Here is a 144,179-nt window from a genome sequence, read left to right on the forward strand (position 1 = left end):
GTTTATAGGGTGTGGCTAAGTAGTTTCCAGGGTGATACTTAAAGGCTGCTTGCTAGTCTGAGTAAAAAGAGCCAAAGTTGAAGTGTCTATGATTGTCATGTGTATTTTGTTGATTCATGTCTTTTATTTTGAAATGTTTAGTTCCTGTTTCCCTTGTCATGTGATTCCTGTTTTCCCTCCATGTTCATGTGTCATGTTTTCATTGGTTTATTGTTTAATTAGCTTGTTATGAGTTCTGTTTGTTCATTGGTTTATGTTCCCCCATGTCCATGTATTTAAGCCTCATGTTTTCCATTGTGTCTTTGTCAAGTATTGAATGTGTGTGTTTTGTGCTAAATAGTCAAGTCAAGTTTAGTCAAGTCAAGCCAAGCCATGAGTGGTGGTGGCATAGTGGGCTAAAGCACATAACTGGTAGGTTGCTGGTTCAATCCCCACAGCCACCACCACTGTGTCCTTGAGCAAGGCACTTAACTCCAGGTTGCTCCAGGGGGATTGTCCCTGTAATAAATGCACTGTAAGTCGCTTTGGATAAAAGCATCTGCCAAATGCATAAATGTAAATGTCAAGTCATTTATGTTTGTTTTGTTTAGTCATCACGTTTGGTTTCACTTTTGTAAATAAACTGCACTTGGGTTCTTCTCATCATCGTCGTCATCGTCATTGCCAGCAGCCAGCACATGTTACAACGATGTTCTGGTGCAGAGATATGGGCTTTGCAACACGGTTGCTAGGGTAAGCAAGGCAGTTGCCAGGGTGATACTAAAAAGGCTGCTTGCTGGCCTGAGTGTAATGAGCCAAACCTGAAGCCTCTACGACATTCTGATCCAGAGACATCCATCTAAGCCATTTTGAATGGAAGTCAATGGGGTTGGTTGCTAGGGTGCTCTAAATGGTTACTAGGGTGTGGCTAAGTAGTTTCCAAGCGGATACTCGAAGACTGCTTGGTAACCTGAGTAAAACGAGCAAACCCTTATGTCTCTATGACTTTCTGATCCTGAGAAATGATCTGAAAAATTTCTTGTCAATGTTAAGTCAATGGGACTTTTTGGGGCAGTTTTTGGCCCCCACATCATACCCCTGATCCCTTAGAAAAGTCATAGCACACTTCTCAATAAGCCAGTCGATTTGACACCTCATTTAAGGGTGTACAATAAACATGTGGGATGAGTTAGGTGCTCAAATTTTGTTGGGAAGAAGAATTATAATAATAGTGATGCTTTGCTAAAACAAGCACCACTAATAATAATAATAATTCCTTACATTTTATTCACCTTATGTGCCAAAGTAACTAGCGCACAGCAATCTTGAAAATTTTGTCTAGGAAGTTCCGTTTTAGCGGTTCTAAATAGAAATCTATGGTGTTGATGTCAAAGTGGATTTACAGGTTATAGAGTTGTCATAAGCAATCATGAGTATTTTAAAGTGTTCATGGGATGTCATAACAACTGGAAGCAGAGGGGGAAGATTTTAAAACAAGAGTACTTCATTCATAAATACACAAGATCCTGCCTTCACGCTGTGGAATTACTGATTTGCCTTTGTGCTCATGAAACTCCAGACACAAAGTCATTAAAAATATCTGTATGTTATTTCTAGCCATTTCTACATGCACGTTACCATGCATGATCATATGACCACCTTCTCACGTCATTTACCCATCGTGTTATAGTTAAGGTAAGCAGATTTTTTGAGCATTAAACTGGGACTTGGGAAGGGGTGCCACTATATTCACACACACATACACACACTTACACATATGAAAGTGTTTAATTTTATATTCCATTTACAACTATTTTAATCACATTTAAGCCTCTAAAAAATGCAGGGTGACAAATTTATTTGAAACGACAAATAAATTTAAATTTACAATTGTAATTTTTTTTAATGTTGAACTTGCATGTATAACAATTAAACACTTGTATTATGAAAAAGTGCAGTGTGTCATTGCTGTCCAAATGTGATCAGCCAGGTCCAATTTACCTCCGTGGGTGTCGGTAAAAAATTTAGAGTGACAGAAAAAACGCCTCACTAGCATTTTCACGTAGTAAAGGGGTGCTGTAGACTCACACCATCAACTCTTGGTTAAAAATACTTTCTGTGCTCCCACACGTAATCCATTTTGATAGACTCTTCTTAGTAGCTTCAATACAAACAGGAAGTTAGATGACAAAATTTGGGAGAGCGAAAAAGGTGTGGGGCGAATAAGGTGAATATAGCACTTTTTCTAGGTACTCAAAGCCCTTTACATACTATTGGGGGAATCTCCTCAAGCACCACCAGTGTGCAGCATCCACCTAGATGGTGCGACAACAGCCATAGTGCGACAGATCGGCCACCACACACTGTAGCCAATTCATATACTGTATGCAGTATAGGGGATTGCTGGGAAGCCATGATAGAAATAAATGTGCAAATTTTGTCCAGGACACCGTGGTTACACCCCTACTCTTTACGAAAAGAGCCCTGGGATTTTTAATGACCACAGTCAGTACCTCCGTTTAACGTTTCATCTGAAAAATGGTGCCTTTTTACAGTATAGTATCCCCGTCTAACTGTCCCCTTAAACTTAAGAGCTGGTTGTGCCACCTTTAGCAGCAACAACTGCAACCAAACACTTCTGATTACTGGAGATCCATCTTTCACAACACTGTGGTGGAATTCTGGCTCACTCTTCTATGCAGAACTGCTTTATTTCAGCCACATTGGAGGGTTTTCAAGCATGAACTGCCCGCTTTAGGTCCTGCCACAGCATCTCAATCGGGTTCAAGTCAGGACTTTGATTTGGCCACTCCAAAACTTTAATTTTGCTTCTTTTGAGCCATTCAGATGTGGCCTAACTCCTATGCTTTGGATAATTGTCTCGCTGCATAATCCAGTTGCACTTCAAGGTGCAATATGTAACAATTTACAAGTAATATTCATCTTTTTTTTGCCAATGTGTGAATGACTTGAAACACAACTTAAAAAATTAGCCCTTCCCGGACTTCCTAGGTTGCCTATTAAAGCCTGTAGACTGATTTTTATGTGAAGGGAGTGGGTTGCTTTTGCTGGGAAAATCTAAAGGATGTGACGTTTATGTGCTCTCCCGAGAGCCTTGCCTCAGACAGTAATAGATTCTCTTCCACTATTCAACAGCAACAACAAACTGCAACACTGGGTAACGTTATCTTAGAGATGGAATCTAGCAAACGTCCGGCTCCCAGCACAACACCGACTCCTATACAAACTCTGAGTAAGCCAAAAAAAAAAAAAAAAAACATTTATCTACTGAATCCCATCTGGCTAAGCGGGAATGTGATTGTGGTCGAGCGAAAACAAGAGTGAACATCAGCAGGGCATTTGATTCCTGGAGGACCTTCGTTCGGTTTTGGGTATTTATATGATAGCCTATGTATCATGCAAAGAAAAGTGATTACTTCAATCTACAGTCTCACATAGTCAGACCTATATCCACACTTTGTTTCAGCTCTGTTCCAGCACTGGAGAGTCAAATATAATATACAGTCTCAAAGTTTGTAGTAAAACAATCATAACTGTGTAATTTTAATTATACAACCTCATCTGTCAGCATGATGCCAGTGAATCACATTCAGCCTCTTTGTATGTTATGTCATTGTTTTGGTCGATGCTCGCTCGTTCGCGTCCCTATGGAGTGTGTGCACGAGCACGAGCAACAGGTAGCTGGCTGCAGTTCACTTAATGGCCACAAGTGTCATTAATAACAAGGGTTTCTGAATCTTACATATTGCACCTTTAAGCTTCAACTCATGGACTGATAACTGGACATTGTCCTTTAGGATTTTCTAGTAGAGAGCAGAATTCATGTTTCCCTCAATTATTGCAAGTCGCCCTAGCCCTTAACTGTTTGGTTGTCTTCCAAACAGTTCCACTTTTGACTCATCAGTCCACAGAACATTCTCCCAAAAGCTTTGAGGATCAACAAGGTGTGTTATGGCAAAATTCAAACAAGCCTTAATGTTCTTCTGGGTTAACAGTGGTTTTCGCCTCGCCACACTTCCATGGATGGCATTTTAGGCCAATGTGTCTTTCTGATAGTGGAGTCATGAACAGTGACCTTTATTGACACGAGAGAGGCCTGCAGTTCCTTAGATGTTGTCCTTTGCTTTTTTGTGACTTCCTGGATGAGTCGTCGCTGTGCTCTTGGAGGAATTTTGGAAGATCAGCCACTTCTGGGAAGGTTGACTACTGTGTCAAGTGTTCTTCATTTGGAGATAATGGCTCTCACTGTGGTTCTTTGGAGTCCCAGAGCCTTTGAAATAGCTTTGTAACCCTTCCAAGACTGATGTATTTCAATCACCTTTTTCCTCATTTCTTTTGACCTTGTCACAGTGCTTCTGGGTGAGACCTTTTAGCCAAATTCATGCTGCTGAAAAAGTTATATTTAGGTGTTGATTTGATTGAACAGGGCTGGCAGTAATCATACCTGGGTGTGTCCAGCTGAAACCCATAATGAATGCAGTTTCATAGATTTGGGGATTTAGTAACTAAGGGGGCAAAGACTTATTAACACAGGCCCAGTTGGTATTGGATACATTTTTTTGTTTCAATAAATAACATTATCATTATAAACTGTATTTTGTGTTTACTCAGATTGTCATTGTTTTATGTTAGATTTTGTTTGAATTTTTGAAACAATTTAGCATGAGATACAAAAACAGAAGAAATCAGCACTGTAAACTCTTTTGACTGCATCGACAACCAACGATGGCGAGGATACGCAAAAATGCGGACAGTCCGTGTCTTTGCACAGTTGTCGTTGTTCATTTTGAATCTCATTATAAATCTCTTTTAAAGAGAAAATAAGGCTTTGACATCATAAATTTACACTTGTGCTTGATAAATATGCATTTGTAATAACAGATCCTTAAACTTTCATCTTTGGTGTCCTCTAATATTTAATATTTGGTTACATCCTTGGGCCTATGTGATTGTTATACAGGGTTCCCGTGGATCCTTAAAAAGTCTTAAAATGTCTTAAATTCAGTTTTCCAAAATTTAAGGTCATAAAAAGTCTTAAATATCTTAAACGATACAATAAAAGTCTTAATTATCATTAAACGAGGTCTTAAATTTAGGGGCGGAAAGAGGAATCGTGATATGACCTAATGTGATTATCAAACTTCAAAAGAATACGATTTAATTAAATAAGTGCATGCGCTGCGTCCTTTTCTCCCAATCATTAGGCCATATTGGAAATTTATGACAAGCGATCACTAATGATCAACTTTTGATGATGATGAGACAGTATGGTGTTGATGAAATATGACAGTTTACTTTTAATTGTTTATATTGTAATACATTGTAGATTATTGAAGGAATGCACATTTTATTTCTCTTATCTGTTTGAATGAGCAGCTGGAAGTAGTGCATCACAAACATTTCAAAATAAGAGTCTCCGTTGTATTTAAAATTTAAAATGACTTTAAAGTTAAAAGTTCTGCGCTATGAATCAAATCACCGTGGCAGGATTGTTGGTGCCAGACGGGCTGGTTTGAGTATTTCTGTAACTGCTGATCTCCTGGGATTTTCACACACAACCGTCTCTAGAATTTACTCTGAATGGTGCCAAAAACAAAAAACATCTAGTGAGCGGCAGTTCTGTGGACGGAAATGCCTTGTTGATGAGAGAGGTAAACAGAGAATGACCAGACTGGTTCGAACTGACAAAGTCTACGGTAACTCAGATAACCACTCTGTACAATTGTGGTGAGAAGAATAGTTTGGCGCTGTTTTGGTGGCACGAGGGGGACCTACACAATATTATGCAGGTGGTTTTAATTTTGTGGCTGATCAGTGTGTACTGAGAACTTTCCTGGCCCATGACTTATAAAAAAAATATAATTATTTTTATTTCTTTGATTATTTATCATCTTTATCTTTATGTTTACATCTGTGTTAGTTTACATGTATTTTTATGTTGTTGATTTTTTTTTTTTTAATTATTAATTTTTTCCTTCATCTGTACTTCTTGTCTTTATGACTCAGTGATTGTATTCATACATTGTTGGATCTGTGTAATTTTGTACATCTTATTGAAAATGTACATTGAACATTCTGTTTTGCACAATGTGTGGACTTTTCAGACGGTCCCTTACCACACCCTCCACAGTATTAGCACATTTCAGCACAATGTGCAGAATTTTCAGATGACCCCTTACCCACTGTATGAAAAATTTTCAACTTGTATCAATGTTAAATAAACGATCTGGAAAGTGACGCCATCTGACCAGCTTATGGGACAAATCACATCCCGTATTGAAAATCCTACAAAAAGTCGAAAACAAACTTGAACTGTATGTAAGAGAAGGTTTATTGACACTTTTGAAAAATATATTATAGATCTGCACAGTCATAAGGACGGATGAACGCACATACTGTATATAGGGCTCCCAGAAGTGTGTGACTCGCTGCACTCCCAAACATGAGACAGGTTCTTTCTACACACTCTCACGGTGAAATCATAAGAATTCATATGACTTTTCTAAATTTGGCTAATTCATGCATATGACTGCACTCATATGAATTCGTATGACTTTCACTACAGCCAATGATGTCGCTGGACATCGTTTCCATCTAATACGCAACATTTACTTGCTTCTGTCACACACAACAGCTTCCTATCATGTTTACACACTCTACCGATTGGTTAGGTTTAGACAAGGAATTTAGGTAAGGGCATAATATTAATAAGCATGTCCTTAACGCCTCATGCGCGAAACTCGCGCTTACTTCCGCATTAGACATTCGGGCATTTGCACGTGATGAAATCGTACAAATTCATACGAACGAACTCGTATGAAATCATCCGAAATAGCCAACTCGTAAAATATGTACGAATTTTCATGAGACTGGGTTGAGTTCTTTACGGTGTTTTGTCTGCGTGCTCTAAACCGCCAGTATTTTATTAATAAAACACTTGCAGTGGCTACAATTTCTCCGGAAGTGCCGATTTCATTCTTTTGAACAACCTTGGATGGAAATGTGGCTTTAGTCGCACATTGTTTTTGCGATAATATGGTTTTCCGCATAAATTAAATTCGCAACTTGGATGGAAACATAGCTTGTGTTACTGGTCTCAAACGTGAGTGGATGAGATTGTAAATGCAGAAAATGACAAGAAACAACACAGATTAGGATCTGCAGCATTCTGGTGCTTTCTTTAATTGCTTTGACCTTTTTTTCTCTTTTTCTTCTCTTTTTCCCAGGTAACAGGTAAGTATAACACATTTTAAATCATAACCTTAACAGTATATTCCTTTACAGGTTACATTTTCCTAACGACATATTTTTTCCTGTGCGGCTCGTTTAAAGCATTCTCGATTCAAAATACTTGTTATTCAAAATAGAGTATGCAGCAAATAAAACAAATAAACATTTCAATGTAATATATGCAAAATAATGTATTACACACATTGGATAAGTCTTTCAGAGTGCCAGTAAAGGTGTTACCATCAGACAGAAATTGGGGTAATGGGTAAAAATCTACCTGTGCCGATTGTTTTTTGCTTAAACCGTTTATGACCCTACCACAATTAAGGAAAACGGTTTAAGGCTTTTACATGACCATACACGTAGTTTTCTGAGGATTAGATTTAGGTGCATGTAAACACACTTATTGTCTATAGTGGTTATGGTCTTGCGTCGGCCTACACAATGCAAAGCAACAAAACTATATCGATTGCATTGCATCTGTAGATAGTTGTTGAATGCAGACTGTTGAAGGTGACAAACTATTACCCATAGCAAAAAATAATAAAAAATACCAGCTCTATGGAATTTAAGATAATAATATAATGAAACTAAGCTACTTACTCTGAGTTAAAGCAATGCATTAGTTCCTCAATAATAGCTCTTATACCTTTTGTACCAGAATTAAAACAGCCTGTAAAACTCAAATAATACAAAAATAGGACACATAAACATTTAATCTATACATTTAAAGGGTTAGTTCACCCAAAAATGAAAATTCTCTAATCATTTTCTTATTCTCATGCCATCCCAGATGTGTATGACTTTCTTTATTCAGCAGAACACATTTGAAGAAAAATATAAAAATATCTTAGCTCAGTAGGTCCTTAAAATGTAAGTGGATGGTGATCAGACCTTTTAAGCTCCAAAAATCACAGACAGTCAGCATAAACATCATCCATACGACTCCAGTGGTTAAGTGAATGTCTTCTAAAGCGATGAAATCACTTTTGGTGCAAAAAAGATAAATATTTAAGTACTTTTTAACTATAAATCATTGATCTATCTCTTTCACATCAGAACCTGACAATGTTTTCCCACAGATAACAGAACACAAGGACATTACAATTAACCTAGGGTGACCGTACGTCCTCTTTTTCCCGGACATTTCCTCTTTTTCTGACCTTAAAAAAGCGTCCGGCCGGGATTTCAAAATTTACGAAAAATGTCTGGGATTTGGCTTTAGTTGCATTATGATGTGCATCTGGTCTAATACTGCATTGTGTGTGCACGAATATTTGCATTGCTTTAACCCCTCTTTGAAAGTCCCGCCTTCTCGCACACCAATTGGTCGATTATAAGAGGCTTGCAGCAACTATTGGCCAAATTCCTGCCTGTCAATCTCTCCGTGAAAGCACGAAGTGCTGTTGTGTTCGGCATCAAACAGTTGCTTGACAGTAGCAGCAAAAACATGTAAAGTGCCCAAATGAAAGTGCAAATTTACAGAAGATTTGCACAAAATATTCCCATGCTTTCGTCCAGGTCGAGATCCATGGGAAGCAGAATGTATGACATGTAAATCTGGTACTTATGTGTCAGTTGCTAATAAAGGTGCAAGTGATTTTGAAGCACACATTAGCTCTGCGAAGCATAAAGTGTCAGCAAAAGGTGAAAATTCATCAGGTAAATTCACCAGGAGTGGTGGTGGCGTAGTGGGCTAAAGCACTTAACTTGTAATCAGAAGGTTGCTGGTTCAACCCCCACAGCCATCACCATTGTGTCCTTGAGCAAGGCACTTAACTCCAGGTTGCTCCAGGGGGATTGTCCCTGTAATAAGTGCACTGTAAGTCGCTTTGGATAAAAGTGTCTGCCAAATGCATAAATGTAAAATGTAAATTAATGGACTACTTTTTGCAACCAGGTAAAATTATCACATTGCTTCATTTTCCATGGCCATTCAAAATAATAGTAATAGTAAATGGAGGTACACTCATGGCGTCAAATATTTAATTTTAGTACATGGACATTCAAAAGAATGTTGGAAATTTGTATTTATATATATTTATGTTATGCTAATAGAGTGACTTTTTCACTGTATTAAAGTTTGCATTCATAGTAACATGGTTTTGAACCCTATTATTCCCCCCTGCCCCCGGGTGGAAAAAAAAGAGGTGTCCTCTTTTTGGAAAACCAGAATATGGTCACCCTAATCAACCTGACATATTTCACACACCACATGAACACTGGCTTTCAAGATGCCACTGGGCAAAGTCGTGAAGCCTACAGATGATTAAGCATATACACCCTTTTAGTAGAACATAACCGTTATAAAGCATGTGTGATTTTGTTGTATCCACAAATTTCTTGACCCCACAAAAGTTGTTTCCCACCAGATTGTGCCATATATTCTTTGCCAGGTCGTATACAAAACATTTTGAGTGTACACGGAAAGAAAGCTTCAGGACACCAGCTGCGTTGTGCATTCTCAAATCCACAAACACATATGTCAACACACACTCACACAATATTGTCTTTGGTGGCCTTATATGTGTGTTTGTATATGCAGCTACATGTTCATGTAGATGTGGGGCATATTTATTTGGTCAAATCTGTGTGTGTAGCTATCTTCAGAATGGAATACTTGCACACTACCTACTGAATACTGCCTATTATTCTTTAAAATAGCACATGAGATAGTATACTATGGCGCCTTTTCACAGACTGTGATGGTGTTTCTGCCTTATTTAGCAGCATAAATCCAGCAAACTTTTTTATATTTGCAATTTTAAAAGCATTTAGTGTCAATTTCTAACATTATACTTTGTATTATATTACCCTGGAATTAGTTTTAAAAATTAGTTACCACAGATGCAATGAGGTTTCTAAAACAACTGTTGAGAGAGTGACAGTAAATTCTTTCTACTGAATGTCATAATCCTTCGCGCTCCAATTTTTGTTCTTCATTTGGCAAGTTGTGGAAACGTAAGTGGCGTTTCTCTTTAAGCAAATAAATATATATATATATATGGCATAGTCTCCCAGACTTGACTAAAAGACCAAGAAACAATGGACAAAACCCAAGAGCAACATTATATGACCATACAAGCAAAATACTCAAAAGGACTAGTTCCCCCCCTCTTTAGTGGAGACTCCAACACCTGAACTGGGTGTGTCAGAAAAGGGAGATATACAAAATGTGCAGTGTTGGTGGGCCTCCAAGAACAGGGTAGGGAACCACTGGACTAGAAAACATGAGGGCTATAAATACAACCCAAAAAAGGTAACAAGACATACAATAACAAGGCAGAACTAATAACAAGGTGACCAATGACAGAACTTAACTAATAACAAGACTAATAAACCAAAGGCCAATAAGAACAAGACACACGAACCATGAGGGAAACAGGAAACCATATGACTAAGACACATGCTAAGGAACAGGAACAGGAAGTAAACTAATTTCAAAATAAAAGACATGAAAACAAAACATAAACAAAAACACACTTAGACGTGACAGAATGCCTATTTATTTTCAGTGTACCCTGTGTCCGCTCGTATGATCATGAAGCCTGTTGTCGAATCAGTCGGCCTACCAGCTCACAAGAATTCAAAATGAGGATACAGAGAGCCATGAGTGCTATGCGTTTATGATATGGAAATACAGAGACCATTGAACTTCCAAACTTGGCAAGGGCGCAACATAACAGTGCAATGCAAGCTGTTTTTGTCAGCAACTGCTATCCGCTTTAAAAGATTCAACTTCTAATCTGAAGATGCATCCTGAAGTAAGTCTTTCTCAATTTGGAATAGTTCGCCCATTTACTCACCCTTCATGTTGTGTCAAACCATATGATGTTCTTTCTTCCGTGAAAACAGAGAAACTTTGTACTGTTTGTTTATTTCCTCGAATTTTGCAAATAAAGGAGATTGGAGCTTTCATCATTAAAGGGATAGTTCACCCAGAAATTAAAAGTCTATCATCATTTACTCACCCTCAGGCCATCCCAGATGTGTCTGACTTTTTTTTTTTCTTCTGCAGAACACAAAGATTTTTAAAAGAATATCTCAGTTCTGCAGGTCCATAAAATGCAAGTGAATGGTGGCCAGAACTTTGAAGCACCATAAATCATATTAAGGCAGCATAAAAGTAATCCATATGACTCCAGTGGTTAAATTCATGTCTTCAAAAGTGATATAATAGGTGTGGGTGAGAAACAGATAAATATTTAAGTACTTTTATCTCCATTTTAATTTTCACTTCAATATTCTTCTTTTGTTTTTCGGCAATTTGCATTCTTTGTGCATATTGCCGCCTATGCATCGGGCTGGTCAAAGGTGGAGATTTATAGTAAAAACAGACTTATATATTTAACTGTTTCTCACCCACACCTATCATATATCTTCTGAAGACAGATTTAACCACTGGATCTTATGGATTACTTTTATGCTGCCTAAATGTGCTTTTGGAGCTTCAAAGTTCTGGCCACCATTCCATTGCATTATATGGACCTACAGAGCTGAAATATTCTTCTAAAAATCTTCATTTGTGTTCAGCAGAAGAAAGAAAGTCATACACATTTGGGATGGCATGAGGGTGAGTAAATGATGAGAGAATTTTCATTTTGGGTTAATTATTGCTTTAATGTGGGCTAGTCCATACCACTCGTGTGTTACACATACAGTATATAAATATTCTGAAGCCATACAATGGCTTTGTGTAAGGAACTAGCTCTCCTCGACGCATTCATGAAAGAAGTAATGTCTAAGGCTGGGAGTCGATTCCAAAACAATTTATTCTTTGATTTTTGGCGTTGGGAATCGAAAGTCAACACTGCTCAGAGAAATCTCACTGATAACTCACTGATTCAATGATCCTGTAATCTGTAGTGGCATTGGCATACATTTTAAAAGTACCCTCCCAACCCTAAGTATACATACAGTACAGTACTACAGTATTCAGTGCAGTAATAGTAAAAAGCCACTTCTTGAGTTTAACTCACTGATTCAAATATCCTGTGATCTGTAGTGGAATGCATTTAAAACTTAACCTCCCAACTCTGAGTATGCATACTACACTACTGAAACAGTCCGTGAATTGTTGTATGCTATTTCAAACATAGTGCACGTGTGTGTGTGTTTGTTTGTGCATGCCTGCACGTGTTCATGTGTGTGGCTGAAGTGTTTACTGCGCGTTAAAAGCAGCGGCGAACGCAGGCAGATTAATAAACAGAAGGTAATGGCAGAAGGAGTCTATATTTATTTTTTATCTTAAATGGTGCTTGTTTGTCAGGCTGGATGAATATTGAGTGTGAAATTGGGATCACGGGCATCACATGCCAGTGCTCAGCCTTATCTCTGCGCTGCAGGCAGACGCAGCTGCCTTATCGCCCCTCCACAGGAGCGCCACCTCTCTCCTACGCTCTCCAAACCATCGCATTACCTTTGTATGGGCCCGGAGAAGCCTGTTTACCTTACAGTGGCTTGATATTCCTATTAAAGCTGCTCCTATTTACTCGTTTCCTTTATGCTGTGTGCAGTCTCTCATCTCTCTTTCTCCTTCTGCTCTCTTTCTTTCACTTCTTGTTCTCTCTCGTCGACCTCCTAACACACCACTGGGTGGCTTGTTTGGTTTGGTTTCTCCAAAGAGAGAGTTCAGCCATTCATATTCCTTATTATCTGTCTGTCTCTCTCTCTCTCTCTCTCTCTCTCTCTCTCTCTCTCTCTCTCTGTCTCTGTCTGTCTGTCTGTCTGTCTGTCTGTCTTTTGCTCAGCTTGACAGCTGAATACATGGCAGTATGACTTTGGGAACATTGTTTCATATCAGCTTTTAATAATATACAAGGAAATCAGTGCTACAGTGACACATTTTGTCGCTCCTATGTTACTGTTGCGGGCACAGTATTGTTCCTTGTCAAACTGTCAAGGTTAGGGAATCCCTGGCCATGTAAACACCCCAGAGTCTTAGGAGTGACAGCCACATTTAAATGCGGGAGTGAATCCCCTAAATGATCGTTTTGAGTGTGTGTACGCAATACAGGAGTCACTCTCAAACATGCATTGGTTGACATACAAATGAACAGCAGCGTTACTATGTCTTTGTGGTCTCATAGTGGCTTCATATTAGCACTTTTAGAGCAGTTCAAATGCATTTTGAAAGGAAAGTATTGCAAGTTCAAACATACATGCAATTCCAAACATTAGTAATGCTACAAGTTTTTACAATAAAAATTTAGACAGGCGGCACAGTATAACAGAAAAGGAGGTGACGGCGTTTCACCAGAATGCAGAACAATGTAAACTGTCAAATGCACGCTGCACTTTCAGTGTCAAAATAAAAGCTCCAGGTAAAGGTGAAATAAATAGGACACAAATATATAACTTTTATGTCAAACAAATCTAATCATCACGTTTTTGCTATTGCAAAGCAAATGCATAATTATTAAGATATATGTTCAATATCATCAATAGGCTGAAAAATATCAAGATATAATTTTTGTAGCCATATCGCCCAGCCCTAGTTGGCGATCATATGACTTCAATTTATTTGCACTCCAAAATCAAAAGAAGGGAAATAATACAAATCCAAAAACAAATCATAATCCATTTTTATATGTTAAGACTTTTTTGTGACATTTTCATGACAGTTAAGCACTTTTGCCAAATTCTCACTGTCCGAATGCATCTGGATGTTTAGTTTTTGAGATTTTTTTTTTTTTTTTCTCATTAAACTCTGATTACTGTCAAAGTTTTTTAAATACAATAATAATAAAAATAAAAAAAATAACACAATATTTTTTTTAAATTAATATCTGCTTAAAGGCAGTACAAAATACTACAATGATATATAAAAACCTTACAGTTTAAATTATATATTTTTATTTATTTTAAACTGGGTTTCATTTTCTGTAAGCAAAATAAATATTCCTATTCCTTACTATTGATTTTTGGGGAAATATGACTTGGAATGTCACAGGTTTTGTGATATTCACCCGGCTGTGTAATAAGGCAGAGCTATGAGAGACAATAGAATATCTAAAGGCAGGTGTGTGTGTGTGTGTGTGTGTGTGTGTGTGTGTGTGTGTGTGTGTGTGTGTGTGTGTGTGTGTGTGTGTGTGTGTTTTTTTTTTTTTTTTTCTGGAACAGTGGCTCTCCTTGTCTGAGGTGCTTGGGAGGGCATGCTCTTTTCATGTGTGGATCTGAGCTCTCAGGAGACTGAATAGGACATATACCGCCCCAGGACCAGCAACACAAACTTCGCTTGTACAGTCTCTCTGTGGCCCAGGATCACAGTACTTTGCAGGCCTTAGTACACACAAACAAAGAGACAGTACAGAACCAAGGGTGGTCACTGGGTGAAGACTCGTGTAGCAATGAAATGAGTCCTCTGCATAAATTCTATATGGAGACTGTGTTTGTGTCACTCTTTGTGAAATTGATTGGTGAAGCCATGTTTGAAACTGTTGTAATATAGCCAATATACACACACCTGTGACTGCACATCAATTAAACCATTAATTAAATGAATATTCTCGGTTTAATACAACATAAGCTTTTTTGATAGAATTCGTGGCATGTTCAGTTTCAAACTCAGTTTGCACCACAATTAAAATATACAACTGCTACACTAATTTGATAATGAAATACATGTTATATGCAATCTTTCACATGATACCCATGCAAGGTTACTAGAAAGGGACATGACGTAACTGTCTGTAAAGTATTGTTGACAAACTCTACGCACAAGAGTGTGAAACGCATAACCAGAATTTCATCCACCAAAAAAGTAGTCCCACCTCAAAAGGAACTTTACAGCTCAAATAATCCAAATTTTTACTGAAGTAGCGGCATTGCTCAGCTGTTGTTGGGTGCAAGTATGGTGTAAACAAAAATTTATTCTGAGCATACCCACTGTTGCTAAGCAATATTCCATTAAGATCTCCTCTTTCAAACTGAGTATACAGAGATGAGTTAAGGAAAATTCAGGAATCATGAGTTGCACCTTTCCAATGTGCAACAAAGTTTGAAAACTGTAACTTGGGAATGCATACACCTTGGACATTTATGGAAAACCTATGGAATATTGGTTCTGTCTATGCAGCCTATGACTCCTGGGAAGTTCCGATATTCATGGAATTGTACCTTGTAGTTAGCCTGGGTTGTAGCATCAGGGAAGTTTATATAATGTCCTCTTAATTCACAAATGGCCCTGCATACTCTGTGAATGACTTTACATACTGTTGGTTCACTGATACCACATAAATCCCCAGTTCTCGGTGAAAGGTGCCACATGCCAAAAACCTTAAAGTTATGAGCACCTGGAGACAAACTGGTACAGGCCATCCTCTTTGGGTCACAGATGAAAGTCTGGGTTCTGAAAGTTAAAAACATTCCACGGCGTTTACTATATGCATTCATAAAAGATCTCGAAAACTAATTTCATCAAAATGTTGCAATGGGTCACTTCTGTCAGCAAGAACTTGTCTCGCTGGTGGTACTCGTTGATCTTCACTGACATAGTCCAAGTAATCCATGTGTCTTCTTTGACAAACAACATTAATCTGAAGTTAAACCTGCCTCCTGGGAGGTTTCATTTAAGCCTCAATTTAGTCCTGGAGTAGCTCTAATCTTCCTTCAGGAAATCAGTTTAGTAAATTCAGGACTAGGCTAAGTCTAGGACAATTTCAGACCATGACTGAGAAAGCAGATTTCTGTTAATCTGGTTTAAAATGCAGTTTTAGTCTAGGACTAGGCTTAATCTCTGTCCGGGAAACCGCCCGTATATGTTTGAATTAAAAACAAATGTAGAATTTACTTAATATTTTTAAATTCACGCTTAAGCAAGTGTATTGTGGTCCAGGAGATGGCTTGCTGTTGTAGATAACGTGACATTTAGAAAAACCCCTGCAGACTTTTCCCACCCCAGCCTTCAGCATGACAAAAATCAGTCATTAATTCAGTCATAATTTAATGGCTGTAATAATAGAAAAAGGCAAATACTGCTCCTATACTCTTTCCTCTGAGGGATGACCTTAAAGCCATGTTGATAGTCTGTGTGGAACTTACTTATCTATATACTGAGTTTAGGGAGATTCATTATGCAAATACCTACTCCTCTTCATACAATGCAATATTGAGGGCCCACTCACAAATCAATTACATAAATGACTTTTGGCTTCATTTCCCATTTCACTATTGATTGTTGTTATGAGAGTGTATGAAAGTCAAGCTAATTAAGGAAATATCATTGACTATATTTCACCCACGAGCTGGAGGGAGACAGTTAAGTCAAACTAGATCGAAACAGAAGAGACACCCTGATCTGAAAACCTTTTAATGAGGCAACAATAATGCAAAGAGTTGTCTATTACACATTATGCTGCTTGACTATTAATTAATCATAAGAACAAAGGATTGCATTTGTGCATATGAGAATATTTAAACATCTAGCAGTTACTACAATGTCATTTTTCTATATATTAAATATAAATTATTGTTTTTAATTATGACAAAATCACTACAAAGACTGCCAAAATATGATGTATTACAGTGAGTATTAGCCCTAACCATAACCCTTTCCCCTTCCCTAAAATCCTATTGGTTAATATGAATGTTGATCCAGGGACATGTCCAGCTGGGCAAAACAGTCCCTTTTTTTTTGTTTTTGTTTTTTGGTAAACTTTTTATGTATGGGTTTTTCTTCAGCTTTGGGCAGTTTCATGTCCTGGGGTTGCTTTTATTAAAACTAACCTATTTCAGCTGTTTTCATTTTGTTATACTGTATGAAGGTATAAGCATTACAGCTGACTTATTACCAGGTCTTTATCATTAATGTTTGGTACTTTTATGTATAGAGTTTTTGCTTTTAGCCTTGTCCCAGACCTTTGAGATGCCGTGGGAATAACGCTATGGTGGGATCTTTCACAAAAAAAAAATACAACATAAATCTGTGATACATGTACATACACTTTTGAAATTAAATAAACTAGTGAGAGTGTGAAAACTGTTTATTTGATTTGATTTATTATTTCGAAATCCACAGTGCTAAAAGTGCCCGAACTTGAAGAAACACAGGTACTTATGACATTATAAGGGTTAATCCGTCTAAAACTGACACCTACATAGGCGTCTCTCTCTCTTTCTCTCGGTGGGCTGTCATCATTCCCTAGCACTATGGATGGCACACAGCTGCGAGGAACCTCTCAGCGGGGAGACATCGCTGCCATCTGTCCTCTACCCAGGGTGGCGTCTATCTAGAGCAGCACAACGGCTGTGCCTGCCCTGAGAAAGCAGGGGGAGTTCAGTGTACAGAAGAACGTAAAGGGAACTCTCACCATTTGTCATGGTTATTTTATGCCACTAAAGGAGTTTAACTCACCTGCACCTGGATGAAATGGGATAGCTCTTAGGAGGGAACACCAGCGGCATTTGTAGCAAAATTCTCCCAGTACTACATGGAAATCTAAAAGCATTTTGTCTGGCAGCATCTAGTGCACCTTGTAAGGGAATGCACACATCTCGACATCTGCTTGACTACAGACAGATGAGATGATAGATGTTTTGCCATCTGCACATGCAGAATTGTGTATGGACACCGTCCAAGAGTATTTTCAACATAGTGAAAGTATGTTATGTGATTTGCTTTTTGAAGTTTGTGTATGTTAGACGACGCACTCAATTTAGCAGGTGTGCTTCGACAGACTTGAATTTGCGCCAAGCCTGTGGTGAAAAAGGGAGAGAGAGACAGAGATAGAGAGGCTATGCATCTATGTGTGGTGCCAACAGATGGGGGACGGTTTAACTTCTAGAGTTCGGTTAAGATCTTGAGCTTCTCTGGGCTTGTCTCTGCCAAGCAGGTGTGCTTAAAAATACTGGAGAGAAAGAGAAACCTCAGCTGTCTTTTTTCGGGGGCCTGTTAGGAGTCATTCATAAAAGCTACTTTCCAGTTGACAGCTTGCCAAAGCCAGAGCTGTTGGTATTCTGTAATGGACACTCCATATCGTAGACTACAAGAATGCCCTGTGTGGTGAGATTTACAGCCAACGTGGCCATTACCTGCGACCCAACAAAACTACCCATCAACCCTCTAAATGTTAGGGTATACTTTGTTTTTTTCGTGTGCTGTTATGGCTAGCACACTTAAGTGCTCTATCCTTTCAAAGTATACTCTTTTGACCAGGAGCCCATACGTGTTCAAGGTGTGAAACTGCTTTGTGAGACTCTTTTAGTACAGTCAACACCAGGCGCATGCACCGATGACGCACAAAGATGCAGGCTGCAAGCGGACATCAGATCAGTTTCTGACCATTTCACTCCCCTAGATAAGATCCCTACTCACAACAGCCACCTCACTGGTCTATTGGCGGCCACATCGACAGGGTGGATGAAGGGGGTTTGGGTGTTGCCCCATTCACTGCATTCATGACAAACTTTGCATTGTACATTTTACTAGTGCAAAGTATATTTTGGCCTTAAAGGAATAGTTCACCCAAAAATTATAATTCTCTCGTCATTTACTCAGCCTTATGCCGTCTCAAACTCATCTTACTTTTTTTCTTCCATGGAACACTAACAAAGATATTTTAATGGAGATAAAAATATTCAAGCTCCAAAAAGGCCAAAATATTACTCCTTTTTGACAGTAAATCTGACATCTGCAGTCTCCTTGGCGATCAGGATTTTAAGCTTGATAACACTTCCTAGTGCTTGACACATGCACAGAGCGCATCAAGCATGAAATCATGACAGAGTAAATGAAAAGAGAACTATTTTTTTTGGGTGAACTATTCCTTTAACAGAATTATCACCCTGTTGGAAATTTGGAAAAAACCTAAATCCTTAGTCAGGCTGGTTTTTGAAACATGGTAGTGGGTTTCTTGATCATCCAAGGTGATCTTCCAGCTCTAACCACACTTAAAAAAGGTTTTAACCGGGGGCCTGGGTAGCTCAGTGAGTATTGACGCTGACTACCACCCCTGGAGTCACGAGTTCAAATCCAGGGTGTGCTGAGTGACTCCAGCCAGGTCTCCTAAGCAACCAAATTGGCACAGTTGCTAGGGAGGGTAGAGTCACATGGGGTAACCTCCTCATGGTCATGATTAGTGGTTCTCACTCTCAATGGGGCACGTGGTAAGTTGTGCATAGATCGAGGAGAGTAGCATGAGCCCCCACATGCTGGGAGTCTCCGCTGTGTCATGCACAACGAGCCATGTGATAAGATGCAGGGATTGACTGTCTCAGAAGTGGAGGCAACTGAGACTTGTCCTCCGCCACCCAGATTGAGGTGAGTAACCGCACCACCATGAAGACCTACTAAGTAGTGGGAATTGGGCATTCCAAATTGGGGAGAAAAGGGGATAAAAAAAAAAATGGTAACCTGCAGTTGTTTCCTTATGGATCTGTTTCTACTTTATTTACAGTAAAACTTTAACATTTCTCTCTTTTGGTGTAAATTAATGCTTTACGGTTGATTTAGTCATATTTGTCTTGAATTAAACCGGTTAATTGTGATGTTACAACATGGAGCACATTTTTAGATAAACTGACAAAACATTTTCAACGTGCAGCTTGACAGGATGGTCTTCCAGGGTGATCTTGGCCCCACCAACTTTGTAGTCTTGCCAATCAACCATCTAGACCAGCTTGGACCTTCTAAAACCATGTCAAACCATCTTCCATCTGGTTTTTTGCTGAATTTTTCAAACTGCTTGGGGCACAGAGCTTTCTTTTATACATATATATATACATATATATATATGCTCACTTCTCGCTAGCTCAGCATGTGTGCTAATGAAAAACTGTGTTATTTTGTCATTGAGCTCAGCTGCTTGGTTAAAATCCTAATTAAGCTCTCCCCTGTGCTCCTGCAGTATCTATTTGCCAAGGAGTGCCTGTATGCAGCCGATAGGCAGATCTCTCTGACACGGCTAGTCTGGTCTGGTGCTGCCGAGGGCTGGTAGCAGCAGCCGCTGGAGGAGATAAGACCACGCTAGCCGCTTGCATAATGCTCCCCTCTATCCTGACCTTATCACCGGGAGCAAAGCAGGTCTGGGTCACACCACAGCCACAATCACACCAGCTTGTGGACGACATGGCTATGGAGATTATCGAGAAATAATTATCTCTTTTTCTCAAAAAAAGACATTTAATACCTGACAACATATGAGGACAAAGAGATACATTCGCATTCATACACAGGCATACAAACACATACTGTATGCGTATATACTGTACATACAAACGTTAATGCACTTATGCTGCATTCCATTCCAAGTTGGATGTGGGATATTCCTACATGGAAGACTTCTGCGCTTTGTTGTCTAATGCTTGTAAGATGACATATAAAGAAACACAATGGCTTCTATTTTGCAGATGTACCTGTAGGAAAGAAAAATCACTAATGAAATCTCTTTAGTATCTCAATATTGATTCAAGATTCACAAGCTTTTGATTTGATTAAATTCTGATTAATTTGGGTATATTTCAGTTATAATGTTCATTTTTTTTTTTTCTCCCAATTTGGAATGTCCAATTCCCAATGTACACACTAAGTCCTTGTGATGGTGTAGTGACTCAGCTCAGTCTGGGTGGCAGAGGATGGATCCCAGCTGCCTCCATATCTGAGACCGTCTACTCACACATCTTATCACATGGCTTGCTGGGTACACCACTGCAGAGGCACAGTGCATGTGGAGGCTTCATGCTACCCACCACAGCAACCATGCCCAACTCACCACGCGCCCCACTGAGAGCAATCCACATAACCCCGTTACCCCGTGTGACTTTACCCTCCCTAGCAACCTGGACAATTTGGTTACTTAGGAGACCCAGCTGGAGTCACTCAGCACACCCTGGGATTTGAACCAACGAACTCCAGGGGTGGTAGCCAGCGTCTTTACCACTGCGCTACCCGGGTCCCCCATAATGTCCATTTTGTTCACCTATGAAAGAAATTCTCTCTTAGCTAATACTGTAAATTATACAGGGAAACATCTAACTTGGCACATTACAAAAATATCTATTTAAAAAATGAACATCAGGGCACAAACTATGTAGTTAAATCTAAAAGATATAATCAACACAACCAAAAATGAAGTAAACTTGAAAGGAAAAGATTGATATTGTGATTTTGAGAATCTAGATTGATCAAATTTGAAAATCTGTATTTTTACCCAGCCCTAATTCATTCTCATAGAAAGTGAGATTAAATGGAAGGCATATGGTTCTGCTTCAGTGTCTATTGCTTTTCAAATTTCTCTCCTGAGAAGAAGACCCCAGTAATCTCACAAAGTTTCAAAAGAAATATATCAACAGTGTCTCAAACTGTGCTCAGATTTGCCAAGATATCAAAGTCTGCAATCAAAAGTCAGAGGTTTCAAAATAATCACAAGACCAAATTATCTCCGTCAACGATTGTTTTGTTTGTTTTTGTTTTTATTCCTGCTACTGTTTTCAAACAGGTTTCCCGAACACTCCACCGCCTTTCATTGGCAGGCAAAACAAATAGTCCCTCCCAAAACTTAAGCCGTTAGTGGAGTCCATGTTGCTGTTTCAGCCTGGTAATTATTTGAGCAAAGTTTTGATAGCACTTTAAAGGGAAATCATCATACGATTGTCTTTCTAAAGGCGCGGCCACATTTACCTTTGCATGGCGAAATTTTGCGTGCAAAGAAGGCGTGGGCGGATGTTGTGTAAAACCAGTAAAAAACAAACTACCAAGCAGCCTCTTTTTAATGCTGCACTTTATACTCTGGGAGAGTGAAGTTAAAAAGAAACTTGTCGCTAAAATTAAACCCTTGTCCATTGTGAATATTCAGTGAAGCTTTGTACATAGCACCGCCCACACAAAGGTCACTGCCAAACCAAACAACTTCCTATTGGTCAACACAGCGAATTCGCCTGTCAAAGTTCACCAAACTTTAAGTCCACGCGAAATCCACATAGGGAAACTCTTGGCCTGCAGAAGTCCATCACGCGAAATTCATGATTCCCAGTGAGAAGACTTTTCATTGTTCGCAGGTCAAGTCAAGTCAAATGTGACCACGCCTTTTTAGTTGTCTCTGCATATTAAGCTGCTATTGCCAAAAGTATTTTTACCTCCTGAGCAATAAAAGAGCAACATGTGAGCAAAATTTTTTCCTCTGCATACAGTTTGAGGAAAGTCCCTAAAATATTTTGTGGTTATAAGGACAAAAAAAGATGATGCAGTCAGGCCTCTGTTACAAAACTTCCACCTGTAACACATGGCCAAACTCCCACACACACTCTCTCATATCCACTCTGCTGGCCACCATCTGCGCGAGTTTGGCAGTGACAGCCGGTGCATCTGTGTGCACATCCCCTTTCACTTCTGTTCACAAGCTAATTTCTCAGCACCAGCATTATGCGGCAGGCCAGAGGGCTGATACACTTTGGCTTTTAGAAAAAAATATGTTGATTTTTCAACTCTCTCACTTTCTCTGTTTGTTCATTATCTCTTTATAATGATAATGTATTTTTTCTAAATAAAACTGTGATTGCCAACTGCAACTTTTTTTTTTTTTACAATATTTTACTGTAAAAATATATGTATTGTCTTGTTAAATATATTATAATTAATTTATAATGTAATTAAATTTAATTATTGTATATTGTAAGGTAAATGGTAAATGTATTTACCTTAACAACCATCATTAGTGTATGGTAATAATGGTTACTGTAGAATTTTACATTCTTTTACAGTACATTGTTCTGAGTGGTTGTTAGGGAATTACTATGTGGTTGCTAGCATGTTGATATGCAGTTGCCAGTGTAGATTGAGTGGTGGCTAGGGCATTGCAAGGTTGCTAGGGTGTTCTGGGTGGTTGCTATGTGATTCCTGACTGGCAGAAAGAGCCCACCTTAAAGTGATATTCTGGTCTCTAGATACGGCTCAGGTCCCTCCTCCAACGTATTGCCAATGTCTATTGGATTTTTTTCACTTGTTTAATTGTCTGCCATGCAAAAATCCTAAGTCAAACCATTTAGAAAAGTAATAGCACAACTCTATTCAAAAAGACATACAAACGGTTATGCGCTGAAATGTAATATCCCTTAGGTTAAGTATAAGCAATAGCATTTGTCTTGCAATAAAAACAAGAGTAATTTCACTACAATGCTGCCTTGCAAGTACTTTAATTAAATACATCATGATGAAATTAGGCAACAATGTCTATGTTGTAATATGCCTACAAACTTCAAATAGAAACAGTAATGTGTTTTATTTTTAATAATGACATTGAGATAAAACAAACCTTAGGGAGTGTTACTGTGATTCTAGTCCCTAAGTGCTTGTGCCTGAACTTGTCTGAGCATAAGCGCAGGCCTGGAGGTGTCAGAGAGGAAGTATGGGCACCGGGAGGAGCCTACTGTCCGGTATGAAGAGGAAGAGTGATCTGCCCACAGGCACAGCTGGTTCCTGCCAGAGGAAGCGTGGACACGAGCTATCACAGTCAGTCAGTACTGTTTACTTTCCTCTGGGGAACCACCGGCGCACACAGGGACTAAATGAGGACATACACTGGCCCCAAAAAGTATTTAGACTCCTAAAGGGATAGTTCGCCTAAAAAATGAAAATTCTGTCATAATTTACTCACCCTCATATCATCCCAGATGTGTATGACTTTCCTTCTTCAGCAGAACACAAACAAAGATTTTTAGAAGAATATCTCAGATCTGAAGGTCCATACAATGCAAGTGAATGGAGATCATACCTAGCTCCAAATATCACATAAAGGAAACATAGAAAGAAATTCATAAATACTCCAGTGGTTAAATCCCTATCTTCAGAAGCTATATAATAGGTGTGGGTGAAAATGTAGGTCCTTTTTTTACTCAAAACAAAATCTTTGTTTGTGTTCTGCTGAAGAAAGAAAGTCATACACATCTGGGATGGCATAAGGATGAGTAAATTATAAGTTAATTAAACAATTTTTGGTGAACTATCCCTTTAAGCCACATTTAAAATGAATGTCATTGCATTAGACAACAAAATATTAAAGCAAGTGGCATCTGCAAAAAATAAAAACTAATTATGCTTGAGCTTTTCTCATAATTAATTTCCCTTTTCTGAGCCACTTTTGCAATGACTTTTAAGCAGTTGGTGATTTTTAGTGGATGTATGAAGGCAGTTTCTCTGATGTTCACATACAATCCATAATACAATTCTGTTCCCAAAGAATAGCTAAGTAAACCAACAATTACACACATGATCATCATGATGGCACCGCGGATGGCTGCCTCGGTGTAGAGCTCCTCAGTTCTTTTTAGTTGGAGGCGCAGCTCTGCTGTTCAAGAGATGCAGGTGAGGGAGTTGAGCCAGCGCGCTGGTCAAACTCCGTCGGCACGGATTTCGAACAGCGCTGCCGAGTATTCACTTAGTGAATCTCCGCTCTCTTCCTAACAAAACAGACGAACTACATCTCCTCACCCGCACAAACAAGGACTTTTCAACCTCTGCTGCCTTGTGCTTCACAGAAACGTGGCTGAGTGAAGCCATTCCGGACAGCGCATTACATCTGCCGGGCTTCCAGCTGTTCAGAGCGGATCGCATCATGGAGTTAACAGGGAAAATGAGAGGCGGTGGAACATGCTTTTATATCAATGAAAGTTGGTGTACAGATGTAACAACATTAAAGAGGATGTGCTGTCCTAATTTAAAAGTGCTCTTTATTAACTGTAAGCCTTTCTACTCGCCGCAGGAGTTTTCCTCGTTTATTCTAGTGAGTGTGTATATCACGCCAAACACGTGTTTGAATGCAGCGCTGCAACAGCTGGCTGATCAAGTCACAGACATGGAACAACAATACCCGGTCTCAGTCTCACACGTGAACTGCCCAATTACAAACAGCACATCACATGCCCCACCAGAGACAGGAACATACTGGATCATTGTTACACAACAATAAAGGATGCATATCGCTCTGTCCCTAGAGCAGCTTTGGGACTCTCTGATCACTGTCTGGTTCATCTTCTTCCAACCTACAGGCAGAAATTAAAATCAACCAAGCCAGTAGTAAGGACTGTAAAGAGATGGACCAATGAAGCAGAGCGGGAACTACAAGCCTGCTTCGATTGCACGGATTGGTGTGTTTTTGAGGCTGCAGCCACAGACCTGGATGAGCTCACAGATACTGTTACATCATATACCAGTTTCTGTGAGGATATGTGCATTCCTACTAGGACTTATTTAAAATTCAACAATGACAAACCATGGTTTACAGCAGAGCTCAGTCAGCTTTGTCAGGCCAAAAAGGATGCTTACAGGGGTGGGGATAAAGTCTTGTACAATCAGGCTAGGAACACACTAAACAGGGAAATCAGAGTGGCTAAAAGAAGATACTCTGAGAAGACCTCTAACGACCCTGCATCAGTGTGGAGTGGCATGAAACAACTCACAAATTACAGGACTCCTACCCCCAACCCTGTAGGGAACCAACAACTGGCTGACGACCTGAATGTGTTCTACTGCAGATTTGAAAGGCCCAATCTCACACCCCACACCCACTCTGACCTTCACTTCACACAAAAACCAACACCTCCTGCAACCCCCTTCCTCCCCCCTCCTGCTACTCAACCTGCACTTAAGATCTGTGAAGATGATGTGAGCCGCGTCTTTCGGAAACAAAAGACAAGGAAGGCTTCAGGCCCAGATGGGTCTCACCAGCATGTTTTCGATCCTATGCTAGCCAGCTGGCCTCCATCTTCACACAGATCTTCAATAGATCACTGGAGCAGTGTGAAGTCCCATGCTGCTTCAAACGCTCAATCATTATTCCTGTCCCAAAGAAACCAAAACTCACAGGACTTAATGACTACAGACCTGTCGCCCTGACATCTGTGGTCATGAAATCATTTGAGAGACTGGTGTTGGCTCACCTGACGAACATCACTTGACCCTTTCTAGATCCCCTTCAATTTGCTTATTGAGCAAACAGGTCTGTGGATGATGCAGTCAACATAGGATTGTATCATATCCTGCAACATCTGGACAGACCAGGGACATATGCAAGGATCCTTTTTGTGGACTTCAGTTCAGCTTTCAACACCATCATCCCAGCTTTACTCCAGAATAAATTACACCAACTCCTGTTCCCATGTCTATCTGTCAGTGGATTACCAGCTTTCTGACAGACAGGCAGCAGCTTGTGAGACAGGGGAAACTCACTTCTAGCACCTGTACAATCAGCACTGGTGGCCCCCAGGGATGTGTGCTCTCCCCACTACTCTTCTCCCTCTACACCAATGACTGCATCTCCAAGGACCCCTCTGTCAAGCTCCTGAAGTTGGCAGACGACACCACTGTCATCGGCCTCATCCGAGATGACGATGAGCCTGCATACAGAAGGAAGGTTGAACAGCTGGCTGTCTGGTGCAGTCAAAACAACCTTGAGCTGAAAAGGCTCCAAACGGTGGAGATCATTATGAACTTTAGGAGAAACACCCCAACACTGACCCCCCTTACCATTCTAAACAGCACTGTGGCAGCAGTGGAGTCATTCAGGTTCCTGGACACTACCATCTCACAGGACCTGAAGTGGGAGACCCACATTGACTACATTGTGAAAAAGGCCCAGCAGAGGTTGTACTTCCTTCGCCAGCTGAGGAAATTCAACCTGCCACAGGCGCTGCTGATACAGTTTTACTTAGCAGTCATTGAGTCTGTCCTCTGCACTTCAGTAACTGTCTGGATTGGTTCAGCTACGAAATCAGACATCAGAAGACTACAAAGGACAGTTCGGACTGCTGAGAGGATTATTGGTTGCCCCCTGCCCCCCCCTCCCCCCCTCAAGAACTATACACTTCCAGAGTGAGGAAAAAGGCTGGAAAATTCACTCTGGACCCCACTCACCCTGCCCACTACCTTTTTGAACAGTTGCCTTTGAACTGTCAGGCACAGGAACAGTTTTTTCCCTCAGGCTATCCATCTCATGAACAGTTAAATTGCCCCATTGAGCAATAACTATGTGCAATACACAGTTTAGTCTTTTTTATATTTATCCAACACATCCAACCTCTTCTACCATTTCATTCCTCTGAAAAAAAAAAAAAAAACATTTGCACTGCACATAACAGATTTGTATTTGCACTGTACATAACAGATTGTATTAGATTTGCACTACCCATGTGTATGTGTGTATGTATGTATGTGTGTGTCTGTACGTATGTGTATAATTATTTTTTATTTTTTATTTTTTATTATTATCTATGTCTTGCTGCTGTTTTTGTATTGTTTTTGTATTGTTGTACACTGGAAGCTCCTGTCACCAAGATAAATTCCTTGTATGTGTAAGCATACTTGACAATAAAGCTCATTCTGATTCTGATTCTGATGTGCATGCACAGGCATATATACATATCTTGTCCACTTTTGGGGACAGTCTGAGCCCAACAGGCAGGCTGACCTCTCTGCCACCCTTTCCACCCTTTCCTTTACAGTTATTACAAAAAGAGAGAGAGCAAGAGTGAGAGAGTCTGGTGGGAGGAACATGTGCTCACTACACACTCCTATCGTGACAAAACATATCACTGTTTGCCCAGAAGCCCATACATTTTGAAGAACAACACCAGCATTTTTAAAAGGCTACCTAATCTAAAGAGGAGAAAGGAAAAGGTTTGCGGCAAGCGTTTGTTTTATCGAGGTTCTGAGGTTTCATGCAGATCTCCTCATTGATTCTGCTCTGTACTGAGTAGACTTCTCATTGGAGTGTGCGGCTGTCCATACTTGAAGACTTCTGTGTCTGTGACTTTGAGAATTCAGAGTGGGATTGATCATTTCCTACGAAGCAAACAACAGCTGATAGCGAGTATCCTGCAGGCTTTTGTCACTTTGAGTGGTGGATTTGTGGCATATTGTGAACAGATGCACTGGGATGAGATGACTGGTGAGATCCATGCAAAGAGATTTAGCAGGTCTGGGATCAGGAGAGCCTCCTCGACCACCTCGCTCTTCTCCGCTACTCTCGCTGCACCAAGAGTTCCAACAGTCACGCTGACTAGCCATAGAGTGGTGCCGGATAAACGGGCCTTTCCTCGACAGAGCGCAGGTGAACACTAGAAACACACACACACATACAAGAGGCAGCACATACAGTGGAACCAAAACATATTTGGACTTTTAAAATGTATGAATGTTGTTACTTTAGATCATGATATACATAAGAAACATGCAAACATTTGATGCTTGTGCTTTTATCAGAACTAAATTCATTTTTGCATTGACTTTTAATCAGCTGCTGTCAAGGAGATTTTTAGTGGAAGGACTGAATGAAGTCAGTTCAGTAACCACAGTTGTAGTTCATCACATTAACCATGGACATGTTCCACTAACGTCTGCCAACCAGAAAGCAACCAAATATATTTTGTCTTAATTTTAAACAGCACATCTATTACAGTGTTGTATAAAGTACCCAATCATCATACTTAACTAAAAGTAAAAATAACTTTATGGAAATTGATTCAGGTAAAAGTGAAAGTAGCTCATGAGATAAATACTTAAGTAAAAATGTTAAAGTCACAGTTATTAAATGTACTTAAGTTTCAAAAGTAATTTGCATGAATAGTGGCACACCTGGTGCTGGAGTCTATGTTAGGGTATGTAATTTGTGAATTGATTCACAAAATGAATCATTTAGATCACTATTTGAATTGATTTGAATGATTCAAAAGAATCAAATTGATCAAAAGATTCAACTCAATGATTCAAGAATCAAACATCACTATCACTGAGCTGCATGTAGTTTACATTTGCATTTGTGCTGTTTTTGTGGTAGTTGCAAAAGAATCAGAAGACTGGAGAAATGTATTGGAGTAAAAGTATTAATTTTTCTTCATAGACAGCAAAGTAAAAGTGAAAGTGAACAGAAATAGTTACACATACAAGTAGAAATATTAAAAAACTGTTTTACAATACACTTTATTACAATACACCTCTTATCTATTATATTATTATTCAAAGGGGTCATGACAAGCCTTTTTTATTATTATTTTAATATGTTCCTTGAGGTTCACTTATAATTTTTTTCATATGTTTGTAAAGCATGATCGTTTTCCACCCTCATTCTGACCCTCTGTCAGAAACGCTCTCTTTTGGTGCTGCTTCTCCTTTAAGACTTGACAGTAAACATCCACTGTTATGATTGGCTCTCTGTACTTGACTGACCTGCCATCTCACTGCTCACCACTGCTGGGCGGGGCTACGGAAGTGATAATGTAAAGTAGGCGTTGATATGTTGTTGTGTAGGCAGTCAGATGCAAATGTCCTCCACAGTGTGACATCACAATGTGGAGGAAGTAGAGAACGAGTCGATTTGGCAGCTTGGTTTCGACAAATGCTCTTTTTGCAGCGAGGAGGAAGTTTTGAGTTCTGAAACTTATGGTACGTTTTTATTGTAATGTCAATATACACACATCTTTTTACACAGACAAGGTTTGCAGTATGTAACTATTAAGAAGGTAAGAAGGAAGCTGGGACCAGCTTGACAAACACATAGACATTTAATGACACTTTTCAGTGTATAAAGAAACAAAAACACACACTGCTTTTCAGCCAGATGCATCAAATCATAAAAACATTCAGACACGCGGACAAGCTTCGTACATCTCTCTCCCATCTGCCGCTGTCTCTTCTCCTTAAGTACTCCTGCCTCCTCTCGCTGGAACGTGAGGCCGGTATGGCGCGCAGATGGAAGTCATTCATCACGTATCTTCCCGGCCTCGCTCTGCCCAGACGCTGCTCGGCTCTGCACTGCTCACCACATACCCCCATCGCCAAACTCAGGTCAGGGATTTCTCCAGCCTGTGACCTACTCCACCCGATTTCTAGGAAGGGAGCATCGACTGGTCACACCGGTCTCTGGATCTGACCTGTGTGTGCCTGGGAGGGGGAACAGGGCGAAAGAGAGGAGGGAGGGAGGGAGGGAGGGAGGGGGGGGGATAACAAAAGGGAGAGAGAAAGCAGAGAGGGGAGAGAGACAGACACGCCATCGACTGGCCCTCAGCTCGCTGTCGTGCTTCCGTCTGCGATGCCAGGTGATAGCACTGGACCCCTCAGCCGTCCCTTCAGGTTGCCGGATGATGCAGTGATCCAGCGGCACCAGATTGAGCACTCCCATAGTGTCACGATCCTTAGTCAGCGGCGAGGACTCTTTGACGGCACGTCCTTCCTCCTTCCCGGGTTTCGGCACCAGTGTAACAATTAAGAAGGTAAGGAGGAAGCTGGGACTGGCTTGACAAACACATAGACATTTAATGACACTTTTCAGTGTATAAAGAAACAAAAACATGCACTGCTTTTCAGCCAGCTGCATCAAATCATAAAAACATTCAGACACACGGACAAGCTTCGTACATCTCTCTAACGTCTGCCGCTTTCTTTTCACCTTATATACTCCCGCCTCCCCTCACTGGAATGCGAGGCCGGTGTGGCGTGCAGGTGGAAGTCATTCAGAATCAGATCAGAATCAGAATGAGCTTTATTGTCAAGTATGCTTACACATACAAGGAATTTGTCTTGGTGACAGGAGCTTCCAGTGTACAACAATACAAAACAATACAAAAACAGCAGCAAGACATAGATAATAATAAAAAATAAAAAAAAATAATAATTATACACATACGTACAGACACACACATACATACATACACACATACACATGGGTAGTGCAAATCTAATACAATCTGTTATGTACAGTGTAAATACAAATCTGTTATGTACAGTGCAAATGTTTTTTTTTTTTTTTTTCAGAGGAATGAAATGGCAGAAGAGGTTGGATGTGTTGGATAAATATAAGAAAGACTAAACTGTGTATTGCACATATTTATTGCTCAATGGGGCAATTTAACTGTTCATGAGATGGATAGCCTGAGGGAAAAAATTGTTCCTGTGCCTGACGGTTCTTGTGCTCAGAGCTCTGAAGCGTCGGCCAGAAGGCAACAGTTTAAAAAGTAGCGGGCAGGGTGAGTGGGGTCTTGAGTGATTTTTCCAGCCTTTTTCCTCACTCTGGAAGTGTATAGGTGTGGATTTTCGCCACTTATCTTCCCAGCCTCGCTCTGCCCAGACACCGCTCGGCTTCGCCCTGCTCACCACACAGTATATCCTGTAAGTGGTTTTTACTTTTTAACTGGCCCATTACCACCCATCCCCCCCAGTTTTCAGATTAGTGGTCGATCGATATAGGTTTTTCAATGGCAGGTTATTTTATGTTTACATTTGTTCTCCCCGAATATTGCACATTTCGTTTGCTGTTTACCTTGGTTTTGTGTTTTCTATAACAGCAAGAATGTATAATTGCTCTGAAAAATGGAAAAACCACTTGAGACCACCATAAGAATTGCTTGCTGAAGTGCCACTTTTAAACTGCACTTTATGGCCTTACGTATTAAATGGTTTTAACCCGGGTTGGATGCTAATATACAGCACTGTGCATTACCTGCGGCCATGTGCTGCTTTTGGCAATAATGAGCTCTGTACACGTTTCTCTGATAAGCGCAGTGTAATTAGGCTTAGTCATAAACATCCCCTGTAATTCAGCGATAAAACGGCTGAGGCAGCGCGCTAAACGTCCCTATAGCCAGGCTGTTGCGTAGCTACAAAGGAAGCACCCATGGCTTGTAAACAGTGCTGCTTTGTCCCGCATTCTGCTACCTATCTAGGTGTGTGTGCACATATGAGATGGGCTGATGGGAGGTGCAGTCTACATCTGTGTGATGGAGGGGCGAAGCTTCTTTTGAGGCGGCAGATGTGGCGCAACTTGGGCACAGCTGCGGCGAATGATAACTGTGGTGGTGGAGAGATGTCATAGCGCTGGCTTCTCTCCCCGTGCCTTATCATCACACACACACACTGCATACACATGTCTGCAATGAGAAACAGCCACCCAGGCCACCACACATATAAATCTAAACCCTGAATTTCTTGAAGGAAAAAATGGAGGGAAAATTATCAAAACAAAGTGCTATCACATGCAGCAGAGAGCTTAGCTGTGCTAATCTACAGCTATTTGAATATGTATCCTTTGGATGATATGCTGGCCAGTGCTTAAGCATCTTAGCTCAGCTAACAGTGCTAAATGTGTGTTAGGCCTTTCCATGGGGGAATGAGGACAGAGGAATTAAATCTTGAACTCTTTGCCAGCCATAACAAACACTAAATCAATACTGCTTACGACTCCAGTGATATCCTGGAATGCTGTTTGTACACTCAGGAAAGCATTTTATTAGGTGCATAAAGTGTGCGTTGCTAACGATGGTGTAAAACATGATGCTAATTCATACTCACTGGTGGAGAACAGGCTTCTTTTAGTTCACTTAAATATTATGACGAAATGCACTTTTTAGTTCTGCTAAGGTGTTAGCTTCAAGATATTTCTCCTGTTCGTGCACATCCCTGTCAATTTTTGACCTAGAATAACTCTGCTAGTTGAAGAGTGTTGATGACTGGTTAAAACTAACTCTGTGTCTGGTTTGGACAGGATGTTCTATATTCATTTATTTTTCTCCAAAAAAATTTTTAAATAATGCATAGTATAAATGCAGACTTCGTTCGCCTAGGGTGCTTTAGTTTGTTCGGGAGAAAAACGTTTGGCTTCTTCCATTGCATACATTGGGCTTTAGAGTAAGTTCAGCTAAGTTCTACTGTAGTTCTACTACATCAAAATTTAAATCCTTTTTTACTATAAATCTCCACTTTGACTAGCCTCGACCAGTAGGTGGCGATATGCACAAAGAATGCGAATCACCAAAAAACAAAATAAGAAGAATGTGGAAGTGAAAGTGGAGATTTGTATTTAAAAAAGGACTTAAATATTTATCTGTTTCTCACCCACTATCTAGCATATCGCTTCTGAAGACATGGATTTAACCACTGGAGTCTTATGGATTACTTTTATGCTGGCAAGACTGGCATTATATGCTTTTTGGAGCTTTAAAGTTCAGGACACCATTCACTTGCATTGTATGGACCAACAGAGCTGAGATACTCTTCAAAAAATATTTGTTTGTTTTTTGCAGAAGAAAGAAAGCCATTCACATCTGGGACGGCCTGAGTGTGATTAAATGATGAGAGAATTGTCATTTTTGGGTGAACTATCCCTTTTAAAATTTCCATCCACAATGAGAAAATTATAAATAAACTTTATTAAGCTATATTTAATTCAATTCTGAAACATTTGGATCAAAATAGTTTGTTTACAAAAAGACCAAATGGTATTGTGTTATTATTATAGCAACATGCTCAGTTGGAATCAATCAGTTGGATTTGAGTCTCCATTTCATTTATGTAGGCAGTAGATAAAAGGCTGCTAACTAAGTTTTGTAACTAGAGAGTCTAGGCTGCACTATTGGGATTTTCTACATAGGTTCACATGTTTTTCTCTTGATCACAACCATGATCATAATACCATAGAATTCTTTGAAATACCTTTGGAGTACCATAGAACTTAGTACTTTATTAAAGTATCATGGTATTACCACCAAGTACCATCACTCGACCATACCACCACAGTACTCTTTTGTAAGGGATCTCACAACATATATACTGTGTGTATGTGAGTGTGAGTAACATGTTTTTGGGCAGGACATGGGAAGGGAGGGAGGAATAGAGACAAAACAAGTGAAAGAGCGAGGCAGAGAGCAGTTATCCTTTCTATTTCCTCTGCACCAGCTTTGTGGTCTCAAGGAGAAACAGATGTTCACAACTTGATACTGTGCATTAACCCTCTCTGCTGCTATCTGCAGTCCCAGCACTGCCAACTGCCTGAACACACACACAAACCTGAAGTCAGGGTTTAACTATCAACACATACACCTGTGAGGACACAGCCATGCACAGATGTGCAAATGAAAACTCACCAATTTCTGCAATGCACAACATCAACAGTGAAGAGGTCACCTGTGGGAAAGAAAATTCACAAATGAGATCCATTTACAGTTTCAGTTGTTTTTCCTAGGCAGCAATGAGATTGTATGGAAATCAAATTGAGAATTTTGTTTCGGTTTTGTGCTTTTCAGATTTTTCTACTCAGAAAAAGGCACAAATAATCAGTTTGATTTGCCAAGAAGTCTGCAGATTAGGAAATTTAAAAGAAACATCTCAGACAAAGTTGACATCAAAGAAACATAACTGAGAGATGTATTAAGTCTCCTGAATTATAAAAGAGTAACATTTGAGCAATTTCCTCTGGGTACGTAGACCCATAGCAAAGGAAAATCATATCTTTTTTTCTCAATTATTTCTCTTAGACAGCAATGAGATTAAATGAAGAGCATGAAATTCTCCCAAAAACCAAATCTTCTGAGCTTTTATCCACATTAATTTTATAGCTCTGTATTCTCACTGGATTTCAACAATTGACTCATTTACATATTTTCACTGGTATTGGTATTAATTACAAGAATTGTGGTATTGTGACAAAATTATGAGACACTACTCTGTAAAGCTGCTTTGGTACAACATGTGTTGTGAAAAGAGCAATACAAATAAATATGACGTTCAATCAGAGATTTTAAAATCACCTGACTCCAAATTTCCAATCATGTCCACTTTGTCTGAACAGCTTCGCCTCCCTACTTGCAAGCGAAGTTAGAGATTTTAAGCTCGCGGTCAAGTGCATGGTGCAATAATCTGTTGCATTATGCTGCATTACAGAACCCATTTCATTATCTCATACTCCTGCTTTCTCTTACTTCCTGTCTCACATCCTGTCTTTGTCTGTCTCCTCAGCATCACCCTGTTAAGAAACGACAGCACGCACACTCACACACTTTTGCACCATCCTCTTTTAATCTCTGCGATTCAGGACAGCGATAGTGATAAAGACATGCAATGACGACACATCTGCTTCCTCAATGCGCCCTGCTCCTCTCTCGGTTTAAAGTGGATGACTCCATTCCTGGTTGCACTGCCTGTGGCCACCTTCTCATTAGATAAACTCCCTCTCTCCGAGCAGCTGTGCTTAAAATAACTTTCATTTACTGCAGTCTGTAAGGGTGACTCAACAGGGCCACTGAATGCCGGAGCTTCAGTGGGAGAGGACAAAGGGAGAGGACAAAAGAGCTGTGTTTTTCTCCGCCAGCACTCGGTGCTTATCTCTTTCCAACACTCTGGATGGTGACTGCAGCCACAGGAAAGGATTTATAATGTGTGAGTAAAGAAAAGATCTCTCTCTAACCTTTTCCCCTGCTTTCTCTATTACAGCCTCCGCTGAGACCGTCATTTCCATATGGACACAATGAGCCCAATCGGACGCGAGCATCTCTCTCCTCTCACTCTCCATCAGATGGAGAAAGCAAGGATGTTCTTAATGCCGCCAGGTGAAGGTCAATATATGAAGGGTGGTGTAGAGAGATACAGTATGTGCTTATAATGGAGAGATTTCAAGTTGTCCACAAAGTGATCACTCACAAGGGTGTAGAGCAGTTTTATAGTCACAAACAAAGCTGGGAAGGAGGACCTGTCAGGTGTTGCCAACATACCCCCATGAGAGCTTCGCTCTGTCAATCAAACTGCTGTAATGGTGATAAGAATCCCTTGTGCTCTGCATCTTGCTCCATTCAGAGTCACTCAAAGGCCAGAAACGTAGTCTACACAAGTTTGTAACGAAAACACATATGCTTGGGTTCTTCAAACGGTTGCTTAGCCATAATACTAGTTGACCTGAAAGAGAAAACTTACCATAGAAGAAGATAGTTCAACATAATCTCATGACAACAAATATTGTTTGACTTGTGTAACCAGTCCTGCTCGACCCACTCCGAGTGGGATTCGAACTGACATCAGCAGGCAGGTGCGCTAAAGAGAAGGCTAAAGACTACAGCCTCTAGCATCAGTCGCTAGTGCACCTCTTGAGGCCAGGGAGTGAGGTTTACACATACCTCACAGCTATCACATACCAGCTGTCTCCCGTTACAGTCACCCACCTAAACCTCACTCCCATCTGAGTCACGGCACCACAGTAACCAGTCCTGCTCGACCTGCTCCGAGTAGGATTCGAACCAGCATCAGCCAGCATGGGAGGCGGGCGCTAATGAGGAGGCTAAAGACTACAGCCTCTAGCGTCAGTAGCTAGGGCACCTATTGAGGCCAGGGAGTGAGGTTTACACATACCACACAGCTACCATGTACCGTTACACTTGTACGAAAAGGTACAACTTTTCTTCCCATGGAGACCAACCAATCAAAAAGAATAATTTCAAATCAATACAATACAGGCATAAAATGTTAGCTAGCCTCCTATCCAACACTTTATCTTAAGAAAGGATACATCCATGAACAATTTTGTTCCTCATTTCATATTTATTTATGCAATACAAATGACTTATATATGTCAATAACCTTGAGATGCTTCCCTCGTCTTGTTCCAAACCCAGTGTTTTCTTTTTGGGTAAAGGGTTAAACTTATGATAAGGTTTAGGTATGGGGTTTGGGTTAGGGGTTAAACTTAGAAAAATCATAAGAATGCTTGTTCAAAACCCTAATGTTAGTTTTTTTTTTTAAACTGCAGACACCAATCTGGACAAGCTCACAGATACTGTGACATCATATATCAGTTTCTGTGAGGATATGTGCATTCCTACTAGGACTTATTTAACATTTAACAATGACAAACCATGGTTTACAGCAGAACTCAGGCAGCTTCATCAGGCCAAAGGGGATGCTTACAGAGCTGGGGATAAAGTCTTGTACAATCAGACCAGGAACACACTGAATAAAGGGAATCAGAGTCACTAAAAGAAGATACTCTGAGAAGCTGAAAAACAAGTTTTCAGCTAACGACCCTGCATCAGTGTGGAGTGGCATGAAACAACGTACGAATTACAGGACTCCTGCCCCCAACCCTGTGGTGGACCAACAACTGGCTGACGACCTGAATGTGTTCCACTGTAGATTTGAAAGGCCCAATCTCACACCCCACACCCGCTCTGACCTTCACTTCACACAAACACCAACACCTCCTGCAACCCCCCTCCTCCCCCTCCTGCTACTCAAACTGCACTTAAGATCTGTGAAGATGATGTGTGCCATGTCTTTTGAAAACAAAGGATAAGGAAAGCACAGGGCCCAGTTGGCGTTTTACCGGCATGTCTTAGATCCTGTGCTAACCAGCTGGCCCCCATCTTCACACAGATCTTCAATAGATCACTGGAGCAGTGTGAAGTCCCATGCTGCTTCAAACGTTCCACTCGCATCCCCATCCCAAAGAAACCAAAAATCACAGGACTTAATGACTACCGACCTTTCGCCCTGACGTCTGTGGTCATGAAGTCATTTGAGAGACTGGTGTTGGCCCACCTGAAGGACATCACTGGACACTTTCTAGATCCCCTTCAATTTGCTTATTGAGCAAACAGGTCTGTGGATGATGCAGTCAACATGGGATTGCATCATATCCTGCAACATCTGGACAGACCAGGGACATATGCAAGGATCATTTTTGTGGACTTCAGTTTGGCTTTCAACACCATCATCCCAGCTATTCTCCGGACTAAATTACACCAACTATCTGTTCCCACGTCTATCTGTCAGTGGATTACCAGCTTTCTGACAGACAGGCAGCAGCTTGTGAGACAGGGCAAATTCACTTCCAGCACCTGTACAATCAGCACTGGTGCCCCCCAGGGATGTGTGCTCTCACCACTACTCTTCTCCCTCTACACCAACGACTGCATCACCAAGGACCCCTCTGTCAAGCTCCTGAAGTTTGCAAACAACACCACTGTCATCGGCCTCATCTGAGATGATGATGAGTCTGCATACAGAAGGGAGTTTAAACAGCTGGCTGTCTGGTGCAGTCAAAACAACCTTGAGCTGAAAAGGCTCAAAACGGTGGAGATCATTGTGGACTTTCTCCACATTGTGGAGAAACACCCCAACGCTGACCCCCCTCACCATTCTAAACAGCACTGTGGCAGCAGTGGAGTCATTCAGGTTCCTGGGCACTACCATCTCACAGGACCTGAAGTGGGAGACCCACATTGACTCCATTGCGAAAAAGGCCCAGCAGAGGTTGTACTTCCTTCGCCAGTTGAGGAAGTTCAACCTGCCACAGGTGCTGCTGTTACAGTTCTACTCAGCAGTCATTGAGTTTGTCCTCTGCACTTCTATAACTGTCTGGTTTGGTTCAGCTATGAAATCGGATATCAGAAGAATACAAAGGACAGTTCGGACTGTTGAGAGGATTATTGGTTGCCCCCTGCCCCCCCTTCAAGAACTATACACTCCCAGAGTGAGGAAAAAGGCTGGAAAATTCACTCTGGACCCCACTCACCCTGCCTACTACCTTTTTGAACTGTTGCCTTCTGGCCGACGCTTCAGAGCTCTGAGCACCAGAAACATCAGGCACAGGAACAGTTTTTTCCCCCAGGCTATCCATCTCGAACAGTTAAAACTGCCCCTTTGAGCAATAATTAATGTGCAATACACAGCTTAGTCTTTTTATATTATCCAACACATCCTACCTCTTCTGCCATTACATTCCCTTGCACTGTATATAACCGATTTGTATTTAGATTTGCACTACGTATGTATGTATGTGTGTGTATGTATGTATGTGTATGTATGTGTATATATATATTAATATATATGTATATGTGTATATGTATGTATATATGTAGGAGTGTGTGTGTATGTGTGTGTATTTATATATATATATATATATATATATATATATATATATATATATATATATATATATATATATATTAGTCTATTGTGTATTCTATATATACTTTTTTTTTTTTCAATATTTATCTATTTTTTAATTCAATTTTAATTATTTTTTAGAAGTCTTGTTGCTGTTTTTGTATTGTTGTGTACTGGAAGCTCCTGTCACCAAGACAAATTCCTTGTATGTGTAAGCATATTTGGCAATAAAGCTCATTCTGATTCTGATTCTAATGTTTCTCTTTCTTCCATGGTAAACAACAGTAAGTTCCTATTTAAATAATTGTTAAATTTAGGATTTTGGTAAGGGGCAACACTTTATGGTTAGGTTTAGCTTTAGGTTTGTGGTGTGGGTTAAAACTTGAAAAAACTTCTTTATGGGAGTAAAAGTACAATTCATGCAACTCGTACCATTTCTTATGATTTCACCATCTTGTAGTATTATGGTGCATTCAAGTCCTCCTGGGAAGATCGTATTTACAAAGTCAGAAATTGTAAATATGATGTGATGTGTGCTCAAGTGATTTTAGTCTGAAAAAATATGAACCCTTTTTGCAATTTCATATTTCTTTTTCACTTACTAGCAAAGCCAGGAAGTTTTTTCTAGCACCAATGCAACAAAATGAAGAGCAAAGCCATGCATTAGGTGTGTAATTAATGCTTTATCTATCTATTTTATCAAACTAGTGCAGCCACATATAATGATGGGAAATGTAGTTCTGTTGCAAATGCTTGTCGCTGCATAAACCAGCTAAATTAGTCTTATTTTCATTGTTATTAACATGTTTTATCATTATTCTTCATTAACAATACAAAAAAATGCTTACAAACTAAACTGCACAGTTAAAATTCTCAAGTAAAACTAAAGTATTATGGAAAAAGTATTACTCGGAAAGTCAGGCTCAACGGAAATTGTCCTGGTTCCTTTCGTAACCTCTGTTCCCTGATGGAGGGAACAAGACGTTGTGTCAATACAGTGACACTAGGGGTCGCCCTTGGGAGCCCCAAACACCTCTGATCTTTGAGAAAATGCCAATGGGAATTGGTGAGTGGTATTTGCAACCACTCCCCCGGACATACGGGTATAAAAGGAGCTGGCTCACAACCACTCATTCAGGTTTTGTGCTGAGGAGCCAAGACAGGGACCCGGCCATTTCAGCAGGTAGTTCAGAGTTGTGGCAGGAGGGACACAACGTCTCGTTCCCTCCATCAGGGAACGGAGGTTACAAAAGTAACCAGGATGTTCCCTATCTGTCACTCACTCAACGTTAGGTTGATGTAGTGACACTAGGGGTCCCTATATGAAACACCACAACTAGCTGAACTGTGTTACGTGGACTGGCGGTGCGAGAAGGGCAAACCATTGTGTGCCTCGTAGCCAGTGCACCTGGCCATCACGGAACCTCCCTCAACCCTCCTATAAGCGTCGTACAGTCCCCCGCACCTCGGGGACAAGTCGACTGCCCAAAATGGGGACAGACCGCCCCAGCCATGGCATCTTCTCTTCTTTTTTATAAATGTCCGCATCGTGGGGGGGGGGGGTTTCCATTCCCAAAGGGAAGAAACCGCGAAGACCACATCCTGCCCTTACCTGTTCGTACCTGACAACACACAGGATGAACCGGCTCAACCCGGAGATTGAGGACCCTCGCGAAGGTATTGGGTGTTGCCCAGCCTGCTGCTCTACCGATGTCTGCCAAAGAGGTGCCATTGGTCAGGGCCCAAGAGGCCGCTACACTCCTGGCGGAGTGTGCCCAAAGCCCCAAGGGGGGCGGCACGTCCTGGGCATGATATGCCAAAGTGATGGCGTCAATGACCCAGTAGGCAATCCTCTGTTTGGAGGCAGAGCTCTCATTCCGCTGTTCTCCGAAACAGACAAAGAGCTGCTCAGAGCCTCTAAAGCTCTGCATGCAATCCAAGTAGATGTGCAAAGCACACAATTGACACAGCAATGAAAAGGCTGGGGCAGCTTCGCTTGCAGTTTCACCACCTGATCCCTAAATGGGGTCATGGGAACCTTGGGCATATAGCTCGGTTGGGGCCTCAGCACCATGTGAGAGTATTCCGGACCGAACTCCAGGCATGTGTCGCTGACTTAGAATGCCTGCAGGTCCCCTACCCTCTTGATGGATGTGAGCTCAGTCAGAAGGGCAGTCTTCAAGAGACTACCTTTAGCTCAACTGACTCCAGGGCTCAAACGGGGCTCCCCGCAGGACCACGGAGCGATCCCATGAGGGAATGAGGTGCGGTCTGTGAGGATTCAACCTCCTCGCGCCACTAAGGAACCTGATGATCGGGTCGTGCTTCCCTAAATACTTACCGTCAACTTCATTGTGGTGCACCGCCATAGCAGCCACATACACCCTCAAGGTGGGGGGGACAGCTGCCCCACCAGCCTCTCTTGCAGGAAGGAATGCACCAACCCGACTGCGCATCTCTGGGGGTCTTCACGTTGGGAAGAACACCACTTAGCGAACAGACACCACTGCAAGGCATATAGGCGCCTCATAGAGGGAGCCCTAGCCTAGTCTTCCACCACGGGTGGTAGGCCACTTAGGTCTTCCACGCCCCGTGGAAGGCCAGACATGAACATTCCAGAGGTCTGGACGCAGGTGCCAGATGGTGCCCCGTCCCTGAGAGAGGAGAACCCTCCTCAGGGGAATTCGCCAGGGAGGGACTGTCGCAAGGAGTGTGTGGTCTGAGATCCAAGTCTGGGTGGGCCAGTAGGGTGCCACTAGGATGACCTGCTCCTCATCCTCCCTGACCTTGCACAGGGGCTCACTGGGGGACGCATACTAGCGAGGGCTCTGGGGCCAGCTGTGTGCCAGCGCATCTGTGCTGAGGGAAGCCTTGGTCAGGGCGTACCATAGCGGGCAGTGGGGGGATTCCCAGGAAGCGAACAGGCTTACCTGCTCTTAACTCCAAACCAGCTGGACCACCTGTGGGTGGAGTCTCCACTCTCCCCTGAGCGTGACGAGCTGTCGAGGTTGCGCGGGATGTGAGTGGCTCGCAACGACTTGAGTTGCTGCTGACTCCAGAGGAGGAGGCGGCAGGTGAGTTGCGACATGCGATGCGAGCACAAGCCGCCTTGGCAGCTATTGTACGCTACCATCGCAGGGATGCAAGGTCCGTCCAAGGGCTGAACAGGTAGAGGCAGATCGGCGAGATGACCACGTGATGTGTGCTGTGGCGCCATGCCCACCTCGTGACTGGAGTCTGACACCAGTGCTGAAGCAGTATCATATGCATCGACCCGAGCGGCGTGACCACCGAGTGCGCTAGACCCAGCCAGTCATCGAGACAGTTGAGAATGCGGACGCTCACTTCCCTTAGCGGGGCAAAGGCTGCCTCTGCGACTTCTGCGAAGACGCGAGGCAGCAGGGACTGACCGAAGGGGAGGACCTTATACTTGTTTGCCCGGCCCTCGAAGACGAACTGAAGATAGGGCCTGTGCCAAGGAGAAACCGAGACGTTGAAGTATGCGTCCTTCAGGTCTACCTCCGCGAACCAATCTTGATGCCGAACGCTCTCTAAAATGTGTTTCCGCGTCAGCATCTTGAACGGGAGTCTGTGCAAGGCCCGGTTCAGAACTCGCAGGTCCGGGATTGGCCGCAACCCACCATCTTTCCTTGGTACAATGAAGTAGGAGCTGTAGAACCCCTTCTGCATCTCGGCTGGAGGGACAGGCTCTACCGCGTCCTTCCGCAGAAGGGACGCGATCTCTGCAGGGAGGGCAGCGGCGTTCTCACCCTGCACTTGAGGTAAAATGGACGCTGCTGAACCCAGGCGGGTGCCCGGTGAACTGAATTGCATAGCTGAGTCGGATGGTCCCGGTCAGCCATCGCGATGGGTTGGGGAGCGCAAGCCACGCCCCCAAGCTCCGGGCGAGGGGGAACAAGGAGACAATCGCATCAGACATACCGGCAGGTGGGGCCTCGCTGCGGGGCGGAGCCAGAGGCGCAACTGGTCAGCGACGGGGGAGGAGGGAACTGTCCTCGTAATCCGTCACAACCGCCCGGGTGGGTGTGTTGTGCCACAGCTGGGCATGCAGGGCCTGCCATAAATGTGCGGTGTCCGGCGATCACAATGACGATGGCCGTAAACACCGGGTCTGTGACCCAGGATGGGTTGCCTGTCTCAGGGGTGGCTAGCAGCCTTCCTCGGGTTCTTGGCGGCGGGCCGTGAGATGGGGGGGCGTCTGCTTCCTGCGGGTGGCTCTACGGCGGGGCCGGGCTGCTGGCCCAGGCTGCGGTGGAGCTGGTGTCGTCGCTGCAGGGGGATGCCCCTGGCGACGATCAGATGGTGTGCAGGATCTTGATCTGTGCCAGGGCAGGATATGCTGAATAGCCTCCGTCTGCTTAACTGCCTCAATCCCGGGTCAGAACTACCCTCGTGCAGTTCTTAGCACCTTGGCTTGGTGCACCTGCTGGAGAGCCATGGTGTGCAGGGCAGAGGCGGCCTGTCCAGAGGCACTGTAGGCCTTAGTCGCCATAGACGACGTAAACCTACAGGCGCTGGATGGGAGTCTCATGCACAGGTGCACCGCAACTGCCTTATCCACCTGGGGAGTCACCGAGTACCCCCTGGCAGCCCCACTGTCAAGAGTAGTGAGAGCAGAGGTGCTCAGAGACTGGGTCCAGGCAGTGAAAGGTGCCCACCACGATCTCGTGAGCTCCACATGCACCTCCGGGAAGAAAGGGACCGGGGCGGGGCGTGGCCATGAGTGGCGCTCCGAGCCCAGGAACCAATCGTCAAGCCGGGAGGGTTCAGGGGGGAGTGGAGGGTTCCACTCCAGCCTGACGCTCGCAGCTGCCCGGGCAAGCATGACCGCCAGCTCCGCGTTGGCCTGCGACTGGGTGACCGCACCCGAAGTTGGGAGCACAGTCGAGTCCTCAGCATCAGACTGGACCAGCTCGCTCTCTGATGCTGCAATCAAGAGCTCATCCACTTCGCGAGCGCCGAATGAGATCGCGAACTCGCCCTGAGACGAGCCGGCAGTCTCATCCCAGAACTCGACTGGGATAAACGAGCATACTGGGGAATGGGAGGTCCATGGGGAGTTACCCGGCGGAGCAGCTCCCATTGGGGTCCCCAAATCGCCCCCAGTGCTAACCGAAGCGGCCTCAAACCCATAGGTAGAAGGACCGAGGCGGGGAGCTGCTGTGGTGGCTTTCCCTCTAATGACGGAAAGCTGCGACAGCAACGTTGCCATGGTCGTGTTCTCACAGTGAGAACATGACCCGTCCACGAACGCTGCCTCCACGAGGGCAGCGCCCAAGCACTTAAGACAGCAATCGTGGCCAGATGCTCTCCATCAGTGCCACTCTTTTAGTAGGGAAAATATACTCTTTTATCGCAAGAATATATACTCTTTTAGACTGTTGAAGCGCCCAGGGGCGTTCTCTGCACTCCACCGGTGCATGAGGGGGAGAAGCCACTGTAATGTGCTGTAATTCCAACAGTTTTTAGAGATGAATGGAACGACAGAGGATTCAGCTCGCTGAACACAACTGCTTAGCTCCAAAGAAAAAATCTGAATGAGTGGTTACGAGCCAGCTCCTTTTATACCCGTATGACCGGGGAAGTGGCATGCAAATTCTACTCGCCAATTCCCATTGGCCTTTTCTCAAAGATCAGAGGTGTTTGGGGCTCCCAAGGGCAACCCCTAGTGTCACTACATCGACACAACGTCGAGTGAGTGACAGATAGGTAACCAGAGTTTCCCACTCATAATTACGACTTTGTGGTGGTGTTAATGTGGGCTCAACTTGTAAAAACGATCATTCCGAAACAACTTGAACGCACCATTATTATGACTTGTCATGAGATCAGACTGGATAGTTTGCACTGATGCCAGTTATAGCGCCCCCTGTGGAAATGCTGAGGATTTGTACTTGCATTGCTTTATGAATTGCGTTCTGACATATTTTGGAATCTCAACGATGTGTGAAATCAAGTTCTCATAGCTGGAAGCTACTGTGTTGTGTATGTGTCATTTTTGAGCACATACACACGCAGAGGTATAGCAGGAGTGTGTAAGCAGCATGTGTGGCCAAAGCAGGACCTGCCAGGACAAGACAGGCAGGGCTATAACTCGCCAGCAGGGAAGATGGCCATAAACACTCTGTCAAGGCCTGGGACAACCAGCCATCCATCTGCCTGACATTCAGGAACCCAGCCTGTTGCAGAGAGTGTTCAGTTATGGTAGCAGCAGCAGACGTAAGGTGTGCAGATGCACAAAGGATCATTACACATTGCTCAGAGGTTGCTCCTTCATAACACATGAGACTTGATGGAGTTCTCAGTTTGTCCATCAACTTTGTCTCAGATGTGTCTGTTAAAAGATGGCTGAAAGTGGGCTGACACTGTTGCTCTCTAATGAGCTTTCTCCTCTCATTGCCTGTCCACGTCCTACTGACCAAAGGTCAAAAAGCCCTTGCTCGGACTTTAGTGGCACCTCTTGACTAGGGTCATCCCTCACATGGCATCTGGTCCGTCTCTTTTCAGCCTCCCATAGTGGGTCAGAACGATCTCATAGTCTCATTATCCAAATCTTTAAGATTGCTGACCTCATATTTGCACATTTTAGGGTTTTTTGCACAGGAAGCAGATAGCATCCTAGTGGTTCACACTTGATTTGTTTGAGACTTTTGCCTTTGCAAGAACAGCTTAGCTTGACACTTGCGTAAATGTAGCCAGATTGCATTCTGCTGTAAGAAAAATACTCATATCTCACAATATATCAGTATGCTGGGTTAAAACTTATGGGTGTAGGGGACTCAAATCATACAGGATCTATTTAATGTCTCTGAACTGCATAAATTAACAAGTCATGAGAGGAGAGGATGGGCGATGCAATGAAGGCTGCTTTTTACGTGATTTCTCTAAGCCGAGAGATTTCATGTAATGTAGTTTTAAGTTCTATCAACACCCACACTGGTGAACACCCACACATGTACTTCTACTGACACACTTCCAGTATTACGGCTCATTGAATGGCCACTGTACTTAATTGAAGTAAATGAAATAAATTCAATGTTATGATGGGCAATAGATTCTGTCTTTATCTAACGGGGGTTGGGGGAGGTGGGAAGGGGGTCCTCCATTGTTTCACCACCCATCTGAGGGCGCACAAGAAAAATCTAGGGGGAATTTGCAGATCTCAACTCTTTTATTGATCCTTTTGGGTGGGCAATAGGTTCTCTCTTCACATATATTTGAAATGTATGTTGCATATATGTGAAAGTATGTGACTTTTTAAAACAGTGAAAACCATATATGAACATATATTTAATCAGTGATGGGCAGTAGCTTCGCTACAGTTAGCGAAGCTATTAGCTTAACTGCATTTCTGAGTAGTGAGGCGGTATCTTCGCTAGTTTTTAAATCAAGTAGCTTTTCAGTAGCGAAGCTATATTTTTGATTAGGTAACCAAAGCTTTGACAAAAGCTACACTGCTACATAATGTGATGGACCTGGTGTTTACTATCTACAGTTTTGAATCAGAGAACTGAAGATGTCCGATCACAAATGAATCGCTCATTTGAGTCGGTTCTTTACAATGAACTGGTCACACGTGATAGGAAAGTGGTCTGAATCGGTTCGCAATTCAATCTGAATGACTCAGAAAGCTTGCGCACACTCTGCTGAATTATTTTTGCATGCTCTCACTTGCCGAAACCCTCATGGAATATTTTAAAACACAGAAAATAAAGATAACACTGGTTGCAATGGATCTACAATCAATGGAATCCAAACCTGCAAATGCGTCCTATCGTTTGCCAGTGATGAAGAAGGTCTTTATTAAGTTCAACACGTGTGCAGCTTGTAAACGACTTCTGCAGGCAAAGACATATTTACAACCAAATGAGTATCAAAAGAGTATGGTATTACCATCTGATACCATCAGATATCACATTGTTATTGCCCAGATGTGCTCTCACACACACACACACACACACACACACACACACACACACACAAACTTGTTTTTATATAATTGTGGGGACTCTCCATAGACTTCCATGCATTTTATGGATTTTATACAGATCTAACAATAATTTCTATCCCCTAAACCTAATCCTCACAGAACCCTTTCTGCATTTTTACATTTTCAAAAAAACATAGTTTAGTATGTTTACTAAGCCATTTCCTTCATGGAGACCGCTGGCTGGGCCCCACAGTATAGGTGATCTCAGGTTTTACTATCTTTGTGGGGACATTTGGTCTCCACAATGTAGCATAAACATGTACACATGCACGCACGCACACGCGCACACACACACACACACACACAAGGAATTTGGCCTTAATAAAATTTAAAAATAGTGATTTTTCATATTGAACACATGTTTGTATATGTAGTATGTCTAAATATGAATGTACATGTTTGTTTGTTTTACATGCACATACGTATTGCACCTACTTGTATACTGTATTACACTAAACTGTAATATACTGCACAATAGCTGTCATGTGAATATGACTTTTAGGTGCTTTGTGCTATGACAGTATGCTCTGTGCATCTGCGGTTGAAAACAAAATGAAGTAGCTTAAATGTAGCAAGCTACTTTTGGCATGTAGCATGTAGTGTAACTTTCCTACTATCTCTGAAGTGTAGCTTTTAGCTTAGCTTAACTAATTTTTCTGTAGTTGGTAGCTTAGCTTGCTATATTTTTTTGATTAGCCTGCTCAACACTGTATTTAATATACAGTATGTGTTTTGCATTTACTCATTTGTTTTTTTTTTTTTTTTGTTGTTGTTTTTGCCATATACTGTATCGTATTTCTGTATGGGGTTGATTATTGGCCAAGTAAAAAGCCTCTTATGATATTCTTCCCAGGTGGACGATAAAAAATGTGAAGTCTGTGTGATTTCGCCTGTTTTGGGTGCTAAAGCTTAATAAGGATTAGAGGTTTGTTCAAATTTGAAGTACTGTGTGTGCAATAATGTTAGTGATACTTGCCTCAGCAGCACCACTAATGATAATGGTAGAAGATCTGTAATGATTTCTATAACCAGTGATGTATTTACAGTATGTCAGATTTCAAAGTGTCTGATTGTAAGTGCTCTTCTTCTCTAGAATTTTTTTAGGTTCTCCATTGAATAAATGTTGGGACTAAAGAAGGTATGTGGCCACTGCCTCTGTGTACTTTATACTACCGGTGCTTTCTCTAAGGGCAGAGTAGCGCTTGCCATGTTTGTTTACATGTCTTTTACATCCCTTCATTGCCGAGGGGTGAGTTGTGGGTAAGGGGAGGCAGATGTGCAATTCTCATCGGCTTACCTGCAGTCAGAAAACCGAGTCACATCGCTAATGAATGGCTAGCAGGTGCGGTGATGGTTAAACAGTCAAATATAGGGGAATCAAATGAACAAAATAAAGGAGGGAGCAAAAGAAGTCGGTAATTTTTTGGCAGCAGCTGTATTTACTAGAGCTTTTCCACCAAGACCCCAATAGGAGAAATATTCTGCACTCATGGCCAAACCACATTAGGAAAAAATCATATTCATATTCAAATATAGCTGAAAATGTGTGTGGAAATGCCATCTCTTATCCATATTCATATTCGGTGTATAAAAAATGGTGCATGTGTCACTCAAGTAACTGCAGTCGAAGGTTTCAAAATAGATAAATTAGATAAATAGTTTAATAAGAACATTTGTTAATAGTATACTATATATCAGGACACTTAATCCACACTTCAAAATGTATGACTGTGATTGCATTAAATATAATGCAAAATATCACACAAACAAATTATCAAACCAAATCAAGTGACATTTATTTTGAAGAACACTAAAAAAAGGTACTAAGCTGCACGTCTTAAGGTACAAAGGCCATCACTGGGGTGGTAAACTTGTTTTGGGTTAATATTTGTAAAAAAACAAAAATAACGTTCAAGAAACGAAAACAAAAGCGGACAACAAACTAAATTTTTTGCAGAACATAACCGAAAATGGAAATGAATTTGAAATTGTTCCAGACTGAAAACATTCTTTTTAAATGCTGGTAACCAGTTAATTTTGTTGTGATAATTTTTTCATGAAACCAAAGACCAAAGGGTTTATCATTGTAAATTTTCCATTTGCCCGAAAAAAGGACGCTTCTTTCTTTAGTAGAACATAAGCATGCGCTTTGATTCTGAAGAACACCGCTAGTTTAAAAAAATAATGTGACAAAATTAAAATCATTTGGCCCGGAGCAAAAGGTTATGTTTAGTCTAGGGCTGCCAATCAATTTAAATTACATGGTATGCTGATTAATTAATCACAGTTAATCACATATACAAATATTTTCAGAGAAAGCCCCACAAATAATAATTTAATATGTAATGATTAAAAAATTATCAATAGATATATTTAAATAATTATAAATAAAAAATATATGTTTTAAAAAATTCTAATATAGGTAATTTGGAGATTCAGATAATGCATTGTGGCAGACGAGTGAAGCATTGATAAGACAATACAAAAATTGGTTTTGGAAGGCAATATATTGTCTATTTCCATAATACTGAACATAAGAGTTCAATAATAACAGAGTGTGTGAGCACTCAAAGCACTCAGCACGATTATTATAACCACATGTCTTTGAACGTGCATAATGCGCAGGCACCTGGGATTATTTGCACTAATTAGTGTGTAGACAAGGTGGCAAAACTCACATTTGAGCCATAGTTGTCACTAAGAAGCGCTAGAAGATGCATTCGCCGCAAACAACAGGAGACAAAAGTAAAAACAACAACAGTGGATGTGCACGTCAAGAGCACGTGTGTGGAGGTCAGAAAATACGAGTCTGAAGGACTATAAAGACATCTTACTAGGTCTAAACTCTTGAAGAGAAATAGTCCAGTGTCTCATAGCAGCTGTAGCGCACATGCGTCAACTGCCTGTGTATGCGCACAGTCATGTGGAGTATACTTTGACAGGCTTGTGTTCAGCTGTATGCAGACGCTGTGCGTTCACGTCAAAATGGAAGTATACTTTATGCTTTAGGTTGCGTCGTGTCATAAACATACTGTTTTTAGGTCACTGTATCAAGTTAAACGTAGTTGGAAACACATTTTGAGATCCCTGCGTTCGAATTTGTGTTCCAACAAGCTGTGTTTGAATGCAAGAACGTGTTCTTACCTTGTACTGTGGTTTGTTCTTTGTATAATATGCGTGTCGCCTAAACAGCTGGAGTTTCGCTTTCTGACCCCTGGAGAAAACAGGTGGTACTTCAAGCTTGAATTGCTCCTGTGGTAGGAATATTCCTTATCACGGTCCGGGGACATGATTTTGCGTTATTATACTTTTTTTAACATGTTATTTTTTATATAATTAATTGCTCTGAATTAATTAACGTGTTAAATCGACAGCCCTAGTTTAGTCCAAACGTGCCCACACAGTGAGTGCGTGCATGCAGGAGAGAGAGATTTAGGCTATTAATTGATTCGAGGTGGCCAAATTAATATTTGAAATATTTTGGGGGATATTTGATATTAAGAGTACGTTTACTGAAAAGACATTACTTTATATAGGATACTGTGTACTAAGCTTGTTATGATTTCTGTCCTGAAAACTCCCCCAAATGGGAAAAAATTGAATCGCTTATTTTCACTTAATTTGGGTGAGGCAAGTCCCTTATTTAGAGCTTGTTTTTCCATTACAGGTGCCTTGTTTCTCTTGTGAGATTTGGAAACACTGCAACTGGTATATCACCCACCCTTAGCACAGAGTTTTTGTCATTTTAAAAATAATGTTATTAACTGTTTGTGGAGGCGAGGGCATGGTCGAGTGTTTGTCTGGAAAGAGATTAAGCGGTAAGGGTTCTCACCTGAGATTAATTGCTGGTAATAGCTTGTTTCTGTGTACACAGTGAGAGACGGGGAAATAAAAGGGCCAGTCCCCAGAATGTATGAGAGAGAGAGCCAAGCTGACAAGCTGTTTGTGTGTGTTGGCCGTTTTGAGAATTAAAGTTTATGAAGCATTAGCGTTACGCATTGAAGCGAACAGATTATTTTGTAAATAAAAGTGACATTCCTGAGTTGGAATTGCCATCTACCGCTTCTTTGTTCCTTTGAACTTGTTACACTGGTGAAAAAAAGCCGGAAAAACAAGGAAGTGGATATGCTGCCATGGAGTCGTTGCCGCTGGAGAGCGTCTTCAGATCCCTGGCCAGCATCCACCAGGCCCAACACCAGGCCCTCATGGACCTACACATGGAGCAGCAGCAGTGTTCCTGCGGGCCCAGGAGGATGACCGGTGGGTGCTGCGGAGCCTCGTACCCCAGGAGGGAGCGGCCGTCACCCTTTCCCCAGCAGCAGCGATCCCTCATGTGTTGCTCACAAAGATGGGCTCTCAAGGAGGCCTACCTCGAGTTCTTTGAGCACACAGCCAAAGCCCTGAGATGGCCACAGGAGTAATGGGTGGTACATCTTCTGCCGCTGCTGACCGGGGAAGCCCAGATTGCGGCAAAACAACTTCCGGTCTCCGACCTCCTGGACTACGAGTTATTGAAGAAATCCATCCTGCAAAGGGTCGGCAGCAGCCCAGAAGAACACCGCCAGCATTTCCACTCCTTGATGCTGAGTGAGGTCGGCCACCTGTTTGCCTTTGCTCAGCAGCTCCGTGACACCTGCCGGCGGTGGGTGCTGGCTAGGGAGAACAGCAATGCTGACAATGTCAACTTAGTGGTGCTGGAGCAGTTCGTCTCCTGGCTGCCGAAGGGGATGGCCGAGTGGGTCCAGTGCCACCAGCCGGCATCCCTGGACGAAGTGGTAAGCTGGCAAAAGACCATCTGGTGGTGTATCTGAGGGCCGGCGAGCCCCACACCCTTTCCCCCCTGTTGTCTCATCCCCAGCTCTCCACGTCCCCCGCCCTGTTCCATTCACCCGCAAATGGGGGAACATTCCCCTGAAACCGGCTCCCCGGTCTTGGGGTTCCCTCTACCACCAAACCCTGTCTCTCCCCTCTTTTCATCCCAGGTGAAGAATCCCGCTGCCACAGGTGTGGGCGGGAGGCTTGGGCCAGTCTGCTGGAGTTGCAGGGTGCCGGGTCATGTCCGAGATCTGTGCCCGGTAATGGAGGAAGGGGCCTTGATCTGGGTCCCCGACACTCCACAGACTGCCCCCGATCGAACAGGGTACCAGATACCGGTGATTGTCAAGGGGGGTATATACCAAGCCTTGGTGGATTCAGGTTGTAATAAAACCCCCATTCTTTAATGCTTGGTTCAAAACGGGACATTGGATGCAAATAATCAGGTGAGGGTGAGGTGTGTGCATGGAGATATTCAGGATTATCCCATAGTGACTGTCAAGATAATGTTCCGGGGATAAAAGCATAATGTCGAGGTGGTGGTTAGTCCTTGCCTCACCCATCCACTAATTTTGGGAACTAATTGGCTGGCTTTTCGATTATTATTAATGGGGTTGTGTGTGGATGGGTCCTGTAAGAAAGCGATGTGAGATGGGCTAAGCGCTGGCTGGGGAGGCATGGCCTGGACTGCCTGCATCTGCTCTGCATCAGACTGATGCCAGGGAATGGTAGGTGTCATCCTCCCCTGCCCTTAGGGAATTCCCGATAGAGGATTTCCCTTTAGAGCAGTCACGAGACAAAACCCTGAAGCACGCATTTGACCAAGTGATGATGACTGATGGTCAACGTCTTCAGCCGGGCATCACCCTCGCATATCCATATTTTCAATTATAAAAGAGTGGTTGTAGAGTGACACAGGACACTCGGACAAACAAAAATACAACCCAGTTGTTGGTACCAAAGAGCCGTCGGGAAATGTTATTTCAGGCGGCTCATTATAATCTGATGGCAGGTCACTTGGGACAGGGGAAAACACTAAGACGTCTCATGGCCCATTTCTATTGGCCTGGCATTCATGCGGATGTTTTCCGTTGGTGTGCAGCATGCCGTGAATGTCAGCTGGTGAATCCGCCGGCCACATAAAAGAGCCACTGTGCCCCCTTCCATTGATTGAGGTCCCCTTAGAATGAATTGGCATGGACCTCATCAGGCCATTAGAACAGACAGCACGTGGGCATCGCTTTGTGTTAGTCCTGGTGGATTACGCAACGCGATATCCAGAAGCAGTGCCTCTGCACAACATCTCCGGACATAGTGTTGTGGAGGCACTCTTCAGGATTATCTCCCAAGTGGGGATTCCGAAAGTAATCCTCAATGATCAGGGAACTGCTTTTATGTCACGTACACTACGCGAGCTGTACGAATTATTGGGTATTAAATCGATTCTGACAAGCGTGTACCATCCACAAACGGATGGCTTGGTCGAACGATTTAATAAGACCTTAAAGACTATGATTCGGAAGTTCATGCACGATGATGCTCATTTGTTGGGATGAGCATTCAACCTCTGTTCAGACCATGCCCCACTCCAGTGGCTCCACCGCATGAAGGATGCCAACGCCTGGATCACCTGTTGGTATCTGGTACTCCAGCCGTTTAAGTTCGAGGTGGTCCACAGGCCGGGGGCCCAGATGGCTGTCACGGATTTCCTCTCCAGAAAGGGGGGGTGTCCGGACGGTTCCCCGGCCTGAGTCGGTCGGTGGGGGTATGTGGAGGTGAGGGCATGGTCGAGCGTTCATCTGGAAAGAGAATTAGCGGTAAGGGTTCTCACCTGAGATGAATTGCTGGTAATTGCTTGTTTCTGTGTGCACAGTGAGAGATGGGGGAAATAAAAGGGCCAGTCCTCAGAGTGTGTGAGAGAGAGAGCCCAGCTGACAAGCTGTTTGTGTGTGTTGGCCGATACAGTTTTGAGAATTTAAGTGTATGAAGCTTTAGCGTTACGCATTGAAGCGAACGCATTAATTTGTAAATAAAAGTGACATTCCTGAGTTGGAACTGCCGTCTCCTGCTTCCTCATTCCTTTGAATTTGTTAGACCATTCTTTTATTTCGTTCAAAACGGAAAGGAGGCTGTGGAATGCCGGAACCGAAACGAAAAATTACGGTTTCAGAATGAACCGAAATGAAAACATTTCTGTTCCAATAGGAACAAAACACATAAATGTACAGTACCTTTAAAGGTACACTATAGGTCCTTAGGATACAATTATGTACCCAAAACAAGTTATACATTTTAACTAGAGGAACAAAAAAGGTCCTCTTGAGGGTACCACCACAGTGATGGCCCTTGTATCTAAAAAGTAAACATTTTCTCTGAGCGTGAAAGGTAACGCAAGCACACTTTTCCAGCAAATTATTTGACAGAAAGATATTTGGTTGGTTTTAAATGATAAAACACTACATATAAATTTGAAACAAAAGTGTTGTCACACTCTGTTTATCATTTGTAGGTGGAACATGTCCGTAGTTAATGTGATGAACAACATCTGTGCAGTGGCGTCTCAGGATCATTTTTTTAGTGTGGGGCACAAACAGTCTCTTAACAATCAATTATTTGACCGATCTTAGAAACATTGACGAATAATTCCAAATGCTGTCCAACATTTTGACAGACAAAAAAGAAACAAGAAAAACATTTTAACCTAGTGCATCAGTTTTGACTTCACTCTTTGTCCCTCACACTCCTGCTGTGCATGTGCCCTGTTTATTCCCTGGTATTAATATGCATTAGGATGCGTATTAACAGGCAGCATCATCGTTTACACCTGTTAATATGTGTCTCTTTTGTGTTTGGATTTTGAGTAGAGGGTATCTGATTTCATGAATGCATACAACAATCATTACTTCAAGGTGTTAATGCATGATAATAAACCGCAAAACTGCACACTAACAAAAAGATATCATGAAAAAGTCAGCGCAACATTTCAGCCAAGTATGCATGCTTTTAATATCAGCGCAAGCATCACGTTTAGCAGAATTGTCCATTATTTTAGTGGAGTAACTTTTAACTGAACTTCACAGATGGGCTTCTCATGTGACACTTTATGTTCACATCAGGGACTATGAAGTTCTGTGAACTTGTGCATGTATGTATGTGCTTTAACCGGTGTTACGGTTCAACTGGTTTTCATGTTAACTGGTAACTTTCTTCCGTTTTACACCAGATGTGAAAGACCGGCACCAGATTTGTTGATTCCAAAAATCATGCTCCTGACTTAATATTTTGCTCTCCATTAAATGTAAACCTACTAAATGATGCTGGCATCATTGTACAGATACAAAATAAGTGGTATTATTAGATCGAACAGCAGAAGTATGCAAGATAATAAAAATTTTAAAAAGCTCACCGAGGCAGGAGATTCAAACTTTCGCCGGTCGTTCGCGTCTGGTGTAAAACAGAAGAGGGTCACCAGTTAACGTGAAAACCAGTTGAACCGTAACACCAGCATAGTTTAAAAACCTTGTTTTAGCACAGCGGCTGATTGACAGGTAGAAGTTTCACCCTAGAACTCATTGGTTTCACTGGACTCAAACAAGGGGAGTCAAAAAATATATCATAAATGCCTATCTACTGCCATGTATCTGCCATTATAATGGATGCTACGTCCCTCAATGCCCAAGTTCTTATAAAATGAAAACAAGTATGACTGAGAAAAATAGATCATGACAGAAATTTTACGAATAAAGACTTTTTTCTTGCGCAACCTCTGAACATGATGCCACATAAACATCGCTTATAATTTAATCTCGGCACAAAACACCACTAAGACATGTACATCCATGTCAAAAAGACCAATTGACCGTGAAAGCAAACCATAAATACCGAATGAACAGCATAACAAAACTAATCAAAATGAAAGACTTCCAATATTTATCAGTCATTGGAATCTAATACAAACCAATGTGTCATCAACACCTCAACGCAATGGCATACAATTCATTGAAATGATGAGCGGTGCACTTTAACTAATCCAACCAGCATTACATTAGAATAAAATTAGCTTTCCCAAACTTCCCAATGAAATTCACTCACTACGCAGGTCTGCTCTCAAGAGCGGTAACTTCCGAGACTCATGTAAACAGCTTGACATACATATGATCAAAGCTACGATCGAGCCCCTCAGGCCATCGTTGAATGCTCATGGCACATGCGCATGTTCTCCAGATCTCCGTTGATTAACACTGAGGATGAAGGGCTAGCCCCATGCATTGCAAATGAGAACAATTAAAAGGCTTTTACGCAACAGACCTTAATAATAAGAGAATAAAAAATAAAAAAATCTACTTTTTTCTTGTATAATGGACATAAAACAAGTTGAAGCTGCGGAAAATATATTATTTCTTAAAATAAATGTATGATGATGCCATGCAATTTGCACAACAGTGCCACCTTTGGTGGCCCCACTTGCCCCTAATATAGAGACACCTCTGCATCTGTGGTTTCTCGCCTGTGTGAATTTGAAGGGAACTGACTTCATATATACACTAAAAATTACCTTGGGATCAGCTGGTTAAAATGAACTGCAATAAGTGGCTCAGAAAAGTGAAGTTCTAAGAAAAGATCTAGCAGCAGATTTGATATTTTATTATCTAATGCAATGAAATTCATACATTTATATGTGTGGCTTAATTGTCCAAAATGCCCCAAGCACGAGGCAATATATTATTCCCATTATTCAGTGGACAGTGACAGACAGTACGCTATATCAATTTCCAAAAGGACAGAATATTTAACGATGCTCCTGGAAAATAAACTGAATATAACATAATATCTCCCATCTGATTTGAATGCCCTCTATCGGGCTTCGGGCACCAGCTGCCTGGCTGTCAATTGCCGGATGAATGCGAGAGTTTGTGCGCGGCTGAACTGATATGGGGAAACAGCGGCCCCTAGGGGCCCACAGTGGAAACGCAGTATAAAAAGACTCTCGGTGTTTTGTAAGGACCATCAATACTGCTCTCATGAGAATTAATCTGACATTTTTTATCAGAGACAGGGACAGTGCTTATGATCCTTAAAGAATTGCAGAAAATTGTGGGCACATCCTAATTATGTTAATAGCAAGTCTATTAAAAATGTGATATGAATTTTATTAGGAATCGTCAATATCTGAGGACACTAGTGCAGAATGGAGCAGAGAGGGAGGCAAGCTGTCAGCTTGTGGGTCTGAGAAGCTTTCAGAGAGAGAGAGAGAGAGAGAGAGAGAGAGAGAGAGAGAGAGAGAGAGAGAGAGAGAGAGAGAGAGAGAGAGAGAGAGAGAGAGAGAGAGATTAGGAGCGCAGGAGAACGCATCTCCTCTCCAGATGGTGTTTTAAACGCAGACAGAAGGGTCATTAGACAACACACCAGCTCTTCCAAACCACTGACAACAACAAAAAATAAACCAAATCGCGAGATGCTGCAGAGAGAAACAACGCCGAATTGGTAACATCACTTTGGCTGGGAATACGGATAATGTTTTTAACGGACCGATTTTTTCGCATACATTGTGGAGGGAGTTATCGGTGAACAGTTGGAGTATTAACGGGAAGATCTCCGACAGGCTTCTTATCTTTATTATTTCCAAAGACGAGGACTTTCAAGGATTTACAAGAGACAATGCACTTCACCTCTACTTGGTAAAACGAAGGATCGGCGCCGATATTTAAAACATATTTATCTAATAGGAAGGATCACGGACATCTATTGTGGAATACAATTTAAAGACCAACAAGAACGCAAGAATTGAATCGGAGGACTTTGCGATATTTTTGTGCGATTTGCGAAGTCGAAGCGAACTTTTTTTTTCGCTCTGTGCGATTTTTGTCGCTCAGTGCAGTTTTTTTTTTTTTTTTCGCTCAGTGCGATTTTTTTGCTCAGTGCGATTTTTTTTTTTTTTTTTTTTTTTTTTGTCGCTCAGTGCGATTGTTTTCGCTCAGTGCGTTTTTACGAAGAAAATTGTTTGCGCGATTTGCGATTTTGACATTTGAAAGGAACATAAAACCAAAACCTCGCCACTTTAACACTAAACTCCGCTGTTTTTTTTTAGCTTTGTACGATATATTTTCGATTTCTTGAAATTGAATTACCTCATTATTTATTACTAAATAACGAAAAGTCAAAATCGCGTGCAATCCAAAGGAGTTCAAGACTGTCTCTCTCTCTCTCTCTCCTAAACACCCTTTGATAAACTGCATATTTATGCTTTTCAGTATTTTTTTAATTGAATTTTTTTGAAAGTTCGCCTCTTTTTCGATGAGGACGGAGGCGTAATAATCGCCGTTTTTTTTTCTTTCACATTTCGCGTGGATTATTTCTGCGGCAAATACCTCAGTTTGACCTCGACCTTCACAAAGTAAGTTGTTTCGTGGATTTTTGTCATATAGATAGGCTATTTTTTAGGTCAATACCAATGTTTATTTCTTGAAGACAGTTCAGTTTGGACGATTCTTGTAAAAAAATAAAAAATAATCATTGATATCAAATTAGGTGCTTATTAAAAATGCTGATTAGGTCTTAAAGTCCAGAGATAGCCTATTATTGCTATCATAAAAATACATCTATTATCAATAAACAAAACGAAAACTATATTATTTAATGAAACCAAGGAAGGGATTTGAGGTTGTTTTTGCTACACTTACTGTACTAATGGTTTATAAAGGATAATCATGCCTTAGCAATGCAAAATTCTGTGTTTAAACTTCTGAGAGATGCAGCTTTTAATTGTTTCACATTTTATGAGTAAAGGTTTACATTGTTTAAAACATTGTCACATTTAGATTGATCACATGTAATCAAATCAGAATAAATAAATAAAAAAATACAGCTGGCTGTATATTTAAATATAGCAGATGGCTTCAGTCAGTCTTGCAATCAGTGCACCTGTCCATCAAAAAATGTTTAGTCTACTTTACACACAAACATGTGATCTGTTGTATTATGATGAATTGCTCATTGCAACCTTGCCTGCACTGACCTATAAGTGCACTGATAGATCAAACCACAATAGCCATTCTGTTGCCCCATCACTTGTCTTAACTGTCCTTCAATCCAGCCCAGTCAGCATCCATTGCACTGCAAACCACCACTTTTACTCTTCAACTGAACCCAGTAAAGCTCAGATGAATTATGAATGAAGAGATGGTAATAGTTCTCCCAACAGCTAAAAGTATAGAGGTGAAACCACGCTGTGGTCACAGACTATCCCTAAACATTACCACCAAATAGCCCTTATAGCTTTTTAAAGGCAAATGTCCCTACTGCATGCACTAAAGCACATCTTCTAAGAGAATGCCATTCATTAATCTTTTGGATGGTTGTTTAATTTGTTTTCGTGCCATCATTGGCAGATTTGCATGGAGATGATTGTCAGTATGGGTTAAGACAAATAGCCCAGAAGAGTTGACTTGGAGATCTTGTGTGTTGTGTTTTGCTGCTTCTATAGTGTTTGTTCACTACCCGCTCACTTGGTGCATTTAATATAAGTTGTGCTGGTTTAATACAAGTTAAGCTCAAATATCAGCATTTGTAGCATAATGTTGATTACCACAAAAATGTATTTCGACTTGTCCCTTCTTTTCTTGAAAAAAAAAAAAAAAAAAAAAGAGCAAACATCGGGGTTACACTGAGACACTTACAATGGAAGTGAATGGTGCCAAACCGTACACGTTAAAATACTCTCTATTTCAAAAGTATAGCTACAAGACATATCGATTTTAGTGTGTTAAATTCACTTTCTAACCTTTTCAATGTGAAGTTATATCTAAATTTACAACTTCGTTGCCATGACGACATAACGCCGTTTATTCCTAAAACGACTGTAAAAACTATGATTTAAACAACTTCACAGCTCAAATAATACACACGTTTTAAGAGAAGAATTAAAGTAATTGCTTAAAAAAAATTATTATGTTTGGTGGTAATCAACATTATGCCACAAATGCTGTCGATCGCGCTAAACTTTTAATGAATCCGGAATATACCTTTTAAGTTAAGATCTTTAGACAGCATCTGCGGCATGCTGCCAGTTACCACAACAATAACAAATAAAAAGTTCTTAATTTGGAAAAAAATGGACAGTTATTCACCTACAATGGAAGTCTGTGGGGCAAGTGTTGTACGCATGCATAACTTGATCGTAAGTTTTGTGACGGGTAAGCAAATGTGTGCATTAAATATTAAAAATGTAAAGCTGCAAATCAGTAGGACATTTAGAACAAGCATAAATCGAACATGTACACTTCTTTTAGCGAAAAATAATCTACAATTGAAAAAATATCCTTGACCTCATTTAGATCTTCTAAAATGATTTCTCTTTTATTTATGCTTATAAAAGCTTTCACACAAAGACTTCATAACTAGAAAGTCCTCTATGACGATTGTGAAAAAGTGTGATTGCAAGTGTCAGTGCAACACCCTGCAATTATCTGTATTGGGAATCGATAGAGGCTCAGACTGGTTGTACTATGATGGAGTCTGAGTTTGTCATATAGGGGGTGTCATTTTGGTTGGTTGTGGCATATATCTTAAGTTCACTATTCTATAGGGCGCCCGCTCTCAGGCTGGGAGACCATGTCCTTGTGTCACTGCTCTGCAGTGGGGAGCGGGGATGTGGTATGAGCTGGAGGTAATTGTTGTAATTTGAGTGCGGGTGCAGGTGAAGTTTGCTGTCTCGTAATTAACGAGAGGAGCAGATGGCGGTGGGCGGGAGATGGGTGCATGCAGCCGGCCGGCAAAGCAGTGGGGTGAGGGAAGAAATGAGAGCGAGATAACTTGGGGGTGGGGTCAGGTAGTCATCAGTAAGCACAGGCACCTGATCGGCCAGGTACAGTATTGTGACTGTCACCTACATGAAAGACACACTTAACCACACATTACATGGTGCTCAAAATGACGGAAAAAGTCAGCTTTGTTGATGGAAAGTTTAAATAATTTTCAAATACTATGCAACGAGTTGCATTAATAAAAATAAACCTTTAAGTATTGCCTGTGAAATTGTTGCAAAGTTGCAGTGGTGGGTTTAAAATAGTGTCTTTTGTTTGAGCTTGGGAAAAATTGGGCAGTGCATATGCTCGCAACACCTTGTGCTCACAGGGCGAGGGGTTCGAATCCATCCTGCGCCATGTCCCGATCCCATTTCTGTTAAAAAGTGTGCATAGCACATGTGCTTGCAACACATAAAGAGCCATTGTGGTCGCCAGACGTACAATCCAAAGGATTTCAGTCCAAAGGGCTAACTTGGACTTCATATTTGAATTGAATTGACAAAAATGTGAATTGAGTTTAATTGTTTTTGCTGTCCAGTCATCAGACATCTTTTTTTTTTCTCCCCAATTTGGAATGCCCAATTCCCAATGCGCTCCAAGTCCTCGTGGTGGCGTAGTAACTCGCCTCGCCTCTGTGTCTTATCACGTGGCTTGTTGAGCGCGTTACCACGGAGACATAGTGCGTGTGGAGGCTTCGCTCTATTCTCCGTGGCGTCCACGCACAACTTACCACGTGCCCCACTGAGAGCGAGAACCACATTATAGTGACCACGAAGAGGTTACCCCATGTGACTATACCCTCCCTAGCAACCAGGCCAATCTGGTTGCTTAGGAGACCTGGCTGGAGTCACTCGCGACTCCAGGGGTGGTAGTCAGCGTCTTTACTCGCTGAGCTACCCAGGCCCCCACACTGAACTTATTCTTAATGCTATTGTGCAATTGAATGAGTGGCATGAGCTTTAGAATGGTGGTGTTTCGTACCTGTTTGTGATTATTCATTGGTGTCTTTAAAGGAGCTCTGTGGAGATAATCCTGACTGATTATCTCTACATTAGTTGCTGGTGGGAGCATTTATGTGTCACTGATGTCCTGGTGTGAGGAAATGAATCTCAAACTGAGAAAAAGATTTGGGCTTTTTTTTTTCCCCTTTCCTTCTCAAGTTGTCATAGAGAAAATATTTTTTCCAGAGCCATGCTGCAAAAGTGCAGAAACTGATAAATATATAACTGCACACTGCACAGCACAAAAGCATAACACTGCAAAAAGAAATTTTCATCTTATTGTCCAGTACAAATATCGAAACATACTTGGAACAAGAAATAAGTCTTGCTTTTTGAGAAATCTATCTAAACTTAGTAGGGTTTATGGTTTAAACAAGAAAAACTATCTATATAACGAATTTTTTTACAAGCATTAATATTGTTAGATTTCTCTGTAAACAAGACAAAACATCTTGATGTCATTTTGCTTCTCAAGTAAATGTAACTTGTTTTAAAAATGTTTAGATATTTTTACTGGAGAACAAGACCAAAATACTGTTTTTTTGCAGTGAACGCAAATGCTTCTTGATGCACAAGTTTGATACCATGTGTCATTGCATTCTGAAATGTGTCAGAGTGCAATACCAAACGCAGTGCAAGTAAACATTGTGTTCTCAACGTTGCCACAGGGGGTGCTACAGTGAGCAGTAGTCATCTTCTACAATCCGTTTTCTAAATTTTAGATCTTCTTGGTAAGATTTGCTAGTGAATAGCACAGATCGACAAGCCAGACCAGCACCAGACTAGCATGCTGTTCTAAGCTGGCCATTTCAGCAAGGAAGCTTTGCGTCTGCGTTTGCATAATTGCATAGAGTTTCTTGCCTAAGAGACAGATAGAGTTTAGAGATATACAGACAGAGCAATATGCATTACATGAGTCCAAGTTTACCACCTGATTACCAGTCATCTTTGATTTACAGCTGTTAAGTGTAACAGATATACTCGCATGATCAAAACATTTGTGTACACGTGGGTATTTCAGGGTGTGTTTCTATGCATACTTAGCGATGAAGGCTGTGTAAATACCACTGTTATGGCATATAGCCCCATATACAGCCTATCCTACCGTGGCAACCCCGGGCTCCCTGCGGGAGTGCCAGTGAGAGGGAGTGACAGGGACGGGCAAAGGGGCAATTGTCATGGTCTCAGCCCTGTTTATGCCTCCAAACAGTGGGAAAGACGGCGGCAGTGTGGTGAGCACATGTGTTTGACATTACAGTGACATAGTGGCCTCTCGAGAGAGAAGGAGAATGTCAGAGAGCAGAGGAGTCGGCTGGCTTCCAAACATCTGGGGTAACACGAAACACATTTACACCACATTGTAGGAGCTGGGAGTTCACTCGGAGAGAAAACCACATAACTCTGAAATACACTCTCTACTCGTCCTCTCTACTTCCTTTTCACATTCTCCATTTCCCATGCATTCTCACCAAAAAAGTCTTTCCTATCTTAAAGACGTAATAGGTCATATTTATAAAATATTCCTCATTTAAAATGAAGTAGCCAGTGTAGCCAGACTTTCCCTACCAGGCTTCTACCTAGCTTAACCAAAAAAGACTAACATCACAAAATATGTAAATAAAACAGAAGAGTTACACACTTTAAATAACTCAAACGTTATTTTGGTGAATGGATGATGTCTACCTCAAAAGTGTGATATGATTTTATAACATAGACCTTCAGTTAAATGTCACAGTATTATAACATATCGAGGTGGACAATCAAGGGACACAAAAAACCTCCACTTTCAGTGTTAAATTTACATGAAACATTCTAAATACCATAACTTGCACTGGTAACTTAAAAGTCACCAAACGGCAGGAATGTGAAATTATAAGTTGTAAACTCAGAATTCTATGAAAGCTCTGACTTGACCATAGTGACATCATGTAAAAATAAATAAAATAGCAATGCCCTCAACTGTTAAAGTTAGTTTCAATATATTTCAGTCTGAGATATAATTTTTTTTGTAGCTACTGTTCCCTGGTGCGCATTATTTGTTCTTTGTTACATTTTGCTAGAACATATATCCACCTTTTCCTGACTTCTCCATGGGCGGCGCCATTATGGCGAGAGACTTCCTCTTGGATGCTCCACACTTCCACTTAGTTGTTGTTATCAGCTAGACTAATGTTACTGGTGATTGTGAGCAGTGGAGGCTCTGGATGAATATGGGCTGTTATAGAGTGTTATATCAACTACGGGTGGCTTAAAAACTACTGGAAAATGAATGTCACAGCAGTAAGCCCCCACAAAAGCTGCCAATGCTGAAACATTTAGAGTCAAACCAGATGTAATAAGCAGAGGTTGCATTAAACTAATTCTCTGTCACTTGCCTATTTTTTAAAACATTGACAGATAATTCCAAATGATGTCCATCATTTTGGAAGATAACAAAGATGAAAAACATTTAAACCAAGCTCCTTGTTTTTCTTTATTAATCATCTTTACGAGGTTCATATCTCATGTCGCGCTGTGAGTGTATGTGAATGAGGGAGAGACAGAGTTGTTGTCGGCAGAGTGCGTGAGAAGGCGGCACTTGTTAATGCAGAAGTGCCATAAATCGGAAGATTTTCAAACGGAACCTATGATGATCATACACCCTCTTTTCACGGGCATGTCCTCTTTTACAAACCTTAATAAAGCATCCGGTTGGATTTCTAGATTCCCTAAATGTCAGAGATTTGGCTGTTTTCATATTGAAGTGCACAACAAGAAACGCAATGTAATCTAGCACATCATATTCATGGATTCTCTCTCTCTCTGTGTGCTGTATGTCTGTGTCTCTCTCTCTTTCACACACACACATACAGGGCCCAGTAACTTTACCATGCAAATGTGTGTGTGATTGTGTTCTCATCTATTTGGGATTGCCATCGAAACCTAATGTCCATACACAGACATTAGTGAGAAAGTGATTTATGTTCAGTAAACACAGACTGTTCTTCCGTTTTTGACCGTTGTTAGTGATATTATAGTGCTTGGTAATGGGAATAAGTTGCGAAGCGGAAGTCTGTTGCATCCACACTGGAAGAACGCGCTAAGCATAATGGGTCATTTCGCTACCTGTGAATAAGGTGTATAGAGGCGAATTAATGTAGCGATTAAATACTTTTTAAATGTAAAAGGTGTAATCAACAGCAAAGCCAGACATGGATACCTTTTGATGTATGAGTGTTGGCATAGAAACAACTAATTTCAGAGGTTCTGAAAATCTCAGAGTGTCCTCTCGTAATTACAGCAATTCCGTGAATTCAACAACGTGAATGCAGCAATAGTCTTGCGTAAACAGAGGCGCAAAAACTACATATACAATAAATGCAACGCATAAGGGCTCCCCACAAAGAGGGCGGACAGACGGCAGGACGTTCAAGGAGGACCCCCTTTGCAAAATGTTCTCCCAGTTGTTTGCGGGGGCGCCAACGTTGATATCGCATAAACACCCGTAAATGGGTTGTTGCGCCCCCGCATGTCTGGTATGCTTTGCAACCTATTCTGGGGTGCGTTTCATGTACAACGACATAACTTACTGCTTAATCATCATAGCAAGATGCATCGTTGGAGAAATTAACTAGCTAGTCACAACTGTTTCACAAACCCTAGTAACTATGTCACACATCCATCGTTCGAACCATGTTGGTTCAGCAAATTAGAGCTGTTGTTAATGATGTTACACAGGGGGTGGAGTAATAACTTCTGCAAATATTAAATTATAAAAGCACACGTACTCCAGAAAGCCATTTAATGAGAGAAAGCTGCTGAAGACAGGAAAGCTGCATGCACTGTGTAATGCGACTGCTGCATACACTGCAATAGATGGGTTTCCCTCTATATGAGACTTTGGTGTTCCCGACGCGCTTGAGCACATATGCACATGCGCAGTCTTCAAAAACATATAAATGTAATTTAGGCTATGCGTTAACATAAACATATAAACGGTGTGTTCTCCGACAGAAACCGTGTGTGATAAAGCACTTTCTCTAAACAGCCTTCAAAACAGCTGCATTAACTTTACATGACGTTTCAGAACGCCACTTTCTGCAAAACCCTGTTTTCAAGGATATCTCGTTTAGTTGCTACTAATGGTCTTGAAAAGTTGAACCATGCAAACTTTGGTCAATCAACTCAAAATTGTCAGTGAATAATTCGTTCTCAAAATCGCCCATTTTAGCAGCCTGGCAGCCCATTGTAGCAGCCGGCAAACTGATGGAAAACCTTTGTATGCTGACTCCCGTAAATTTCGCAAAGCGTGCCAATCTGATTGGAGCGTGCAGCTTCGAGAAAGCTCTTAAAGAAAGACTGATGTTGCAACACTTGGATCCTCATTTCTCTCTAATGAAGAACAGATCTGATCTGATCAAAAAGGGGACATGAGTTGGCTCTATGGGTTGGCTTGTTTTGTTTGGATGATAAGCAACTCTCACTAAGAAAGAAAGAGAAAAAGTTAAAAAAATAAATGAATGGATAATTCGCTATTGGAAGTTAGGTTGAGAGATAGGGGACCAGCTGGAGTAATTCCTGCTGGTAGAGGGGTTTATTAATCAAACAGTGTGGAGTATCGCTGCTTCTGTCTGTGATAAAGCTAGTTCCTCTCACCTTTAGCCAGTTAGTTATCACACAGTTCCGAGAAGTAGTAACTATAGATTTAGTTCAGTTATTAAGCCCTCACACAAACGGTTCTCCTCACAATGACGTTAATGTATTGAGAAGGGGCTCTGGGCTAGATTGGAGCTGGGAGACGTACGATGTAGCGTATTTGCACAAATTAAAGCAGCCGTTATCTCATGGAAACAGAAGCACAGGGTCGAACTATCCGGTCATTCTTGAAATGGGATTGAGCTGAATTTCAACGTAGCTTCAGTCTCTTATGAAGACCTTAATCTAGCACAGAGGTCTTCTTCTAATATTCTGCTGATAATTTATTGTTCCACAACCAGGGATCCACCATGCAAAAGTTTAATTTCCAACATTTTGAAAGCAATTGCAATAGGGCGAAACATTTTTGTTGATGCCAGAATATGCTTTAAGAGGATGTTTCAATAAAAGTAATTTGTAGATATTATACTGTTGTTTTTATCAGAAGTGTATATTAAGAGGGACGACAAAGAGTGTTGAAAGCTGCAACAACAAAGAAAGAGCAAGAGAGACAGGGAAAGTGATTGTCCCTGTATCTAAATGTATGACTCATTATCAATAAACGCATGTTCAATATAACTATTATTAACAGGTTAAGTCTTATTTTTCTGCAGTGCTCTAGTGTATCCAGCTTAAAGTCAACATGAAACAGCATTTGCTACCTATTTTACTTACGTAATGTGCCGTATTTTGACTCAAGATTACGAAGACAAAAATTGTTTTCTTTACAGTGACATGCAAGACCAGCAATGTGTATTTGATTTTATGTTGACTTTAATTCTTGTTTAATGAAAGATACAACCTTAATTTATTCCTTTTTGTTAAATTTGTTCATTACTGCATTCTTAATTTGCGTTTCTTGGCAAATTCTATTTTATTGCATTTTAATTTCAATTCAATCAATTTTATTTCAAATGAATTCTATATTTATTCTGTTTATTCTATCGTAATTTTCAAAGTTAATATTACTTAGTTACTCCATTTGCACTATTGTTATTTTATTGTGTTTTTCTAAAGCACACTATATTGAAACTGAAATTGTATTGAAATTGTTTATCAGGGCCATAGTAAGACTGACAGGTTGGAGATAAACAAAGAGTTGCATACAGAATGTATAAAAAAACAAATAACAATTAAAAAATCGAGAGAGATAGACAGAGTTAAAAACTGAAAAGGGTTGGGGGCTCCTGAGCACTTTACAACCACATTCTACTTGCACAAAACCTCCTCCTATGTGGCACCAGACCTTTTAATTGGCCTGTTATTAAAAGAAATTACCCCACCAATTACACAGTCATCTTTATGGCTGGCCCGGCACTTATCTTTAAGAAAGGGTAATACCATGTTTTTGGACATGTATCCTGGTAATACTATGTGTTTAAAGATGTATCATAGCAATTCCATGTTTTTGGACATGTATGATGGCAGCTCCATGTTTTTGGACATGTATCATGGTAATACCGTGCTTTTGGACATGTATCATGGTAATACCATGTTTTTGGACATGTAAAGTATCATGGTAATACCATGTTTTTTAAATGTATCATGGCAGTTGCATGTTTTTAGACACGTATAATGGCAGTACCATGTTTTTGGACATGTATGATGACAGTACCATGTTTTTGGACATGTACAGTATCATGGTAATATCATGATTTTGGACACATATCATGGCAGTACCATGTTTTTGGACATGTATCGTGGTAATACCGTGGTTTTTGGACATGTATAATGACAGTACCATGTGTATGGACATGTAAAATGGCAGTACCATGTTTTTGGACATGTATGTTGGCAGTACCATGTTTTTGGATTTGTACAGTATCATGGTAATATCATGATTTTGGACACATATCATGGCAGTACCATGTTTTTGGACATGTATCGTGGTAATACCATGGTTTCTGGACATGTATAATGGCAGTACCATGTGTATGGACACGTATAATGGCAGTACCATGTTTTTGTACATGTGTCATGGCAGTACCATGTTTTTGTACATGTACACTATATGGCCAAAAGTTTGTGGACACCATATGTGCTTGATGAACATTTGATTTCAATTTCCCCCTTTGCTGTAATAACAGCTTCCACTCTTTTGGGAAGGCTTTCCACTGTACTGTATGTAGTAACATGGCTGCAGGGATTTGCTCTCATTCAGACACAAGGCTATCAGTGAGGTCAGGAACTGATGTTGGTCGATGGGGCCTGACTTACAGTTGCTGTTCCAGTTCACCCCAAAAGTGATCATTGGGGTTCAGGTGTGGGCTTTGTGCAGGCCAGTCAATTTCTTCCACGCCAGACACAGTAAACCACTTCTTTATGGACCTCACTTTGTTCACAGGGGCATTGTCATGCTGGAACAGAAAAGGGCTATCCCTAAACAGTTGCCTCAAATTTGGAAGCACACGAAGCCCAAGCCATTACATAAAGAAACATTACGATATTTCTTTACTGGATTTAATGGAGTAACCAGATTAGTTAATTAGAAGGGGGTGTCCACAAACTTTTGGCTATACAGTGTATCATGGTAATACCATGTTTTTGGACACGTATAATGGCAGTACCATGTTTTTGGACATGTATCATGGCAGTACCATGATTTTGGACATGTATCATGGTAAAACCATGTTTTGCACATGTATCATGGCAGTACCATGTTTTTGGATATGCATTATGATAAAACCATGTTTTTGTACATGTATCGTGGAAATACCATGTTTTTGGACATGTATGATGGCAATACCATGTTTTTGTACATGTAGCATGGAAATACCATGTTTTTGGATATGTATGTACATTTACCATTTACATACTTTTTTTTTTTTTTTTTGCACAGTCCATGGTATTCTTTGAAGTTCCTCAGAATACCATGTAAATAAAGTACAGTGCTATGGTAAATGAATATGGTAATCATTCAATACCATTATACAGTATTTCCATCTGATACCATCACAGCACTATGGTACCACCAGAGCACTTATAGTATAGAAGCAGAGAACCATCATAAAAACCAAAGTCTGATCAAGTTAGAATATGCATTCTTTTTGAGCCTGTGTGTGTTATAGTGGGCAGGTTTCAGTCTTTTTTGCTCCATAAATCAGCAAGTTATGACACAAGGACTAAAGCAAACAAGAACAGTACTAGACTACAGCTGGCCACAGCCTGAGAGAGCGAGAGAGGGAGAGAGCGAGTACTGTGTAGAGACAGCAGCTGTCAGGCCCCGCATCGTGCACCTGTCACACAGGAAGTCAGGGCCTGCTACTATTTCCTGGATACGCCTCCTCAGCCAAACATTTCTTTTTTTTTTTTTCAGAGGAAATGAGGGAGGGAGAGAGAGAGAAAGAGAGAAGAGCCAGTCAGGGAATATGGAGGAGAAACGGAAGAGAAATAGAGTCAGTCAGGTGTAAATGCCATCTGCATACAGTCAGTAGAGCAGTGTGAAATTAAGGCCTATATTTGAAATGGAATACTAGCATTCTGCTTATTGGATTCTGTGCAGTATACACTGTATATTGGTGACTATTTGTTTAAACATAGTGTGCTAAATTTTTTTGTATACACATATTTCATATTTTGGCAAATGTAGTTGGGTATTGGAGTAGTAGCATATTTAGATGTTCAATTTATACGGACAATTTGCATAAAGTATACATACTACATACACAGTACTGCAGAAATAGTATGAGTAGTATGCTAGTATGCTATTTTGAACACATCCCAGAAGATGAGTCTGTAAACAGCCACACTGATCTGCAGAGATGCTCATAACCATCAGAACAGGTTATAGTCGTCCATGTGACAGGATGTGACATCACTGCTAGGCACAGTACAGCTGGTGAGCATGGTGGCATGGCATTATAATCACTTTTGTTTTTCTTCTAGTCATCTGAGCTGTGTGTGTGTGTGTTTTGCTTGGCACATGTCCTCTCTGTTTGTCAGGATTGTCAAGGCGGGTCCTCTAGAGGGCTTCTGTGTCTAATTCCCCAGCCACCCCTAACGCTGCCTGTATGCAATTAACAGAGTAATTAAAAGCTTGATGAGCTAATTGGTGTTGGGTGAAGCTGCAGGTGTTTTGATTGGGGAGCTTGTTTGTCAAAGTGCGGAGAGCAAACAGATTCCTGTTATAGATCATTTTTGGCTCTGCCCCACTATTAAAGCAACACAGGAGTTTAGGGAAAGTGGTAGTGCAACTATTTATCAGTTTTGATGGTGAAAACTGTAATTGGTCCATAATGATCATTCTTGAATGGCTAAAGGACAAGAATGACTTTTATTTTTGTCCACGAATTAATAAAACAGAGCCATTAGAATCTAATCCAATTCCAAGAATCCAACTTTCATTTAAAATGGTGTAATTTTTGTGTGCAGTGTACATTTTATCCTGACATGTGTCTTAACCAGCAGTGTTGGGATGCTACTCTTAAAGAGTAGCTTGTCCAGCCACAAGATATTCATAATTTAAAGGCTACTACTGTTCAATCAAGTTTCCAATGCGTGGGTGTCACTGTGAACGTTAAGTTCCACATGTTGTAGTGTATGTAAAAATAGTGATTTAGGAAAGTGTTTATCATGTCTCTAATTCGCAACATCCGACAAGCAAATTAAAGCAAGTTCAAAGCGGACCTCTTTTGGCATCGTTTATGTACACCAATCTCTTTTACTCGCAGTGCTACTTGCAAGAGTGGTCCTTAGAAAAATCGAGAGTTCATAGCAAGTTTGCCGCAAACTTGTTGCCAAGGATTTGTGGCAAGTTTGCGGCTAGTTTGCCAGAACTCTAGATTTTTTGTAAGGGGAGTTTTAAAGTTGAAGTATGTAACTTTCTAGGTGTTAAAATACTTTCTCCTATTCCAGTGTAATATGCAGAGATACTGTAAGTAAGGCATTTCTCGAAAACCGTAAACACTGTGTCTCTGTTTGTTTTGAGCAACCTGCCCAGCCTGACACAAAAACATTGACTCAACCAATTGCGTGAGTAGGGGGCAGGACTGTCTGTTTGTGTGAGACGGGGCAGAGATTTTTTTTAATTACTGAGATAACAACCTCTGCGTTTTCATCATAGGAGAGAGCGTAATGGTCAACTTGCGTGTTAAAACAGTAAGTCACTGTTTGCAGATACCATACAAATGAATGGGGAGAGCCATAAACTGACACCTGCCTGTTGCAAAATGGTCCATGTGTTCTGTTATAAAACAGCAATTTTATCATAGTACTCCACACATAGTGCATTCCAAAAGGATTGTTTAGTGTAAAACATGTTGAGGATTAGCGGACAGGCATTCATTAAGTAATGAGCTGTTTCCTCACAAAAGCAGTTTATTCAGCAAACTGAATCATATCCTCCATAGACATCAATTTAAAATAACGGCCTCTTGTCTCCTCACCAGTGTACCATCCATAGTATTTCTATGGGACCGCCGCGTTATGCTATTTTATGCTAAGCTTCTAGGCCCCCCTTAGAAGGGCTCTGGACAGGGTTGTATTCAGAAAGCTGTTTGAAAACAGAGTTTTTAGTTTTGCTGTTCCATTCGGTGGCGCTAAAATTACACCCTACTACTTTAAGTTGTCCAACTCCTGCCTATTGAAATGTTATGTTACATGCACAGCAATATGCTGATAACAATAAAAAAAAAGCTTATTCAAGAAAACCGACGACATAAACTCGTGTTTACATGAGATTTGAAATCATCTGATTATTGTTTACTTTTGACTTTGAAATGTAAACAGGCATGCGCACATTGGATAAGCCAGTAAGAACCCTGGTAAAGGTGTTAACATGCGATGCAATATCAGGGTTATGAGCAAATAATCTGTGTGTTGACAGTTTTTTTTTTTTTTTACCTTACCCTGATACAGTAACACTGTTTAGGGGGTTTACATGACCTCACATGTTGTCAGGTTAAGCATAATTGCTGTGACAACGAGCATATTCTCAGTGAAGCTCACATGATCAGCTGCCTGATAATGTTACATATAGCAGACGATTAGAAAAGCCTGCTAACAATATACAGTATAGCGACTAAGCAACTTATTCGCTGTCAGTGCCAATGGCCCTTAGGGGGTCTTTCAAACTAGAGACCACAAGAAAACATCCATACACTCTCTATTTCTCTTAACTCATCTCTTTATACTTTTCCTTTTTTGGGGGGCGTCCTAGCTTTCCCTTGTTGCTTAAGAAATCTCTCTTTCTCTTTGAGCATCGGTTGACAGATGTGTTGGTGACAGCTGTATGCCTGTGGTTCTCCTGGTCCCCAGGTGTCTGAGCTGAGGCATAGTGCATGCACAACAGTTATAGATGTTTAGGTATGTGAGCTCAGAACAGTGACACACCCCCAAGCACCACACACTGTGAACGCACACTGCCACTGCCACAAACTCAACCGTTACATCAGGCAACACAAAAAGGAAACAGCAACCACAAATGCAACAAGTCCACAGAAGGGTGGAGGGACTTATAGAGAATCAGAACACAGAGTACAGCGTTATTTCCCCTGTACAGGAAGTGTGATTTACAACGTGGTACCAGGGGTCATCACCATTTTGGATAAAAGTAGTTATTCATCACAGACCCAATAAAAATGGACATCGTAAACAATATTACCAGAACAAAATTTAACTGAAAGTGTGCTATTTAATGAAGTCTCTTGAAGTCTCATGGTAATTTTGCATTGTCTTTGTGAACTTTTCTAGTTACTGACGGAACTAGGCTACAGTATAAAGCTCAAAGTATTCTTTGGTTTTGACGCAAATGCTGAGCGCCTGGAGACAGTCGAACACGAGCCTTTCAAGGTATACTCCATCTGACTGTACGCGCATACACAGGCGATTGGTGCATGCATGCTACGACTGCAATGACATGGCGGACTGTTTCTCTTCAGGACTTTAGACCCATAAAGATGTCTTTATATTCCTTCAGACTCAAGTAATCCAAATGCAGGTATCTCCTGACCTCCTCACTCACACGCTCGTCACGTGCACATCCACTGTTGTTGTTTTTACCTTCGTCTTCTGTTATTTATATGCTGCTTTGTGACAGAAATGCCTCAAATGTTAGTGTTGCCACCTTGTGGACCAAATAATTAGTGCAAATAATTACAGGCGCATACGCATTCTGCACGTTGAAATGTGTGTTAGAAAAACCAGGCTACGTGCGTTCAGTGCTCGCGCACTCTGCCGATGAAGAAATTTGCGTCACGCATCCTGTTCGCGGACATTCAGCGTTCGGCTCTGACCAACGTATATTTTGGGCATAACTTATGCCATTCTCAGGAGCCATTCAGACTGTCGTTCCTGCGCTAAAAAAGCTAGAAGCAGTGCAACGAATTAATCAGAATGCATGTGTCTTGAGGCAGCTCGAGACCTGACACAGCTTCTAAAAAACGTGATGAAATGCTGAATAAAAGGGGATATGCTGCTCAGTGGTAAAAAATGTCCGTCTTGCACATGGTTACATAGAAAAACAATGGAAAAACAGCACAGACAGATGCAAAACGTGTTTTACTAGAAAACTGCTCCTTGTTAACAGAAAACTGTCATCAGTTTTTGGCTTCCCAATATATCCGCCACATGAATATAATGGACACGTTGATGGAGCTGAAAACACAAATCTTGAAATGCAAAACCAACAAACACTGACCCCGATCTGAAAACAAGCATGTGTTGTTGTGAATTTTTGCATGCGTGTTCCATATTCCTGCAGAGTGGCTGTACACTCATCTGTGCACATCGACTGGTGCCCAGCACTGTCCTAACACACTCCAGATGGGCCGAGCTGGGGAGTTGTTCTTGGCACGTCCCAGCTCGGCCGAATGTCACAAATACTTTCCTTTATTTAGGAATGGTCCAGGCCGGGCGGCTGAGGAGAGAATGTGAGGGAAGGAGGAGGAGAATAAAGCAGCTCGGTAACATCTGGATTTTATTAGAAGACATTGGGGAAATCTGAAAAGGAAGTTTTTTCTCGCTTTCCTTTTTGGGGTAGTGTTTGGTTTCCAGAACCCTAACCGATGATAATGCCCACCCTGTGGAGAACAGATGGCATCGAGACTTCAGTACAGTTATATCAATAACAGCTACAGAGAGTAAGAGACAATGACAAACCGGCTTGACCAGTACCAAAACACTGCTAACCAGTATAAACAAGCCGATGTCCCACTAGGCTTCTTAGAAAGATAGTTCAACAAAAAAAATTAATTCTGTCATATAGTTCATATCGTATAGTGTCAGTCCAGCTGAGCTCGAGATCTTCCTCTGACCACTTCCTCGGTTAGGCAAAACTCATGAAGAAAGCAGGATGAGACTTGCTTCGATGGAGATGAGCAACTCTTTGGAGCTGTGATGAGAAAAAGTGTCTTTAACACACTCTAACTGTACTGTGACTTCACATGCACCGCTTTTCGTGACCCCAGCATTCTTTCCCACACACACACACACACACACACATGTACACACTGGCTGTCTTTCACACGCATACATGTACAGGGCTGCGGGGCCCAAGGGTCCATTCAGCTTGTGATTAAAACGGCATTTATTGCCATTTGAATGTCTGTTTTCCCAAACATATTTGCTCAGCTGAAGATGCCTGCTTAGTCTCACACAGTGTATGTGTATACATGCTCCCCCACCCCGTTTGAACTGTAATATGATAGAATTAGCTTCGTCCCAAAATCTAGTGAGTTGCATTGTTTACCTTAGGCAGCTGCCTTCTAAGGGGCAGTTCACACTGAATACATATTTGTGTCCATCTGCACTGTTTTTTAATCGTTTTTCTACGTAAACATTCGCTAGACGGACGTTGTTGCGCCTCGTCCCGCTGTTTTCCAGCATCATGTGCGGGAGCGCCATGTTTTTTAGACAAGTTGAAAAGAGCTTAATTTCTGATAAAAAATCACTTTGGATGTAAGGGTCTGCTACAAGACTAAATTTAAATGTAAAACTTAAATTGCTAAAAATATGTCTTGAGACACCTGCTTTTGTGGCGCTGTGTCTATCTTTTTTGGTGCAAGAACATGTTCTGTCTGAAATGCCCCTAAGGCAGCACCCTAACTGAAACAGAACCTCATAAAGTAATTGATATAAAACACTACATAGGCAGCAGCTCTGCACGCCTTACGTGAAGCCTAAGGGAGACATAAGCCACATGTTGCTAAGCTAACGACGCGATACTCTAATAAGCACAAACAATACAAGGCTCATACAAATATTAGGTAAAAAAGTCAATTTTAATTAGTTGGAACAGAACTTTTAAAATTGAAAAAAACATTGCAGTGCATTCTGGGATTGCTGCAAAGGATGCATGCAATGCTGCCTCAAAATTTAAACACGTTTTTGTGTCTGTCTGCACTCCTTTTCCTTTGTTTTTGTATGTAAACATGCACTAGATGGACATCTTTGACAACTGTGCTGTTTTTTTAGCATCTCGTGCAGAAGCGCTGTGTTGTTTAGACACTGTGTCAGGTAAATAAGAATGTCAACTTTTGAAAGAGCATCTCAAGACATCTGCCTAAGAACGCTTTCTGTCTGAACAGCCGCAGTAGAAGCCAAATCTGTCCTGTGATATTGTCTGCTCAGGTCCAAGCCTTGTGGCGATGTCTGTTTCTTCAAAATGGAGATTTTAGATGGTGGGTTCCAGTCCAGGGGTCTACAGAGGGGGCTTTGGGTGATGATGAGGAGGGTTGGGGCAAGGACAGGTAGCGGATGGGCGGGTCTTGAAGTGCTGGCCAGGGGTCGAGGGCTGTAATCCTGCTGTTTTGATGAGAGGCCGCTGTTTGTGTGGATTCTGCAGCAGCCTGATGGGGAGCAGATGTGGGAAGGCAGGCGGTCGGGCACAGAGCCAGAGCAGCTGGGAGAAATTAAAAACAACAGCATTCCTAGAGACTGGGGGAATTACAGAGGGGCGGAGGTTGATGCAGGGACAAAAAAAAAAAAAAGAAGCCATGTGAAGAGAGGGTATCCTCCAGGGGCTTTCCATTGTGTCTGTGTGAAAGGTAGCTCTGTACAGACTAGCAGTCTGAGCAAGTGCCATTGTTAGCAGTGAATCACACAATCACACTCAATTCTGTTGGAAAGAAAAATGACAAATCAGATCTTCTATTGATTGTTTGACTTAGAAAGGAATGAGATTAAGATATCAAATAGACTTTTCCTTAAAGCGATGATCCTTAAATGATCAGGTCCAATGGCATGAAGGATCAAGGGGGTGCCCCCAGTACAATATGGTCCAGTTGTCCACCCTAACAATCAAAATAACCCAGCTCCACCCAAAAATGACAATTTACTAACCATCATAGGGTAAAGGTTGGGGTCAAGGGTTAGGGTTAGGAGAAACATTTTAGACCAAGTTGATACTTGAAAGAAATTATGTCTCCAGAGCCATGAAAAGCAACATCGAAGCATCAAAAGCAGTTCCTCCAGATCTCACAAACTCTAAAAAAAAAAGGCCAAATCACAAACCACCACTCCAGGCTTGTCATTATATGATGGATTCTTGTGTGTTTGGACCTTTAACTGAAAACAAATGTCTGATCTCGAAAGGCTCCCAAAAAAGCTGTGGAATTACAAACTTGAGTACTTTTGTGGTGCAATTTTTTCAGTCTGATTATAGCATTCAAAATGGACCAGGTTAGTTTTAGCCATCCTATAAGCAAGCTTTCTCTTCCAGATATCAAGCACACAGAGTGAATAGACCACTGTGACAAAATTACAGAAGCAATGCACTCAAAATCAAGTCTTGAATTGTGAGATCTATTTGACTTATTGATCTCTCAGTATGACTCCCATTTCTGACAGAGGTATGATTGAGTGTGCTCAGATTATCAATTGTATAACTCAGTGGGTGCTCTTTCAATGCTTTAGAAACTCAATGGAGTTACGTTTAATTCATATAGTATCAGCTTTGTCTCTGATGTTTCTAATAAATCTCATTAGGAGAAATAAAAATAGACACCAATGAGACATTTGTTGACATAGTGTAAAGCCCAAAGTATACTTCGGTTTTGACGCGAACGCTTTGCATCTGTGTACAGTCAAACGCTAGCCTTTCAAAGTATACTTCATTGACTGAGTGCGCAAACACGTGCGGTTGATTCACGCATGCTGTGGCTTCAATGAGATATTGGACTATTACTCTTCAGGAGTTTAGACCCATAAAGAAGTCTTTATATTCTTTTAGTCTCGAGTTACACAAACAGGTATCTCCTGATCTCTACACATACACACGCTCTTGACATGCACATTCTCTGTTGTTGTTTTTACGTTTGTCTCTAGACATTTAGTGGCGATTACATCTTCTTCCAATGCTTCTTTGTGACAGCAACAGCTTTGAGTGTTGCCACATTGTGGACTCACTAATTATTGCAAATAGTTCTAAATGCATGCGCATTCTGCACGTTCAGAGTACACGCAGTTAGAAAAACGGGCTGCATGCGTTCATTGCTTGAGCAGTCTGACTGAAGTATACTTTAGACTTAAGAATATAGAGTAGGGTTGGGTATCGATTCAGATTTCCCATTTCAATTTGATTCCGATTCACACGCTCTCCATTCGATTGTGATTCAATTTGATTAAATTCCAATTAATTTGGGTAAATTTCAGTTATAATTTTGCTTGCATATAAAAACAATTTGAGGATTTTCATTTAAAATTTCAATATCACAACGAAATACTAATTTGAGGAAACATTGTTTCAAATTCGCAAGTAATTATTCAGGACATGTAAACAGTAATAAAGTAAGAAAAAAAAGAAAAAAACAGAAACAAAGAACAAGAACTGGAACAAATAAAAAGGGAAACACAGATGGTCTCAGAAAGGGCTCATACCTGGACTTTCTAATGTATTAAAGTGAAATGCAGTTCCATGTGTGAGTGTGTGTGTGCTACCGTATCCTTTAGCTGGTCAGATTAATCAGCTATGCGTAATCCCACGTTGGATACAGGCATGCCACTGCGGCCAGGTCATGCAGCAGTTACTATGTGCAGAGAGGCTCTACAAAGAGCAAATTAAAAGTACCAATTATGGTCTTTTTTTTTTTTTTTTTTAAGTCAGGACATCTAAGCAGCAACCCAACGGGGGAATGGATTTTAAGATTAATTAATGTAAAGTCGCAAAAATGGGGTGCTCAAAACATGCTGTCATATTTTGACAGTGATAGGAGCAAACCAAATAGTATCTGCAAACAAACACTAGAGCTTATTCTAAGAAAAAAAATGCTTATTAACAAATATTACTAAATTAACAAAGTAATATTTATTGATTTATCTTTTTTGTGAAATGTTTTACTTGAAAAGTGTGCTTGTGCTATCTATTTTAAAAATAAATGCCACTTTGATACTTTATTTTCTAATGCAATGACATACACACACACACACACACACACACACACACACATATATATATATATATATATATATATATATATATATATATATATATATATACACAAACATTCAGTACTGTGCACAAGTCTTAGGCACATAAGATGTTTCACAAAAGCATTTGTCTCAAGATGGTTAGTGTGTCAACAGGAAATATAAATGTTAGACTCCCAAACATTACTTTTGCAAATAGAAAAGATTAAAACAGAAGAACAGAGAGCCCTGCAACAGATGTCATGGCCCCCATAAAGCCCCCCACTGAACATCGTGTCAGTCTGAGATTACATAAAGAGACAGAAGGAATTGAGACAGCATAAATAGATAGAAGAACTATGATGAATTCTCCAAGAAGCTTGGAACATCCTATCTGCCAACAACCAAGAAAAACTGTGTCCAGGTGTAACTAGGAGAATTGTGGCTGTTTTAAAGGCAAAGGTGGTCACATCAAATTAATCATTAAATAAATGTTTACATCATTAAATAATTAAATGAATCATTAAATACATATAGTGAATTAATTACATGCAAAATTATATAAGTAAATTAATATTTAAATATATAATTAAATACATAAATTGAAAAAAAGAAAGAAAAAGAAAAACCTATTCAAATATTCAATTAATAAATAAATCATTAAATAAATGTCCCTTGTATTTCATTTTAGCACCTTTTTTGCATCCATTTATTTTTCGTTGGGGTTAATTTTACATTTACCCATGAGCTTTGTGTATTTTTATTTTCAAGGTTATGGTTATTGTCACCTTTAAATTCGATTTCTTTGGACCTTCTGGTTAGTCTATCTTCTTCGCTCTTTATCAATCTTTGCACGTTTCGCACTCTTGACTTTGGACTTATGACATTCTGAGTCAATGAGAAATCTTAGAGGAGTGCTGATTACACCCACCTGCTTTGATTGGCATGTCGGTAATTCTCTTGCTTAAATAAAAAGGATCCCAAAGCAAGTTCTTAAATTAAAATTGAGACAGAGATCTATTGTTCAAATGAAATTGATTTAAAGCTAGTGCTAAAATGATTGTATGTGCCAATTTAATTAATAATTAAATTCATTCACTACTTATTTAATAATTTATATAAATATTTAATAATTTATTTAATGATGAAAATACTTAATTCACTCTGTATTGAATTAATTAAGCATTTAATTAATTCACAATGTATTTATTGATTTATTAAAATATTTATTTAATGGTTTAATTTTGAGTAATTTGGCCCTCCATACTTAAGTGTCAATATTTTTTGGGATCACTGACCATATATTTTGGTATTATATTGTCCATTGGCCACACTGCTCTTTAGATATCGGTTGACCACTATGCAGTACTAACATTAAAGTGACCTCAGGTCACGCTGATGACCGTAAGTGTGTTTTTGTGACTAGAGAGTGTCTGTTAGGCTCATTGTTTAATGGCCCCTCTGAGGCTGCAAGCTGCTGGCATGAGTGACAGATGGACAGGCAGGGCTTGTGGCCTTAGTGAGATCTCGTTCTACCTGTCTACATTTGGCAATAACAGAGACAACGATGCATAGAACGGCATTAGCCCCATGTGGCAGGCCAGCTAGTGCCTATTTTAGTCTGCGTAGCATTAGTCCTCCTAATACCTTGTTATGTTTATTGCTCTGGGGGTCAGCAGTTATTCTTTAAATTAATTTACAACTAATTTCTTTTTTCAATTCTCTTAATGCACATGTTATTGTATTGTAATATAATGTTGATATTCTGCATGTGGGTAGTTGAAACACTTGAACATGAAATACTATTGGGAAGTTGACATGTCCTGCGGTGTCACATGCCCCATCTAAATCTATTGCAACTTTTGGAAATTATTTATGATCTCAATATCTATGACCTTTATATTTAATAATTTATCAGACTCTTTAATTTAAAGCAATTTACAAATGAGTAACCTGACATGATATAACAACAAACAAAAAATATCTTCCATGTTAAACAGATGCACAGCAAGGCATTTTGCCAGTTGCTTGTGTAACAGGAGCCAGCTGGTACGTGATAGCTTTGCGGTATGTGTAAACCTCACTCCCCTGGCCTCGAGGCACACAAGCGACTGATGCTAGGGGCTGTAGCATTTAGCCTCCTCATTAGCGCGCCCGCCTCCCATGCCAGCTGACACCGGTTCGAATCCCGCTCGGAGCGGGTCAAGCAGGGTCAGTTACACTTGGTTTGAATTTCTTTTGCATTGCACTGGTTAGCTTTGACCACCATTGTATCTCATTGGTCCAAATTCCTGCTTCTCTTAGCTGTATTTTAAACCTCAAATATGTTTTGATTAATCTGTGATTTTGTGAATTGTGTTTAGGTAATTTTGAATAAAGTCAGGGTTGTAACACTTTGAGTACTCTAACGCACAAAAAAATGAGTAATCGATCAAATAAAAGTATGTTAAATATATCAGGTCTGACACGTACTTGAAATTAAAGTGTTGTAATATTCACAAACGTTACCTAGAAAATGTTCAAAAAAGCTAACTTTAACAAACTTTGCGTTACTTTTGGAAAACAATTTAATGAACAATTTGCATTAATTAATTATCATTACATTTCATCACAATTATCAATGCATTAATAACTCAATTGTAACTGCGAGATTTGGTGAGAGATTCAGAGGGAAAGTACATTATGATCAAGCGTTACCAATGGCTGGTAAATGCAGAAAGGAAAATCAATTTGCGATATTTGAGTAGTAATTTTAATAGTTGATTAGTTGGTTCTGAATGAGTACTCAATTAGTCGATTACTTGTGCATATCCTTAGTAACAACTATAGACATTCCCCTCAATTTCCATAGAGGTTTTCAGTGTTTGGTTTGTAAATTATTACAGTTAGTCCCCCCAATTCTGAATATGTTGCAATACCTTTGGTAAATATTGCTAAATTAAATGCACAAAAGTAAACGCATGTGTTCACCTATATGCTAGTATGTGTACAGTATATGTGTGTGTGTATATGCAGCATGTGTTGGCCATCAGGCTCTCTGACAGGCGCCTCTTGTCTTAGTGCTGTCACTCACTGTGGATCAGTTGGCCACTGTCACCTTCAGGCAGACAGACCTCCAGAAACACAGCAGCTCATCGCCCTGAGCTAGCACTGGGGCCACCAGCCCAGGCCATGTTCGGAGAAAACCCCCACCACCCAGCCGACATGTCATGGGCAAAAATAACTAAACATACAGGGTCACAGCCAAACTACTAACAGCTAGATAATTGGTGCTCGACCTTACAGAGATGACAGCTGCATAAGGGTGGCAGGGTACGAGACTGATCTGTGGGTTAGCGGACACCTCGGAGATGTGGACACACTGAGGGCCAGAGGAGCATAAGATTTCTGCTGTTTTGAAAAAATTACAGCCACATAATAGTGGTCAACCGATACAGGATCCTCAATGGCTGATAACGATATCTAGAGTCAGGTTGTTGACGGCTAACATAAAATAGTATCACAAATACCATGATATTACCATGTTTTTGGACATGTACCATGGTAATCCCACTTATTTGGTCGTACTAATATCATATCTAAGTATTTAAGTAAATAACATACCTACTATGCTTATACCATTGTATACGTACATTGGAATATCATAGTACATGAATATGGGAATTATTCAGTACAATGAATTACTGTATATCAAAGTATTACCATGTTACTTTGAACATGGTTCCATTGTAATACAATGTTATTCTTTGAACTACCATGATAATACCATGGTACATTAATATGGTAGTCATTCAGTACCATGGTATTCTTCAGAGTACCATGGTAATACCATGGTATATTTGAAGTACAATGGAATATCATGTAAATACCATAGTACATGGATATAGAAAGCATTCAGTACCATGGTATACATCAAAGTACCATGGTATTACCATGTTTTTTGGACATGGTGCTATGGTAGAACAATGGTATTCTTTGAAGTACCATGTATATACAGTACCATGATATTTTAATATGGTAATCATTCAGTGCCATAATTTATGCACCACAAATACCATGGTATTACTATGTTTTTGGACATGCTACCATGGTCCTAAAATGGTATTCTTTGGAGTACCATGGAAATACTATGGTACATTAAAATGGTAATCATTCAGTACCATGGTATATATAAAAGTACCATGGTATTACCATCTAATGCTATTATTGTACCATGATATCACCACCACAGTACTGTAATAATAATACTTTATTGTCTGATCTCTCTGAAATTTGTTTTGCACCCACAGTTGTACGTCAAAGAACAGATATAAAACATATAACCGTACTGTATGTAAACATATTACGGAGCATAGACATATCAAAATATAAAATCAAAGGTAAAAAAAAACAAACAAAACAAACATACTGCAGATACATTTTGAAACACATAATCCAAATTCCTCCCCTAAAATCCTGCCACTCATGCAAGTTTTATATACATTTATTGGATATCTCAATAACAAGCTAATGTACTCTGGAGTGAAAGAGCACTTGAATTTCTTCCTTCTCTGTTGTGGTATCCTAAACCAGCATCCTGAAGTGAGAAGCTGGTAAGGAGCAGCAAATGGGAGCTGTCACCAGTGATGTTGTGTGGTAATCTTAGTACCATCTGGTTTTGGAATGTCTGTGGCACTGTGAACCCCTACAGATGAGCTTGTTTTCACTGAAACTGCTCAGAAATCTGAATCAGAAGCCACAAACTGTGCTAGAGACTGTTGTTCACAATATTTTTTTCTTAATCAGCACTTTTGTCTTGTTTCCTGGAAAAAAAAATGTCTAAACATCCTTAAAACAAGATCAATTTATTTGAGAAGCAAAATTGTGTAAGATATTAAGATAGCGTTGCCTCCGTTCAGATGTGAGCTTTGGGTGTTGACTGGCGCATAACACTGCAGTCTGCGGTGGACAAAGGGAGCCTCTGTTAAAAGGGCATTTTCACATGACCAGCATGGGCCAGGTGGGCAAGAGCGTGGAAGATTTTCCATGTTTGGTTCCGGAGCGGAGCGGCGGATTTGGGTGATCGTAGCCTTGTTGAAGTGTGCGGCATCGTGATGGACAGCAGCAAATCCAGCTGCACTTGTCACTGGCTGTCAAGTGCATGTCCATCCAGCGGACTGGAGCGGACAACAGGCGGGGTAGAGGGTGGAGGATACTGATGGGGTGGGCAGAGGGGTCCCGTCAGCAGCAGCTGAGTGGGTGAACAGGTGTGACTCGATGTTTCCAACAGCAGTGACATTTACCCTCCGCCTCGGTCTACCAGAGCCATGCTTTATCTCTAGCAGCGGAGACTGTACAGATTTACTGCTATGAAATATTATAAGTCTGTCTGAGCAACTTGCTAGAGGGGTAATGCTGCGAGAAGAATGTCACATGGATGATACGGCACTGTGAACAAGACACAACGTGTGTCAAACATAACACAGTTTGAACAAGTTCATGCAACAATGAATATTGAACATTCATGTGTGGTGAATACAGGTAAAGTGGGACACTTTATGATAATTTGTCATTGGCATTGTTTTAAAATGATGATTAGAATGGTGATTAGAATAGCTACATCAGTGTCATCTTATTGTAGGGCTGTTTATCAATACAGATTTCTTCATTTGATTCTATTGCGATTCGCATTAGAATCCGATATGATTTAATTAGATTATGATTCATTTGGGTATATTTCAGTAAAAGTAAAAGATCGAGCTTGGGATTTTAAAGGTGCACTTAGTAACTTTTTGTTTGTGTCATCTTGGACTTACAGTGACACCTAGTGGTGTGGATGCAGCATCATTCAATATCAAATTTTTCAGTTACAGATGCCATTTTAGAATTCAGTATTCACAATCATCCATGATTAATTTAATCCAAGAGTGAAAATCTCCAATAACAAGACTTAATGAGATTATGCCAGTAGTATTCAGATGGTCATGTGATTCTAAAATGGCAGCCCCCATGAGGGCGCCCCTCCCCATGTAGAATAAAAAAAGAGTACACATTTAAGAATCAATATTGGAATATTGATTAACTGGAAAAATTTTATTTTTACCTAGCGCTATCTCATAGTAGTTAACTTAATAAACTTAGCCTATATTACACTTAAAGTAGATTTTTAGTTAAGGTGTCCCACTTTACCTGTTTTTTCCCTAGTTAAAAAAATAACTCTGTTTTGATCTGAACTTCAGCCTAGTGGTTAGCACATATGAGATACAGACACATTGAACCTTGGCACTCATGTTGAAAAAAAAATAGTTTGAATTCAGCTAGGGTTTGCTAAGTTGTTCTGGATGGTTGCTTACTGGGACAATAAAGTCACAAAACCCTCAAATCTCTATAATATTCTGGTCTCTAGATATGGCTTGGGTCTCTCCCTAATAATTAAATTTTTTAGCCTGATTTATTATCTACCAGCCCAAACAATACATCTGTTTGTTTCAAAATGTAACATCATGCCTCTCCTCAACAAACATCACATTTTGAGTTATGTCCATATCACAAGTAGTGTAAATTGAAGGGTTAGGGGTTTGCTCAAATCCCTAATTCAAAGTATGAGAAATAGCAATTGTCTAAAAACAAAAGAAAAAGAAAATAACTATGTTTTTTGTCAGCTAATCTAAAACATTATTACTTTATCTCTGCAGATAGTAAAGGACAGAAGGCTGGAACGATGCCAGATTCACCGGCTGATGTCAAAACCCAGCATAGGTCGACTCCGCCCACAATGCCACCTCCACCCCCCGCTGTCAGCCAGGCAGCCAATCGCAATGCATCATTCACACCCACAACAAGTAAGTGCTCACGGTAAAAAGAAAAAGAAAGATATGCCAGTTTGGAACATCATGAAAATGAGTTAATGATAACAGAATTTACCTGGAGTCGCAAGTTCGAGTGACTGCAGTCAGGCTTCCTAAGCAACCAGTTGGCCCGGTTGCTAGGGTGGGTAGAGTCATGTTGGGTTAACCTTCTCGTGGTTGCTATAATGTGGATCTCGCTCTCGGTGGGGCGCTTGGTGAGTTGTGCGTGGGTTCCGCGGAGAATAGCGTGAGCCTCCACACGCGCTAGGTCTCCACGGTAACGTGCTCAACAAGCCACGTGAAAAGATGCACGGATTGACTGTCTCAGACGCGGAGGCAACTGAGATTCCTCCTCCGCCACCCGGATTGAGGCGAGTCACTACGCCACCACGAGGACCTAGAGCGCATTGGGAATTGGGCATTCCAAATTGGGGAGAAAATGGGAGAAAATCCCCCCCCCCCCCCCCCCCCCCCCCCCCCAATATAAGAAAACAGAATTTGTATTTTTGGATGAACTATCCCTTTAAATGCGAAGAGTATGTTTCTGACCTTACACTTAAATGTCTACTGGTGCACACACACACAAATGTCTTTATCAGAGAAACTAAGAGATGGCAAATACATTCAATTATATTACCAATACTCATTGTCATGCATAACTTGGTCACACAGCAAAGAATGCCCTTGTAACATAAGCAAGTAAGTTTGACTGTCTGTGCTAGGCTAAAGCATTGTCTGAGTGTATGAGCATACAGCACATACGGCAGGAGATTCGTTTACCGTATGCGGGGGGATTCGCGGACAGCATCGTCCTCAATGGGGCTTGGCAGCTCTCGCTACCCTATATAGCAATGACAGGCCTTGTTGTTTCACCTGTTGCATGGGTCGTAGTGTAGCCTGCTTGCCACTCTAAAACCAGAGCACAAGTGCAGGAGTCACATGGTAAACCCACATGTGTCCAGCCTGGAATGGAGAGATAAAAAGGGGCAAGAGCGAAATGAAAGACCCTGTGTTCTGCAACACGAAGCCACACACACTCCCACACCCAGCAGTGCGAACATGCCTCCCAACCTGGAGGAGAGCTTCCCTCCAAGCTGTGCGCGCACAGTCGTACGCCTCCCAACGTCCCAGAGGATTACAGGTCAGAGCTCTGAGCCCTCGCACTGTGTCCCCTACTGGCATAGTGTTAGTTGTCGGGGTGTTTGGCACACATAATGGAAGACAGACGGGCTTCTTTTGAAGTTGTAACTGTTCACAGTATGGGGAATTATTCTTGCGTACTGGTAGCTTTCACTGTCTTCTGTTCCTGCTCAACAAGACAGTTTGCCCTGTTGAATCTATATTCATTTTGGTGCATATTGTAGCTTATTCTGGCCAAGAATTTGAAAACATTATTACTAGAGGTGTAACAATCCATCGTTCTGGATCGATACATCGATCAATTAACCAACGATGTGATGTCATCGATACAGTGCATAAAGATCGATGTATATTTTTTTAAGATACATCTTTATTTAATGCTCTAATGCCAGCTACGTCTGTACGCATTTCCATCATGCGTTGCAGCAACGTTAGTATATTCATCTCGCTTTCTAAGTGCTAAATATGCTTCTCAAGTGGGACACGGATGTGCACAGAGTGATTGAAGTGATTGAAGTTTCCCTCTGAGTCTGCTCTATCCGTGCGTGTGTGTCAACAGGGCTGCGAGCTCCGGTGAAAGGATAGCGTGAAGTGGCTCATATGCACGATTACTGTTTTTCTCAATTGCTTTGGCTCAGTTCTCGAATGAGAATTTTTTTTTTTTTTCAAAATATTAAGTTCAAATCTTTGAACAATTAGTTTCTTGTTCACACCAGATTTGAATTTCTTATTCATTTAAGCAAATTGCATGTGTTTTGGCACATGTGTGCAAAAGAGTAAGTACAATTGTCTACAATTTGCACAATAGCTAAATGCACATGAGTTGATTCTCAGTGAGACTGTCATACTCTTCACAACTTCTAAACATTCTTTCATCATGTGAGCCAGTACATGCAAAATGATCCATTCAATTATCAAAAAATGTCAGACATACATGTATATTCCATAAATAGCTATAACATGAAATGTTTTTTCATTGTGTTTTTTTTGTTTTGTTTTTTTTATGTCATTTTGTGGCAATTTTCTGTTCACTATATATGATTTTACATGTAAGAAATGTGTAAAAATGGACATGTAAATGTGAATTTTCTGTTTACATGTAACAGATTGCTACAAAAAATTTTTTGTAGCAATCTTTTGCTTTTCTGTGTACTACAGTATTGTACAGTATTGACTTTTCCCAGTAAACTTTTACCTACTGTTGAAATCAGTATCTAAATAGCACATAGCATTCAGCTAGACATAACTGACATTCATGTATAGTACAGTAAGCAGTCAGTGTCAACAAAAAAGTGAACAAAAATTAAATGTGTATATAAAACAAATATTTCCAGGGTTGACTGCCATGGTGAAGAAACATCTAAACATTTTGTCCAGTACGGCTCACACGATGACAAAAACCTTTTCATTTTGGTGTCATTGGCCAATTTACTGACACAATAACTAGGTTTTGAAGCATGAATTAAATGTTTTGGGTGAGTTACTACATTTTGCAGACATACAATAGAGTTGAGATGTCCCATAAAACATTTGTGACAATTGCACTTACAGTTTACAGAATGTTAAGTTTCAAAAAATGAGCCAAAGCGATTGAGAAAAACTGTAATAAACTGTAACAGAATTTTATTTATTTATTTATTTATTTATTTATTTATTTTGCAGATGTCCCAATGTTAATACTGGATTTGCACTTTTCAGAGAGCTCAATCAAATATTCAAATTATATTTTGGTTGCATCTTTTACATAATAAATGTAACTGATTGTGTAAAATAGGCACAAAATATCGTAATTTCGATCACATGCCCCTGAATTGAATCAAATCGAAATCGTATCGTGGCAGACTTTGAGGTATCGGCAAACATCGGATTGCTGGCTAAGAGAATCGATACAAGATTGTATCATGATGAAACTGGTGATTTACATCCCTAATTATTACTTAACAACATATTTCACAACTGCCTGAAACTTGGATGGACAGATAGATAGATAGATAGATAGGCGGGCGGGTGGGATGACAGACAGACGGATGGACAGACTGATCGAACGAACAACACATTTTTTTCACCACTTTGCACACTGAATGATGTGGAGATGGAGTGGAAGTGTGGCTGGGTCCTGGACTCATGCTGCAAATCTACTCTCAGCTGGTAGACATGCCCAGCCTGATTTAGACACACACCTGCCGTTGGAATAAAAGTAACACGGCCCACAGGGCTATTTTTGGGCCCTCTTTCACACGTTCCTCTTAAAGTTGTGTCTTAGTGAGTGAGAGAGTGGGTTAGCAATGGGAAGCGATAAACCGGGTGTGTACAGTATGTCATTGAATAGAGAGCTAGCGGATGGTCTTGTTCATGGTGTGTTCACTCAAAACGGAGAATGAGACGAGGAGTAGACAGCAGCGTGTTGCGTTACAGTCACAGTGTAGTTTCGGTGTGTTCTCTCACTGTTCTTGGAATGCACGTGCCGTCTCCGTGCTACGGAGTGCCCGTCGGTGCTTCCTGGAGGGGGTTTCCCAAGTCTAAAACAGAGAAAACGGAAAACAAAAGAGTGAGGAGTGACGAGAGTAATTCTAATGCAAACAGTGTCTCTCTTTCCACAGTGCTGAACGGTAGCAGCCACTCACCCACGGCGCTCAACGGAGCTCCCTCAACACCCAATGGCTTCAGCAATGGACCGGCCACCTCTTCCACAGCATCTCTGCCCACCCAGCAGCTTCCCCCTGCCTGCGGAGCCCGACAGCTTTGTAAACTCAAGCGGTTCCTCACCACGCTACAGCAGTTTGGCAATGACATATCGCCAGAGATCGGGGAACGTGTACGCAGCCTGGTTCTTGGGCTGGTGGTGAGTTCCTGATGGCTTTGTTTTTCCTTTCACTGTTTGTTTAATCAACCCGGTCTCAAAGAATCACGTTACAATACCAACATATTCACTGTATGCAATGATGCAGTTAATTGATGTTACGTTTATAACTTCTCATCCTGTTCCTTTCACAATGCTAACTTGTGACATCAAAACACTTTTACTATAGTGCATGACTTGTAAGGGGACATATTTTAACGTTTGCATTACATGACCAACTACATTTATTAGCTTATCCAGGCACAATCATGCTGTATGGTAGCTCAACTGATAGAGTGGTGTACTTGCAACGCAAAGGACCAGGGTACTAGTCCAGAAGAGCACGCATGTCGTCATGTGAGCTGAAAGTGTCATAAAAGCATCACAAAATGACGTGCTTGCTTCAGCAATTGCGTTTTTCATCTCTCATTTGCTTTTATGACACTATCAGTTAGGTTTAGGTTGAGGGTTTAGGGTAGGGAGGTCAGTTTTGTTGATTTAAAACTTGATAGAGTATTAATCTTAAAAACCTCATCTGTCTGGGAGAACATTTAACTCGCTTTTAGTGCAGCACAGTGGACATTTTACCTTGGAACTGGCGCAATACGTGTAATGAACCACGTAATGTTGTTTTTAATTTTTTTTTGTTTTTTTTGCCATAGTTTTGTCATTTTCATGAGATCAGGCTGGCTTTTAGCTGACCGTCTTCTTGTTTGCTGTTCTTCACTGATTGTTTACTCGATCACTCTGTATATCATACCAGAACTCAACTCTAACCATTGAAGAGTTCCACTCCAAACTTCAGGAGGCAACAAACTTCCCTTTGCGGCCGTTCGTCATTCCATTCCTCAAGGTAAGATCAAACACATCCTGTAAATTGCTTAAAGTCAGCCGCTTAGATTGGAACTTGTTGTTTTGTGAAAGCTCTTGCCATTTTTGTGTGCAGTAGCCTCATACGGCAAGCCCACAGTTTGTCTGATGCATGAGACTACTCCACCAGAGATCTTAAAGTCATGCTGTATCCGTACGAGGAGCTCTTCCTTATGGTGCACCATATGGAAATGGGTGGAGGGGGAGGGGGAGGGTGTTGGGACTTTGAGACAGACAGACGGAGTGACAAACAAAAATCCATGTAGATGGATTGTGGCCAGCATAAGCACACATATGCACAGAATGGGTATTTCCCTAACTACGGCTACAGTACATGCCTTTCTTGCATAAGTGTGTGTGTATTTGTGTGTATGTGTATGATGAGGAAACCCTTCCAACAACCCCACTCCACTGTGGCTGGGCTGTGCTGATCTAGCCCTCCATATGGCCATCATTTGTGATTCATTAAAATTGGCACATATGTGTTTAACCAGAGCGGAGAGGAGTGGTGCGGGCCAAAGAAGATTTCCTGGCAGATGTTGCAGTGGGTGCTGTAAGCAGTACAGCTTTACACTGCTCTGATGCTGTTGTCTTTATGCTTATCCTTTACTCAAACATTGCACAAAGCCAGGGCTCAAACATATGCATCACATTTCTTTCTTACAGTAAATTATTCTGCACTGATGTGCAAAAATTCAGTCCGAATTTTCTATTTAAGGTGCCATAAGCAGTTTTTTATACAACCTAGAATAACACACATAAAATGTCCATACTATTTGTCTTGAGAAATCACATGTCTTTATGATAACCCTAGATTCTGTAAGCAGCAATAAAGGATTAGGGGAGTGGCTTTACATTCGCTGCCTGTCAGTCATTTTGCATGTTCTGTTTGCCAACATCATTTGGCTGACATGCTTTTGGAGGATGGGGTTTTAGAAAGAGGGAGTGCGGTTAAATGGTAGAAGTTAGCAAAACAGCTGAAATCGCTTATAGCACCTTTAATTGTTAATAATAATTTAAAGCTTATGCTGAGCAAAAGATCACAGATACAGATAATCGCCATGTGCTGCACAAAATCTGCGACTCTCTTGAAATATGTCGGGAACATGTCTAACATTTTAAATCATGCCAGTTTTCACCAAGATCTAAAAATAACAATAATTTTTTATTTCTCATACCCATGGTTGCTTCACAATGCAAATGAATATAGCAAAAGAAAGAGCTATAACAACAAAAAAGATCAAACAAAAAAAGGTTTAACTACATAAACACAACAAAAAAAATGAGAGAAAAAAAAATTTGAGAAACAACTGTTCTTATTGCTTTCAAGTCCAAACAGAGAACAGTGGGAGCGAGACTTTAACAAAAGCTTTTAAAAGCTTTAACATACTTTGGAAAGGGCGAAGAAAAGCACTAGTTCTATTCTGTGTTTTATTGAAAAGGATTTGCACACCTATGGTCTTGTTCTCGATGTATCAACAATCGTTTTGTAATCACACATTGACTCCCTGAATCGAAATCCAATTAAATCACAAGATACATGAATAAGTCCCAGTGGGTGCTGTATGCTGAGAAAATATGCTAGTACCATTCTAGAATGGCCTAAAACTAGCCGCCATACAGTACGCCCCTGTCCAGTATGAAACCTAGTAACTCGTGGAGACAGCTGCTTTTTCAAGGAACAACCTTTCCAAAATACACATTCTCATCCCAAATCATCCCAAACTCTAATGTATGTGCATCAACCATAACTGGCTGTAGAGAGAGAATATATCCACTGACTCCAGAATGGTACAAGGCAGTCTGTCTGTGTATGTGTGTGTTAGTGAGCTATAGACTACACAGGACATATTTCATAGAGGGAGTGTTTTATTCAAAGCAGAGCTCTGTGGTAAATGGCACCCAGCACATTGCTCACAGGCTGCTCTCAGAGTCCTGCGGTGTGTTGATGCTACACATCTGCATCATCAGCCAGCTGTGTAGCATTATACTGATAGCCAACGATAAAGAGAGAGACAGAGCGAGAGAGAGGGAGAGAGACAACTGAGCACTCCTACCATGGACCTCACCGATGCACGAATACACGGTGGGCTAGAGGAAGGGTCTGTTTTATCTCATGTACTCCTTATTCTCTCTGTACAGTAGAAACCCTGCTGGAAAGACCAGCATTGATAGTCACCAGCATATGTTGTGGATTTGGATATGCAATTGCAGTGAATCCTTTAAGTTAAGAAAACCCTTAGTAATAATTTTAAGGTTATTATTACTAAGGGTTTTATTCACTTAAGTGGTTTGTTGCAACTTGCAAATGCTGTTCCCCTACATGAGATGTTAGTGTGCTGGTGTCCCCACCTGGCTTCTTAACTAGCTAAACCAACAAGATTTCCTAGGTCAACCAGCTTCACCGGATAAACCTTGCTTTACCAGCTAAATTAGACCAGTACCCAGTCGCAGCAAGACTAGTACGAAATTTAACAAGTATAAACCCACCAGTGTCCCCACAAATCTTCTTAACTAGCTAAACCAGCCTTGATCAACCATCAGCCATTCTAGTCGACCAGCTAAACCTGCTAAATTAGACAAATGCCCAATCAGCAGCTAGAACAGAACAAAACCAGCATAAACTTGGCAGATTCCCTGTTATCCATCTTAACTACCTTAACCAGCAAGACTTCCTTGGTCAACCAGCTTCAACAGAAAGACCATACTGGTTAACTATGCACACCGGCTTTGTTTTGCTGGTGAATAGCATGGCTATACTTGTCCACCAACTAGACCAATCATAACCAGAACTAACCTGTATAAACCCACCAGTGCCCCACAAATCTTCTTAACTAGATAAACCAGCTTGCCTTACTTGGTGACCTAGCTTCACTAGAAAAAACATAACTATACCTGTGCCCAGTAACCAGCTAGACCAGTAGCAAGCCACCACTAACCATCATAAACCATACTGTATCCCAACCAGTCTTTATAACTAGCTTAAAAAGCAAGACTTCCTTGACCAAGCAATTGCACCAGAAAGACGAAACTAGTCAACCAGATTCACCAGCCAAGATTTACTAGTGAACATCATGGCTATGCTGGTCCACCAGCTAGACCTGCACCAAACCAGCATAAACCAGCCAGTGTTCCTACCATGCTTCTTTTGATAGCTCAACCAGCAAGACTTCCTTGGTCAAAAAGCTTCAGCAGAAAACAATATTCTGGTTGACCAAATACATCTGCTAAATTAGACATGTGCCCAGTCACCAGCTAGACCAGCACCAAATCAGCACTAACCAGCATAAACCAGCCAGAGTCCCTACTATTTTGTAACTGGTCTAACCAACAAGAATTCCTTGGTCAACAAGTTTCTCCAAAGACACAAAACTGGTTGACCAGATTCACCAACTGTTTTGTTGGTGAACAGCATGGCTATGCTTCTCCGGCAGCTAAATCAGTAGCAAACCAGTACTAACCAGCATAAACTAACCAGTGTTCCCACCAGGCTTCTTTCAACTAATCAGCCAGCTTTACCAAAAAAGACAGTTTTGGTAGACTTGCTTCACCAGCTATGTTAATCCAGTGCCAAACCACAACCTCAACCAGTTCCAAACCAGCACTAACCAGTATAAACCAGTATGAAAATGCATACTGGTGTACAGTAAACTATTCTTTTCATCAGTAATTGTACCTTTTTCACTCCATTACTCTCTCTCTCTCTCAGGCTAATCTACCCCTCCTGCAGAGGGAGCTGCTTCACTGTGCGCGGATGGCTAAGCAGACCCCAGCGCAGTATCTGGCCCAACACGAGCAGCTTCTGCTGGACGCCAATGCCAGCTCTCCCCTGGACTCTGCCGAGATCCTGTTGGAACTCAATGAGCATGGCAAAAGACGTACCCCGGACAGGTACAAACATACACTTATACACACTCCAACTTGTGTGCCTGTCTGTCTGTGTACCATTTTCATTACAAATACCTCTAGTCATAAATATCAAAAGTCAAGCAACAGGCAAATGTAGACAGCTACAGTAAATGTCAACACAAACTCGCCTTTGGCATACTTCTTGTCTGGCTTGAAATGCACACACATACACTCAAATGTAACGAGTGGAGGATGTGGGAAGGTTAGGCCACACAGATAGATAGTGTGGAGGATGGAGAGAAGGTGGAAGTGTGTGTGGTATTTGTGCCAGGTGATGCCAGCTGTCTTTGGACATGTAACTCTTTTATCCAAAGCACTCTTTCATCCAAAGTTGTTTCATTGCTGTTTAAATAAAAAAAGAATATATATTATTATCGACCAAGAATTTCAAGAATATCGCAATATACATTTTTGCTTATACTGTATAGCCCATTCGTAGTATGCATGTACCTTAAAATTGAACCCATGACCTTGGTGTTGCTAGCACCATTTTTTATGAAACTAATGCAATTTGAAGCACCAACATTCTTGTTTGTATCCTTTTGTCTCTCTTCCACTCTTATACGCACTGTCTCTCCTGTAAGTTCCCAGTAGCTGCCCATATGTCCGGGATGTGTCCAGATGGTGATCTCACTGAACCCCTGCTTGAACTGATCCGGGGGGAGGGAGAGAGAGTGAGGGTGGGGGTAGAGGAATGGGCAGTCCCCTACTGTAATCCGTACACCTCCGTCTCCAAGGCCTCAGCTTACCATATCACCGCAGGAGCCCCAGCTGTTGATTTGATTTGTGAGATATCTAGCTACAGCAGCAGAAAGACTACTAAAGGCTGGAGGTTTTTGGGGTGGCTGTGGAGGCGAGCATGACGGGTTGTCATACATGCAGTCATATCTGAGCCAAATGCCCTCAACTCTCAAGTGCAAGAAATCAGACTTGCAATGTTCATTCAATCATTTTCTTATTAACTATTTTTTACTTGTTTTCCAGTGAAAATATCTAAACATCCTGAAAACATAATACATAAACGCGCAAAGAAAAATTATGTTAATCTTGTTTTCAAAGAAATTGAACAAAATGTACTGAAGTTTATGCTGTGAACAAACAAAAAAATATTTGTCAATAGGGTAAAAAAAAGAAAAAAAAAAAAAACATTAATTCAAGGAGAAAGCTTATTTTTCTTACCATATTAGCAAATAGTTAATATATATACTGTATATATATATATTTGTATAAATCTAACAAAATGTACAGAGATTTATGCTTACAACTAACATAAAAGACAAATACATTAAAATTGATAAAAACAGTAAAAATAATTCTAACAAAATTAATGCTAATATCTTAGAGTGCCAAAAGAAAAATAAATAAAAATTCCTTTATTTACATATTAATACAATTATTAAACACATTGAAATGGTGGTTGATGTGTTTAATAATTTTATGTATATGTAAGTTAAGGGATTTTGTATTTTTTTAATTTTTTTGGCACACTTACCTTCAGGTGACAGACAGACATTAGCATTCATTTTATGTATTTTTGAAGCAGAAATCTAACAAAATTTACTGAGATTTAACAAGAAGTAAATATCTGCCATTAGAGCAAGAAAAAAACGTTTATTTTTCTTACCCCATTGGCAATTTTTTTTCTCTTCTTCCTTTAAACTTGCAACATTTACAGATGTTTATGCTTAAAACAAGATCAAATGTTTGCCAATTGGATAAGAAAATAAACTTAATTAGAAGGGAAAACAAGTTTCTTTTTCATGCCCATTGGCAAATGATTTTCCTTTTCTTTTTGAAGAATAAATCTAACAAAATTTGAGGTTTGTGCTTAAAACAAGAAGATGAATGGATGAGTGGATGGATGGATGGATGGATATATAGATAGATACTTAATTTAAAGGTAAAAGTGTTGGAAGTGTAAACCTCTTTACATTTTATTATATTTCTTTGAAAATAAGACTTAATGTTTTGTCATTTTGCATCTCAAGTAAATCTATCTTGTTTTAAGGATGTTTCGATATTTTTACTGAAAAACATGACAAAAATGATGTTTTGCAGTGCACACGTGTTTCATGCCCTGCATAGAGGAGAGGAGCTTTAGCCCTGAATGCCTGACTGCTGCACTCAGCTAAACAGATTATTATCAACACTGAAGCACAGACTGGCCAGATGGCTCCAAAACGAGTGTCACTGAACATCTGCCAAAGGGAGCAGCCCTCGCAACACAGCAGCTCAGGAGAGAGACAGAGAGAGAGTGAGAAAGGGAAAGATTAAGGGGTTGGAATTTAACTTCACTTCTTGGTAAAGGAGGGCTAGAGTCCACATATGGCTCACAGCTGGCCTCAACATTCGGACACACGAGTGGCGGGGCAGAGAGAGAGAGAGGTGGGATGGGTCAGACTCCAAGAATGCAAAACTATCAATGGCCATATTTCCTCTTAAAGCCCTGTTCACACTGACAGCGATGTTATAACTGGAGGTTGCTAGTAGGCGTTTCTACTGCTGGTTGATCTAACATTATTGACGTACTGCACAGCTGTTTACAGCTTTTTAATATCAGATCACAAATGTGTGAATGGCCCTTAAAAGTGTCTTTATGTCCCTTTATTAGGACCAAAGAGACCGGTGGCGAGAGGGACGGCTTGCACCCAGAACACCTGGCCAAACGGCCATGCACGGTGAGCCCCAGTCAGCGCTTCAGTCCCAGCAGCGGTCTGCCTGCCCATCCTCCCCCTAACGGCCTGTCCACACACCCACCCAATGGTCTGCCACATCCCAACCCTCCCAATCCACAACATTACCGCCTGGAAGACATGGCCCTCGCCCACCACTACAGAGACGCCTACAGACATGCCGAGCACAGGGACATCCGAGAACGCCACCGACAGACAGGTCAGTGAGACAATATGTATTAAAATTAGAATTCGATGCGGCCCGAATAACTGTGAATCTTATTTAGTGTGTTTACATGCACAATCTTAGTAACTTAGTCACCAGGCAATGTGTATGTCATGCTATGTTTGTATTGCAGCCGTTCATGGAGCTCGTCAAGAGGAAGTGATTGATCATCGGCTAACAGACCGCGAGTGGGCTGAAGAATGGAAGCACCTTGATAATGTATGTGTGTCTACATGCATTGTTCTTATATTATCTTTAAGAGAATTAATAACTATGCTGGAATGAGGTCAAGCTGGTTTTTGAAACATTGTAGCTGGTTCGTTGCTGGTCCAAGGTGGTCCACCAGCCCTTCAACCATCAAGAACAGCTTAGACCAGCTAATGACCATGAATGACCAGGCTGGAAAAGCTAGAAACCATTCCCTGCTGGAAAAACAGCTTAAACCAGACTAAGCTGGTTTGCTGGTCAAAACCTGGTTTAAGGTGGTCTGCTAGCCTAGCAAAGCTGGTGCTCAGTCTGAGCAGCTAAAAAGTGGCCAAAACCTCTCCAAAACCAGCCAAAAGATCAGCCTGACCAAGCTAAGAAACCAGGCTGGTTTTAGATGGTTTTTCAGCAGGGTTGAAAGAAAGAAAGGAAGGAAGGAAGGAAGGAAGGAAAAGAAACTCCCTGCTGAACAAAACATCTTAAGCCAGACTAAGATGGTTTTCTGGTCTCAGTTGAAGAAAGAAAGAAAGAAAGGGAAACTTCCTGCTGAAAAAATATCTTAAGCCAGACTAAGCTGTTTGCTGGTCTCAGTTGATGAAAGAAAGAAAAAAGGGAGGAAAGAAAGAGAGAGAGAGAGAAAGAGAGAGAGAGAGAGAAAAAGAAAAAACAGACTAAAGTTTGGACAAGACAGACTGAAGTTTGGACACCTGCAATAAAATCATTTCTAGATTACAATAAGGCCTTTAACACACTTTTGGCTTACCTCAGCTTTACCTTCTTGGCCTCCACACAGACATACACTCACTCAAATACATATTGAATAAAGAGGCCACAGATGGAGTGAGAAACCCAGTATAGGAAGTTCCCACCGGAGAGAGAGAGAGCAGCTGAGACTGAGGGCTGCAGTCTGTGGAATCCGCCTTACGCTGGAGCCTGTCCATTTCTGAAATAAATACAGCCAACAACACACACACAGAGTGAAGAATGGCATCACAGAGAGATGAGGGGAGATCTTATTGAGAGAGGGACAGAGAGTGTAGGGTGCATAGGGGAAGGATCAATTGTTTTGGCTTCTCTCACTGGCAGCACAGCTGTTGCAGGGCTATTGTTACTGTACTGCTGAAGCATTCAACCGCTCACAGCACCACTGGCTCAAACACACACATGTTTGTTTCAGTACTTTAGTTAGGACATCTCATAGACTTTTTATGTGTTTGGTTGCATTTAATGTCCAATGTAAAATCCAGGTCTTGAAGGAAAACCTGTTGAGAATCACTGCTATATATAGGGAAGTCCGGGGCTAGTTGTCACACTTTTTACTCCGTTGAATATTTCTCAAAGTAAGTTTATGTTTGAGTCAATTTTTATAAAGCCAAATACCTTGAAGTCTTGGCTACAAAAAGCTATTGAACATTTCCACCATTTTTCCCCAGGAAAAAAAAAAGTAACTACTATTTTAAAAAACTATTAAACACAGGTTGACCTTTTGTTACAACTTGCCCCAGTAGCAGGGCATATTCCCCTGTCAAACCCCAACAAAATCTGTCTTTTTAAATCTTTGTCTGGATTAAACAATATATTATAGGCTTATCAGCAAAGTTGAAAAAGTCAAATGATTCATTAAATGACAAAAATGGAACATACAAAAAAATGCCACAACCTTATTTTGGCCAGTAAATATTGTATAAAATTGTATACATTAATGACATTTAAAAAATATTTGACAACCTGCCCTGATCAAATTGTAAAAACATGCCCCTACCTGACTTTCATAAAAAAGACCTTTTTCCTAAGAAAACATTTAAACCTTTCGGTAAAAATCTGCCTTTATAATAGAGTTGACCCTTGCCATAATGTATGCCAGTCTGGTTTGATTATGTTCACTTGTTTACCCAAGAGTGATAACACAAAAATAATGATAGTGAATATTTACTATGGAGGATAGAATTCACAAAACTTATTCTAATTTAAGAGAGTTTTGACTAGGTATTTGAATCCAACATACAAAACCACAGCTAGAGAAAACACACATTTGTGCAATTGGATATAGAGTGGTGGTGGCGTAGTGGGCTAAAGCACATAACTGGTAATCAGCTGGTTTGATCCCCACAGCCATCACCATTGTGTCCTTGGGCAAGGCACTTAATTCCAGGTTGCTCTGGGGGTATTGTCCCTGTAATAAGTACACTGTAAGTCGCTTTGGATAAAAGCGTCTGCCAAATGCATAAATGTAAATGTAAATGACACCAGATCTAATCGTCACTGAGATACAACCCAGTTGACAGCATCCCTAGCCCTGGTCTCATTCTATTTAACACCCTCTTCCATTCTTTTCATCTCGTTCTCTCTGTAGTTGCTGAACTGTATCATGGATATGGTGGAGAAGACACGGCGTTCCCTCACCGTGCTGCGACGCTGCCAGGAGGCCGACCGCGAGGAGATGAACCACTGGATCCGACGCTATAGCGACGTGGAGGATATGAAAAAAGGTGGGAGCTCCACCCAGCGACCTCCTCCTCTTCCTCCCCACCACAACTCCTCCTCCTCCAACACTCCTAACAGCAGCGACACACAGCCGCTAGGTACATGCACCGCTACAGGCGCAGATGCTAGGCACGCAGTATGACTCACGCGGCCTTAGCAGCTGCCAACACTACCATCATTTAATTCGGTTTCAATTCAGTTTATTTGTATAGAACTTTTTCAAATACATATTATTACAAAATAAGGCTGCACAATATGGAGGAAAATGCGATATGCAATAAGTAGTTGGATAATGCTGTGTTCCTTATGTAATGCGATAATCCTATGATGATGTCATCGTAGCGCGCGGAACATTGGAAGTTTATTGGGAGGAAAAATTGACTTATATCCCAGAGATCACATTCATAGTTGTCCTTTGTTTCAAATTGCGTATAGATTGCATACAATATACAGTATACCACACAATTTGCATATCCACAAATGTGACGCATTCCCATCATTTGAGTCGGAAATAGTTTTTGAAGAAAAAACATTTTAGCCTCAGCAAATGTATTCACAAATTTCAGTGTTATTTTGATGCTCTTTAATGCAACCTGTGATGTGTGATCACGGTAGCTACCCATTCAAATGGAGCAGGGCGCCTTGCTCTCTTTCCAAATAATAGCACAAAAAAAATATGAATGAACATTTGAACATGAAAGGCGATGGGAATTTTACTCGAAAACGCATTAGTGTGGACGTAGCCTCAATGTCTCTTTTGAACTTTCTCTAACAGAAATCCACAGAGACTTCCTGCATCGGCCACCATCAGGTTACCTGCCCGAGGAGATCTGGAGGAAGGCGGGTAAGTGCATGGACAGTGAATTGTCTGTTGGCATCCACTTAAACACAAACACACACATAAACATATGCCCACTGGCCAGCAGGGCATCGCAACGGTACTTATGCAAGGCCAGGAGTGGAACAGGAATGTCATTAGAGTTAAAAGTATAGTTCACTCAAAAATGAAAATTCTGTAATTATTTACAGTACTTAAAGCTAGTGCCACACGTGCTGATTTTTCCAGTGATTTTCAGGTGTGAGCTTCATTAACATACTCGCCAGCCAGGCGGAGGGAGCCCACATTAGCGCCTGCCAGCAGGAGGTCATTAATCACTTGATTGCCGGGACTCCCTGCTGTATTAATGGCTTCAAAAACTGAAAAAGCACATCAGACTTCCTTGAAAAATTCATTCTGACACCTCTTGTGTTCTTGTCAAGTGACCAGTGAGTTTCTTCTTTTACTGAAGAACTGACAAGACATCACAATCACAAACTATTACAAACTAAAGTTATATCATGAATCACTTCCTTTTCACACATGGCTCGTTTGGAGCATTTATTTCAGAACCTGGTGCATTGTCTCCCTTGGTTCGGTTCATATAGGCATATATGAACACGGCAATCGCACTTGGATCCGCACCAAAACAATCCTTTCGGGACCACTTAGACAGAGAAGAAATCTGTAAATCATCATCAAACACGGATTTGGCCTTTTGACGGCTATATTAAATACAGATCGATCTTCACGATCGCTCCATGACTGAACAGGTACTTTACAATGCCGAAATTATGCAAAAGCAACTACCACAATGGAAATATTACAGTTTTGGTGCATTTTAAATATGACCTTGTGAAAGCGAACCGAACCATGAAGAAAATGCAACATTGTAACTATTTTAGCCATTGTTTCGGAACAAATCAAGCAAGCTTTAGGTCTGAAAATGCCCTAAATCACATATTGCAATAATTTATGCTCAGGCAGTTCTCTAGTATTTATTTCGGTGAGCTCCACGTGACAGGGAATTAGAGAGAGAGCGAGACTTGCGGTGAGTTGGTATGTTTGTCACCCCTCCAAAATTTTGTATCGGCAAGTGTGTCATACCTCCGATTGATCAAAACAGCCTTTATGTGTGACACCCTTGGCCAAAATCGAGTTGGAGTTTGGAGTCTGCTAGTGTGTTGCTGGATTAAGTCATGCAGGTTTGGAACAAGTAAATGATGACAGAATTTTACATTTTGGGTGAACTTTCCCTTTAAGGGCTCTCCATCTGTCACAGCCATGTGAGACAACTGCAGTTAAAGCTGCAGTGAGAATGCAGTAAACTGCCGCAGTCAACAGCAGAGCAGCACAGGTAGGGCCAATAAATGTGACCTAGCCCAGTGAGAAACAGAATTGCTCTTTTCCAACTTAATTTTATTACTGTAGCAAGTTGCTAAAAGAATGGGGTTGTAGGTCACACATAACACTGATGGGGTCAGCCAGAGCACAGGTGGTGTCACAAGCTCGGAGGTCAAAGGGCACTTATTAACTGTGACCCACAGCAGTAACATTACAGCTGAGTAAAATCAATATGCCGTTATTGATTTTCCTGAAGGATGCTGCTGTTGTCTGCACAACATTGCTGCATTTTCACTTTGACATAAGCTGTTTTAACTGCAGTTGTTTTCCATGCAGGTGCCCCAAGTATCCCGCTCTCGCCAGCACTAAAGCAACTGCAAAACAAGCAGGGTGAGTAACTGAACCCGTGTTACACCCGTTTCACACATCATGCTGATGGGTTTGCATTTTATTGGAGACTTAATGGAGTTGTCAGTAATCTTTCATTTAAGCATAAACTTTGTCTCAGATGTTTCTCCTAAAATTAGGGGAAATAAAAATGGACACAAATCAGACACTTGTTGACATACAGTAAGAGTGTAAAGCTATAAAAGTGTAAATGCCATAGCTCGCCTTAGATAATTCAGCTTTGAAAGAATTTTATGAGAAATGTTTGAGTTTGTATTGAGACTTTTGATTGCAGAGTTTGGTATCTTGGCAAATCTGAGCACAATCTAAGACACTGTTGAGATCTCTTAAAAAACTCTAGGAGAGATATAAATGAGATGACTTTAAATGGAACATTACTGAAATATTACAACTCCTGAACTATGAAATAGCAACCATGGAGCAATTACATTTTCTTCTGCGCAGAGTCCCTGAAGTAAGAAAAAATGCAAAACAAATTTCTTAAAATTCTCATGAAGAATAAATTGAGACTTTGATTCAAGTCGCTTGCTACTCAGACATTTCTCCTGACAAAAAGATCCTAGAATGTACCAAATTTGTCCCAGATGTTTCTCCTAAAACACTGTTGAGCTCTCTTCCGAAAATCTTGAAGAGACAAATGCAAGATTACCAGGACCTTTTGGTTAGGAGAAAAATCTGAGGAGCAAGTTACTTGAGTGAAAGTCTCAATTTGCTCTCCATTTAATCTCATTGCTGGAGAACCATTTGAGATTTTGAAGAAACTTGCTATACCTTGTTATACCTGCGGCCCTCTGCCCAAAGAAAAAATGTATTGCTCAGAGGTTGCTCTTTCAAAGCTCAGGAGACGTAATGTTTCAGTTATGTTTCATTTGAGTACCAATTTTGTCTCAGATGTTTCTCAGAAAATACCTTAAAAATATAAACAATTGTAGATCTAGTTGAACTCACTTCTGAAACTATTGAAGGGAAATGTTAGATTACAATGGTCTTTTTTTTTTTCTGGGAAAATCTGAGAAACGAGCGACTTGAGTAAACGTTTCAATATGCTCTCCATGGAATCTCATTGCTGTCCAGGAGAAACAATTGAGATTTTACAGAGATTTGTGATTTTTCTTCATTCACATTTACATTACATTACATTACATTTATGCATTTGGCAGATGCTTTTATCCAAAGCGACTTATAGTGCACTTATTACAGGGACAACCCCCCTGGAACAACCTGGAGTTAAGTGCCTTGCTCAAGGACACAATGGTGGTGGCTGTGGGGATTGAACCAGCAACCTTCTGATTACCAGTTATGTGCTTTAGCCCACTACGCCACCACCACTCCGTTTCAATTATGTTTCATTTAAGTTTCAACTTTGTCTCAGATGGTTCTCCTTAAATACCTAAAATATAAACAATTGTATATCTAGCACATCTGAAACTCTTGATGAAGAATGTTCGGTTACAAGGGTCTTTTTCTCTGAGAAAATCTGAGAAACAGGCGACTTGAGTAAAAGTCTCAATTTGTACTCCACTTAATCTCATTGCTGTCTAGTAGAATCAATTGAGATTTCACAGAGATTTGCGCATTTTCTTAACTCGTACCTACTGTATACTGTATGGGTTAATGCCCAGATGAAAATTTTGTTGTTCAGAAATTGCTCCTTCATAGCTCAGGAGGCTTAACATTTCAGTTAGGTTTAATTTAAGTATCAGTTTTGTCTCAGATGTTTCTCCTAATATACCAAAAAATATATAAACAATTGTAGATCTAGTTGAACACACCCCTGAAACTCTTGAAGATACATTTTAGATTACAAGGGTCTTTTTTCTGAGACAAATCTGAGAAACGCATGATTTGAGAAAAAGTCTCAATTTGTTCTCCATTTAATCTCATTGTCCACGAGAATCAATTGAGATTTTAAAGAGATTTGTTTTTTCTTAAATCTTACCTACAGTATGGGTTTTTGTTCAAACTAGGTTGCTCTTTCATAATGTTTTAATGTTTCAGTTGTTCCAATTAAGTATCACCTTTGTCTCAGATGTTTCTTCTTATAAACAATTATAGACATTTTTGAGCTCTCTTCTGAAACTCTAGACACACATTAGATTACGATTTAGTCATTTCTCAACAAAAATAAAATAAAAAAATTAAATCATCTACTTAAGTGTCTCAATTTGATCTCCATTTAATCTTATTGGTGTTTAGGAGAAACAACTGAGATATTTTCCATACCTAAGCGTATCTAGATTTCACCTGCTGTCACTCGTTGCTGTGGTGCGGCCTGAAACCTTTTATAAAATGTTGATCTGAAAAACCAAAGAGAATGACAGTAAGCAGAAACACCTTGAAACCTGCCAGATACCGGCGAAATTAAAACGTAAATATTGCCGCCCCATGTTTTTCATTATGTGCTGATTGCTTTAGCATCTGCTCCCGAGTCTCCTTGATAAAAATTAATTAAATTTGCAAACTCATATTAGTGGTGCAAGCTCTGAGTCTGATTAGTGTTTTTAGAGATACTGAGAAAAAGGCGAGGACCAATAATAGGAAAAAAGTAAAGAAGTGAAGAATGAAAGCAAAGACAGGATGAAAAAATGAGGTGATGTGTGTAGGAGGTCCAGAGAGAACAAACTGAATACTAACTAGCTTTCCAGCTGAGACAGTAGTGATGTAGATTTGAAAACACACACACTCGCAGTCAGTCAGCAGCCTGAGGCAGAACTCTATGGAGAATTGAATGGAGGGGGTGTTGTGACAGATATTTATGACCAGGCTACTCACAACCAACTGTCTAGAGTAAACACACTATGGGGCAAAGCATGTAGAGCCAAGACATATGAAAAATATGCTGTCTGAATGTATGTGTGTGTGTGTGTGTGTGTGTGTGTGTGTGTGTGTGTATTTGACCCCCTGCAGCTGAAAACATGCCTTCAAAGAGCTTGTGACTGCTTCTGAAATCTTCCACAAAACAGATTCTGTTCCAAAATCTAGTGAGCTTCCTTGCTTTCTACTGCCTACATTTAACTTGACATAGCATGTAAAAAATGTGGCACTCGAAATGCTGAAAAAACAGTGAGGTGCAACAAATGGTGCAACAAATGGAACAGAACGCAGGTGTCTTGAAACACATTTTTATAAGATGAAGTTTTTTAACTTGACACAGTGTCTTAAATTTGCAGCACTCGAGACACTGAAGAAACAACAAGATGCAGGGCAATGAATGAAACAGAACGCAGATGTCTCGAGACAGTTTTTTAAAAGTTGAAATGTTTTAAACTTGAGATGGTGTCTTAAAATCACAGCACTCAAGATGTAGGAAAAAAACAACAAGATGTGGGGCAATAAATGGAACAGAACACAGGTGTCTCGAGACGCGTTTTTTAAAAGTTGATGTTTTTTAACTTGACTCAGCATCTTAAAATCGCAGCACTCGAGACACTGAAAAAACAGTATGCAGGACAATGAATGGAACAGAACGCAGGTGTCTCAGGACGCATTTTTAAAATGTGAAGTTTTTTTAATTTGACACGGTTTCTTAAAATCGCGGCACCCGAGACGCTGAAAAATCAAAAAGATGCGAGGCAATGAATGGAACAGAATGCAGGTGTCTCCATCTTAAAATCGCGGCACTCGAGATGCTGAAAAAACAACAAGATGCAGAACAATGAATGGAACAGAACGCAGGTGTCTCTATCTTAAAATCGTGGCACTCGAGATGCTGAAAAAAACAACAAGATGAGGGGCAATGAATGGAACAGATCACAGGTTTCTCAAGACACGTTTTTAAAAGCTTACGTTTTATTTTACTTGACACGGCATTAAAAAAAACACGCCACTCTAAATGCTGAAACGGCAGCGAGATGCAGCGCAACAATTGGAACACAAATACAGGTCTCTCGAGACACATTTTTTAAAGTTATAGTTTTGAACTTGGCACTGTGTTATAAAAACACGCCACTCTAGAAGTCGAAACAACAACAAGAAGATGTGATGCAACAAATGGGACAGAACGCAGGTGTCTCTCGACGTGTTTTTAAAAGTTGAATTTTCTTTAACTTGACAATCACAGCACTTGAAACACTGAAAAACTGAAAAAAACAGTGCAACGAATTTTGCAAAATACAGGTGTTTCGAGGTGCGCTTTTTAAAAAAAAAAAGAAAAGCCAAAAATGTCCATGTTGAGTATGTTTACATAAAAAAAAATATTCCCGTTATGCTTAATTTAAGGATCAACTTTGTCTCAGATGTTTCTCCTAAAATTCCTTTTGAGAAATAAAAGTTGCCTATAAAATGTATGTAAATAGCATAGCTCTGATAATTTGGTCTTGGAAGAATTTAATGAGAAATGTTTGAGTTCATATTGAAATCTTTTCCGACTTTTCATGGCAGACTTTGATATCTTGGCAAATCTGAGTACAGTCTGAGACATTGTTGAGATGTCAACATCTGAAAACTCTAGAGGAGACATGTGAGATTGTTGGGGTCTAAATCTGAGATTGTCAGGATAAAAATCTGAGAATCAGAAGACTTAAGCAAAAATCTCAATTTGCTCTCTATTAAATCTCATTCCTGTCTAGAAGAAACAATTGAGGTATTAATAAAGACATTAAAAGACATTAATAAAACCGTACATGACTCTGTGCCTTCACATTTATTCACTTGAATAATATGAAATATTAAATCATATATTGTTAGGTAAATAAACAAGCATGTGTACAAACGCACAAGATATCTACTGCCATCAACGCTGGAAATAATTGTAACCACAGTTATTCGGATTAATTATTAATGTTTTATTTTTCTGACAGAATGATGTAAATGTTGGATAATGTACATCTGTTTGGAGAGATGAAACACTCAGCTTTAATGACAGATGACAGCTTTGAGTGTCTCAATAAAGATTGTGGACAGGATCGGCTTTAATCTACAGGGGCTTGTGTCTTTCTTCTGGTTTTAGAGGAAGCCGTGAATGAGGTAAAGAGGCAGGCCATGTCTGAGCTGCAGAAGGCCGTTTCTGATGCCGAGAGGAAAGCTCACGAGATGATCTCCGCTGAGCGCTCGAAGATGGAGCGAGCATTAGCTGAAGCAAAGAGACAGGCCTCTGAAGATGCACTGACCGTCATCAACCAACAGGAGGACTCTAGTGAAGTATGTACCATGCACACATGTACAGAATGGAATCCTTGCAGACTGATAACTATATACTGTGCAGTATATACTGCAGGGTCAGAAATTAACTAGACTTGAGGCCAAAATGCTACCAAAAAAGGCAAAAATGCCCCAGATATTTTAAATGTAGGGTCAAAGAATGTCTGTTATGTTGTCTAACATTTGAAATAATTGATAATATTATATTCTTGGCCCATCTACAGTAGTTATGGGTGTAGACATTGTAGTGACCATTTCAATTAATTGATTCAGAAATGTAAATATTTTATATAAATTCTATTCTTGTTGTATGCTGTATGTATGCTTTATATATGCTCGTATAAAGGTAAAATTCCAAGAGCAAATATTGCCCTTTAGTAAAAAAAAAAAAAAAAAAGAAGAAGTTATTTCTGATATACTATACTATACTATACCTATTATTTTTTTAAATAGTTTGCAAAACAATATGCAGAATGCAACGATAATTATTTCTAACAGTAGTATGCTACTTTGTTGTCAAATGATCTCAAAACATTGCTTTCAGCAAGTGACGTTCAGTTAGCATCTCGGAAATGAATAGGGTTACTTCCCTTTAAATCAAATTTTGTTTAATAAATGCAATCATTTTTGGTAATCCGTTCAAATTTTTGGTAGTCTGTTCAAATATTGAGTCAAGAAGATGTTAAATATTGTAGTTCATATTTATTCTGGTTCATTTATTATTCATAACACTAGAAATGGAAGATTTTTTAGAAATATGTTGAAAAGGATATACACTCACAATAGACCATTTCAAGCATGTAAACAATAACAAACACTGTGTTGTGCAATTGTCTTGAGTTACTACTACTAATAATGACAATAATAATAACTTTATAGCACTTTCAGTTAATGCTCAAACATGCAGGTACATGTAAACAAAACAAGCAAACCAAACAATAAAATATCAAACACAATATTCTTACTACAAACAACAACGGAGCCCAAGTCAACAGTACAGTCCACAGTGATGGTACGGTATTGATAAACAGGAGTGTGGTCCACCAGACAGTCCGAACAGTATGAGTGCAAGTGGAAAGATAAAATGTCCAAACAAGATGTCCCTGCTGGAGTCATGAAACAAACCACATACTGCAGAAATAGTGCAGATAGTATGGTTGTATGCCATTCAGAACATACCCATGATCAAATATACTTTGTATACTTAATTTCTCTGTAAGCCATTTTCTGTTGCCTAAAGCAGTGAAAGTAATTGAGCATTTACATAATATGTATTCAAAATTCACTAAAATTAATCACCTTACCAGTTAGTCTATCAATGAGAAATACATTGTTTTATCATGCAATAAATATTGACATTTATTGGTGTGACAATCATAACACAGTCCTTCACTGTGTCCCTCCATTTAGAGCTGCTGGAATTGTGGTCGCAAAGCCAGTGAGACGTGCAGTGGCTGCAACACAGCACGTTACTGCGGCTCCTTCTGCCAGCACAAGGACTGGGAAAAGCACCATCATGTGTGCGGCCAGGGCCTGCAGGGTCTGCCCGGGAACAGCAGCGTGCCACTCGGGACACCGTCTACCACCTCCAGCTCCTCCTCCTCATCCAGCGTGCCCCCCACTCACTCCGAGAGCACTCCCCCAGGACCCCTCTCCTTGGTTGGGCAAACCAGCAGCAGCGGAAGCCCGAAGGAAGCAAACTCCAGTAGCGTGTCACGCTCAACCACCCCAGCCACACCCGCCCTGATGGATTCCTCGTCCCGTTGACTGAAGAATCTCCAAATGTTAAGCCCTGCCCAGCCACGTCTAGTGCTGCTACAGCATCCTTCATCCAAAATAAGCTGAGGAACTGTCACCATACTTACCCCTCCTCTCAGACTCTGCCAACTTGGCTTTCTTAGCTACTTTAAGCTCTTGTGTTCTCCAAAAAATCTTCATGAGTCAATGCTCACAATGAGTAAAGGGTATCCTGTGCTTAGTTATTAAATACTAGGCTAATTCTACTGAATGCCACCAAGACAGCCATTAAAACATGTCATGTTTTATTAAAGCAATTTAATATTAATGGCCTCCATAACCTACACCCTTTAAGTGAGGTGTGCTCTGTGTGTATTGGGCAGCACTTTGCTACAAACACAGGTGCGAGGAATAAATATAGTTGGTTGGACACCCTGAGTGTCCTCTATAGAATCTCTTTGACCACAGAGCTACTTCCTCACATGTCACATTTCATTGTTTTTGCTTTAATTACAAAAAAAAGTCCAAAAATCTACTAGAAATAACGATGATACTACTACTGATAATAAAAATGAAACCTGTTAACTACCTTGCTAGCTATCCAAGAAAATCTACACCAGACTCACCTCTCTTTACTGATGTGAACCCAAATGAATTTTAAGTGAATAAACATGATCCAAACCTTTTTATTACACTGCCAAAGTTACGAAGAAGCACTCATCTTGTAACCAAACGCAAACGACTTCACCTCCGCAGCAGTAAAGCCAGCTCAGACCTCCACAGGCTGTGGTGATGTCGCATGGTGACCAGACACTCAAATTCTCACTGTGCCCACCATGCTACATCAGATCCATTTGGGGATGGGAGGAGCGCAGCTCAGATGTTTAAAGCACATTGACCGTTCACGCAAAGAGAAACTAGATGAAAAGAAAGAGGCAAGAATGAGTTTAAAGTAGATCAACGTTTAATGATGAGATTGGCCTCCAAGATTGGAAAGACATATGGCAATGGAACTGCCAAAAACCTCACTGGATTGTACACTAAGAATGGGCCTTTATCTTTGGAAACTTTTTGTTTGGTTTTCCTAATGCTCCCGGAATGCAGAGATTTGTCGTTTTGTTGTACGATTTTAGTCTCCCTCATTTTCCAAAGCATGACAAACAGACTGTAGAATCTTCCAAGACTGGTGTAGACTTGGTTCTTTTGTCTTTTGCTCTGTCTACCTCCCCCATCTTCTGTATGTCCATCCCTTTTGTGTCATCCCCAGCTCCCGAGAACCTCTGAGCAGATATCCATGAAGGGATCAAACGTTGCTTGTAGATATAACTTTATGTTTCTGGATGTCTCTGTCTTCTAAATCTGCTTGTAAGCTAACAAGAATTGCTATTCTTTCTTTGTCTTTTACATTTCATCTGACATTGGACAGAAAAAAGACACTCTAAAAGGAGAGAAGCTGTTCTGTACCTATTGTTCGATTTGTTGTATCCACATTGATGATGAGAATCATGTAGAATATTTTATATCACTCACATTGTAAGACAGTGAGAGAACGGAGGTGCAATATGAAAAAGCGAATTCAGCTACTGAATGGAACCTCAGAAACGGCCCTTAGGGTACCTTATAATATAAATAGACATATAAATATATCTAAAATTACCACAGTAAATTAATGTGAATGTACATAGTATTTAAACAAGAGGTCCAAAAATGAGTTTGCCAAATAACAGAAACCTTTGAAGTATACTGTCAAGACTTTGATTTCTTTCCATTTAATCTGTTCTGTCTGAAGCAAAGCAATTGTTACTACGTTGGTCATTTTACAAAGCCTGCAGAATGTTTGTGATCTAGATAAACAGACGAATTACTGGATGTATTGGGCAGTACCATTTGTAGCCATAAGTGTGTCAAAATGAAAGGCAACCACCAAGGACTGACCCAGTTTGCCCCTGTTGAGAAGTTCCCATACTGGGATTCAGGAAGGGAAAGTTGCTAGAATCTATGTGAAAGTTGAGTCATCCTTTGGGCCATAGTGTCACTGCTGTGGTCCAATGTGTAATTTTCACACTTGCATGAACACACAATCACGAAACCCAAACGTAGATTATTCTTGTTCCAAGAGTTTGATGCCAGAATCAAGCTAACACACTGATTTGATGACGTACTGCAAAAAAAATAAAAAAAATAATCGGTTTTGTCTTGTTTAAAATAAAAATGTCTAAACATCTATAAACAAAATACATTTAAGAGGAAAAAATTGCGCAAGATATTTAGACTTGTTTTTAGAAAATATATTTCTAAATAATTGTTTATTATTCCTTACCTATTATATTTAGACATTCTCTGAAAACAAGTCTTATTTTACACAGTTTAGACAAACAAGGAAAAAATGTGCAGTATAGTCTGTCTCATTCGGCCCAAGAGACTGTGACACATTCTTTAGCTAGCTATGAAATGCTAGCTTTGAAAATGCTATGCTAGTGTTCACTTCAAGATCTGTTTATTACAATGCTCATGTTTATTAAGGGTTCTTCATAAAGGCAACAGTGACAGACATTAACCCTTCCGAGTAAAAATAGCCTACTGGTGAGTTTTGCCGCCAGCTTACACATACAGCCCTGTTTACAGCATTCATTTAGTTCAGTCACGAATTTCTGCTTGCTAATTTCAATTTGAATCTGAGATTTTGCTGAGATGTGTTATTATTTTTATTTTATTTTTTTTTTGCGTATTTGCTGTCTACATGGCGTACCTCTAATACGGACCAAACATAAAAGGCATATTTTTTTATTCTTGTATATTGCTGTTTCTTTAGCAGTTTAATGCTAATTCAGTGAGGTGTGTTGATGGTTTAACTTATCACATATGCAAATAATATTTATTTTCTTATTGGATTTAATTTTTTTCAGGAACATTAGATGTTTGATAAATAGGTGTATCTCACTCTCTCTCCCTCCATTTGAGAAGAATTTTTGTCTTACCATCCTTTTTCCCAACTAGCTACCTCCCGTAAACTAATCCAAGAGAATTTTATGTGCTTAGAGAATGGTATTGCTAGCTGACATGCAAATCCAAACTATCATCCAGCTCGAGCTAAACCCATGCTTAAAATCTCAAAAATGTGATACATTATGTATGTTGTTTTACCCATATTTTCATGCCTGTATTGTCTAACTCAAGTCAGTTCTATATCACTGAGTTAGACCAACAAAGCTTGTTTTCTTTTGTGGTTTGTTTCAAAACAAAGTTAGACCTGAAACATTCTCTACACAAGTATACAAACTTAGATGTGAACACTTAGCAGAGTGCACAGTCCCATTTTACTTAATTACCATGCGTTCTTGCATTATTGTAGAGGTAACAAAGCTTAGTAACAAGAGGGTGATCGTTACCTCAAATGTCTGTTATTTTAAACCAAATAGCTACCTATAAACATTTCAGCTGCTTAGCTAACTTGAACTAATTCACTCAGCAAGATTCTTGTCAACCTGTTTCTTCGCTATGACAGTAGTTGACCTGAAATAAAAAAGTGATAGTAGAAGAAGACAGTTTACGCTAATGCCTGCCATAACACCCCTTGTGGCAACACTGAGAATGCAACACACACTTGAAATTGAGCTTGCATAGCTAGAAGCATTCAAGTACTTGCATAGAGTATGCTGTGGCTTTTGGAACGCAAAATGTAGAAAATCGAGCATGCGTAGCTAGAAGTATTCATGTACTTGCGTAGAGTATGCTGTGGCTTTTGGAACGCAACAATGCATGAAATCAAGCTTGCGTAGCTCGAAGCGTTAATGTACTTGCGTTAAGTATATTGCGTCTTTCGGAATGCAATAGCGTAGGAAATCGAGGTTGTGTAGCTAGAAGCATTCATGTACTTGCGTAGAGTACTGAATGTTATGTCTTTTGGACCGCAGCAACGCATGAAATCAAGCTTGCGTAGCTAGAAGCATTCAGGTTCTTGCATAGAGTATTTTGTGTCTTTTGGAATGCAACAAGGCAAGGAATTTAGCTTGCATAGCTAGAAGTGTTCACGTACTTTCATAGAGTACGTTGTCTCTTTTGGAACGCAACAACACATGATATTAAGCTAGTTTAGCTAGAAACGTTCACATACTTGCGTAGAGAATGTTGCGGGGCTTTAAGTGTTTCAGTATAAATGAACATAAACATATCTCAATAAATATCCAAACCAAATATCCAAACCAAAGCATAACTGCACATTCATAGAAACTTTCATTGGAGCCGTTTGGACATGTCGCCTGAAAAGCAGATGGCCGACTGTGCCCATAAACCAAAGCAAACAAAATAACCACATTCAAAGCATAAGATGACAGCAAATACATCAGGAAGATGTATTTGTTTGTATTATTTTAAACCAGTGCTTGTTCCTGTAAATCCAAAGCATTAGATACGATTACAAAAGCTTCTAACATTTAAGCCAGCCTTGCTCAAAGATTTCATCATTAAGAGTGGACGAACTAATGAGTGATTGATTGATTCAAAAAAAGAGATAGTTTCTATTCATAATTTTGCTAGAGAACTTACTTGAATCTCCAGAGCTTTAAAACAACATCATTGGCAAAAAATATAGCAGATAAACACCCATAAACTCCTCAAAGTACTGTACCATTTTGAGCTTTGCATGTCTGCTAGTCCTTTACGTTGATATCACGTGTGTGCATTTCCTGCTGAAAAAATAAAAACTTCTTACAGCAGCAGAAGCAATCCAGCTTAAGATGGTTTAAGATATGTATTTCAGCAGGGTTTGTTATGTTTTCGGCCATTCTGCTTCTAACCAAAATCTAACCAAAAACGAGAACGTGCGAATGCATCTTCCACTATGTACTGTAATTATTTGCTGACATTTGGCCTTCATTCTCTAAGCACATCTGTGGGTGTCTGGATTCGGTCAACATTTGGCCTTGTCAGCGGACTCGTGTTGAGGAATGTCTCCGTTCAATGATCAACACACAGAGAGAGAAACTACAGGACATCCTATACATTAAGCAAACACGCCATTGAAGTAATATGGATGCTGTATGTTAACCCGTCAACATCTCAAAGGTCCTGCTGGAAAAAAAGACAGCTTAAACCAGCCTATCAAGCTCAGGCTGGTCTAGTTTGATGGGTAAAGGGGGTTTTGGGCACTTGTAAGCTGGTCAGGCTGATGGCTTTTTTCCCCCACATTTTTAGTCTCAATAATGTTTTTCTTTACTTATTTTTTTTATGACTATAGCATATATAGCTATAGCATAAGTGTAAAGCTAAAATTCAAACTCATTAGAGAGATCTATCAGTGGGCACACAAGGTCATTTTACAGTAGTAAAATCTCAGTATCATACGGTCGCTTTGACTAAAAAGGGGCGTGCATTGAACCTCCATGCACAATAAAAGCTATGACAGCAAAATACATATTTCGGATATTTCAGTCGACAAACAAAGACTTGGTTTGATACATTTAGGCAAACGTTATATACTGTTTTGTGCAATACATCATTCATTACAGGAAAAGGCATTGTTTCTGTAGGACAGGTTGGTGTGATGAAGAAAAATGTTTTTCTGTTTTCTCTTTCAAGGTCCTGTTATCATTCTCTAGATGATGTGAACTGTGCCAGGAGAGGTTTATTTATTTCTTGCATGCTATTTTTCCCACTTTTGCAATCTCCCTTCCCTCTCTTACTGTGCGCTTTGTTGGACGTGACGCTGTAAAGATTCTAAATCAGGTTAATGTCTGTGTTGAGATACGTATCTGTGTAATTAAAAAAGACAGTGAAATATGACTTGTGTCTCAATTTGGAGTGCTTTTTTTTTTTTTTTTTTTTTGAACACATATAGTTCCATTGTACTGTACAGAGCACCCTGAGTAATTTCCTTCAGTTCTCCAATAGCTTGTACATTATTCCAAATAATACAAGAAGAATTTTTTAAGAGATTACACAATATCCATTAGGATTCAGGAATCAAATTAGAAACAAATTCCAATATCAAATATGAAGCAGTGTCATTATTGTTAACAAATACGAAAACTAAATGAAAACAAGTTTGTTCACTGAAATAAAAAGAAAAACATTGGAAAAAACTGAAACTAAACTAAAATACTTTTTCACAACTCAAAAACTAACTAAAATAAAACTGAGCTTTAATTCATTTTAGTTTTAGTTTTTTATTCACAGTAGGGTGAATATGGACAAAGTGGGATACTTTTGGAAATTGTGCTTTTTTTTTTTTTTACTTTTAATTGATCCAAATGCCACATAACTTGACATTATACCTTTCTAGGATGCTTCCTACCTTAGTCAAAGGCAAAAAATAAAAAATATTCAAGACTGGGGAAAAGAACCTTTGAAGAACCTCTTTTGACCAGGGATCTGGTAAAGTGGGACAGAGGAAAAATGACTGTATAGAACATATCTACAAATTTTAAATATTTTTTACACACTTTCACATCATAAATCATCATATGTAACATTTACAAACATGAAGTCAACTTTTACTCATTTGCCTCAAGTGTCTGTCATTTCTTTACCATTGCTTTTCCCATCGGTGATCTTGACATGAGCTCTGTCACACATCCCGATGTAAAATCATCCAAACTAATCTGACAAGTAATGATTTTTAACCATTTAAGGAAATACGGATACAACAGGGGTCAAGCTTAACTGTCCCACTTTACCCATCTTCACCCCATATTATTAAATTTAAAACATTTACATGTTCCGTACTTAAACATAAAAAAGCTAATAGATAAAGTTAACACAAGACTACCCTGAGAACACACTCCATTAAGAAAACAAGGTGATTCTTAAACCTCTACATCATTTAGGACAAAAAACAACAACTAAAATATTTTTACAATGTAGTTTCAACAAAATTAGGTGCATTTAAGTTTTTTTTTATATACATTTTGAAAAATTCAAATGCAAATAGTTTTGATAATTATTACACATTCTAAGAAGTAAAGAAGAACGAAAATCCTTTAGGCATTTCAGTTTATACATTAGGATCTTATCTGATCCCAGATCCTTTATGATTGGTTCCACATTATGACAGAACTTCCAACAGGAGTCCTGTAGACATTACGATTGCACATCCGTCTCCGAGATGTCTGTTTTAGATCTTTTTATCTGGAAAGCACTGAATTCTAATTAACATCTGCACAATATCTTAAAAAGATCAGATTTATAAACAGTCTAAATCATAACATCTCAAAGACATCTGCGGAATGTCTTACTGACATCCGAGAGGAAATGGCGAAAAACATTTTTTCTTTTTTTACTAGGGTATTTTTTGAAAATACAAGGCGATTTATTTATTTTACCTATACATTATCAAAAAACAATCACTAAAAGAATCTAAAATTTGATTAAAGCAAAAGATATATACAGTTGTGCTCAAAAGTTTGCATACCCTTGGAGAATTGGTAATATATGTACCATTTTTAAAGAAAATATGAGTGAGCAGGCAAAACACATTTCTTTTAAGTTATAACAGAATGGCACAATCATAAAACAAAACATGGCAACAAAGAAAAAAATGAAATGACCCCTGTTCAAAAGTCTGCATACCATTAGTTCTTAATACTGTGTATTGCCCCCTTTAGCATCAATGACAGTGTGCAGTCTTTTGTAATAGTTGTCTATGAGGCCCCAAATTCTTGCAGGTGGTATAGCTGCCAATTTGTCTTGGCAAAATGCCTCCAGGTCATGCAAAGTCTTTGGTCGTCTTGCATGAACCACACGTTTGAGATCTCCCCAGAGTGGCTCGATGATATTAAGGTCAGGAGACTGTGATGGCCACTCCAGGACCTTCACCTTTTTCTGCTGTAACCACTGGAGGGTCAACTTGGCCTTGTGCTTAGGGTCATTGTCATGCTGGAAAGTCCAAGAGCATCCCATGCGCAGCTTTCGTGCAGAAGAATGCAAATTGTCTGCCAGTATTTTCTGATAACATGCTGCATTCATCTTGCCATCAATTTTCACAAGATTCCCCATGCCTTTAGAGCTCACACACCCCCAAAATGTCAGTGAGCCACCACCATGCTTCACAGTGGGGATGGTATTCTTTTCACTATAGGCTTTGTTGACCCCTCTCCAAACATAGCGCTTATGGTTGCGACCATAAAGCTCTATTTTGGTCTCGTCACTCCAAATTACAGTGTGCCAGAAGCTGTGAGGCATGTCAAGATGTTGTCGGGCATATTGTAACCGGGCTTTTTTGTGGCATTGGCACAGAAAAGGCTTCTTTCTGGCAACTCGACCATGCAGCTCATTTTTGTTCAAGTATCATCGTATTGTGCTCCTTGAAACAACCACACCGTCTTTTTCCAGAGCAGCCTGTATTTCTCCTGAGGTTACCTGTGGGTTTTTCTTTGTATCCCAAACAATTCTTCTGGCAGTTGTGGCTGAAATCTTTCTTGGTCTACCTGACCTTGGCTTGGTATCAAGAGATCCCCGAATTTTCCACTTCTTAATAAGTGATTGAACAGTACTGACTGGCATTTCCAAGGCTTTGGATATCTTTTTATATCCTTTTCCATCTTTATAAAGTCCCATTACCTTGTTAGTTCTTTTCTGCTCCCCATGGCTCAGTATCTAACCTGCTCAGTGCATCCATGTGAGAGCTAACAAACTCATTGACTATTTATACACAGGCACTAATTGCAATTTAAAAAGCCACAGGTGTGGGAAATTAACCTTCAATTGCTATTTAAACCTGTGTGTGTCGCCTTGTATGTCTGTAACAAGGCCAAACATTCAAGGGTATTTAAACTTTTGATCAGGGCCATTTGGGTGATTTCTGTTATCATTATGATTTAAAAAGGAGCCAAACAACTATGCAATAATAAATGGCTTCATATGATCACTATGCTTAAATAAAAGACAGTTTTTTTTTTTTGCATGATCAGTCATATTTTCAAAATCAATGCTAAAATTTCACAATTTCTGCCAGGGTGTGCAAACTTTTGAGCACAACTATATATATATATATATATATATACACGGTTGGGGAGTAACGGAATACATGTAACTGGATTACGCATTTAAAATACAAAATATAAGTAACTGTATTCCACTACAGTTACAATTTAAATCATTGGTAATCAGAATACAGTTACATTCAAAAAGTATTTTGATTACTGAAGAGATTATTTTGCATTTTATTGTCATTTGTTTCATTTAATATTTAGTCCTTTCAGATGGAAAACATTTATACATATAAATGATGCGATCCAAAGTGCATTTGAACAGCAGTGAAACACTTTCTTATGATGTGTTACATTCATACGAGCAGACAGAGAAGTAAGTTTGAAGTAAGTTTGGAGCAGAAGAAATAGAAATAAACCTTGTGTAAATTGTCAGCTTTACGCTAAGCTAAAATGCTATTTCTAGCCATTTTACATGCACGTTACCAGACACGATCATAGTATTTTTATCAAGAAAATTCACGTTAGATCATAATTGTTTTTTTTTCTAGTAAGACCTTTGATATTAGGGCAAAAATCATATTCTTGATGATAATTTTTTAATTGTTTTCCTGTAAAAATATCTAAAAATCCTTAAAACAAGATCAGTTAGATTTATCTTGTTTTAGAAACAACACTGCATAAGATATTTAGGTTTTTCAGAGAATGTATTTTTAACATTTGTATTTTGTCTTACTGTACTGGCAGAGTTTTTATAGTCAAAACAAGTTAAAAAATCTACCAGTGCTGAAGAAGTAATCCAAAGTATTTAGAATACGTTACTGACCTTGAGTAATCTAACGGAATACATTACAAATTACATTTTACAGCATGTGTTCTGTAATCTGTAGTGGAATACATTTCAAAAGTAACCCTCCTATATATATATATATATATGTAAAAAAAAAATTTTTTTTTTTTACTAGAGTATTTTTTTTGAAAATAAAAGGTGATTTTATTGATCTCTACATTATCAAAAACCAAACGACTAAAATAATCTAGTATTTAAATTAAACAAAATGAGGTGAATATAAATATTTGTTTGTTTGTTTGTTTGTTTTTATCTGTAAAGTCACACCTGGTTCTTCCACTGCACTCACCAGTATCTGATTAGTTGTGTCAGGTGTGATAGTTAGTTAGTTAAGGGTTGTAACAACGGCAAGACTTTCAGGGCTGATGTTTAAAAACTGCGTTGACCCATCAGGTAACTTTAAAATAATATGTAAGAAGAATTAACTGCATTCTGTTTGTAATTTACTCTGATGACGAAAGTGACACTTTTTAACCTATATAAGTGATTACGTCGAGGGGTGTGTGATTAAAAACGCCTCAACTATTAAAGTGTAAATAATTCATGTGAAAGCCATTCAAAAGCGAGATAAATGAAGCGGATTTGATCGTGAGTTCGACGTTTGCGTCTTAATTCACGATTTCTGAATGCTCTTCAACACTTTTAGGAATAGCAGGCTGTTTTGTAACAGGCTGGGATTACGTTCTCTTTTTTTTTTTTTTTTTTTTTTTTTTTTTTTAAATAAATCATTAATAAATAGCTTGGTGTGGGGTATGTACAAATTATATTAACATTTAATTTTTTTTATTTATTTTTTTTACGACATACAGATGTTAGGTTACAGGCCAAATATGGAGCCTATTTAAGGAATAGCTTTAATTTTAGATTATATAACTGGACACAATTTTTAATAATTTAATCAGTTTTTATTCTTTTCATTTAATAAAGACCCCAATAGTGGGGAAAAAAAAAAAAAAAAAAAAAAACATTTTAAAGGTAGGACTTCAGATGTTCCATGTAGACCCTAAATTAATGAGATCATAAATGCATGTAGGCTATAATGAATAAAAAATGCTGTTGAAAATGGTTATATATTGAATATATCGCATGTCACACTGAACCATACAAATACAAAAGAAAATGTCTAAAAATGTCTTTGCAATGAGTTTAATGACTTGATGGCATTATTAGGATAAATCTTTATAAATCTTGAAGATCTCAATAATAACTCATTAAAAAAAAAAAAAAAAAATGTTCTGGGTACATAAGGAGCTGTGTTTGTGTGTTAAATCATCATGTTCTTCAGGAGCTGGACGCGATTCAAACTCATGTACTGGAAATGGAGGAGGCTGAAGAGCAGTATGAAGCAGACAGACAGTTCCCATACAACCCTCAGGCAGGTGAGCAGCCAGCTGGCCCACACCTGAGCCCATCTGCTTGGCCACAGTGTCTTATCACTGCCCAATGAGGCATGCCCCAGAAGGGCTCTCCTGCAGCCCGAGGTGGAGTCTTATCTAAGGATATCTCTGCACAGGAGCAGCCCTCTGTGACAACTGTGAATCTTATAGTTAAAAGAATATTTAGAATTCATTACAAGTTAAGCTCAATTGACAGCATTTGTGGCATAATGTTATTTACCAAAAATGTAATTTTGACTTGCCCGTCCTTCTTTAAAAAAAAGTAAAAATCTGGGTTACAGTGAGACACTTACAATAGAAGTGAATGGGGGCCAATTTATGAATGTTAAAATATTCATGTTTTCAAAGTTATAGCCACTTTTATTTATTTATTTATTTATTTAATTAATTTTTATTAATCGATAACTGAATGTAAAAACTGTTTTACCCCTACAAGAAACCCAGTAAAACCCCAGTTTAATCATGTCACTTATTACTTTGCCCCAGTACATTTATACAACTATTTACCATTAATGAAAAGAAAAATACAAACATATTTTGTTCAACTTTATTAACCGCTAAACAAATTTCATTGTGTTCCTGTAGCTCATCTGTTAGAGCATGGCCCTTGCAATGGCAATAAAAATAAAATGTATGAATTGGATGCACTGTAAGTCACTTTGTATAACAGCGTCTGCCTAAATAATAATGAAAATGCTGGCAGTGTTAAGTGTCCGTAGTTACAGAATCACCCATGTACAGAATGCCTGAAAAGGCAAGCTCATTAAATGTAGGGGTTAAATCTGACATGGTCTTACACTAATATAATTTGCACAGCCACTTAAGAGTGCTGATTTTGAATGTGACATCTCAATTATAGCACACACTAATGGCCAAATCAATAACTTGCTTCATTATTGGAACTGTAAACTCTTGTTTCCCCCATTTAGTGTTAATAAGAATACAATATTTGCCTTTCCTCAGGATTGTTCTACAGTATGACCCATGAAGACAGAATAGATGCTGACAAGAGATCCATCTATGTGGGCAACGTAAGCTGCTTACCATGTTTACATCTCTATTTTCTCACAGTTATTTCAATAAGCAAACAGATAGTTGGACTTTACATATGGTTATCATATTTGAACGTATTCCAGTGTATGCTTATAAAGTTTTCAAATGGCAGGTGGATTATGGTGCAACCGCAGATGAATTGGAGATATACTTTAATGTATGTGGCCATGTGAACAGAGTAACAATCCCATATAACAGATTCACAGGCCATCCGAAAGGGTAAGTAGCCATCTGGCTTCAAAACAGTTATATTTTTATAACATAAGTATGTTTTATTGGTGTATTTTTGTTCCTGTAGTTTTGCTTACATTGAGTTCTCAGAGAGAGATTCGGTGCGGACCGCAATGACTTTAGATGAAACACTATTCAGAGGCCGTGTCATTAAGGTGAGTGAAGAAAATGCTTTACAATGTACAATATGCTTAGAATAGATTATTAGTATACTGCTTGCTGAAAACTGTACTGGATACACAGTATACATTTCTTTTGTTTTTCCATGTGCCATTCTGCACACAGCCTTTCAAAGTATAATCTTTTTGACCGCGAGCCCATACAGATGCGCTTGATGCATGCACACTCTGACTGCTTTTTGACACTCTTTTAGTACAGACTACAGCAGCTGCATGTGGTGATGACGCACAAAAATATGCGGACAAGTCCGTGCGCACTGTGCTGATGCATGCGGAAAACCAAAGTACACTGATCATCCACAATATTAAAACCACCTGCCTAATATCGTGTAGGTCCCCCTCGTGCCGCCAAAACAGCTCTGGCCTGTCAAGGCATGGACTCCACAAAACCTCTAAAGTTGTACTGTGGTATCTGGCACCAAGACAGCAGCAGATCCTTTAAGTCCTGTAAGTTGCGAGGTGGGGCCTCCATGGATCGGACTGCTGGTCCAGCACATCCCATAGATGCTCAATTGGATTGAGATCTGGGGAATTTGGAGGCCAAGTCAACATCTTGAACTCTTTGTCATGATCCTCAAACCATTCCTGAACAATTTTTGCAGTGTGGCAGGGCGTATTATCCTGCTGAAAGAGGCCACTGCCATCAGGGAATACTGTTGCCATGAAGTGGTCTGCAACAATCTTTAGGTAGGTGGTACGTGTCAAAGTAACATCCACATGAATGCCAGGACCCAAGGTTTCCCAGCAGAACATTGCCTTAGAGCATCACACTGCCTCCACCGGCCAGCCTTCTTTCCATAGTGCATCCTGCTGCCATCTCTACCCCAGATAAATGACATGCACACACACCCAGACTTCCACATGATCTAAAAGAAAACGTGATTCATCAGACCAGGCCACTTTCTTCCATTGCTCCATGGTCTAGTTCTGATGCTCACGTGCCCATTGTAGGCACTTTCGGCGGTAGGCAGGGGTCAGCATGGGCACTCTACACTGTGTGTTCTGACACCTTTCTATCATGGCCAGCATTGTTTTTCAGCAGTTTGTGCTACAGTAGCTCTTCTGTGGGATCAGACCAGACGTGCTAGCCTTCGCTCCCCACGTGCATCAATGAGCCTTGGGCGGCCATGACCCTGTTGCCAGTTCACTGGTTGTCCTTCCTTGGACCACTTTTGGTAGGTACTAACCACTGCATACCGGGAACACCGCACAAGACCTGCCGTTTTGGAGATGCTCTGACCCAGTCGTCTAGCCATCACAATTTGGCCCTTGTCAAAGTCGCTCAGATCCTTACGCTTGCCCATTTTTCCTGCTTCGAACATATGAACTTCAAGAACTGACTGTTCACTTGCTGCCTAATTTATCCCACCCCTTGACAGGTGCCACTGTGATGAGATAAATGTTATTAACTTCACCTGTCAGTGGTTTAAATGTTGTGGCTGATCGGTGTATATTTTCACTTTAAATCAAACATTTGTCTTAGCCCTTAAAGTTCACCCAAATATGATAATTCTCTCATTTACTCATGCTCATGCCATCTCAAACTCATGTGTCTTTCTTTCTTCTGTGGAACACAAAAGTATTTTCAAAAACGTTATGTCTGTACAATATTAGTCAATGGGGTCCAACACTTTTTTCAAGCTCCAAAAAGAACACAAAGACAGCATAAAGGCAACCCATATGACTTGAGTGGTTTAATCCATGATACTATCGTTTTGGGTGAGAAACAGACCAAAATGTAATGCCCTTTTCAGTATAAATCTTGACATCTGCAATTGTGGTTCCCATTGACAAAAACACATCAAACATCCTTCAAAAATCTTGGCGTTCCACAGAAGAAAGTCATACGAGTTTGAGAAGGCATGAGAATAAGCAAATGATAACAGAATTGTCATTTTTGGGTAAACTATCTCTTTAAATCAAAGTTGAATAAAAAATAGTTTATTTCAGACAAGGTCTCTGTGCATCATACAGGTACTGCCAAAAAGAACGAATATTCCAGGTTTCAGGACTACAGACCGGTTCTTGCGCGGCTGGCCGAGAGGACGAGGTTTCCGTGCGTCAAGATTTTACAGCCCATTCAGAAGCTGCCACTTCATTAGGTCAGTTCTGCCACCTCACAGGATATGAGACTTTGAATGTTCAAGATTGGCAATGGTCTGTTGCTCTTCCCTTTCATATACACCAATTCTCTACATGCAGTGATCAGCATACACGTGTAAATTGATTTCAGTTTCGTAAAGACTAAAAACAGTTGCAAAATTTAAAGATCCCATGAAAAAATTAATTAGTTTTGTGTCTAGTTCATATCTGTTAGCCAGTGTACTCTTTATGTTGACAAAATCAACTTTTAACAGATATACAATTCTGTGAAAAAGTATTGTGTATATATAAAAAGTATATCCTGATTTCATCTATTTTTGTGTATTTTTCTTACTAAATTGTTTTAGATCTTCAAAAGAGATATAACATAAAACAAAGGCAACCTCAGTAAACACAAAATACAGTTTTCAAATATATATATATATATATAATTTTTTTTTTTTTTTTTGAAGCAAAAAAGATATCCAACAACTATATCACCCATGTGAAAAATGATCTGCCCCCTTAAACTTAATAGCTGGTTGTGCCACCTTTAGCAACAACAACTGCAACCAAATGCTTCCGATAACTGGAGATCAGTCTTTTACAACACTGTGGTGGAATTCTGCCCCACTCTTCTTTGCAGAACTGTTTTAGTTAAGCCACACTGGAGGGTTTTCGAGCATGAGCTGCCTCTTTAAGGTCCTGCCACAGCATCTCAATCAGGTTCAAGCCAGGACTTTGTCTAGGCCACTCAAACTTTAATTTTGCTTCTTTTGAGCCATTCAGAGGTGGACTTACTCCTATGCTTTAGATCATTGTCTTGGTGCATAATCCAGTTGCACTTAATCTTCAACTCATGGACTGATGACTGGACATTCTCCTTTAGGATTTTCTGGTAGATTGCAGAATTCATGTTTCCCCCAATTATTGCAAGTCGCCCTGGCCCTGAAGCAGCAAAACATCCCCACACCATCACACTACCACCACCATGCTTGACTGTAGGTATGATGTTCTTTTTGTGGAATTCTGTGTTTGATTTATGCCATATGTAACAGGACCCCTGTCTTCCAAACAGTTCCACTTTCGACTCATCAGTCCATAGAACATTCTCCCAAAAGGTTTGAGGATCATCAAGGTGTGTTTTGGCCAAATTCAGACAAGCCTTAATGTTCTTTTGGGTTAGCAGTGGTTTTTGCCTCGCCACTCTTCCATGGATGGCATTTTTGCCTGGTGTCCTTCTGATAGTGGAGTCATGAACAGTGACATTTATTCATGTGAGAGAGGCCTGCAGTTCCTTGGATGTTGTCCTTGAATTTTTTGTGACTTCCTGGATGAGTCGTCGCTGTGCTCTTGAAGGAATTTTGGAAGGTCGGCCACTTCTGGGAAGGTTCACTACTGTGCCAAGTGTTCTTCATTTGGAGATTATGGCTCACACTGTGGTTTTTTGGAGTCCCAGAGCCTTTGAAATAGCTTTGTAACCCTTCCCAGACTGATGTATTTCAATCACCTTTTTCCTCATTTCTTTTGACCTTGTCATAGTGCTACTGGGTGAGACCTTTTAGCCAACTTCATGCTGCTGAAAAAGTTATATTTAGGTGTTGATTTGATTGAACAGGGCTGGCAGTAATCAGGCCTGGGCCCATTATGAATGCAATTTCATAGATTTGGGGATTTAGTAACCAAGGGGGGCAAATACTTTTACCAGTTGGTATTGGATAACTTTTTTTGCTTCAATAAATAACACTATCATTTAAAAACTGTATTTGTGTTACTCAGATTGCCTTTGTTTTGTTAGAGTTTGTTTGAATTATTATTTGTTTTTAATGTAGTATGAGATTTACACAAAAACAGAAGAAATCAGGATGGGACTAATACGTTTTCACAGCACTGTATTTTTTGCCCAAAAATGAAAATTCTCTCATCATTTACTCTCATGCCATCCCAGATGTGTATGACTTAGTTTCTTCTGCAGAGCACATTAAGATTTTTTTAAGAATATCTAAGCTCTGTAGGTCCATACAATGCAAGTGAATGTGTGCCAAAATTTTGACACTTCAAAAATCACAAAGGCATAAAAAGTAATCCATATGACTCCAGTGGTTAAATCCATATCTTCTGAAATTATATTGTAGGTGTGGGTGAGAAAGTCGGTTTTTGCTTGAAATTCTTCCTGCCCAGTAGGGGGCATATGCATGAAGAATGTGAATCACCATAAACAAGCAGAAGAATGTGAAAGTGAAAGTGAAAGTTAATGTGCAGCCTGACTGAGCAGGGAGGAGAATTTAGAGTAAAAATGGACTTAAATATTGATCTGTTTCTCACCCACACCTATTAAATAGCTTCTGGAGACACTGCTTTAACCACTGGAGTGATACAGACAACTTTTATGCTGACTTGTGGACCAAAAGAACTGAGAAATTCTTCTAAAAATCTTCATTTGTGTTCTGCTGAAGAAAGTCACACACATCTGGGATGGCATAAGGGTGAGTAAATGATGAGAGGATTTTCATTTTTGGGTGAACTATTCATTTAATACTTACAGTTCAATCATTTGCTTCTGGTTAAATGGATGAAAAATATTGATTCATCTTGTCTTGGACATATTAAACACATGGCCTCTAGCCACTGCAAGCAGCAAATCATAATTCATGTGAACTAAAGGCTGCTGGCTTTTTTGATGAACCCTTCAATATGTCCAATCCCAACTATCTCCAACACTGGAAAGAAATCTCTGCTTGACAAATCATCTCATGGGGTCAAAAGTGATCAAAGTTGTATATTGCATGAACAGTTCAACCTAAAATGAAAACATGGCTGAGTCTAGGGGCACTAGGAGGACTTTTGCTCCCCTAGATTGTACTTGTGCCCCTCAGTTGGACAGCGAAACGACCAAGGTGGATCCCCCTGGTCCAGCCCTGAAACTCACCCTCATGCTGTGCCAAACCTGTATGACTTGAGCAGAACACAAAAATAAAAAATACAGTATAATGGCAATTGATCGGGACTTGCCATAAAAGGTTAAAATTGTCGCGAGTATCATAAAAGTAGTCCATGCTGCTCATGCATCATATTCCAAGTCTTCTAAAAGGCGTAAGATAGGTTTTGGTAAGACTGAATGGAAGTCAGTTTTCAGTGACAATCTTGATGTCCGTTGCGCATTCATGAGTGCTGAGAGAAGCTCATTCACAGTGACTCATGTTCATATGAGGACTTGCATTGTTTAGCACCAAAAATACTGTAAGTTCTCACATAAACGCATGAGCCACTGTGAACAGGCTTCTCTTATGAATCGCTGTCAACTGCCACTGTATTGAGAAGATGGATTGGGAATAATTTATTTCAGGCAAGTGAAATTACATGTGCCTGCCACTTGTTGGTGCTATTATAAGCACATTTATGATTTTGCTCAAAACGCTAGAAAAGTGGTAGAATCAAAATTCTCGTTTCCTCCAAATCCTTGTCAAGCCAAACAAATCTCCATAACTTTCTGCCATTTTTAAATTTTTTGAACCCCTCCTAGGCCATTTGTCCGATTTGCATGAAATTTGGCATGTATCATCTAGACACCTTCCTGACCAAAAGGTATTTTTCAATTTTGTCAATTTGTTTGGCAGATACGAGACGACGACAAATGTGCATGAAACTTGGTACGCTTTAATAATGAGGACATTCTGAGGATACTCACAATTTTGTAGAATTCCACCAATAGGTGGGTTATAACTAAAAAATGCTTAACTTCGCAACCGTTTGATCAAGGAAGTTAAAATTGGGTGTGGTGGTGCTTTGGTACAAGTGCTAGCACATACTAAAGTATCAAATGGAAAAATAAAAAAACAGCGGCAAACAGCCAAGAAAATTTCAGCTGCCAATAATTTCAATTGTGAATTGCTGGTCATAAAATTTAGTATGGATGTTCAGGACGTCAAGCAGGTCAATCTTTTATTAACAATTGGCCACAAGGTGGCGCAATAATAACTTAATATGTTTTAGCTTAATTCTCAGGAACTGGATGGACAAGAATTAAAATTCTTCATTCCTCTTTCAGTTCTCCTAAATCTATTTTTCATGTGTTTGTCCATATTGACTATAACAACTTAAGCCACTTTTCCAACTCGTCGTAGGCAGTTTGTCCAATTTGCATGAAATTTGGCATGGTTCATCTAGAGACTCTCATGACAAAGTTGTTTTAAACCGATAACATTTTCGGCCATGGCCCATAATGACTGATTCCCTATATCTTGTGAGCGCAATGTCCAAACTTCACATAAGTTTGTACACATTGTCACCAGGAGGGTCCAAGGACGCATGCCAAATTTACTCAGTTTCTGATAATAGGGGGCACTATAATTGAAATCAAGTTAGGGTTGGGTTTAGGTGTAGTGCTATCTTGAAGTGCAATGTCCAAACTTCACAAAACTTGGTGCAAATATGCACTAGGACAATCTGATACAAGAGCTTCAGTTAATGTTCACATCAACCATAAGAATGGGGAAAAAATTTGATCTCAGTTATTTGGACTGTGGCATGATTGTTGGTACCAGATGGGCTGGTTTGAGTATTTCTGTAACTGCTGATCTCCTGGGATTTTCACGCACAACAGTCTCTAGAATTTACTCCGAATGGTGCCAAAAACAAAAAACATCCAGTGAGCAGCAGTTCTGCCATGTTGATGAGAGAGGTCAACATAGAATGGCCACACTGGTTCGAACTGACAAAGTCTATTGTAACTCGCATAACCGCTCTGTACAATTGTGTTGAGAAGAATATAATCTCAATGTTATTCCGAGATGCTGGTTGGTGCTGTTTTGGTGGCATGAGGGGGACCTACACAATATTAGGCAGGCGGTTTTACTGTTGTGGCTATATATATATATATATATATATATATAATTAGTTGAAGTCAGAAGTTTACATACACCTTAGCCAAATACATTTAAACTCAGATTTTTTCAATTCCTGACATTTAATCGTAGAAAACATTCCCTGTTTAGGCCAGTTAGGATCACTACTTTATTTTAAGAATGTAAAATGTCAGAATAATGGTAGAGAGAATTATTTATTTCAGTTTTTATTTCTTTCATCACATTCCCAGTGGGTCAGAAGTTTACATACACATTAGTATTTGGTAGCATTGCCTTTAAATTGTTTAACTTGGGTCAAACATTTTGGGTAGCCTTTTACAAGTTTCTCACAATAATTTGCTGGAATTTTGGCCCATTCCTCCAGACAGAACTGGTGTAACTGAGTCAGGTTTGTAGGCCTCCTTGCTCGCACACACTTTTTCAGTTCTGCCCACAAATTGTCTATCTGATTGAGGTCAGGGCTTTGTGATGGCCACTCTAATACCTTGACTTTGTTGTGCTTAAGCCATTTTGCCACAACTGTGAAGGTATGTTTGGGGGTCATTGTCCATTTGGAAGACCCATTTGTGACCGAGCTTTAATTTCCTGGTTGATGTCTTGATGTTGCATCAGTATAACTACATAATTTTCCTTCCTCATGATGCCATCTATTTTGTGAAGTGCACTAGTCCCTCCTGCAGCAAAGCACCCCTACAACATGATGCTGCCACCCCCGTGCTTCACGGTTGTGATGGTGTTCTTCCGCTTGCAAGCCTCACCCTTTCTCCTCCAAACATAATGATGGTCATTATGGCCAAACAGTTCAGTTTTTGTTTCATCAAACCAGAAAACATTTCTCCAAAAAGTAAGATCTTTGTATCCATGTGCACTTACAAACTGTAGTCTGGCTTTTTTATAGCAGTTTTGGAGCAGTGACTTCTTCCTTGCTGAGCAGCCTTTCAGGTAATTTCACTGTGGATATAGATACTTGTCTACCTGTTTCCTCCAGCATCTTCACAAGGTCCTTTGCTATTGTTCTGGGATTGATTTGCACTTATCCCACCAAACTATGTTCATCTCTAGGAGACCGAATGCATCTCCTTCCTGAGCAGTATGATGGCTGCATGGTCCCATGGTGTTTATACTTGCATACTATTGTTTGTACATATGAACGTGGTACCTTCAGGCATTTGGAAATTGCTCCCACGGATGAATGAGGAATTTGCCAAATAGGTTCTTGCAGCATCTAACAAAAGCTTGCATCATTACTATAAATACTTTTTTTTTTTTTTTTTTTTTAAAGGTAATATGTGATTGAAATGATGAAAAGCTAAATATATAATAAAATATACAATCTCACATACTATATAGTGAGGAGTCATATGTATGAATACTCTACATATGTAAAGATGCCGCCTCCTGGGTTTGCTTAATATCTTTTTCAGTTGAAATTAGCTTACGTGTCGTCAAAAGTCTGGCGATTAAAAACAATTTACTAGCCAATGGTGATTCTTTCTCCAACTTGTCCTTAAAGGGTTGACAAGCCAAATTTAAGTGCTATAACTTAAGACAATCCTCTAAACTGTTCCAACCAATCTTATCAATTTTATCCAAAGCATTCAAATGATCTGTTCTTTAAAAATTGGCAATTTAGGTCAAATTTAACCCATTTTTCCAATACTGCTTGGACCCCGATAATTGCCACTCGCGCCTGTTTTTCTGGGGGGTTCCGCATTAGAAAACCTTATGGGTTTGGAATGACATGAGGGTGAGTAAATTATAACATTTTCATTTTCACTATTCCGATCATACAAGAGTTTCCTTGCAAATTTGTACATCTCTTCATAAAAAATACATTTGGTTTTGAGATGCCATAATCAATATATACTTTTTGTTTCAGGGAAAATGGAAGAGCTCATCCTTGGATTGATTCTTTTTGATATTAAAAACACAATAGTAGTACTTTTTTTATTTTGTCCAAAGCACTTGTTGGTGCTCATTTGTTTTGGTTTTTCAGTAGTTGTGTAAAGGGAGCTCGGTCTAATTCTACATTTTTTTTATTTTTTTGAATAGACCTCCGTGTATTTGTCCACATAACTTTTTGAGTATGACACTACAAAACAGACGAGACTTTAGTGGTTACAATTTTATTTGTTTTATACAGTTTCTTTCTTTGAAAGAATATTGTGCCTGTGAGAGGCTGACGTCTTGTCAATTTCAGTACTTTTGCTTTTTCAGTGCTTAAAATGTAAATGGAATCAAATACACAAGTCATTTCATTAAACACGAATGAAGCTTGAAAGAAGAATGAACATTTATTTTCAACTGACAGACTTTACAAACAGACACTGATGTGAAGTTATATACAGCAGAGAAAATGATTTCAGGAAGCCTGCACCATCATAGCTGAAACGACACTATCAAACACCCTGGAGAGAGAGATATACATATTAGAGGATCAGTCAGTACACACAATCAATATTCAAAATACAGTGACACTTTACAGTAAGGTTGTATTCTTTAACATTATTTAACAATTGTTAACATGAACTAATAATGAACAATACTTTTACATCATTTATCTTGTTAAATGTTAATTTCTTCATGTACAACATTTTTTTACATTAAAAGTTGTGCATTAACATTAGTTGTATATTATTAATGCATTATGAACTAAAAGTGTGCTTGTAAATGAATATTAAGATAAAAAAAAACATTGTTAGCTCATGATACCTAATGCATTAAATAATGTTAGTAAATAGAACCTTAAAGTGTTACCTAAAATCCACCAAAAGCACTTACTTTGATTTAATTTGATCACCAGGATTGTAGAATGGGTTACACATTACATCAGTGAAAGAGTTGTGTAATTTTCTGAACATCTGAGAAGAGAGTGAGAAAAATGACTCATAAATGTCATACAACACCCTAGTGTGATTGACATGGCATGACTTTAGTTTGTGACTATTTGCACATAATAGAAACATGTAACTCACACTTCTAATCTCATTGTCTCGCAGAGATGTGTTGGACGAATCGACAACAATCACAAACTTCACCTTAGAGTTTGTCACGTAGCCATATCTGGAATTCTTGTTAAGATACTGTTGGTACATAATTTGCATTAGTATTTGCAGATACCCCCTTTTCAATATTTGTGACAAACTCACTCAAATCGTGACCTCCTGGAAGCTTTTTAGGGTTAAGGATTAGTGGTTGATGTCGATATCTAGAGAGCAGGTTGGCCAATGTCCAATATAATACCGATATGAATTTTATGATAGTAAATGAAAACATTTAGACAATCTTTTTTCATTCACTAAAAAATGAAAACAGGCAATTTATCTATTTGCAAGGCTGTAACATCTGTTAATTTGCAAAGCGTGCATTGTTAATAGTAGGATGGGATTCGTAAGGAATTTATTGGTTCTGATTCTTAAAGGCCACACAGAAACAGTAGGTTGATTATTTTTTTAGCTTTAATTGGTCTGTGCTTACCCAGATGCGAAACACTGTCCCCAGTGGCCAAAACGGTAAGTGTTGTTGGGCGCATGGGCATGTGTGAGTTCCATTTTCCGTGTGTAATGTCCACAGAGGGGCGCCAAAAGTGAGTTGTGAAGTGAGTTGTTTTCAGCTGTACAGGATGTATGTAATAGAGTGAAGAGGAATGCATAATTTATAAGCTGTACCCTTCAAGCCAGACCCTAAACCTAACCATCAGTGGAGTAAAACTTTTGTTAGAGGAAGAAATGTAACCTCTGAATTGCGCTCGTCACTGATTATGCGAACACGGTTACTTCTTGGTTTTACATTTACTTTTATACATTTGGAAGACGCTTTTATCCAAAGCGACTTACAAAAGAAGAATAACACATCGTAAGTGATTCATCTAAAGGAGACAGTGGTACGAAAAATGCTGCATTATAAAGTTTCACTAGCATCAAAATAGTAGTATCCAAGACAGATTAGAGTGCAACAAGAATATATGTTAAAAAAAAAAATATATATATATATATATATATATATATATATATATATATATATATATTTTAGGAGTAAATGTTAAATGCTCATGGAAAAGATGCATTTTTATCTGTTTTTTTGAGGACAGAGAGTGAGTCTGCTTCACAGATGGAGTTGGGAAGGTCATTCCACCAGTGCGGTACAGCGAAACCAAAAGTCCGGGAAAGTGTTTTGGTGCCGCTTTGTGTTGGTACAACAAGGCACCGCTCATTAGCCGACCACAGGCTACAGGATGTATGTAATAGAGTGAAGAGGAATGCATAATTTATATTATGGGAACGAAGCTCTGCAGAAATTATTTTAGGTGTGTTGGAGCAGACCAAGTGACTGTTCGGTATGTCAGCATCAGAGCCTTGAATTTGATGCGTGCATCAACCGGCAGCCAATGAAGAGAGACAAGGAGTGGTGTAACATGAGCTCTCTTTGGTTCCTTAAAGACCAGATGTGTTGCTGCTTTCTGGATCACTTGCAGAGGCCTAACTGCGCATACAGGGAAGCCTGCAATGAGAGTGTTACAGTAGTCCAGTCTAGTTATGACAAGTGACTGAACAAGAAGTTGCGTGGCATGTTCAGAGTGGAAGGGTCTTATTTTCCTGATACTGTAGAGTGTAAATCTACATGATCTTGTGGTCTTTGAGATGTGGTCTGTGAAATTGAGTTGGTTATCGATGGTTACCCCTAGATTTCTGTAGGCGTTACTGTATTTGAACCCAGCTGAATGATGATGTTGGGTTCAACAGCAGGGTTGGCTGGAAAGACGAGGAGCTCAGTCTTCACTGATTTAAGTTGCAGGTGGCGTTCCCTCATCCAGGCCTAGATGTCTGCGAAACAGGCTGAGATTCGAGCAGTCACCGTGGTGTCGTTTGGCTGGAAAGACAAGTAGAGCTGTGTGTCGTCGGCGCAGCAGTCGTAAGAGAACCCATGTGCTTGAATGATTGGTCCCATTGATGTTGTGTATACAGAGAAGTGGCCCAAGCACTGAGCCCTAAGGTACTCCAGTAAGTAGCTGATGTGACTTGGATACCTCACCTCTCCAGGCTACCTTGAAGGACCTACCTGAGAGATAGGACTTAAACCATTCAAGTACAGTTCCTGTGATGCTCAGCAAACAGAGGGTGGAGAGTAAGATCTGATGGTTGACTGTGTCGAAGACTGCAGAAAGGTCCAGTAGAATCAGGACGGATGATCTGGATTCAGCTTTCGCCTGTCTCAGTGGCTCAGTGACAGACAGCAGAGCAGTCTCGGTGGAATGTCCACTTTTGAAGCCTGACCTATTGTCATCCAGCAGCAGTTCTGCTAGAGACGTAGGTAGAGATCTGATTGAAAACTGCCCTTTCAAGTGTTTTCGCCATGAATGGGATGAGAGAGACTGGTCTGTAGTGTTCTACTTGTGTGGGGTTAAGTGCAGATTTTTTTAAGCAGTGGGGTTATTTGAGCCTGCTTAAATGTAGTGGGAAAAATGCCTGTAAGGATAGATGTGTTAATTAAGTGTGTGAGTGCAGGTAGGATGGACGGAGAGATGGCTTGGAGAAGGTGGGAAGGAATGGAGTCAAGGGGACAGGTGGTGGGGTGGTTGGAGAGGAGGAGTTTAGAGACCTCTGTGTCAGTCAGAAGAGAGAACATAGAAGATCTGCATACACGAGGCGGGTGTTTGAGAGGGTGTGGTGCTGAGAATGTATTGCTGATGGCTGTAACCTTATTAGTAAAAAAATGTGGTGAAGACATCTGCTGTCAGTGAGATGTAAGGCGGTGGAGGGGGAGGACAGAGGAGTGTGTTGAATGTTCTAAATAAGCTGCGAGTGTATGTGGTTTTAACACAGGATCTGAAACCCAGGTCTCCCACACTGCTGACGCAAATTCTGCGTCCGGGATGCGTACGAGCAGTTTTGTGCCGCTTTGTATTTTAGTGTTTCTTACTTGAAATGTTTTGTGGGATAAGAGGTTATAACTATTTAGCCAATTTATTTGTTGAATATCCATTAATTATCCTGTTAAAGGTGCACTCAGTAATTGTTCCCTATTAAAAAAGTATTAAATTAAATCAATATAATATTGAAATTAATCATGGCTGATTGTGAATAGGGAATTTCTACAATGGCATCTGTAACTGAAAACTTTTATTTTGAATGATGCTGCATCCACACCACTAGGTGTCGCTGTAAGTCCAAGATGACACAACTGTTCATAAATAGAAATTTCTTTGAGAAAAAGGAGTTAACACGGCTAAATATGTCATCGTTTGTTTGTTTGTTTGTTTGTTTTTAACACCATGCCAGCTTCTATGGCTATTTCCATGACAAGAAATGTGTAAGGAATTCTATAAAAGGTTTTTAAAATCTATTTTTCCTAAAAACTCTAAAATTGCGTTCGGTTTGACTTTGTTAAAAATTTCTTCCAGAGTGCTGACTGAATAAAAAAGGTTTCTCACGGGGTTAAGACCAGTACAGTCTAATAAAACATGTTTCAGGGATAATGGATTCTGGCAGAAGGTACATGTTGGTGAAACTTGATCCCACTCAGTTTGCCATTTGTTTTTAATATATGAATTTATTATGGGTTTTAGGTCAATGGGAGGTATTGGACACTTTTTGAAATCCGCTGATAAGGCCTCTTTTGCAGCAGTATCTGCTTCCTCATTTCCTGGGATTCCACAGTGTCCAGGTACCCAGCAGAAGCAGATATTGAAATTTTGGGCCTCCAAATCCAGAAGCTTGCATAGAACCTTTTCAAGCATTGGGTGATCATTTTTTAAAGATGACATTGCCTGAAGACATGATTTTGAATCTGAAATTATCAGAAAGTTTCTCTGCTGCATAGTCTTTATGAAGTCCAGTGCTAAGACGATAGCGTTTGCCTCTACTGTAAAAATTGAGCTGTGATTGGGGATGGATATTCCTTTTTTTATGGTTAAATGTCATCGTAAACACTAACAGAATCGCAATACTTAAAGGTGCACTCAGTAACTTTTTGCTTATCATTTTGGACTTACAGCGACACCTAGTGGTGTGGATGCAGCATAATTCAACTCGATAGTTTTCAGTTACAGATGCCATTTGTAGAAATTCACTATTCACAATCAGCCATGATTAATTGAATCCAAGAGTGAAAGTGTCCAATAACAAGATGGTTACTGAGATTGAGTAGTATTCAGCTGGTCATGTGATTTTAAAATGGCAGCCCCCATGAGGGCGCCCCTGCCCCATGTAGAATAAAACAGCTTTTATGAGGTTACTGATATGACTAGTCCTCATCTCATGTGAGTGCTCATGATTTTATACATATGTCTCAAAATTACAATTCATTTTTTTAGGAGTTAAACTTTTTAATAGGAAAAAATTACTGTGTGCACTTTTAAAAAACTGCAATACATACCAAACAGGCAAGTAAATATCATTATAATATCAAAACGGGAGGTCTATGGCAATTTCCAGCCCCAGTGATGCATGTCATATGTGCCACTTTTGCAAAGCGGCATATATGTCATGGAAAGGTGCGTTTAGAAGATTTTTTTTTCTATCACAAGAAACTATGTGCACAGCTGACAGAAAATAAGATGCACAATGATCGTCATGACAACAGCTCTGGTGGTTCTATTTCATATTATTTTATTATGTTCCATCCGCATCAGTTCAAAAATGCAGATGTTCCAGAACCAGTACTAGAACTGAACGCCATGAAAATCACGCGGTTTCAGTATTTCTTTAAAAATGGAACCAGTTCTGAAAAAGAACCAATTCTCATTCCACAACCCTAGTTATCTGCCTCTGCTGATATTTCGCTCTGTTATTATTAAGGATACACTTTGTAGTCCTCCGTTGGATACAGGAGTCCCAGATAAAGCTCTCTCTGGTCAGCCAGGGCTTTACCCACACCAGATATCTTCTCCTCTACTACATCCAGAGAAGTGTGCACTGTGTAGTGAAACTTCAGTTCTCCCTGTGTAGGAACGCTGCGAATGTACAGAGGATAGTTCTGCAGAGATGAAAACAATGTAAGAGGCTTGAGTGCTATTATTGGTAACACAACAGTTTCAGCATAAAATTTCAATCCAAATGATTGTGCATTAACTTGGAAATAAATACGAACTAGACTAACTTCATCTGTCCATTTACAACAGGCAAGAATGTTGTATGCACTGTATGCATGCACTATGCACAGTGCATCCGGAAAGTATTCACAGCACTTCACTTTTTCCACATTTTGTTATGTTAGAGCCTTATTCCAAAATGGATTAAATTCATTATTTTCATCAAAATTCTACAAATAATACCCCATAATGACAACGTGAAAGAAGTTTGTTTGAAATCTTTGCAAATTTATTAAAAATAAAAAATGAAAAGAATCACATGTACATAAGTATTCACAGCCTTTGCCAAGACACTCAAAATTGAGCTCAGGTGCATCCTGTTTCCACTGATCATCCTTGAGATGTTTCTACAACTTGATTGGAGTCCACCTGTGGTAAATTCAGTTGATTGGACATGATTTGGAAAGGCGCACACTTGTCTATATAAGGTCCCACAGTTAACAGTACATGTCAGAGCACAAACCAAGCCATGAAGTCCAAGGAATTGTCTGTAGACCTCCGAGACAGGATTGTATTGAGGCACAGATCTGGGGAAGGATACAGAAACATTTCTGCAGCATTTAAGGTCCCAATGAGCACAGTGGCCTCTATCATCCATAAATGGAAGAAGTTTGGAACCACCAGGACTCTTCCTAGAGCTGGCTTGCCGGCCAACTGAGCAATCGGGGGAGAAGGGCCTTAGTCAGGGAGGTGACCAAGAACCCAATGGTCACTCTGACAGAGTTCCAGAGTTTCTCTGTGGAGAGAGGAGAACCTTCCAGAAGAACAACCATCTGTGCAGCACTCCACCAATCAGGCCTGTATGGTAGAGTGGCCAGACAGAAGCCACTCCTCCGTAAAGGGCACAAGACAGCATGCCTTGAGTTTGCCAAAAGGTACCTGAAGGACTCTCAGACCATGAGAAACAAAGATTGAACTCTTTGGCCTGAATGGCAAGCGTCATGCCTGGAGGAAACCAGGCACCGCTCATCACCTGGCCATTATCATCCCTACAGTGAAGCATGGTGGTGGCAGCATCATGCTGTGGGGATGTTTTTCAGTGGCAGGAACTGGGAGACTAGTCAGGATCGAGGGAAAGATGAATGCAGCAATGTACAGAGACATCCTTGATGAAAACCTGCTCCAGAGCACTCTGGACCTCAGACTGGGGCAAAGGTTCATCTTCCAACAGGACAATGACCCTAAGCACACAGCCAAGATAACAAAGGAGTGGCTCCAGGACAACTCTGTGAATGTCCTTGAGTGGCCCAGCCAGAGCCCAGACTTGAACCCGATTGAACATCTCTGGAGAGATCTGAAAATGGCTGTGCACTGATGCTCCCCATCCAACCTGATGGAGCTTGAGAGGTCCTGCAAAGAAGAATGGGAGAAACTGCCCAAAAATAGGTGTGCCAAGCTTGTAGCATCATACTCAAAAAGACTTGAGGCTGTAATTGGTGCCAAAGGTGCTTCGACAAAGTATTGAGCAAAGGCTGTGAATACTTATGTACATGTGTGTTTTTTTTTTTTTTTTTTTTTTAATTTGCAAAGATTTCAAACAAACTTCTTTCACATTGTCATTATGGGATATTGTTTGTAGAATTTTGAGGAAAAGAATGAATTTAATCCATTTTGGAATAAGGCTGTAACATAACAAAATGTGGAAAAAGTGAAGCGCTGTGAATACTTTCCGGATGCACTGTATGTTAATTCTTTGACTTCAGGCTTTCAACATATCTTTTTTTTTTTCTATTCATAAATAGACAGCTGATAATCTAAGGTTTTTTACCAGGTCATTTGCATATATACTATCCATAAGAAGTAATTCGATATTTCAGCCAGACCTACAAATGTACTGTATGTGAACACATTATAAATCAAATCACTTTTATTAAATAATACGCTAATAAAATTTATTTTAAAGACATGAGCACACTTTAAGCAAACCTTTTCACAAAGTGATTTTGAATGCTAATCCCAGCTGTGGATGACTTTCTTTTTTCTGCAGAACACAATTTAAGATTTCAGAGGAATATTTCAGCTCTGTCGGTCCACACAATGCAAGTGAATGGTGGTCAGAACTTTGAAGCTCCAAAAAGCACAAAGGCAGCATAAAAGTAATCCATAAGACTCCAGTAGTTAAATCCATGTCTTCAGAAGTGATATGATAGATGTGGGTGACAAATAGATAAATATGTGCTTTATTTATATATATATATATATATATATATATATATAAATTCTCCTCCCTACCCAGTAGGTGGCGATATGTATGAAGAATGCCAATCGCCAAAAACAAAAGAAGATTGTGGAAATTATTAGTATTAATAAATTTAATAAATTTTAATAAATTAATAAAAATAGTATTAGGAAATTAGGATTGATAGTAAAAACAGACTTAAAATTGATCTGTTTCTTACCCTCACCTATCATATCACATCTGAAGACATGGATTAAACCACTGGAGTTGTATGGATTACTTTTATGCTGCTTTAATGTGTTTTTGGAGCTTCAAAATGTTGGTCACCAGAGCTGCGATATTTTTCTAAAAATCTTCATTTGTGTTTTGCAGAAGAAAGAAAGTCATACACATCTGAGATGTTATGAGGGCGAGTAAATGATAAGATAATTTTAATTTTAGGGTGAACTATTCCTTTAAGATGAAATGGCTTATAGTATCTCACATAATGTTATGACAGCTACAATGCCAGCTCTTTTAATATCTTAAGTGGGTGATGATTCAACTAAAGGCACTTTTCAGATTTCAACTTTATTCTTTTTGCTGTATGAAGGTTTACATTAACACTGTCTTGGAAACTTTTGTACCGTGCTGTCATTCATTTGTGCATCTTTTCAAATGCCTTTTATGTATGGATGTTATGTTTAACCCTTGTCCCAAATTTTCATGACGTTTCCTGTGATGCATGTATATGAGCTGTTGGACAACTTGTGAGTGTTCCAAGTGTGCTGACTTTTATTTTCTAAAAGTCCACAGGACCAAAAGAACTCATAGTTGAAGAAACACCTAAATATGAACGTAACATAGTATAAACATTAACACAGAGGAGGCATGACATTAAGGAATAATCTAACTGGAAAATGTAAACAACATTATTCTGCTCAAAGCCTCTTACAAAAAGAGAGGTGCATAGCCTATTGCATATGAGAATTTGCGCTGATACTGTACCTGTCATCATATCTAAATGACTTTATATTTAAATTATCTTACAAAACAGCACTAAACATGCAGCAAATATATACAATTTACAACCATTTGAATGTCGACCGCCTTGATCGTAGCACTCGAGCCGCGATAGATCACTTTAAAGGGGAGTGACCTCACACAAATCCATCAGATCTGAATTCGAATTTTAAACATGTTCAAAAATTCAAATAAACGCTACAATGTATCTGCGCAAAAATCTAATGTTTCCGCTTACCTCCTTCGCGATGACAGCTATACACACCGCCATTGTGACGCGACACACACCGGTCACGTGACAGGCAGCAGTCACGTGACAACAGTTCGATCTGTCTTTTCCGTGAGCTCGTGACTATTTTCAAAGTGCATTATTATTCGGGATTCGTGTGCAAAAACAAATTGCAATGTAGACTGTCTTGGTCAGTCTCATTTTCTTACAGCTGTGATATGAGCAGCAGTTTATGTTTACAGTGAGCAGGTGATGTGAGCTGATTTGAAAGAAAGTTACAATGGCACTTCTGCGAGATCAGACGATTATCTGTGCGTTATGGACAGTATATGTGTGTCAGACTGCAGGAAGACAACATGCCCCAAACATCATTATCATGCTTATGGATGATGTAAGTCCTGTAACTCATAAGAGATGATTTGACAGACCAACTAACTGCAGAACTACACTAAAAACTTTTGTTTTTTCTGCTTTCTGAACAGATATCATTTGTAATTGTGTAATTCAATACTGTCTATACAACACATTTGTTTCAGTGAAATACATATGTCTGATCTATGCTATTCATTTGTGTTTTTTTGGGGGTACCATTTTTGGGTATATCTCCTTACAGAGAATTTGACTAACCAACTAAATATTGTATACTGTGTGTGTGTGTGTGTGTGTCTATATATACTGTATATACACACAGTATATATGTGTGTGTGTATGTATGTATATATATATATATATATATATATATATATATATATATATATATATATATATAATCCAGTTTAATACCATGAGAAATAACGCATTGTTTGTTTGTTTGTTTTTGTTTTTTCACTGGAAGCTAGAATCATTAATATACACTACCGGTCAAAAGCTTTGAAACACTAACTCTTTATTATAATTTTTTTTTTTCACATTTTAGAATAATAGTAAAGTCATCAAAACTATGGAATAACATAAATGGAACTATGGGAATTATGTTGTGACTAAACAAAATCCAAAATAAATCAAAACTGTGTTATATTTTAGCATCTTCAAAGTAGTCACCCTTTGCCTAGAATTTGCAGACATGTACTCTCGACATTTTCTCAACCAACTTCTTGAGGTATCACCCTGGGATGCTTTTTAAACAGTATTGAAGGAGTTCCCATCTATGTTGAGCACTTATTGGCTGCTTTTCTTTATTATTTAGTCCAAGTCATCAATTTCAAAAACTTTTTTTTTAATTATATTTTAGATTTATAATGCAATAAATTAATATGTTGGCACAATTATATTTTTGTCTACAAAACTAATTTCAAACATTTAAGCATACGCCATCAGATCAAAAGATTTTTAAGATCATGAGAAACATTTCAGTCAAGTGTTTCAAAACTTTTGACCGGTAGTGTAACTCTCTGTTTGTCTCTACAGATGGGATGGGGTGATTTGGGGGTATTTGGAGAGCCCTCCAAGGAAACGCCAAACTTGGATCTGATGGCCGCTCAAGGGATGCTGTTTCCAAACTTCTACACTGCCAATCCTCTCTGCTCCCCCTGTATGTGCTGCTCTTCTTTTATTTGAATTAAATACTAGCATACTGGATAATAAATACAGCATGCTGCCTATTGTTTTAAAAAAAAAGTATGTCAAACATTAGGCATTGCTAAATGTTTCAAACAGTAGTGTGCTGCATTGTTGACATATTTCCTCACTACATCACGTTTAATTCAGTTATAATTGTTTTCATTTTGTTTTTTTGTTTTTTTTACAGTTATTTTGCAAAATCTGGAAGGTCAAGTCGAGCCAGCACAGTGTGCTCAGCTCAGTGTATACAGTATACTTCATATTTTGGCATATTGTGCAAAATATAGGTACTTTATTCTGCCACTGCGAGTTGTCGTAGTATGCTATTCCAAACAGAGACAAAGACATTAGCAGCAGGTCATCTTGTCTCTTTAATTTGCCTGAATTACTGAAAATATTACAGTAAATGCCAGAGAAAATCTTATATGTAGGGTATTGTCATCTGTACTCCAGAATATGAATGTCAACATACATTGATTGATGAAAGTAATTAAATAATAACATGATAATTCATTATTTATCATGCATAATAGACAGAAGCCCACACTATTATTAAATCATTACATTTACATATTTGTTCTTTGCTAAATTAATTTCTGACTTAAGTAACTGAAATGGAAGTGTGGATAGTGTGTTTTAGGGTATTGGACATTGACATAGATGACAACTTATTAGTATTACTTTGCAATTGCCAAAATGTTCTTGGACATTTAAAAATATCATGCTTCCAAAAGAAAGTTAAAAGAGAGTATTCTTGAAATTCTTCATCCGTTTTGATTCTACATGAGAACACAAGGCGTGTGTGGCTGCATGATAGGGAGAGGACAATGTTTTATGCTAATATGGATAATACCAATAGTATTGAAATATGCAAATGATGCATAATTTAGGAATTTAAATGGACTTGCTATGCAGAGGAGAGCTCCTTTTCAATTCTAATTAATTTTTAAGCAAATAAGGCTTAATCAATAGTTAATCCAAATGTGTGAGATGAAGGTGCCTGGAGCGACTCTTGCGCTCGTACCTGCTGCTGTACAGAGGTGTTATTATAGAGCTTTGCTTCAGAACCTTAATTAGAATTTTAATCAGAGAGTAGAAAGAAGACAACTTCCTAATCATAATATCCAGGGTGAGCTCTCTGGTGTTCAATGTATTTTTCCTCTCTCTCTCTCTCTCTCTATCTCTCTCTCTCTCTCTAAGTCCTAAATACAATGTGATTTATTTCATCCAATGCACATGTGGTCTGGATTAGAATCTTGCACTTTGATTAGATTTTGAAATGTATTTTTAAAGAATAAAAAAGCCTTCGCAGATTCTATTGATTCTGTTAGTGTATTGCATATGTTTTGTATCATATGTAAAATGTAATCGATTTTTACGCTTTATGAAGAAAATATGAGTGCTGTTTGCCCTTGCAGAAGTCGACACCACAATGCTAGGGTGTTGTGGGTGGTTGCCAGGGTGTTTCTATGCAGTTGCTAAGGTGTTCTGAGTGTTTTTTGTGCATTGCTATGCAGTTGCAAGAGTGTTGCTAAATGGTTGCTAGGGTGTTCTGGGTGGTTGTTAACGCATTGCTATGTGGTTGCTAGGGTGTTGCTAAATGGTTGCAAGGAGTTCTGGGTGGTTGTTAACGCATTGCTATCTGGTTGCTAGGGTGTTGCTAAATGGTTGCAAGGGTGTTCTGGGTGGTTGTTAACGCATTGCTATGTGGTTGCTAGGGTGTTGCTAAATGGTTGCAAGGTGTTCTGGGTGGTTGTTAACGCATTGCTATCTGGTTGCTAGGGTGTTGCTAAATGGTTGCAAGGGTGTTCTGGGTGGTTGTTAGCGCATTACTATGTGGTTGCTAGGGTGTTGCTAAATGGTTGCAAGGGTGTTCTGGGTGGTTGTTAGCGCATTGCTATGTGGTTGCTAGGGTGTTGCTAAATGGTTGCAAGGGTGTTCTGGGTAGTTGTTAGCGCATTGCTATGTGGTTGCTAGGGTGTTGCTAAATGGTTGCAAGGGTGTTCTGGGTGGTTGTTAACGCATTGCTATGTGGTTGCTAGGGTGTTGCTAAATGGTTGCAAGGGTGTTCTGGGTGGTTGTTAGCGCATTGCTATGTGGTTGCTAGGGTGTTGCTAAATGGTTGCAAGGGTGTTCTGGGTAGTTGTTAGCGCATTGCTATGTGGTTGCTAGGGTGTTGCTAAATGGTTGCAAGGGTGTTCTGGGTGGTTGTTAACGCATTACTATGTGGTTGCTAGGGTGTTGCTAAATGGTTGCTAGGGTGTTCTGGGTGGTTGTTAGCACATTGCTATGTGGTTGCTAGGGTGTTGCTAAATGGTTGCAAGGGTGTTCTGGGTGGTTGTTAACGCATTGCTATCTGGTTGATAGGGTGTTGCTAAATGGTTGCAAGGGTGTTCTGGGTGGTTGTTAACGCATT

At 39.9% G+C, this 144,179-nt stretch overlaps 4 protein-coding genes across 7 annotated transcripts in view; 3 read left to right on the forward strand and 1 right to left on the reverse strand.

The window, feature by feature from the left end:
• The first annotated feature begins 27,709 nt into the window (after positions 1-27,709).
• On the forward strand, positions 27,710-114,916 carry cbfa2t3 (CBFA2/RUNX1 partner transcriptional co-repressor 3). Of its 4 annotated transcripts, XM_051709187.1 has the most exons (13): positions 28,130-28,268; positions 35,417-35,532; positions 85,182-85,328; positions 89,075-89,316; positions 90,077-90,166; positions 93,893-94,074; positions 96,704-96,984; positions 97,124-97,209; positions 99,548-99,776; positions 100,454-100,522; positions 102,176-102,229; positions 107,196-107,386; positions 108,797-114,916. In XM_051709187.1, exons 2-13 carry the CDS (start codon positions 35,442-35,444, stop codon positions 109,151-109,153), a joined length of 2,019 nt encoding a protein of 672 aa, XP_051565147.1. In that variant the 5' UTR covers positions 28,130-28,268; positions 35,417-35,441; the 3' UTR covers positions 109,154-114,916. The 4 variants fall into 4 exon arrangements, with proteins under 4 accessions (XP_051565135.1, XP_051565156.1, XP_051565138.1 ...); XM_051709175.1 differs by lacking the exon at positions 35,417-35,532 and having other exon boundaries at positions 27,710-28,268; XM_051709196.1 differs by lacking the exon at positions 35,417-35,532 and having other exon boundaries at positions 27,710-28,268; positions 99,548-99,683.
• Positions 114,917-120,188: 5,272 nt separating this feature from the next.
• pabpn1l (PABPN1 like, cytoplasmic) lies at positions 120,189-130,822 on the forward strand. The gene is made up of 6 exons (XM_051709332.1): positions 120,189-120,276; positions 121,258-121,325; positions 121,460-121,566; positions 121,646-121,733; positions 123,732-123,859; positions 130,584-130,822. The coding sequence occupies exons 1-6, from the start codon at positions 120,216-120,218 to the stop codon at positions 130,621-130,623; spliced, it is 492 nt and encodes a 163-aa protein (XP_051565292.1). The 5' UTR covers positions 120,189-120,215; the 3' UTR covers positions 130,624-130,822.
• A 151-nt stretch (positions 130,823-130,973) lies between these two features.
• trappc2l (trafficking protein particle complex subunit 2L) lies at positions 130,974-140,285 on the reverse strand. Its single transcript, XM_051709321.1, has 5 exons — positions 140,213-140,285; positions 136,506-136,678; positions 131,680-131,767; positions 131,486-131,565; positions 130,974-131,112 (listed from the first exon to the last, which is right to left on the reverse strand). Exons 1-5 carry the CDS (start codon positions 140,243-140,245, stop codon positions 131,067-131,069), a joined length of 420 nt encoding a protein of 139 aa, XP_051565281.1. The 5' UTR covers positions 140,246-140,285; the 3' UTR covers positions 130,974-131,066.
• Positions 140,286-140,446: 161 nt separating this feature from the next.
• Positions 140,447-144,179, forward strand: part of galns (galactosamine (N-acetyl)-6-sulfatase) — a 60,138-nt gene continuing 56,405 nt past the window's right edge. Inside the window, exons 1-2 of the mRNA XM_051709221.1 lie at positions 140,447-140,594; positions 141,611-141,734. Of these exons, the coding sequence (XP_051565181.1) occupies positions 140,484-140,594; positions 141,611-141,734 (235 nt within the window). The 5' untranslated portion in view covers positions 140,447-140,483. The remainder of the gene's footprint in view (positions 140,595-141,610; positions 141,735-144,179) is intronic.

The sequence above is a fragment of the Myxocyprinus asiaticus genome, chromosome 1 (assembly GCF_019703515.2).
Source record: "Myxocyprinus asiaticus isolate MX2 ecotype Aquarium Trade chromosome 1, UBuf_Myxa_2, whole genome shotgun sequence".
In the NCBI taxonomy this organism is placed as follows: Eukaryota; Metazoa; Chordata; class Actinopteri; order Cypriniformes; family Catostomidae; genus Myxocyprinus; species Myxocyprinus asiaticus.

Bases quoted from the DNA above. Each gene is read 5' to 3' on its own strand.
- trappc2l (XM_051709321.1), bottom strand. From the start codon at position 140,245: ATGGCGGTGTGTATAGCTGTCATCGCGAAGGAG. The intron at 131,768-136,505 runs GTATCCTTAATA...CAAGAATTCCAG, and splicing joins CCAACGGAGGACTACAAAGT to ATATGGCTACGTGACAAACT. The intron at 131,113-131,485 runs GTAAGTGCTTTT...CTCTCTCTCCAG, and splicing joins GGTGATCAAATTAAATCAAA to GGTGTTTGATAGTGTCGTTT.
- cbfa2t3 (XM_051709175.1), top strand. From the start codon at position 28,085: ATGCACTGGGATGAGATGACTGGTGAGATCCATGCAAAGAGATTTAGC. The intron at 89,317-90,076 runs GTGAGTTCCTGA...ATATCATACCAG, and splicing joins GCCTGGTTCTTGGGCTGGTG to AACTCAACTCTAACCATTGA. The intron at 99,777-100,453 runs GTACATGCACCG...TTTCTCTAACAG, and splicing joins CAGCGACACACAGCCGCTAG to AAATCCACAGAGACTTCCTG.
- pabpn1l (XM_051709332.1), top strand. From the start codon at position 120,216: ATGGAGGAGGCTGAAGAGCAGTATGAAGCAGACAGACAGTTCCCATAC. The intron at 121,326-121,459 runs GTAAGCTGCTTA...TTCAAATGGCAG, and splicing joins GATCCATCTATGTGGGCAAC to GTGGATTATGGTGCAACCGC. The intron at 121,734-123,731 runs GTGAGTGAAGAA...TGCATCATACAG, and splicing joins TCAGAGGCCGTGTCATTAAG to GTACTGCCAAAAAGAACGAA.